Source organism: Salvelinus fontinalis, chromosome 24, assembly GCF_029448725.1.
Source record: "Salvelinus fontinalis isolate EN_2023a chromosome 24, ASM2944872v1, whole genome shotgun sequence".
Lineage (NCBI taxonomy): Eukaryota > Metazoa > Chordata > Actinopteri > Salmoniformes > Salmonidae > Salvelinus > Salvelinus fontinalis.
In genome coordinates this window covers 16,663,281-16,782,931 of record NC_074688.1, presented here as the reverse complement: position 1 = coordinate 16,782,931, position 119,651 = coordinate 16,663,281, and the positions used below count along the sequence as shown (strand labels likewise).

General features: G+C 43.6%; 6 protein-coding genes across 9 annotated transcripts in view; 3 read left to right on the top strand and 3 right to left on the bottom strand.

Moving 5' to 3' along the window:
- The first annotated feature begins 6,284 nt into the window (after positions 1–6,284).
- LOC129822053 (kinesin light chain 1-like) lies at positions 6,285–19,212 on the top strand. Of its 2 annotated transcripts, XM_055879920.1 has the most exons (13): positions 6,291–6,388; positions 6,505–6,617; positions 12,307–12,537; positions 12,665–12,895; positions 13,256–13,331; positions 13,562–13,790; positions 13,916–14,003; positions 14,275–14,376; positions 15,003–15,176; positions 15,398–15,497; positions 15,672–15,852; positions 15,937–16,003; positions 16,194–19,212. In XM_055879920.1, the coding sequence occupies exons 3-13, from the start codon at positions 12,328–12,330 to the stop codon at positions 16,293–16,295; spliced, it is 1,560 nt and encodes a 519-aa protein (XP_055735895.1). In that variant the 5' UTR covers positions 6,291–6,388; positions 6,505–6,617; positions 12,307–12,327; the 3' UTR covers positions 16,296–19,212. The 2 variants fall into 2 exon arrangements, with proteins under 2 accessions (XP_055735896.1, XP_055735895.1); XM_055879921.1 differs by lacking the exons at positions 15,672–15,852; positions 15,937–16,003; positions 16,194–19,212 and having other exon boundaries at positions 6,285–6,617; positions 15,003–15,200; positions 15,398–15,484.
- A 320-nt stretch (positions 19,213–19,532) lies between these two features.
- On the bottom strand, positions 19,533–27,059 carry ercc2 (excision repair cross-complementation group 2). 2 transcript variants are annotated; one of them, XM_055879918.1, is made up of 23 exons: positions 26,766–27,045; positions 26,381–26,480; positions 26,210–26,287; positions 26,044–26,106; positions 25,826–25,939; positions 24,955–25,071; positions 24,743–24,859; positions 24,031–24,154; positions 23,842–23,938; positions 23,530–23,663; positions 23,215–23,383; positions 22,861–22,979; positions 22,686–22,755; positions 22,458–22,527; positions 21,852–21,953; positions 21,678–21,741; positions 21,427–21,548; positions 21,112–21,204; positions 20,956–21,028; positions 20,765–20,835; positions 20,426–20,569; positions 19,938–20,081; positions 19,533–19,751 (listed from the first exon to the last, which is right to left on the bottom strand). In XM_055879918.1, exons 1-23 carry the CDS (start codon positions 26,768–26,770, stop codon positions 19,659–19,661), a joined length of 2,283 nt encoding a protein of 760 aa, XP_055735893.1. In that variant the 5' UTR covers positions 26,771–27,045; the 3' UTR covers positions 19,533–19,658. The 2 variants fall into 2 exon arrangements, with proteins under 2 accessions (XP_055735893.1, XP_055735894.1); XM_055879919.1 differs by lacking the exons at positions 19,533–19,751; positions 19,938–20,081; positions 20,765–20,835 and having other exon boundaries at positions 20,433–20,569; positions 26,766–27,059.
- Positions 27,060–36,171: 9,112 nt separating this feature from the next.
- On the bottom strand, positions 36,172–43,420 carry LOC129822051 (cdc42 effector protein 2-like). The gene is made up of 2 exons (XM_055879916.1): positions 43,259–43,420; positions 36,172–38,273 (listed from the first exon to the last, which is right to left on the bottom strand). Exon 2 carries the CDS (start codon positions 37,936–37,938, stop codon positions 37,081–37,083), a length of 858 nt encoding a protein of 285 aa, XP_055735891.1. The 5' UTR covers positions 37,939–38,273; positions 43,259–43,420; the 3' UTR covers positions 36,172–37,080.
- A 13,554-nt stretch (positions 43,421–56,974) lies between these two features.
- On the bottom strand, positions 56,975–71,683 carry LOC129822050 (zinc finger CCCH domain-containing protein 4-like). Its single transcript, XM_055879915.1, has 14 exons — positions 71,362–71,683; positions 66,302–66,596; positions 66,031–66,138; positions 65,635–65,914; positions 65,318–65,535; positions 65,071–65,155; positions 64,740–64,885; positions 64,481–64,582; positions 64,214–64,325; positions 63,871–63,980; positions 63,280–63,704; positions 62,895–63,181; positions 62,484–62,732; positions 56,975–58,830 (listed from the first exon to the last, which is right to left on the bottom strand). The coding sequence occupies exons 1-14, from the start codon at positions 71,439–71,441 to the stop codon at positions 57,158–57,160; spliced, it is 4,170 nt and encodes a 1,389-aa protein (XP_055735890.1). The 5' UTR covers positions 71,442–71,683; the 3' UTR covers positions 56,975–57,157.
- Positions 71,684–75,765: 4,082 nt separating this feature from the next.
- Positions 75,766–86,321, top strand: LOC129822049 (SUMO-activating enzyme subunit 1). Its single transcript, XM_055879914.1, has 9 exons — positions 75,766–75,994; positions 76,445–76,556; positions 76,964–77,137; positions 80,649–80,794; positions 80,902–81,004; positions 81,127–81,232; positions 82,815–82,959; positions 83,230–83,299; positions 85,886–86,321. Exons 1-9 carry the CDS (start codon positions 75,894–75,896, stop codon positions 85,976–85,978), a joined length of 1,050 nt encoding a protein of 349 aa, XP_055735889.1. The 5' UTR covers positions 75,766–75,893; the 3' UTR covers positions 85,979–86,321.
- Positions 86,322–111,790: 25,469 nt separating this feature from the next.
- Positions 111,791–119,651, top strand: part of LOC129822048 (coiled-coil domain-containing protein 9-like) — a 14,169-nt gene continuing 6,308 nt past the window's right edge. For both annotated transcript variants that reach the window (XM_055879913.1, XM_055879912.1), the window contains exons 1-11: positions 111,791–111,900; positions 112,414–112,507; positions 113,313–113,417; positions 113,811–113,972; positions 116,013–116,408; positions 116,750–116,833; positions 116,955–117,122; positions 117,348–117,532; positions 118,408–118,466; positions 119,284–119,383; positions 119,478–119,592. In XM_055879913.1, the coding sequence (XP_055735888.1) occupies positions 112,505–112,507; positions 113,313–113,417; positions 113,811–113,972; positions 116,013–116,408; positions 116,750–116,833; positions 116,955–117,122; positions 117,348–117,532; positions 118,408–118,466; positions 119,284–119,383; positions 119,478–119,592 (1,377 nt within the window). In that variant the 5' untranslated portion in view covers positions 111,791–111,900; positions 112,414–112,504. The remainder of the gene's footprint in view (positions 111,901–112,413; positions 112,508–113,312; positions 113,418–113,810; positions 113,973–116,012; positions 116,409–116,749; positions 116,834–116,954; positions 117,123–117,347; positions 117,533–118,407; positions 118,467–119,283; positions 119,384–119,477; positions 119,593–119,651) is intronic.

The following is a 119,651-nucleotide window of genomic DNA, read 5'->3' as shown; positions in this document are numbered from 1 at the left end:
CTATTTTCGTTCATAAGGAACTATCAGCACAAAAAAATACACAAAATAGAACAATTGGTCTGGAGCCCGTAAAACGGCCACCATTCCACATTATATGCTGGTGTTTGTCAATCTACTATTGGCTTGTTGCTTATTGAAAGTAAAGCATGAGTAACAGGCGTCGCTGTGCTTGCTTAACATTTAGCTTCCTTCCTTCCTTACACGTGTGCAATGGGAGTGATCCTGGATCCTCTGCTACGCAAACACACGTGATCACCCCCTTGAAAATGTCTTTGCCAACTGCGATACCAAAAAGCTAGCAATTTGATTGCGCAAGTGGAGATATTTCAAGCTGGGGAGTGAGGTTACATATCCAACTCCGTTACACATGCACAGGATAATACATTGGCTTCTTAAATAGGATAATTTTAAACATCTAGGGAAGCCTAGAAGGTTAGAGGGTAGAAGAGGCCTAGAAGAGGCTGAAAGAGCAGAGAACTTCCCTAGAAGTGATGATGGCTGTACTATACGAAACAGAATATGAGACAGGAAGTTAACGCTGGGCTACAGTGACATCTTCTTTGGAATCCACACATGGTGTGACCTCTGAGCGGCCAGTGTCAAACATGTACACCGATGTAGAAAAAAACAACATTTTAGCAGTTTGCACACCCTTCAAATAGATCCAGCCCTTGAAAGGGGACACCATAAACATATGTGACTTTGTTGCATTTGTTGCAACGTGGAATAGAATGAAGTAGAGTTCTAAAAACGAGACAGAGAAGTGGGGTTTGTGTTGTTGGTTTATACTTCTCTCACTGTCTGAGTTTCAGATGCCTTCTAAGATATCGGGTAGCATTGTAGTACCATGTACACTAGATCGTATAGATATTTGTAAAGCACTTCAATGTGTTTAACATTCAATTTCACATAAGAGGTGTGAGAGCCTCATCACAGTACAACCAGCTTCCCATAGCCATCACTATTTCAATACTTTCACACATTACAGAATCAAAATAACCTTGTAAGATTGTGTGTGGATTGGTGTTGCTATTCAAAATGGCAGTGGTATGCATCTCAGGGCCCTATATTACATTTTCTATGTACAAATTTTCTGTGCTGTCGGCACCACAGCTTACCTGCCATGGTCAAAATTATAAACAAGCTAGGAGCCTGCTATCAGGCTGCCAATGGAACATACTGTATGCTGTAGCTGCAACATGGACGTCTGTAACTGGAGGAGAGAAGGATCAACCCACTTAATCCCAAGCCAAACTCTACCCCCTAGACGAATGGTATTCAAACCCAACTTTTTTCACAAGAATTTCTGGGGACCCAATTTTTGGGAAAGAATTTATCATGACCCCACGTCACCCCAAATCTAATGACACAACCTTAAAGTTGGTCAATTCAGATTTTTACATCAACAAATAGCCTTCAATTGATTACATTTTTATCACTTATCACAATGAAAAGAAACCGATAAATACATTTACACAATAAAATGTTATTTTTCAAATAATCTTTCTCAAAAATCTTTGTATATTGTCACATACACGTACTCTTAATTTTTTGTTTCCCCCCCCAGAATTAATTCTTACAAAAGTTACCAACCCCACTGCAGTTCCCCTCCACTAGGGATTTTGAATACTACTGCCCTAGATTTAAAAAAATGTTTTTATTTAACTAGGCAAATCAGTTAAGAACAAATTCTTATTTTACAATGATGGCCTACCGGGGAACAGTGGATTAACTGCCTTGTTCAGGAGTAGAACAATGGATTTTCACCTTGTCAGCTCAGGGATTTGATCCAGCAACCGTTCAGTTACCGACCCAACACTCTAACCCCTAAGCACCTGCCACACCTACCTGCCACGACCTTAGATTCTTCTTGGTAGCCTCGATCTGAAAGGATCAACTAGGTATGGCAACATCATAATGTGTCAAAGGGTAGGCGCTAGCTAGACTATAGGTTTATATGTGATTGGTCCCAGGATGATTGAGAAAGTACACATTGTCACGTATTATTAAGATAATATGTTATTCCTACACAGAGTCAAGCACATATAAACATTAAACAAAATACATCTTTGTAAACAGGTCCATTAAAATAGTGTCTCTCAGTTTGGGTGATGAAATCACATCCATTGAAACCAGAGCCAGTTCAGTCACTTGTGCTGGAGGGGCTATGTTTAGTGCCACAGTGTAAAGTTCTCCGTCCACCGGTGCCAGATTGGCTGATTAAATTGCATCGACTCAGCAGTCTCTCTGTCTGTCGTCTATTTACCGATACCTCCTCTCCTCCTCTCCTCCCCTTGACCTGTAACTTTAGCACAGTGGATTTCTACTGACCAGATTTACATAGCCTAGATGGGGGGAATAGCTGAGTGGGTTGTCTATGTACATCAGCGGTTTCCCAAGTAGGGGTCGTGACCCTTTTTATTTTTTACTAGGCAAGTCAGTTAAGAACAAATTCTTCTTTTCAATGACAGCCTAGGAAAAGTTGGTTAGCTGCCTTGTTCAGGGACAGAAATACAGATTTTTACCTTGTCAGCTCGGGGATTCGGTCCAGCAACCTTTCGGTTACTGGTCCAATGCTCCTACCCGCTAGGCTACCTGCCGTCCCTGGAGCAACACTCTAATTTTAAGAACACTAAGTGGGGTCACCTGATATGAAAATGGGGTCACGGGAGAATTTCCCAAATCTTGAGTGAAAAAACATACAGGGCCTATACAAAACAATATATATTATAACAGTGGTTCCCAAAGTAGGGGATGCAACACCATATGGAGTCGCCAGATATGAAAATGGGATTGCGGTAAAATTTCCAAAATCCTGGATTTTTTAAATATATTAACAGAAACTCACATCAATATCTTTTAAACAAAGAATGTATGATATTTCTAGCAATCAAGAGGAAACTGACTGAACGACTCAAACTCCCCAGCTTATGATCTCCAAATGGACGTTAGCTGTGAGGGCTGAGATGCCCATGCATTGACTTTTGTTCGCTATACATGTCGGGGGATGCTATTCACCAGGACAAATTGTTCTGTCTCACGATTCCCCAGCATGAAACGGCACATGGGATGTTCAGTGTGCTGAATGGCTATATTGACGGAAAACAGATTTCATATGGGATCAAATGGTGTGCTTTTGTACAGATGGCTCCATCTATCACTGGACTCAAAGGGAATTCCCTGCCGTCTACCTCTGAGCATTAAATGCCACGTTCAAAACAACTGGAAAATGGGAACTCGGAAATCTCTGACTTCCAGCTTCAGTGCATTCAAGACAACTGGGAAGTCGTAAATAAACGAGCTCCGACTGGAAAAAATATTTTTGAACTGTCATCCAGGTCGGAATTACAACTTGTGAAGTCGGGCCTCTTTCTGGAACTCAGACTTTCCTACCTAATGATCACTAACGTCATGATTTGACCTCGTATTTTTCTGAGTTCCCAGTTGTCTTGAAAGCACCATAAAACTCATGGTAGGCTACCCTAACCACACCTCCGATCGCGACATGCATCAAGCACTCCTATCTCAGTAGTGGTGATGATAAGATGCATTGTGTTTGACTAATTTGCAATTGACTGCCCCACATCAAAATTATGTGAGGGTGAGTTGAGAAGACAATCAGAAATACTGCTAGAATGTTTTTCAATTGATTGCCATAGCCCAAAATAAAAAGTAAACATTGGCTGTTAATTACAGACTTTTTTCACATGAGTGGGGATGAGAGAATTTTCAGATATCAAAATGGGGTCGTGGGCTAAAAAAAAGATTGGGAACCCCTGATGTACATGTTAGAGTATGTATTTTACATTGCTTACTTACTTTACATGTTGCCATGAAGACATTGCATAAGATCCACTACCACCTCCCACCCCCAAACACACACTAACCTCCACACACTGACTGATACACACTCGTCCAACTGTCCTATGATTCTCCCCTCTCAGGCATGGCCAGTATGCACAGAGACAGCTGTCCAGTGGGCGTCAGTTGATGTAACGTTTGCTTCTACCATTTGCCAAACCACCTGGACACAGACGCATATATCACATTCCCTGTGATTAACACAGGCTTTCCACAAACCCCTATCTTCTGGAGCCTTAAGCCCCACTGCATACAATGAGCTATGGGAAAACACACACACACAATGTCCTCTGCCAATATTAAACGGACCATCCACTCTGCAGGATTACATGGACACTGGCTCGCGTTATTATATAGAGGAATGAGGGGATTTCATGGCATAAACCAGGCCTACGACAGTTCAAACCACTGACATTTGGGAGATAATTTGATAAGCATCATAGGAATCGGTAAGATAAATAATTACGTGCGGGGCCAGTAATGATATATTATTTTTAACATTGACATCACACTCCAAAGAGAGGATTCGCTTTATTACATTGCCAAAGATATAAATCTAGAACAATATTGGTAGGACAGTTTTGTACTGTTATTAACCTCAAATGTTATATTATATTAATTACTTCTCTTAGTATTTATATATATTTTGGGGGGCTCAGAGGGAACAGAATAGCATTTGCAGACCTAAATAAGATTTAATAATAAAGGTGTCAAAACTAAGGCCAACTGGCAAATGTAAATATTCTGGTCCACGCCACTGAATTTAGAATTGGGTGTAGAATGTGTCACTGATGCTGTCAAGCAGCTGACCTGACCCCTGAGCAGTGTTCACCTAGGACAGGGATGGGCATCTCCAGTCCTCAGGGGCCTGATTGATGTCACGCTTTTGTCCCAGCACCTGCTAACACACCTGACTCCAATAATGAACTAATCATGATCTTCAGTTTAGAATGCAAGTAGTTTAATCAGCTGTGTTTGCTAGGAAAAAGTGACACCACTCTGGCCCCCAAAGACTGGAGTTGCCCATCCCTGACCTAGGACATGGGGAGTAGTGAGGCCGAGCTGCCCTTAAAAGGTATGAGTCTGCCTCAGTAGCCACACCAGCCCAGCCAGCAGCTGAACCATCAATCACCCAGATCGTATAACTGCCTGCAGACACCCACTGAGTGATCTGCTCTCTGTCTCCCTCTCTCTTCATCTCTGTAGAAGATGCCACTGTGTTCTATAGTCCATGTTGGTCTCTAAAGCCTTGCAATTAGTCTCTCACATTGCTCCTGCCATCATTTCCTATCACTCTGACTTTTCATGCATCCTTTATCTTTGCAATGCACATTTTTACATTAATGTTGTAGATTCTGGGAGGCCTGCACATCAGATATGTTGTCCAAGATCCACAGACTTCAATACCTTTCAGTTTACATACGTTCTCTTTGTCACATCTATCTAAGCCATTGCTCTCGTACTGTAACTAATGTTGATGCCACATACAACCCTGCCATCACCACTGTCTTTTATTTTTTACATAACTAGGCAAGTCAGTTAAGAACAGATTCTTATTTACAATGACAGCCTACACCAGCCAAACCTTGGACAACACTGGGCCAATTGTGCGCCGCCCTATGGGACTCCCAAGCACAGCCGGTTGTGATACAGCCTGGATTCAAACCAGGGTGTCTGTAGTGACACCTCAAGCACTGAGATGTAGTGCCTTAGACCACTGCGCCACTTTGGGAGCCTCAGTAGCCACACAAGCCCAGCAGCTTAGCTAATACTGCTGCTGCTACTAATGTTTATTATTCTCGCTGGGCCATCCCTCCATCCCATCCTTCTAATCTGCTTTGTTGAAAACTTGCCAAGTTATATTAAGTCCAGACAGGGTTCCACCCCTTATACCACCAGAACACATCCCCCAGCCCCCCGCACACATACCGGGCCCCCACCTTTCTGTTATTACTGATCGTTTCATACTCTGCATGATAAATACAACACCATGCAGTGATGTGTGGTGCTACTGGGCATGTTTGTTTGTTGTGTTGGTTACAATGTAACTGACTCTTACTGATAATAGTCACTGACTCAACAAATGAATTATGCACATACCAATGTGTTACTTACAATAACAGTAACACTGTAGCACACCAGCATGTAGCCTATTCCAAAAGAATACCAAAGCAAAAAAGATTTCATGGAGAAATATCCAGTTCTGGTAAGAGATATGTAGCACTTTAAAACTAAAATCTCATTCCATTACAGCCTAATAAATTGAAAGCCTGTCATAGAGCAATATCATTTATATCATATGTATTTTATACATAATCTAATATTTTTTATATACACTTTTTTATGCATTTATTTAAAATAAAATGTGAAAAGAGCAGTGTATCTCGGTAACTGTCATCCTTGCATTCCTGTCTGTGCTGGTTTGTCCCGTCACTCGCAGTTCAGAGCCATGACAGATAGATGGCCTTGTCCTCAGAAGGAGATGGCGTCAATCTACCGCGGTGCATGGTGGGAATGATCAGATCAGGTAAGCTGAAATGAGACAGTCTGAGCCGCAAGAACAGGTGAATGATTACTGTAGGTCTACTGTTAATGCCATCGTCCAAATATATCCGTTATCTTGGTCCCATAACGAACAAATAGTGGATGTTTTGACGCGAGGAGTCCAATTAACTTTAATGGGAGCCCGAATGAAAAGTGGAGATACGCAACAAAAAGAGGTCGACAACTCGCCAAAAACCTGGAATTAGCAGCAGGTAGGTTCAACATTACTTTTGTTGATCGTACTCTTGTTAAAATGTTTTCACATCAATTTTTTCTTTGACGTGTGGATCATAATTGTGTAGTTTCAATGGCTGCGTTATATCCCAATGGTATTTTATTTTATTCTCTCACAGCTGCCTTAATGCCGAATTGTCAATGTATGCTTATAGTATGTCATCAATACATTTATTTATTTTGATGAATAAATGTTTTTCTTTATTTGTCTGTAGCCTAAGTATTCCTATACCATTTTAAACGCGTTGACAAAACCACAACAATGCACACACAGGCCAAACCATCTGTTGTTATTGCCTAATGTTATACAAATGCAAATTCGTAATCTATATAAAACCGTGTCCATTGTGAAGGCAGACAAGGTCTAATATTGGAAAACATCAAAATACAATACCGGTAGCTTATGGAACAAGTCCTCCTGTACACGCACACGTGTTGTTGATCTGTCTCTGACTGGTGTTGTATTTCTCTCAGACAGGATGCTCCTCTGTAGGCCATCATCCAATTTAATGTAGGCCTATGGTAATTGCTTCTCAATTTCTCATTTAGGTCTACTGACCTGCCAAAGTGTCCTAGTAAGTGCATAAAAAGGCCAAAAGAATGCATTATAAAAATGATATATTCTAATTTTCTTAAATATATTATATTTTCTTAATTCTGTGAATATAGAGCTGTAGGCCTATTCATCCATAAAATGGGAAATTAACTAATTTGTTTTGCACACACAGTATGAGTATTGCATTGAAGTATCACAAATTATGCAACAGATCCTATTGTCTACTTTCTATGACTGACATGATTAAACCTCATGTCATTGTTAACTCAGTAATTCAAGATATAGTACCTTAAGATCACTTTCTCAGAAAGAAATGGGTAAATCCATTTGAATTCAAACCCCTCCTTCGGAAAGTATTCAGACCCCTTGACTTTTTCTGCATTTTGTTACGTTACAGCCTTATTCTGAAATTGATTAAATCGTCCCCCCCCCCCCTCCCTCCCTCAATCTACATACAGTACTCCGTGATGAAAATGCAAAAACAGGTTTTTGGACAATTTTGCTTATTTAGAAAAAATTAACATTTACATAAGTATTCAGACCCTTTACTCAGTACTTTGTTGAAGCTCCTTTGGCAGTGATTACAGCCTTGAGTCTTCTTGGGTATGACACTACAAGCTTTGCACACCTGTATATGGGGAGTTTCTCCCATTCTTCTCTGCAGATCCTCTCAAGCTCTGTCAGGTTGGTTGGGAGCATTGCTGCACAGCTATTTTCAGGTCTCTCCAGAGATGTTCGATTGGGTTCAAGTCCGGTCTCTGGCTGGCCAATCAAGGATGTTCAGAGACTTGTCACCCAGCCACTCCTGCGTTGTCTTAGCTGTGTGCTTAGTGTCATTGTCCATGTTGGAAAGTGAACCTTCGCCCCAGTCTGAGGTTCTGAGCATTCTAGAGCAGATTTTAATCAAAGATCTCTCTGTACTTTGCTCCGTTCATCTTTGGCTCAATCCTGACTAGTCTTCCAGTCCCTGCCCTGAAAAACATCCCCACAGCATGTTGCTGCCACCACCATGCTTCACCGTAGGGATGGTGCCAGGTTTCCTCCAGACGTGACACTTGGCATTCAGGCCAAAGAGTTCAATCTTGGTTTCATCAGACCAAATAATCTTGTTTCTCATGGTCTGAGAGTCTTTAGGTGCCTTTTGGCAAACTCCAAGCAGGCTGTCATGTGCCTTTTACTGAGGAGTGGCTTCCGTCTAGCCACTCTACCATAAAGGCCTGATTGGTGGAGTGATGCAGAGATGGTTGTTCTTCTGGAAGGTTCATCTCCACAGAGGAACTCTAGCGCTCTGTCAGTGACCACTGGCTTCTTGGTCACCTCCCTGACCATGGCCCTTCTCCCCCGATTTCTCAGTTTGGCCTGGCAGCCAGCTGTAGGAAGAGTCTTGGTGGTTCCAAACTTCTTCCATTTAAGAATGATGGAGGTCACTGTGTTCTTGGGGACCTTCAATGCTGCAGATATGTTTTGGTACCCTTCCCCAGAGCTGTTCCTCGACACAATGCTGTCTCGGAGCTCTATGGGCAATTCCTTTGATCTCATGGCTTGGTTTTTGCTCTGACATGTACTGTCAACTATGAGACCTTATATAGACAGGTGTGTGCATTTCCAAATCATGTCCAATCAATTGAATTTACCACAGGTGGACTCCAATAAAGTTGTAGAAACATCTCAAGGATTATCAATGGAAACAGGATGCACCTGAGCTCAATTTTGAATCTCGTAGCAAAGGGTCTGAATACTTATGTAAATAAGGTATTTCTGTTTTTAATTTTTAATACATTTGCTAAAATGTCTAAACCTGTTTTCGCTTAGTCATTATGGAGTGTTGAGTTTTTTTATTTTTTTATTTAATCATTTTTAGAATAAGGCTGTAACATAACAAAATGTGGAAAAGGTCAAGGGGTCTGAATACTTTCCAGTATTTGCCCATTACAGAAGTGGTCAGAAAATGACTTTTTGGACCTGCATGCCAAAACATTCAAGAGATAAAGGTGCTCCAAATTGACCCATTTTGCATACCCCACCGTACCATGAGACATCCATGTCTTCATCACTGGAAAAGACCAACAGTTGAGATTGTTTGTTTAGTTTTTTTTTAACTTTTTTTTTTTTTTACCATTAACGTAAATTATCTAAAAACATTAAAAGGCAGATTTCTTTCCATATTTGCATATGTTGCAGTTTAGACCCTATTTTACATAATTTGAGGTTTTTGTGTTCCCCCCATTGGTTGAGACACAACATGCTCTTGAATACAGGTTGAGTGTCATGTTTTGGCTGATTAATGTACTAAAATGGGAGTAGAATTTACATTTCAACTTTAAAATGGTACCATATGGTTGGAGTTTCACGTATCAGAGAAGGTTGACTTGAATCTGTTTTAAATTATACTCAATCCTCTATAAGAAACCTATTGAAATCATAAAAATATAGATAATAGACATGACCATTTAAGATGACATTCGACTGTGGGTGGACCGGCGGTCATCTTTTGCGGTAGTAATTAGAAGTTAATGTCAATTTCATTTAAATTCCAATGGTGTACCAGCTAAATGGCAGGGGTCTGAAGGATAGGTAAATTCTCTGAATTGTTTTTCTATGGTTGAAATGACACCCACCCTGTATTCAAGAGCAGGTAAACAATGGTAGGCACAACACAAAAACCTCATTTACGTTAAAGGTTTAAAATGACAATTTTTTTTATTTAAAAAAATTATGTTTTACGAAATAATCCAATAGTTTGACAACACTATTCGTAAGCTTTTAAATGATATCAAACTGAACCGTTTCTCTTTTCCAATGAGGGGAAGACATGCAAAATGGGTCAACTTTGAGTACTTTTATCTCCTGATTACATTTCTTTTTAAATATATATATATATATATATATATATATATATATATATATATATATATATATATATATATATATTTTTTATCTCTTTTAGTTCTCATTTGGACTAATCGTCCAAGAGTCCTTAAACATTAAAATACAATTTATAATATGAACACAATTTCACATATAAACACACTGTTACAAACAGACAGACATACACTAACATATTGCCCCGATAAATACTGATAAGGTCCAAGAAGTCACTTTCTGACCACTTCTTCCATGGGCGAACATGTATGGAATGTTACCGTATGTTTAAATCAAAAGGGAGGATGTCAAAAAGGGATTGAATTCAAATGGATTTACCCAAGTATTAAATAAGAGCACCGCCCTTTTCAACATTAGATCTGTTATAGGTCCTTTTATAAAACGACTGCAGCATGAGTCCCAATCAATTCCAATGACCACTGTTGTTTACAACTGCCAAATGCTGCCCTCCTCCCAGGAGCCACTGGTAAACCGATATCCTTGTGTTAATGTATGGTCTGCTGCAGCTGGCCTGCCTTTTGGTGTTATGCTGATGCAGCCTCCTGCTCAGGCCCAGCACAGCTCCCTCTTGTTCCCCATAGACACCTGTTTCTCCTCTTAGGCACTTGGCTTCACAGCACAGCCCTCCTGTCTTGTACCCCCATTAGTATTGGTATGGTGGAAAGATGATCAGAGTCCTTTTATGCTCATGATTCAAGTTCAGGCTGCCCAGCTGGTCTTTGAGAAGCCAACATAATATTATTTTTGTAATTTTTGGAGGCCATCCTCTGTAGCCCTGCTGCAAGATGCATCAACATGTTATTGCCACAGGGAGCAGAACACCTAACCAGAAATATAACACCCACTACAATTTTTTTTATTTGTATCTGATGCAGGTCATGGTTGATCTTGTAACGTGTTTTCATTTAATGTCAGAACTGCACTCCAACCATATGATTAGACCTGTTCTTGCTGGACCCATTCTCATTGTACTACACATCCCACTCCAACCCCCCACTGTGGCATGATGCCTCACCAACCAGGAAGTAGGCTACATCATGAGTTATGACTTGTCATTGAACTGGGCGGCTGTCGACTCTAGGCTTCATGCCTTCGGGCTCACAGGAGCAAAATGGCACCGTTGTACCAGGATGTGTTTTACATACAGTCCCATTGGTATCTGTATTGACTATTCACTGTTTCCTTTGGCTGCCAGAATGCATAGTCATGGTTCTGAAAGTTCGCATAAAAATCCACAGGCCAATCACTTTACAGTTTCAAAGGCTCTGACAGGCTGTCAGGGCAGCATACTGTTGTCGTTGTTGACACCCCCCTGCGGTGGTAAACATAGGCTACACTTGTAGTTTTGCACTCTGTACAGAACTTGGAGGATAATTGTATGTTCTGATAAGATGTTTTGTGAAACAGCTATAGGACAGATAAAAATGGATTGTTGTCATTATGGTAGGCTTGTGTGCTATTAGTCTGGTTTAGCTTATTAGAAGTGACTTATCCTCTCTCCTCTGCGTGTGTCTCACAAACAGCAGCCCCTAGACATCTCAGTTCAGTACCAGCTGTATTTTACTGTAACTCTCTAGTCACAAGACTCTTTAGCATACCGGCAGTGGTAAAAGTATAGTTGTATATCTATAGCTAGTTGGTTAGCCTACACATTGTCGTACTACTTTAGTCAAACACAACACTGTTTACTGTGGAGTGTAGCCATTAGCCATATTACCGCTAGTGCATAATTAAATGCTACCATTGCACACCACTGTTAGACCTTTATTCTATTTGTGTGTCCCATACGTGCATATATACTGAGTATACAAAACATTAATAACTCTTTCCATGACATAGACTGACCAGATGAATCTAGGTGAAAGCTATGATCCCTTAATGATGTCACTTGTTAAATCCACTTCAATCAGTGTAGATGAAGTGGAGGAGACGGGTTAAATAAGGATTTCTAAGACTTGAGACATGGATTGTGCCAGGCGCAACGGATTGTTTTAAGAACTGGAATGCTGCTGGGTTTTTCACGGGCAAAAGTTTCCTGTGTGTATCAAGAATGGCCCACCACCCAAAGGACATTCAGCCAACTTGACACAATTGTGGGAACCATTGGAGTCAACATGGGCCAGAGTCCCTGTGGAACGCTTTCAACACCTTGTACAGTGCATATGGCCATGTACAAAAAAAAAAAAAAAAAGGTTGAACCCTCCCTTCCCGCCGCCTCCTCCATACAGGGTTGAGCTGAGAGAGGCGCCATGCTGTCGGGGGAGGAGATTCTGTGCAGCACACGGCAAGTGATAGCGGGCCTTGAGGCGCTGCGAGGTGAGAACCACACCCTCCTGGACAACCTGCAGGAGGTGCTGGAGGGCCGGACGGTGGCCGAGAGTGGCAGTGTGGAGCAGGAGAAGAGTGGCATCATCCGCCAGTCTCTGGAGAGGATAGAGCTGGGCCTGGGAGAGGCACAGGTGGGGTCATACTGGAGATGGCAGAATGGGTGAAGTTGTATTTTGACTGTATTGGATGTGTACATGTTTATATGCACACCTACTTCACTCTCTTGCTCTCTCGCTCTCTTTCCCTCTCCCTCCCCAGGTGATGATGGCTCTGTCGGCCCACCTGGGCTCCCTGGAGGCGGAGAAGCAGAAGCTGCGCACCCAGGTACGAAGGCTGTGCCAGGAAAACCAGTGGCTGAGGGACGAGCTGGCCGGGGCCCAGCAGAGGCTGCAGGACAGGGAGCAGGTGGTGGTCACGTTGGAGGAGCAGAACAGACACCTGCAGTTCATGAGCAGCATCCGCAAGTACGACCAGGAGTCGCCCCCACCGGTATGTCACAGACCACCACAACCAGGGTCATATTCATTATACACCAAACGGGGAAGAAACAGACTGATACAGTGAGGAACTACCAAAACTGCTCATGTTCGCTTTCCATTGCAAAATGTTTCGCTATGGTGTACCCTAATGAATATGACCCGGTGCATGTCTTTGCCTCAGCTTTTATGTTATTACTAAACCTAAGCTGTTGGTGGCTTATCAGAGCAGGGTTCTATGTGTTTCTCTGTATAGTTCATAGTTAAACCTTTATTTAACTTGCCTAGTTAAATAAAGGTTAAATAAAAAAAATATATAGGTACTCCCCTCAGCTCTGTACTATCAATCTAGTTATGTTTTCTATGTCGACAGGATGACAAAGAGACGGGCTCCACCAAGGAGTCTCTAGATTACCTTTTTCCCACGGACGAGGAGGAACAGTCACAGAGTACGTGCACTCGTCTAATGAGCCGGATATTCTTGTCTGTCTATCTGCTGTGCAGACGAGCTATGCATGTATGTTTGTCGATGTCTTGGTGTGACTCTGTGTTGTATAGTCTGTCACTCGCTGTGTGTTTGTTTGTGTATGTCTATGTGTCTATGTATGTTTGTGTTAATGTATATTTGTGTGTCTGTATGAATGACTCTACCTCCCTCTTGTGTCCTCCTGTCCCCCAGTATCTCAGCCCCACGGTAGTAGTGCAGCAGCAGCGGCCCAGCAGGGAGGCTATGAGATCCCGGCCCGCCTGAGGACCCTTCATAACCTGGTGATCCAGTACGCCTCCCAGGGCCGCTACGAGGTGGCCGTGCCCCTCTGCAAACAGGCCCTGGAGGACCTGGAGAAGTCCTCGGGCCACAGCCACCCTGACGTGGCCACCATGCTCAACATACTGGCTCTGGTCTACAGGTGAATGGAGCCACGTTAGCCTAGAATATCCTCCATGCTAGGTCTTACTGTGGGGGATTTCCATAGTGTGGTTGGTTACGTTAGCTGTATGCTAAAGCTAAAGGCTGTTTTGCTCTTCTCTGCAGAGACCAGAACAAGTACAAAGAGGCGGCTAACCTCCTGAATGACGCATTGGCCATTCGGGAGAAGACCCTGGGCATAGATCACCCTGCGGTATGTTCCTCTATAGTGAAGTTCAAGCGTCACCAAAATGGACAAAACAAGAAGTCTAAACCATGCATAGCTAATGGCTTTCCCCAGCACAGTGGAAAAGCAGCTACAGTATGTAACCAGTGGTGTAGGGTAAATGTTTTTTTGCCCGACAGTTTACCCACCTTTTGCGGAAGAATGTATTGAAGGTATCGGGAGTGTTTCTTTATTTCACCGCGCCCGGCGATCAGAGTATATCACTGTATGTAACTAACAGTACTGTGTTTGTTCATAGGTGGCAGCCACACTCAACAACCTTGCTGTACTGTATGGAAAGAGAGGGAAGTACAAGGAGGCTGAGCCACTGTGTAAGAGAGCCCTGGATATCAGAGAGAAGGTAATGAGGCAGTAACCTAGCAGCACCGTGACTAGAAACCCTGCCCTCTGATGGACTAATGGCAACTCTGCAAGCATTCTGTAGTATAGCACTCCTGCAGTACTATATTGTACTCTAATTTCTCAGTCATGCAAGCAAAAATCACATACCTATTACTTGTTACTTCTTTCAACAATAAATAATGACTTAATATTCCCTGGGGAAAGTAATTTGTTACACTACTCGTTAAATTACGTTGCGCGTCCTCACTCAATGTAAAATATGTCGTGTTGCTAGCAGTGGAGAGGTGTTTCTTGCCTGGGCACAGTTGACATTTTACTGTTATATTCTTGTCCTACCAAATCAAAGAAATGGGAGTACGTTTCTGCCACTTATCTCCCATCACAAATACTTATTTGGATCAGTGACTGTAATGGGAAATGAATGATAACATAAGTAACAACCCATTTTTTTATCAGTAACTGTATTATTTCAAATGGAACAGTAACTCTGTGTTATATTATTTGTTATCGCAAAAAGTAATTGAATTACTGTAACACGTTACTTTGTAATGCGCTACCCCTAACACTGCTTATTACCCAAACCTGTTAATCTCCACCCCCCTCCCCTATTGTGGTCGTGGGCAGGTGTTAGGCATGGACCACCCTGATGTGGCAAAGCAGCTGAACAACCTGGCGCTGCTGTGTCAGAACCAGGGCAAGTACCAGGAAGTGGAGCAGTACTACGAGCGTGCCCTGCACATCTACCAGAGCAGGCTGGGCCCCGACGACGCCAACGTGGCCAAGACCAAGAATAACCTGGTGAAGGATGGAGAATAGGAGAGGGTGAATGGAGGGAGGGGTGTAAAGGGGGAATTGGCATGGTCACTGGGCTAGATGCTACCATATTATGTGTGTGTGCGTATAATATGCTATGATTGAGTAGAATTGGGGGACTTTGACCCAAGCTGCATGCGTGTGTCTATCTATCTGAGGTGTGATAGTGCTATTTGTGACTAGTATTGCTGTATTTCTGGCTACAGGCTTCATGTTACCTGAAACAAGGGAAGTACAGACAAGCTGAGGCTCTGTATAAAGAGATCCTGACCCGGGCCCATGAAAAAGACTTTGGATCTGTGGATGGTGAGAGCAAACTCATAATATGATATTTGAAACCTGCTCTCTAGATTCAATAGCATTTTTGATCCAAAAGGGGTGTATGTATTGGAGTTGAAAATGTACCTCAGATTTATACTGTAAATAACTAATTGTACTGGATGATGCCACTGTGTATCCTCTGTGATGTTGGTGTCTCAGGTGAGGTGCGGGACATCTGGACCCACACGGGAGAGGAGGGCTCCATGCAGGATGGGCTGGGCAGTCTGAAGCGCAGCGGCTCGTTCACCAAGCTCCGCGAGTCGATACGCAGGAGCAGCGAGAAGCTGGTCAGGAAGCTGAAAGGAGTCGGACCTCAGGATACCACCCCTCCGACTCCTGGGTAAAGACCAAGTCCTCATTCTGCACGTGTTAGCTCTCAAAATGATGTCCAATTTTTTACTCTCTCTTTCTTGTTCCCCCTCAGGATGAAAAGGGCTAATTCTCTGAATGTGCTGAACGTGGGTGCGAGGGAGCGTCAAGAAGCAGCAAGGGTGAGCAGCAGTTTCTGGCTTATTATCACATTTCTGTACAATATGATTGTTAGTGTTTATTCATCACCTTTCATTTTATGTGCTTCATATCCTAAGGCATTTCTCTGGCTGTGTGTCATCAAAATGAATGTATATGTCATTGTTATACACATACAGTCAGACTAGTCAAGTGTTTTGTATGTTCTTCCAGAACCCCTGCAGCCTGACAGAGAACCGAACCCTGAGCACCAGCACCCAGAGTCTGGCACGGCGAGGATCCCTCAGCTCTGCACACTACACCTCTGAACACTAGCCCCTCCCCCACCCACACACACATCCAGGAAGTACTCTCACACAGCTCTGGTCCCTACTCCTCTATCCGTCTCAGTGGACCTACATGGGTCACTGCAACCCCCTTCCCTTGCTCTGTGTAAATCGAACAATGATCCATTTAGGTTTGTTTACTGCACTATGTTGTAGCGGGTGGATGTCACTGATACTCCTTGCCTGCTAGTTTTATCCCCTGGTGCGCCAGTTCTGAGGTAAAGATTAGAATACACACAGCAATGAGAATTGGTTTTGAGAGATGCAGATTGAATCTGTTTCAGACTAGATTTAGTAATGCTCTGTTGTGACTTACTGTACAAGGAGGGAAAGCTTGAATTCTTCAACGATTGTTCACAATTATGAATATCTTGATATTTGCATTTCAACTGCAGTTGGGTCACCAAGTAAGTGTTTGCAGCTATTGGATGTTATCCAAATGAATTTATCTGTGCATGCAAAAAAGGTCTTATTTATACAATGTGGTTTTTAAAACGTGTTACATTCCGATTTGATCTCCTTGAGTCCATTACCAGCGGTACTCTTATTTTTGGCCCTAGGTGATTTTAATTCCACAATTAAAACAAATATTTACTAATATCTATTGAATGTGATGCACAAATAGTGTATTGGCTTCCATGTTAAGTTGTGGTAAAGTGCTCTCCTTATTCCACAATACTAGAACAAAATCTGCACTTCCCAGTCCAGCGGTAGAATGCAATTTTTCTAAGGCTTGGCATACTGTAAAAATATGTTTGTACTATGTTTAGCAGATATAAAAAGCTTAAGCTATTTTGATAGCCCAAAAGTAAAAGCACTATGTGCCTGTATGTAATATCATATTTTTTTTATTTGTCTCAGTTTGGGATACATTTAATTTTTATTAGAGCTAGCTAATTTAAATTCCTTCTGAAACATGTTTTTTTAATTATTTGATTTTGTTGTCTATGCGTCTTACTCAGGATGTTATCAAGAGTAAATATGTATTTTGATGGACAAAAAGCGATGAATTCACTGTGGTGGTATTTCCAAGTGATCATTTAAAAGGGTGATAGAGGAGTCACTATTGTAAAAAGATTATTAACCCATTGAGGTGGATGGAGGGACTTCAATGTGGGTTGTGAAAAGGTCGCCAGTTCGAATCACAATGAGTCTTGTTTTCCAACCTTAACCAATCACATTTCTCATTTGATTATCTAATTGACTGAATAGCTGTAAACATGTGGGAAACAATTGTGGAACCCTCCCTCATGCTGCTGCAGTGGACTAGGCACTGGGATAAGAACCAGAAGGTCACAGGTTCTAATCTCGCCCATTCTTTCAACGCTCAACTCTGGCCAAAAAGTGGGCACAATCCAAATTGTGGACAAGATCAGGATACAGGATGCATGTTAGCACCATGTACAGTATAAACAGGGCTATAAGCTGACAAAGCACAAGGGCTCTATTCAAACTGTGTCAAGCATTTCATATGCAGCGTTTTATCATGAATTCAATCTCCACTAACATTGCCTTTAAATTTCAATCACGCTGAACTTCAGCGATACAGATTGAATAGAGCCCTACATCTTATTTATGTAGAATTATGTTAGCTGTTACATATGGAGAGCTTTCTTTGCAGATTGTCAATCTTATTGAAAATTACAAATATATTTTATATCTGGAAACCATAGCAGACAAATGTCAAAGTATATTGAGTCTCTTCAATTCACTGTGTTCATGCTAGCCTTGTCTGGGTATGTTTCATGATGTACATGTCATGACGTGGCCCTTTCTGGGTACAGATCATGGCTTCTCACTCTCTCCTACACCCAGGTTCTGTTATCTCAGGTCGTAAATTCCTGACAGAGACTCTCCCCCTTTTCATGCAGAGACCACAGAGTGAACAAAGGATTTCACGTGGCCAAACTCCTAAATCCCCTAAATGGGAAAATGAAACAAAATCTCCACTTGTGGGGTGAGAATGGTCTGTGGACACTTAAGGGACAGGTATGACGAGTGTGTTTAATTTGGTGACCTCAGAGAGGACAGGAAACAACTATATCTCTGAATGTGTACATTTCTCAATTATGGGGTTTGCATCTAATTCTTGTATAAAATGAGTAAAGATTAAACTTTGTGAAATGTGATAAACCTTTAATGTGAGAATTGTATTCCCTTTAAAGTTTAACTAAATCATTGGCCTGCCCCCGTGAGCACAGACATGATCAGGTGTTATAGAACCACCTTTCCTATTGTTACGAATAAAAAACCCTCCTGAAATCCTCTTTAGACCACACATACCTCGGTGTAAATTGTGGCACAGGTTTGAGTGCCAAGACTGAGCAAACGCACAGCATGAGCTGTGATTGCGAATAGTTATTGAATTCCTAACCATACCACGTGGAGAATTGGCTACACGGCTGGAAATGGTTAAACTCTGAGACTATCGAATAAGAGCAAATCTTAGATACCAATTATTAGTCTCCAACTAGAAATTATGTAAACCTGGGATGCGAATGCCGACAACCGCCGAAACATCTATGAGAACATTTCTGAATGGTACTCTGAAGTATCCATTCTAACCACGAAAGACTGATCTTCAGGAAACACTCGGATGAACTCTCCCAGACGGACCGGATTCCAACAGAAAAGTTCGACACATGGGCGTAAATATATATTGATTGCAATTATTCCCGAATGAGTGAGCGTTCATGTGCAAAGGATTAGCATTTCAATTCATATAATTAACTGTAGTGATTCCTTTTGTCTTTCCCGCTCTCTCAGTCCACACCCACTTCCCTTTGTCCACCAAGCCGTCATATCGGCTTAGCCCACTAGGGAATCTTCCCTATGATTTGTTAGTAACATATGTTTGTTTATGCATTTCTGTGATTATTTAGTTAGTAAATAAATGATTAAGCCAATTGGTGTATGATTCACAGTAAAAGATTGGGTTCGTGCAGATAACCAACCATTTACAACGTTTGGAATGAGACTGACTTGAGGTAAAGAATAATTCATTAATAGAAGACAAATTGATAGTTATATTCGGAAAATTATAACTTTGTAATCTGAAGATTTTCCGTAGTGTCCCAACTTCCTAATTAATTACATTTACATGATTAGTTTAATCATGTAATAATAATAATTGCAGAGAACCGATTTGATAAAATAACAGTCTTCACTTTTAATGATGCCAAAGACATGTCAATGTGTTTTAAAAAAACATGCCAACTGCATGGTAGAAACTGTAAACATTTATTTTTCGGCCTACCGGCTTGTGCAAATATACACTTAAAAAATAAACTATGTACAGTAGGACAGTATTGGAACAGTGACTGTGGGTTTGACTGGGTGATGACACTTCCTCTTAGGCCTGGTGAGCGATCTGGGCGATCTTTTGCAGCATGTCCTCTGACTGCAGCTGCTCCAGTGTCAGCAGAGACAGGCCCAACTGGTCCTCCTGAGGGGAATGGATAGGTTAAGGGGAGACCTGGGACAGGTTCAGTTGGCTTGAACGTTGCCGTTAGAGATGTCATGAATAGATCTGATGTGATTTCTTATTCTACAAGTCAGACAGGCATCTACATAAAAATGTATAAAATCCACAGCCCTGCTAAACATGTCCCTGTACTGTGATGTGCTGTACCTGTCTGAAGGGCTGGGCCATCTGGCGTAGGAAGTGTTTGGACAGCTGTACCGTCTCGTCGATGGTCAGGTTGAGGCTGCCGTCAGTAAGGTGCTCCTGAATCCACCGGGGCAGCTTCCCTCGCTTGTCAGCCCGGGCATAGCGCTGCAACAGGAGTGAGAAACAATTGTTCCAATTCTCTTCAATAGCCTTTTTTATTTTACCCATTTATATTTGTTACCATTGATGTGAAGGCACTAGATAGGTAACAGCAGTATGGAACAACCTGCTATGACCTCAGTGCATTATGGCTTTCAAATTCAAGAAAGCCACAAAATGTAGAATTTTTATTAGGATCCCATTAACTGACGCCACAACGTCAACTAATCTTCCTGAGGTCCAACACAGAACTAAATTAAAAACAAAATGATCATAGTAGAGTCTATCAATGATCAGTGGTAAGAAATGTTCCTTTAAAACTAGACACACCAAGTTCCGAAAGTCCTCACCTTGTCTGCGAAGATCATCAAGCCATAGTCAGTTTTGCCCCTGATGGCGCGGCCCACACATTGCGCTGCGTGCCGCATGGCATCAAACGTCAGGAAGTCATTCTCTCTAATCTGGAACTGGTCCCGCAGGTACTCCAGACGAGCCTGGTAGAGATGGACAGAAGAGGAGAAGGATAACTATTTTAGAAAAACAGACCATTAGGATTAAAGGAAGTGAAAGAATTGCGGACAGAGGGGTGAGGAGGACATACGCTGAACAGAAGGGAGGAACAGACCAAAACAGTGAATAAAGCAGAAGAACAAGGGAAAGATGATGAACAGCAGAGGAGTTAGACTGACCTTCAGGATCCGGCTCTGTGTGTAAACGTAAGGCACTCCGAACATGATCACTGCACGGCCAAAATGGTGGACTGAGGGAGACAGTTTCATATCACTTTTGTCTTCAAATAACCTATGCTGTAACTTTGGCGGCCATTTTGTGAGCCTAACAGAGGCTCTACTACTATGTTACAGGAACAAACAACACTCACCAAAGTCGATTCCCTCGGACACCTTCCCCCTGGCCACAGACAGCAGGATGGCTCCTCTGCCGTTCTCACAGGCCTGGGGCACAACAGATAAGAGGTCAGAGGTCACAAACAATGACAGAAGACAACCTAAAACAGTCAAAGAAAGGGTCTCCTGACCTCCTGGTATTTCTCCAGAGCCATGCTAGTCTCTGCTGCGTCTGGGGTCTCGATGAAGATCAGCTTGTTCCTCTGGACGTTCTCCAAGATGCCCTACAGACAGAGACACAAAGGGGCAGGACAAGAGGACAACGCTTACTCAACTTCCAGATTACTACCTTGCAAAAAATGACATTTCTGGCCACAATTCTATCTGCTGCCAATAAAATGCTAACATAGATATGTCTATTGCTATAACAGTACAGACGGAACAACACGTTCTTCACTTTTAACAACATTTATCCTCCCTTCCATTTGTGGACCGTGTACACACACCTGCTCATACCACGACGCCACAATGTTCTCCATGTAGGTGTAGCTGGTAAAGAAGGCCACGATGCCATCTGGCACAATCGCAGACATCTCCAGCAGCAGGTTGCCATAGTTACGGATGACAGCTGAAAAATTGAACCCAGACCAGGTTTATTTCAGTGATTTGTTTTTCACATCTAAGGAAAGGAGAGTCTAAGCTTACAAAGAGGCAAGGAAAGCTTACAATATTTAGATACAATGTAACAATCACTAACCAAAATCTTCACGCGTCTCAAACTTGGAGGTCATGGCCACCTGGTCGTTCCCCCTCCCCACCACCTGAAAGAGGAAGAGCTCAGTATCACCCCCTTCCATCCTTTCTGAAGCTCAGTATAGCTTGAATTAACCACTCAGGTCATATCATGTAGACTGTTTCTGAGGTTACTCACAAGAGGGCAGAGGCAGGTGCGTGCCAGCGTCATGGTGAAGGATGCCACGGTAACAGGCCGGAAGTCCAGGATTCGGGGGTAAATGTCCAACGGTGAAAGGGTCTGTGGGTAGAAACATGATCAGAAGTAGACAGCCACAGGGTAGGACAGCTGAGCCAACACACAGCCAAGGGATCTAGTGAGAGGATCAATGGAGAGAAGTGATGATCATACGACTGAACTGACTGCTGAGGACACCGAAAAGGCTAAATAATATACTGAAAATAATATAAAACTGTCAAACTTTACATTTCTGTTTGCGTCGCATGCAAATTCATTGATAAACTAAATTCTGAATGGTGGTAAAAAAACACACATTAAAAGGCCAAAGATTTAAGGGGGGGATCCCTGTTGATAAAGGACTGAGAAACACAAAGAAAAGCCATTTATCACTCAACGCTTGTACTAAATTTACAAAATGGCACTCTAGCCCGACTGCATTGGAATGTGAGTGGCCCCATCTTGGACAGATGAGACCATCAGCAGGTGTCTTATAATCACAGATTAGTGGCTAGGTCACAGTTAATCCAGGAACAGAGGAAGGAGAGAGAGAGAGAGAGAGATTACCCCTGACGTAATGATGACAGACTGGAAGCGCTCGAACACAGGCTTGATGGCAATGGAAGGGTCCATACAGCTGAAGGGAGAGGAGAGAAGAGCAGGGTTAAAGTAGATCCCATCTACTTGCATCCTGATGGATTATTTCACCCTTGGCTCTTGCAGTGGCACAACATCCATCAATATTACACCGTTCTGCTGACAAAACAGAACATACTCAACACAAATTAACCCCACCTGAAGTGCAGGACGGGGTTAGCAATGGTGGGGGTTCTGTCTTCAAAGGGTTCAATGATGATGGTGAAGCCTGATTGTGGAAGATAGCAAGGGAAGAACAAAGAAAATAAATAACCACAGAGCTGTAGCCATGTAGAGGTAACATAGACACAGTCAGCCTAGGGAGGTTCAGTACCTTTGCTGTAAGTGCTGACCAGAGTGGCAAAGTTGGAGATGAGGGTGATGGCTGAGAAGTCTGCGATGTCCGCTATCTCTAAAGTCCTCAGCAGCGAACGCAACCTCTCGGCACAGAATCTAGAGAAACAAATAGATATGTCATATAAGGAGTGAGTAGGAGTTACTAGAAACTTTCAATGTACCAAAGAGACATAATCCACGATAGAGTCAGTTAGGTCTAGGAGCATTTGGTTTACATTGCTCGGTGCCCTGGTGGACAGAGTTTGCACATGTTAGGACCTAAAGTGGAAATCTCCACCAACCAAAGGCACCAGGCTATATAAAACTAACACAAAAGTACTGTAGAAGTTACCTGAGGGGCTTGCGGTCAATGCAGACCTTCTCGAAGATGTCTTTGAGGAACTGTGGCGCGCTCTCCTGCACCACATGGTGAATCCTCAGCCTGGCCTTCAGGTACTCAAGGAAACGCTTCATGAAGCCCACAAAGTGCTCTGCCGTGCGGATGCTGCCAGGCACAGCCTCTGGAGGGGGGAAAGAAAGATAGACAGTGCGGGGGAGGGAGGACAGGGTATAGAAACGGAAAGATAGATACATGAAAACCTGTGAGCATAAATCGATACAAATATTCAATAACTGGTTGTTTTCGACTGGACTCCAGGGGGCTAACCTTGGAGGATCTCATCTGGCAACACGGGATTGGACATGTAGATGTCGGTCTCCCTGGCAACGTTGGCCTCTTTCAGGCCCTCCACCAATCGTCTGTATTCCTCTTTCAGTTTGGCTGCATCTGTCTCCTTTATCCTACAGCAGAGGACAAGCGGTTGAGATGACATCACAACCCTCTACACTTTTGGGGCAAGAACAACAAACTGGTTCAGTCGGTCTCATTATAGACACCTTGTACATTCTCCTTTGTACACAGAACATGACAGTGGTTCTAGTGCTGCTCTCCACTAGATCCACTAGTGTATGACCTTACTTGAGAATGGTGTTCTGTAGGGTCTCCACGTTGGCCTGACTGCGGTCCAGAGTCCTCCTGGTGATGTTGACGCTCATTGAGTCGATGCACACATTGTCTGAGGAAGAGGAGGATGGAACGTCAGCTTGTGGAGGCTTGAAACAGTGGGCTGCTTAAACAAATGGGAAATAAACAGCTGGATGTCCTTACCGATGTTATGTGCTTCGTCAAAAACAACCACTGATTTCTTGGAGAGCTCCTTTGAGACAAGGTCTGCAATTTTTGGGTCCAGGAGGTAGTGGTAACTGTAAACTATGATGTTGGCATGGAGGATCTGTATGTGTTAAGGAAAGAAGCAAAAAGGAAAAACACTGCCAGTAATCCATCTCCTTCATAAAGTAATGCCACATAAACCCAGAAGTGCAACATTACGAGACGTCCGGGAAGGTTTGTGAAACAGACCAAGCAGAGCAGGCCAGGGTTTGAGAAGACATTGAGAGAAGAAGTGAAACATCCTTAGTTGTTAATTTTCTCAAAATCTAAAGGCACAACCTAGATTCGAGCCAATGTCTTAAGTAGTTGAACATGTTAATACTGCAACCTTGTGAATGTGACAAACAGGCACGTTTTCATCTGTAAAAAACAACTTTATCATCAAAAGGGCCTATGATTTGACCGCCTGCACATGCTCAGTTCAGCGTGAGACGATCGTTAGACCTGATTACGTGTTTCTATGCTTGAGCTTAGCTAGCCAACGTCAACTTGACATCGCCTACAAGTGTGATCGGCAATTTCTATTGGAGAAGTAGTTTCTGCCCATCTTCATACTGTACCGTCTTTAGTAATGCTGTCAAATATAACATGCTACAAAAACACTGGTAAAAGAAAAACATCAGATGCTATGACAAAGGGCTATTCTTACCGAATAGCGTGCTAGGTAGTAGGGGCACCAGCCTTTCCTCCGCCCAAAGTCCTTCAGATCGTCCAGATTGTAGACTCCAGCGGGGAGAGGCACCTGCTTTCCCATAGCATCAAACTCCTGGAGCAGATAGACAGAGTCAGTCAGGCAGACAGACAGACAGAGGCATGGAACTCTCCAGATCACTCTCTTTGTCACAATCCCAAGCCCATCACCTCATAGAAACGGCAGGAAGGCAGGCTTGGGTTGCTGTGCCGTTGGGCGCGGATGTATGACGCCGTCAGGCTGTGACATTTCCCATCCACCTCTTTCCCAAAGCGTAAGGAGCTCACCTGAACACAAAGAATCATGCAATTTGGACCATGACATGGACACACACAATTTAAGTACATGCAAAGAAATGCTCTATATTGAACACACACAAATGTGTTTGAAGAGCGATACAGAACCACGGTTAGTGGGTGTCATCGTGAAGATATGTGTACTGACCGCTAGGGCCGGGCAATGAAGTTGTCTACCGCGACCCTTTACAGACATAGAACGCAGTACAGTAGTAACATGTCGATAATTGATAACTTTTCAGGCAATTGAAAAAGTGTCACATTAGAAGCGTCTGTACCTTTTCAGACAGAAGAATTCTGCCTGTATATCATGTAATATTGTTTCCCTGACAACAATAAACATTGCTGATTGATGTGCTGCTGTTTTGCTTATGCTGTTTTTTTATGGCTGGGTAGCTAGATGTGCTTTCTTTCTACTAAATGTCTTAGTAATATTTAATGAACTTTAAAGTACTTATTTTAGGAAAGAGTGGTCTGCGCGCAGGCAGGCTAGGATTGACTGTTCTGCTCACCTACTGATGGACGTTAGTCTCGCTTGAGAAGCAACATTACTTTACAGACAAGTAAAATGCTGTTCCAGAGAAGGGTTCGCGTTGACATTTAAAGAAAGACAGTGTAGCCTACCCTAACAGACAAACAAACATGCCATAGCGCTTTCAAGGGGCCACATACCATTATATCTGAAAAGGGTAATCGATACAGGCAGCCTACTGTAATTTCGTAATATGAGGCATGTTGTTCCTACCTCGGGGTGAACACACAGGTTTTTCCGAGAGGAGAGCGCCAGAGCCAGGATGTTGTTCTTCTCTCCCGTCTCCTTAGAATAAAACTCCATTAACTTCCTCAACTCCTCCACCACCTGATGGACAAGGGAGCAACATGGCATCAGAGAAGGGGATGAGAAACATATGTTCTTCAAGGACAGGGGAGCACAAAGAAAGGTGTGAGAGAGAAAGAGATCACCTTCTCTATCTCAGGAACAGTTCGGGAACAGTAGATCAGCTTTGTGACTTCAAGGGGATACTCCTGTCAAAGAGATCACTGTATAAGTGAATTGTCAAAGAAACAGATGGTGACAAAGGTTCTTCCAACAGAGTCCTGATGGAGGAACGGACATATCTTGACTCACCCGCTGATATGCAACAATCAATGACAGAAGAGAGATGGTTTTCCCGGTTCCCGATGGCATCTCCAGAACTCCATGTCCCTTTCGATAAACAATGTGTTACCATCATGCATAGGGCCATAGCAGTAGGATAGGTCTACAACCAGTGGCATATTGCTGGGTCTCTCTATTTACCTTGGCATCCAGGGTCCTCTTGAGTTCCAGCATGTAGGAATATTGCTCTGGGTAAATGTAGTCATATGGGAAATAGACTAACAACCCTTCTATGTTGAGCCTAGAATAAAAAGGTAGTAGTCATAGTAAGGGCATTTTAGCCAGGTAACATTCAGCATATAGCATTAGCTATATAAAAAACTCAACTAGCTAGCAAGCTAACTCCCCTATTCATCTGTGGCTAAGTTCGTTCCAACAGACATCGCACGGTGTAATGTTTATAGTTTAACCAGCTAACGTTAGCTAGCTTACGATAGCTAACTGCTAGCTATGTTAGCAAAGAGTTTACTCGGTACATAGTGCTAACTATGCCCTGTCTGAGAATCTCTCTGCCATGAGCACTTACTTCATTTCAGTGAATTTATTGCAGCGGCGAGCTAGCTGCTTATGTGTCAGTCACTTTTTTTTACAATAAATAGATGCCTAGCTAATTTATTGGCAAAGCAAAACCCTTCAACTAGCTAGCTAGCTGTGTTCCACACACTCGATTTCTTCAGACATCCTCCGTCTTCCACAAAGCCCTATCTTTTGATTCTCCGATTGGCTGCAGAATTGTGAGCTAATTATTTGGTCTTCTCTGATTGGGTTTTGTATGCATCCCTCAATGGAAGTACGTCCCATTCCTGTAATCAGAACTAACTAGTCAAATATCGAGTTAAATGTTGAGCTGAATCGCATTTGTGGAAACAAAGACTATTCTCAGAGCAGACCTGGTTGTAGCTAGGAATTTCTGAGTCGCGTCGGGGAAAAGTTAACCCTTTTCCTAACCTTAACTTAAATTGTCCTAAATGTCCAAGTTAATTCTCCTAAACTGTTGCGTAAATTCTCCTAACCAGCTACGACACTTCTGCTAGTCAAAACCTGCAGACCTGCATGAGAGCAGTTTGAGTGTCCACTAAAGCGATACAGCCAGCCAGGGAGGTTCAGAGAACTATTTTGCAGTCTTTTCTTCAACTTCATTAAACGAAAGAAGAAAACTCAAATACTGCAGACTAAATAAAGATTTACCAGAAAAGAACATTCTATTTATATTCAACATGAGCAGAAGGTATTGTCATAAAAGTAGTAAAGGTACTGCCTATATTGTTCATTTGACAAGTTGTATGTATGGTAGGGGAGAGTGGGGTAAGTTGAGCCATTTTTACATTCAGCATTACTCCATCAAGGGAAATATGGTATTCTTTCTAACAAATATATATGGAAATAATGAGAATTCATGTAAACATTACAGTTTGAAAACCTACTGTAGCTTGTCCAAAAAGATTGGTCTCTTGGCACAACTTACCCTGGGAATGGGGTAAGTTTAGCCTCTGGACAGGGTAAGTTAAAGGTAGATACAGCGATATAACGTAGATGCAGAAAAGAAACAGCATAATGAGTCAATTTCAGCAACAACTAAGAGCATTGAAGCGCCGGACTCAACTACTCCACTGTGTTGGTGCCCTGACTACCACGCTGTGAACAGCATGAAGTGAACCCATGCACATGCGCAGATACTGTGTGTGCCTGTGTGAGAGCTAAGTCTTGCATCTCGCTCCTCTCAATATCTGTGGTGCTGCCTGTGGCAACAAATCTTCTGTACTGAATGAAATACCACTACCTTTTTAAAACCCTGTATTTTAATCATTTTAAGTATATTTTAACACAGCCTTAACACCTGACAAACAAATTTGTAAATGTTTTGTTGTTGTTGCACTTTTAATATAGGCCAGGCCCTGTTGTTACCTCGTATCCCACAATAATGCCTTGCATTATGCCTGGGAAGGAAACATTTACATTTGCTCAACTTGCCATTGGCTCAACCATTGGCCGAACTTACCCCATGGCCATTGGCTCAACTTAACCCAAGGCAAACATTTTGACTATATTAGCCCACACAGCTACAAGGATGCACTTTCATGCTAGGTTTAGTATGTTTAGGATCTCACATTGAAGCGTATAGAGACCCCAACTGATGTATAGAACAATCTTAATATGATCTATTTTGGTTTAGATACAAGCATCATGAAACATCTAATAAATTCATTTGACTTGGTGAATTCTTTTTTATAAACCTAACTTGTGTACCAATTTTTCCATATAGTTTCTTCCTTCACAGACTCCATGAAATTATGACCTTTTCTTAAATATTTGGTCAAATTCAGAATTTTGTGTATGGTTTCCTAGAAACAAGGGTGGCTCAACTTACCCATTTGGCTCAACTTACCCCACTCTCCCCTAATAGGTTGTGTGGTGGGATGACCTCAATATTAGAAAAGATAAGCCAGAAGATGCAGTTTCCCCAGATTTAGGGCTGTCCTGACAAAAAAAATATTGGTAGACCGAAAGTCATGTTTTTTCGACCAATCGATTGCTTGTGTATTTTTCCTTATGTAGACCCACCCTATGTGTTTTAATAAAATCAACAATATATTTTGAGCTTGTCTGATGCTTTAAGCTTATGGTTTGATGCATCCAGAGTGCGCCAAAGATCTATTTAACCAGAATTTAAAAAACTTAACCTGGCCCAACCAGTCTCCTCCCGCTCTTAACTTGGGATATGTTCTACCTGCAGGCTGAAATGTTATTTTTTTTAGCTATATTTAAATAGTTGACAATAGAAGTTACTTTTTAGGTTTATATCTTTTTCATTTAGATTTGGATAGAATTTTGATTAACCACATGACAATGATTTTGAGATATGAAGTTATTATAAATTAGATGGAACTGTTTCACGAAAATGTTTGCATCCCGCAAAGGCGGAGGTGTTGCTAACATTTATGATAGCAAATTTCAATTTACAAAAAAAAAAATGACGTTTTCGTCTTTTGAGCTTCTAGTCATGAAATCTATGCAGCCTACTCAATCACTTTTTATAACTACTGTTTACAGGCCTCCTGGGCCATATACAGCGTTCCGCTCTGAGTTCCCTGAATTCCTATCAGACCTTGTAGTCATAGCAGATCATATTCTAATTTTTGGTGATTTTAATATTCATATGGAGAAGTCCACAGACCCACTCCAAAAGTCTTTCGGAGCCATCATCGACTCAGTGGGTTTTGTCCAACATGTCTCTGGACCTACTCACTGCCACAGTCATACTCTGGACCTAGTTTTGTCCCGTGGAATAAATGTTGTAGATCTTAATGTTTTCCCACATAATCCTGGACTATCGGACCACCATTTTATTACGTTTGCAATCGCAACAAATAACCTGCTCAGACCCCAACCAAGGAGTATCAAAAGTCGTGCTATAAATTCTCAGACAACACAAACATTCCTTGATGCCCTTCCAGACTCCTTCTGCCTACCCAAGGACGTCGGAGGACAAAAATCAGTTAACCACTTAACTGAGGAACTCAACTTAACCTTGTGCAATACCCTAGATGCAGTTGCACCCCTAAAAACGAAAAACATTTGTCATAAGAAACTAGCTCCCTGGTATACAGAAAATACCCGAGCTTTGAAGCAAGCTTCCAGGAAATTGGAACGGAAATGGCGCCACACCAAACTGGAAGTCTTCCGACTAGCTTGGAAAGACAGTACCGTGCAGTACCGAAGAGCCCTCACTGCTGCTCGATCATCCTACTTTTCCAACTTAATCGAGGAAAATAAGAACAATCCAAAATTTATTTTTGATACTGTTGCAAAGCTAACTAAAAAGCAGCATTCCCCAAGAGAGGATGGCTTTCACTTCAGCAGTAATAAATTCATGAACTTCTTTGAGGAAAAGATCATGACCATTAGAAAGCAAATTACGGACTCCTCTTTGAATCTGCGTATTCCTCCAGGGCTTAGCTGTCCTGGATCTGCACAGCTCTGCCAAGGCCTGGGATCGGGAGAGACACTTAAGTGTTTTAGTACTATATCTCTTGACACAATGATGAAAATAATCATGGCCTCTAAACCTTCAAGCTGCATACTGGATCCTATTCCTACTAAACTGCTGAAAGAGCTGCTTCCTGTGCTTGGCCCTCCTATGTTGAACATAATAAACACTAAAAGTGGCAGTGATAAAGCCTCTTTTGAAAAAGCCAGACCTTGACCCGGAAAATATAAAAAACTATCGGCCTATATCGAATCTTCCATTCCTCTCAAAAATTTTAGAAAAAGCTGTTGCGCAGCAACTCACTGCCTTTCTGAAGACAAACAATGTATACGAAATGCTTCAGTCTGGTTTTAGACCCCATCATAGCACTGAGACTGCACTTGTGAAGGTGGTAAATGACCTTTTGGTGGCGTCAGACCGAGGCTCTGCATCTGTCCTCGTGCTACTAGACCTTAGTGCTGCCTTTGACACCATCAATCACCACATTCTTTTGGAGAGACTGGAAACCCAAATTGGTCTACACGGACCAGTTCTGGCCTGGTTTAGATCTTACCTGTCGGAAAGATATCAGTTAATGGTCTCTGTGAATGGTTTGTCTTCTGACAAATCAACTGTGCATTTCGGTGTTCCTCAAGGTTCCGTTTTAGGACCACTATTGTTTTCACTATATATTTTACCTCTTGGGGATGTTATTCGAAAACATAATGTTAACTTTCACTGCTATGCGGATGACACACAGCTGTACATTTCAATGAAACATGGTGAAGCCCCAAAATTGCCCTCGCTAGAAGCCTGTGTTTCAGACATAAGGAAGTGGATGGCTGAAAACTTTCTACTTTTAAACTCGGACAAAACAGAGATGCTTGTTCTAGGTCCCAAGAAACAAAGAGATCTTCTGTTAAATCTGACAATTCATCTTGATGGTTGTAAAGTCGTCTCAAATAAAACTGTGAAGGACCTCGGCGTTACTCTTGACCCTGATCTCTCTTTTGACGAACATATCAAGACTGTTTCAAGGACAGCTTTTTTCCATCTACGTAACATTGCAAAAATCAGACATTTTCTGTCCAAAAATGATGCAGAAAAATTAATCCACGCATTTGTTACTTCTAGGTTAGACTACTGCAATGCTCTACTTTCCGGTTACCCGGATAAAGCACTAAATAAACTTCAGTTAGTGCTAAATACGGCTGCTAGAATCCTGACTAGAACCAAGAAATTTGATCATATTACTCCAGTGCTAGCTTCCCTACACTGGCTTCCTGTTAAGGCAAGGGCTGATTTCAAGGTTTTACTGTTAACCTATAAAGCGTTACATGGGCTTGCTCCTACCTATCTTTCCGAGTTGGTCCTGCCGTACATACCAATACGTACGCTACGGTCACAAGACGCAGGCCTCCTAATTGTCCCTAGAATTTCTAAGCAAACAGCGGGAGGCAGGGCTTTCTCCTATAGATCTCCATTTTTATGGAACAGTCTGCCTACCCATGTGAGAGACGCAGACTCGGTCTCAACCTTTAAGTCTTTACTGAAGACTTATCTCTTCAGTAGGTCATATGATTGAGTGTAGTCTGGCCCAGGAGTGTGAAGGTGAACGGAAAGGCTCTGGAGCAACGAACCGCCCTTGCTGTCTCTGCCTGGCCGGTTCCCCTCTCTCCACTGGGATTCTCTGCCTCTAACCCTGTTACAGGGGCTGAGTCACTGGCTTACTGGTGCTCTTTCATGCCGTCCCTGGGAGGGGTGCGTCACTTGAGTGGGTTGAGTTACTGACGTGATCTTCCTGTCTGGGTTGGCGCCCCCCCTTGGTTTGTGCTGTGGTGGAGATCTTTGTTGGCTCTACTCGGCCTTGTCTCAGGAATATAAGTTGGTGGTTGAAGATATCCCTCCAGTGGTGCGGGGGCTGTGCTTTGGCAAAGTGGGTGGGGTTATATCCTTCCTATTTGGCCCTGTCCGGGGGTACCTTCGGATGGGGCCACAGTGTCTCCTGACCGCTCCTGTCTCAGCCTCCAGTATTTATGCTGCAGTAGTTTGTGTCGGGGGGCTAGGGTCAGTTGGTTATACCTGGAGTACTTCTCCTGTCTTATCCAGTGTCCTGTGTGAATTTAAGTATGCTTTCTCTAATTCTCTCGTTCTCTCTTTCTTTCTCTCTCTGAGAACCTGAGCCCTAGGACCATACGTCAGGACTACCGGGCATGACGACTCCCTGCTGTCCCCAGTCCGCCTGGCCTTGCTGCTATTCCAGTTTCAACGGTTCTGCCTGCAGTTACGGAACCCCTACCTGTTCCAGACCTGCTGTTTTCAACTCTTAATGATCGGCTATGAAAAGCCAACAGATTTATTCCTGATTATTATTTGACCATGCTTGTCATTTATGAACATTTTGAAAATCTTGGCTCTCTCTAATTTTCTCCTTCTCTCTTTCTTTCTCTCGGAGGACCTGAGCCCTGGGACCATACGTCGGGACTGCCGGGCGTGGTGGCTCCTTGCTGTCCCCAGTCCGCCTGGCCTTGCTGCTGTTCTGCCTGCGGTTATGGAACCGCCACCTGTCCCAGACCTGTTGTTTTTCAACTCTTAATGATCGGCTATGAAAAGCCAACTGAATATTATTCATGATTATTATTTGCCCATGCTTGTCACTTATGAACATTTTTGAACATCTTGGCATAGTTCTGTTATAATCTCCACCCGGCACAGCCAGAAGAGGACTGGCCACCCCTCATAGCCTGGTTCCTCTCTAGGTTTCTTCCTAGGTTTTGGCCTTTCTAGGGAGTTTTTCCTAGCCACCGTGCTTCTACACCTGCATTCTAGCTGTTTGGGGTTTTAGGCTGGGTCTCTATACAGCACTTCGAGACATTAGCTGATGTACGAAGGGCTATATAAAATAAACTTGATTGATTGATTGATGTGGATATGAAAACCATAATTGGCACATAGATCGTTAGAAATTGTAAGTTAAATTGGCATTCCACATGAGAAAGGTTTGCTAATCATCGTGGAGCCTATTACCAGCAACTTCAGGAGAGTAGTGGCAGAATCTGCGAAAGCCAACAGGGCAGGAGCTCACCAGAGCTAAGTACCGGCATCACAAATGTTCTACTGCTTGAGCTCCCGTTTTTCTTAGAATATTAGCTCAAAGGTATTGTGGAGCTCCTGCACCTAAATATAAACAGAACCAGCGCCCAAAATGAGTACCGTAACATATTTCAGTCCAAGTCAAGCACTGATAAGAAACCTTTTTTATGACGTTTCCACTGGATCAGAGCATAACAATTTTCCCCTTTAACGCTGAGTGCTTCACCGAGAAGTGCAGAGCTGTTGTCAAGGAAGTGAGTTTGTGTTTATACAGGATGTACCGCCCCCACCTACTGTCAACCAATCATGTCAATGCGGAGCTATACAGAGCCCTCCGCATTGTTACAACATTTGGGAGGCACATGGCGATGCGGCACAGACCTCGATTTGGACTCTGCATGACTCTGGAGGCTCTGCAAGTGCGTCACACTCTCCATATGGAGCCTCCTACCACATTTGCGAATCAATTGGCTTTTAGTCTAGGCCTCCGCAATGGATTAGTTTACTGAGATGGGCACATATATATACAGTACCAGGTAAAATTTTGGACACGCCTACTCATTCCAGGGTTTTCTTTATTTTTACTATTTTCTACGTTGTAGAATAATCGTGAAGACATCAAAACTATGAAATAACTCATATGGAACCATGTAGTATCCCAAAAAATTGTTAAACACATTTTTCTAAATTTAACCAGGCAAGTCAGTTAAGAACAAATTCTTATTTACAATGACGGCCTATCCCAGCCAAACCCGGATGACACTGGGCCAATCGTGCACCGCCCTATGGGACTCCCAATCATGGCCGGATGTGATGCAGCCTGGATTCAAACCAGGGACTGCACTGAGATGCAGTGCGATAGATCAAAATATGTTTTATATTTGAGATTCTTCAATGTAGCCACCCTTTGCCTTGATGACAGCTTAGCACGCTCTTGACATTCTCTCAACCAGCTTCATGAGGTAATCTCTTGGAATGCATTTAAAGGTGTGCCTTGTTAAAAGTTCATTTGTGGAATTTCTTGTGACAAGGTAAGGGTGGTATACAGTGATATACAGAAGATAGCCCTTTTTGGTAAAAGACCAAGTCCATATTATGGCAAGAACAGCTCAAATAAGCAAAGAGAAACGACAATCCATCATTACTTTAAGACATGAAGGTCAGTCAATAAAGAACATTTCTAGAACTTTGAAAGTTTCTTTAAATGCAGTCGCAAAAACCATCAAGCGCTATGATGAAACTGGCTCTTATGAGGACCGCCACAGGAAAGGAAGACCCAGAGTTACCTCTGCAGCAGAGGATAAGTTCATTAGAGTTACCAGCCTCAGAAATTGCAGCCCAAATAAGTGCTTCACAGAGTTCAAGTAACAGACACATCTCAACATCAACTGTTCAGAGAAGACTGTGTGAATCAGACCTTAATGGTCAAATTCCTGCAAAGAAACCACTACTAAAGGACATCAACAAGAATGAGAGACTTGCTTGGGCCAAGAAACACGAGCAATGGACGTTAGAAAGGTGGAAATCTGTCCTTTGGTCTGATGAGCCCAAATTTGAGATTTTTTGTTCCAACTGCCGTGTCTTTGTGAGACGCAGAGTAGGTGAACGGATGATCTCCGCATGTGTGGTTCCCACCGTGAAGCATGGAGGAGGAGGTGTATTGGTGTGACGGTGCTTTGCTGGTGACACTGTCAGTGATTTATTTAGAATTCAAGGCACACTTAACCAGCATGGCTACCACAGCATTCTGCATCTGGTTTGCACTTAGTGGGACTATAATTTGTTTTTCCACAGGACAATGACCCAACACACCTCCAGGCTGTATAAGGGCTATTTGACCAAGGAGAGTGATGGAGTGCTGCATCAGAAGACCTGGCCTCCACAATCACCCGACCTCAACCCAATTGAGATAGTTTGGGATGAGTTGGACCGCAGAGCAACCAACAAGTGCTTAGCATATGTGGGAACTCCTTCAAGACTGTTGGAAAAGCATTCCAGGTTGAGAATGCCAAGAGTGTGCAAATCTTTCATCAAGGCAAAGGGTGGCTACTTTGAAAAATCTCAAATATAAAATATGTTTTGATTTGTTAAACCCTTCTTTGGTGAGTACTTGATTCCACATGTGTTATTTCGTAGTATTGATGTCTTCACTATTATTCTACAATGTGGAAAATAGTAAAAATAAAGAAAAACTCTTGAATGAGTAGGTGTGTCCAAACTTTTTACTGGTACTGTACCGTCCACAAGTTTGGGGTCACTTAGAAAAATGTCCTTCTTTTTGAATTTGACCATTAAATAACATCAAATTGATCAGAAATACAGTGTAGACATTGTTAATGTTGTAAATTACTATTGTAGCTGGAAACGGCAGATTTTTTTATGGAATATCTACATAGGCGTACAGAGGCCCATTATCAGCAACCATCTCTCCTGTTGTGTATCATTTTAAAAGGCTAATTGATGATTAGAAAACCCTTTTGCAATTATGATAGCACCGCTGAAAACTGTTGTCCTGATTTGAAGAAGCAATACAACTGGCCTTCTTTAGACTAGTTGAGTATCTGGAGCATCAGCATTTGTGGGTTCAACTACAGGCTCAAAATGGCCAGAAACAAATAACTTTCTTCTGAAACTCGTCAGTCTATTCTTGTTCTGAGAAATGAAGGCTATTCCATGCGTGAAATAAAAAATCTGCCGTTTCCTGCTACAATAGTCATTTACAACATTAACAATGTCTACAATCCATTTCTGATCAATTTGATGTTATTTTAATGGACAAAAAATGAGCTTTTCTTTAAAAAACAAGGACATTTCTATGTGACCCCAAACTTTTGAACGGTAGTGTGTATAAAAGAAAGGAATGATACAATGGTACAGCATCTAATTGCCATATTTATTTCATACATTACAGTTATATACATAACAATTGGAGATACACTGTAATTTAACAACGCAATAGAAGAAAATGCTGAAGGATTCAATTCAAGTCCACAAATTGCACAGCTGTTACAAAAGAACAGAGAAATCTTCTCTGGTCATCCCACTATATTTAAAGGATTTTGAAGAAGCTCCCCAGAAAGCAACATTTTGACCTCACTTTTCGCCCTGCTAGAACTGCTGCAAATTGGGTGTAATTCTTACACATGCCACTAGATGGCAAACTAATACATAGCACACTCCAGTCTTGATCATATTGTTCTGACATAGAACAGTAAAATTCAATCAGATGTACATACAGAATTTAAAAAATGTGTTCCTGGAAGAATATCAGCAATATGATATTTCATTTAAAAAATATAAAAAAACTTTGCAGGCTTTTTAAGTACATTAATTGTTTTTTCAGACAACTACGTTTCCTCCTATCACAAAACTACAGAGCTTACTTAGAGAGTTAGTGAAGTATGAATTATATGCCCTAACAATAGTGAAATGATGAAAAACATGTAAAATGATAGTCTGCGAAAATTTAGACAACATTTGGGTGGGAGAAATTATTGTCTCTCCCCCATTGTGATTCTGAATATCAAAAGACAAATGGTTGGTTCTGAAACTGCTGTTTGTCCAGTCTAGATATTATATAGTCCCACATTTACAGTGTCTTAAGTCCCAGGCTTTTTAGCCTGTCAGTCCTGGCACTATCCTCTGTCTGTCTGTCTGTCTGTCTGTCTGTTGGACCAGCCCAATCATCATTAGGCTATATGGAGGATTGTAAAAAAAAAAAAAAAAAAGTGTCCCAGACACCTCTGCACAGCAGTGTCTAAACCCCTTTCCCCTCATCTGCTCACAACTCACAGCGGTCATCAACACTCTTGTAGCGGTCCATGATCCTCAGCACGTCCTCCAGGATGGATGGCCCCAGGTCCAGATCCAAGCCCATCAGGGACTCTGAGCGAGAGACACCGGGAGAGAATCTAGGGCACACGGTGGGCGACTCACTCCGCTCGCTCCCCAGGTCCTCATTGCTCAGGCCAGCGTCTGAATCCAGGCTCAGCCCCCTCTGAGGGTCCAGGGGGCCACAGCTCTCTGACATGGAGTCCTCTGAGGAGACCTCTGAGAAGGAGCCGGAGGAGGGCACCAGGTGCCTGAAGGAGGCAGAGTAGCTAAGGTCGTGGCAGGGGTCCATGTAGCAGCCGACACCCTGGTCACACACAGACATGGAGTGATGCCGCTGCTGATTGTGGTCGTTGTGGTTATGGTTGTTCGGCTGAGGTTGGTGCTGTTGCTGCTGGGACGGGGGGGTCGAGTCCTCCAGGTGGAGCCGAGGCGGCTTGGGAGGGGCCTGCTCGGGGGCGATGAACACAGGCATGGAGATGGTGCTCTTCAGCAGGCTGGTGGAATGGTGGTAGGGATTGCGGTGGTTGGGTCCTTTGTCGTTCATGGGGTAGGCTTCATCCAGCTGCCTCTCCATACTGTGGGAGCGTGGTAAGCCGTTCAGGGCGGGCAACATGTCCATCTTGCCCTGTAAAAAGCCTACGTCTCCGAACATGTCACCCTCTCCCTCCAGCCCGACATGGGCTCTGTGGCGCATGTCCCCTAGCGGGGGGCTAATCATGTCACTGGACAGGACGTCTCGCAGCTTGAGCTTCTTCCCCCGCTTGGGTGTGGTAGTCTTTAAGTACATGGGCGTCTTTGCTGGCATTCTGTTTCCCAGAATTCAGTTTGTGAGGGGATCGTCTCTCAGTGATGAGATTTGCACCTCCTTTTAATATGATTTTTTTTTTATTATTTTTTTCCTTTGTCCGCTTCTTGGTGATCACAGTGGCATGTAGGCCTTGACCTGAGATCAACGCACTCTCAAAAAGTCACCATTATTCAATAAGGGTGGTGGGTGTTCCAGCTTCAAAACCTCCCTTCTTCCTTATTCTTTGGCCTCTCTGAAGATGAAGAATCCTTTGGCTATCTTTATGTCTGCTGATTCTCTGACGGGGCTCAGTTGCTTCGGGAATGTGACATCAAAATGCTAGTCTTGGAGGTCTGTGGAGACAGAGAGAAAGACAGAGAGATTTACAACCTAGGAGCCAGAGGACAGAAATACAAGGGGAAACACTTCAGGAATCTGTGTGTTTGCTGAGGGGGACTGGCTGAAACCACCCAAAAATGCCTATGGTTTTACATGGGAGATGGTGTGTGCTGATTTGAGGTTTGTGTGGGGTGTTGCAGTGAATCACACAGTAAATCATACATCCTCGAGAATTGATTGTGCATTCCAAAGACTTGCTAGTTTTGTGGAAACACAATTTTCCAAGGAAGTTATTTGTTCAAAATTATTTTGTGTGCGTCTCCCTGTGTGGTAACCTGTTATCAGGACCTCTTTGTGTTTCCATTGCTGAAACAAACATTGCGTATTATACTGCTGCATACATACTGAGGGAGCAAGAGAGATTAACCTTCCAAACTAACACTTTACATACAACTTTACATACAAAACGAATACTTTTCTTCTCCAGAGCTGTATGCACATTACACTAACAAGCATTTAAATGCATGTTAACTGTAGCCTTTTTCTTCAAAGCCCATTTGGATGACAGACATTAAAAAAATCACAAGTTGCTCATCATCATTTCAGCCACACCCGTTGCTTACAGGTGTATAAAATCGAGCACACCGCCATGCAATCTCCATAGACAACCATTGGCAGTAGAATGGCCTTACTGAAGAGCTCAGTAACTTTCAAAGCGGCTGTTTTTCATGGATTGGGCTAGGCCCCTTAATTCCAGTGAAGAGAAGTCTTAACACTACAGTATATAATGACATTCTAGATGATTCTGTGCTTCCAACTTTGTGGCAACAGATTGGGGAAGGGCCTTTCCTGTTTCAACATGACAATGCCCCTGTGCACAAAGCGAGGTCCATACAGAAATGGTTTGTCGAGATGAGCGTGGAAGAACTTGACAGGCCTGCACAGAGCCCTGACCTTAACCCCAACAAACACCTTTTGGAACTCCGACTGCGAGCCAGGCCTAATCGCCCAACATCAGTGCCCGACCTCACTAATGCTCTTATGGCTGAATGGAACCAAGTTCCCGCAGCAATGTTCCAACATCTAGTGGAGAGCCTTCCTAGAAGAGCGGAGGCTCTTATAGCAGTAAAGGGGGGACCAACTCCATATTAATGCCCATGACTTTAGAATGAGATGTTCAACGGGCGGGTCTCCACATACTTTTGGTCATGTAGTGTAGTTCGTGGCTGTGCTCTAAGCTGACTTACTGCTGACTGCATTCAGCTGACGACATTATCGTTAATCATCTCAGTTAATGGAATCCCCACCAACCCTAGGACTTTACACCTATTTAGCCATCATCTTATCTTCCTGTAAACTGTTCTGTTATGAAAACTTTCTTAACCATGAGTCCTGTATTTAAAAGTTAAAACAATTTCAATGTCTCATAAGGTTTGAGGTGATTTGTGTATGAATCATATCCTTTAGGAGGTATAGTACTGTTGTCACACTTGATATGTGTTGAGATGCTACACATTTTCTACCACAGCCAGTCGACTCCTGGCATCTCTAACCGTCGTGTGAATTTTAACACATGAGCTTCACATGTGAAGCTGCTTGAGGTCTTTATAAGAGAGGTGTTGAGACTTGTAGGTGATGATTTTCAGTGTTAATTGACCGCAGAGTCATTAGCCACATTGTGACAAGGCATTGTGTCACTGAGTAGTGACAGCAGATGGGGGCTGATAGTGAAAGATTGCCCTGGCAATGGGACTATACCATTTCTGTGACATGCCCTCAGATAAGATAAAAACAGCCTACTAATCTCTGAGACAGAGAGAGAGATTGAATCCTCTTTCTTGAGTAGGAAGTAAATAATATTTCACCCTTCTGTCTTTATATTATGTGTCTGGCAGATTGTATGCAGGGAAGTGAATCTATAAACATGCTGGTTGACAAACACAACACAACAGGGATGAAGTGCTTGCCCATGTATGCTGACAGTCCTGGTGCTGCATGACAATGCTGTAATCCTGTCCTGTTCCACTCTTCATTTTTTTTTTTCCCCCACCTTTATTTAACCATGTAGGCTAGTTGAGAACAAGTTCTCATTTGCAACTGCGACCTGGCCAAGATAAAGCATAGCAGTGTGAACAGACAACAACACAGAGTTACACATGGAGTAAACAATAAACAAGTCAATAACATGGTAGAAAAAAAGAGAATCTATATACAATGTGTGCAAAAGGCATGAGGAGGTAAACAATAAATCGAATAATTACAATTTAGCAGATTAACCCTGGAGTGATAAATCATCAGATGATCATGTGCAAGTAGAGATACTGGTGTGCAAAAGAGCAGAAAAGTAAATAAATAAAAGCAGTATGGGGGGTGAGGTAGGTAAATTGGGTGGGCTATATACCGATGGACTATGTACAGCTGCAGCGATCGGTTAGCTGCTCGGATAGCAGATGTTTAAAGTTGTTGAGGGAGATAAAAGTCTCCAGCTTCAGAGATTTTTGCAATGCGTTCCAGTCGCAGGCAGCAGAGAACTGGAAGGAAAGGCGTCCAAATGAGGTTTGAAGGTCCTGAAGGTCCTGGGCCCTGCACCTCACCTATTTATGGTGAGGGATTTACCCTAATTCCATCACAGAGGAAGTTTTATCAAACACACACACACACACACACACACACAGACTACTGATAAGACAGCCGGATGAAAACTGACACATCTTTTGAATTACTCATCACAACAGTGACAGATCTATTGGGCTCCCGAGTGGTGCAGCGGTATAAGGCACTGCATCTCTGTGCAAGAGGCATCACTGCAGTCCCTGGTTTGAATCCAGGCTGCATCGCATCCGGCTGTGATTGGGAGTCCCATAGGGCGGTGCACAATTGGCCCAGCATTGTCTGGGTTTGGCCATCATTGTAAATAAGAATTTACTCTTAACTTGCTGAGTTAAATAAAGGTAAAAAAAAAAAAATATGCCTAGATATTTCTTGTTAATTAAAATATTAATTGGGATATTTAAAGGTCCAATGCAGCCACCTTCAAAAAGAAACAAAGAGCAATTTCTCAAGCAAGAATTTGGGGAGTGGTCTGAGTGGGGAGAGGAAAACTGTAAACTAGCTGTTATTGGCAGAGTGGTTTGGAACTCTCTTTCTTATTGGTCTATTAACTCATGTACTGCCTGGTGATATCACCAACTCCATCCCACCAAAACAGGCTGGAATTTCAAGTGTACTTTTCAAATAGCTATTACACTAAAATGGCATTATCATCCTCTTCAGAACGTCCCAGTATATTTCCAAACTCATAGTGTGGAAACATATATAAAAAAACAGGAAAATCACGATTCTGACTGCATTGTGTTATATTTTGTTATTATTTTCCTGGACACATATGTAACATAATTATTCAAGTCAACACCTGTTTGTAGTTTATTTCTGCCACATATGGTCTCCATTTGCGTTGTGTATCAAAAGGTTATACCATTATACCGCCAGTTCCGCACTCCTTGTTACTTCTCTACCCGAACAAGGAAAGAGGCTATTAAGAAGTTGTGCTTCATTCCTTGTCCTGAAACTCTTAATTCGGCCATCCTAATGGCACGCAGTCCCCTAATCAGAATGCGTCTTGCGTAATGTGGTTGACATTTTGCTTCGTTTTTCTCTCTTCTGATGACCAAAACCAGGCCAACAAAATAACCCAACGCCCAATCTATTAATAATTCTACTAGTGTATTTTTCAGTAGGTGCAATACATTATCCAGACGTTTTTGGAGGGAATACTCAGGCTATTGCGCAAACGTATTGTCTGTCAACTTTAACGTCATTAATGTATGTTGTGCATATTATATAGCCTACCTAGACGGTATAATTTAATCAAACCAGCAGTGAATTCAATCAGTTCAATGTTGAAGAGGTAATACGTAAGCATCGAAATGTATGGCCAATGTAATTAATTTGTCATATGGCTTGTGGAAAACAGATTTCTGGGTTTGAAATGAGATTGTAGAAAGAAAGGCTCTGATTTCTTTTCATGATTAAGGTCCCAGGTTCTTGTGCCCTTGTGTAACAGTCTCACTCAGACCCATACTGGTTGAACCAACGTGGAATAGACGTTGAATTGGCGTCTGTGCCCAGTGGGTGGGTTGTACCAACACAAGCCTTATGTAATAGTTAGTCTCTGAGATCATCCAATTCCCGGACATCCCCCATTTAACTATTTGGTAGGCTACCACTGTATACCTGCTAATCCACACACACAGCTCGGCTATTTTAAACGCGATTATTTTCTAAGAGAGCAATACATAGGCTTACGTTTGTAGGCCTATAGGACACAAGCTTGAAGGAGTAGTCGTTCACGTCTATTGAAGAGGCCATTGATTAGGGTATAGCAGAGGACTACTATATAAGGCTGTAAATAATGGGACGATGTAGGCTACAGTATTATATGGTTATAAGGAATAAACCCAAACAAAAGTACGAACATGTCTGTAGCAAACAACTGGCTTTAAAGTGGCTTATTCTCACTGATTTATTTTATATCTATTTGATAGTGCGTTGTGAGGGTCGCGTGGCTCACACTGGTTGACAGCTCTGGTAGTGGAACACCCTGTTATATCATACGCCCTATTTATTAAACTTGTAATCTTCTTAAGATATTAGATCCATCATAATCAGATGCAGACAGTGGTTCCGACACATCGAATTGAATCGGCTACCAAATTACGCACATTTAAACTGCTCATCTCATGTGAAGACTGTCATTTCAACACAGTTGTATTTCATTGTTGGTAATCAAACAGTGGTATAAATTGTTTTCTAATTTGCAGTCATGCAGGCTGGCGAAATATAACCTATATATTATTTTTATAGTTTAGGTGAGAGATATTCAGACAGAACGGACAAGTGACAATAGCTTGCAGCCATAATTACTTGTGAAACAACAGTTTAATTTCATAATAATAGCCTAAACAGAAGTAAATAATAGATTCAGTGAATACTTGCCTACCTTGTAAAGGAATAGCTATATTTCCACGAGGAATAATCACGGAGATGTGTCTATAGTCCACGATTAAGGCGTGAGCTTCTCTGGTTAGTTTAAGAACAGGTAAACCTCTTACTGCAAACTGTTTCTGTAGTCGAGGAGCCTCGCAAACAGTTTGAGTGGAGAAGGGAGGGGGCGTGATGGTTGTGAATGAAGAAAGTGAAAGGCGATCCTGTGATGCGCGCTCTTTGTGTGCAATTAACTATTGGGAAAGTATAGTAGGCTAAAGAGCATGCAGCAACAGATTATTCAAAAACATTGTGAAAGTAAATTCACCACACAGTCTATTAAATCTTTGGCTAAGCATAACACAGCAGTTTTTAAAGTTCAGTGAAGCACAAACAGTTGATGCGCACATTCTGCATATGGGCCAACCAATTAAGCATAGGCCTAATCATTTTGAGTATGTGATATTGTGAAAGTCAGCCTTTAAAATGGAACTGTCATTGCTTTTCCCGTCTCTGGGGAACTGTCATGATGGCCAATAACTACCTAGGCAGGCGTACTGTCCCGCCAGACAATGAATCTGATTGTTCATCAGAGCCGGTGCTTCTCTCTGAAAGTGAAGTGACAGCACTGTTCGCCAATTTCATTTGTAGACTTTACCTGATGCCCTGCATGCGCAAAGAAATGGACACAACCCAAAGACCCGCGTTGTTGTCTTGATGACGTAGGCTAACCTATGTTTCGACCTAGGCCTACTCTGCCTACATGTTTAAGGTTTAGTACATGCCATCTATATAGGCTACATCTCATACACACCTAGTCTACTGTTGCAAGAATAAGGTTAGGCTATATTTACTCCATAAGAACGTTCCCCATGCACAACAAGTTTTATGTCTCAATTCAGCACTTTGAGAAGTTTACAGGTAGGCTATTATGAAGGTAATTAAAGACAGTTCGCTATTTAGGTAGCCCAAATGTTGGCACCGTAAATCTACCCCATTAAAGTCAGAAATAAGGTCGTCTGCTGGTCTCAGAGCACTAAAATCCGTGCCACTCCATTTAGTATAATGATACTTTACATTGGGTCAAAGCGAATTGTAGGACATATAGTATCCTATATCTTGATTGCACCAATTTGCTTTGACCCTTTTATACTGAACAAAAATAAAAACGAAACATGCAACAATTTCAAAAATTTGACTGAGTTACAGTTCATATATGGAAATCAGTTAATTTAAATACATTCATTGGCCCTAATCTATGAGTTTCACATGACTGAGAATACAGATGCATCTGTACACATTTCCTTCTCATAGAGTTGATCAGGCTGTTGATTGTGGCCTTTGGAATATTGCCCCACTCCTCTTCAATGGTTGTGTGAAGTTGCTGGATATTGGCGGGAACTGAAACTGGTGAGCATCCCAAACGTTATCAATGGGTGCCATGTCTGATGAGTATGCAGGCCATGGAAGAACGGGGACATTTCCAGCTTCCAGGAAGTGTGTACAGATCCTTGCAACATGGGTCTGTGCATGTGCATTATCATGCTGAAACATGAGGTGATGGCGCGGATGAATGGCACGACAATGGGCTTCAGGATCTCGTCAAGGTATTTCTGTGCATTCAAATTGCCATCGATAAAATGCAATTGTGTTTGTTGTCAGTAGTTTATGCCTGCCCATACCATAACCCCACCGCCACCATGGGGCACTCTGTTCACAACGTTGACGTAAGCAAATCGCTTGCCCACACCATGCCATACAAGTGGTCTGGGGTTGTGAGGACAGTTGGAAGTACGGCCAAATTCTGTGTAATGATCATGCTGTTTAATCAGCTTCTTGATATGCACAGGTGTCAGGTGGATGAATTATCTAGGCAAAGGACTTTTTATTTTATTTTTTAAATGTAACCCTTATTCAACTAGGCAAGTCAGTTAAGAATAAATTCTTATTTACAATGACGGCCTACTAGGACAGAGGCAAAAGGACAGAGTTTTACCTTGTCAGCTCGGGGATTCAATCCAGCAACCTTTTGGTTACTGGCCCAACGCTCTAACTGCTAGGCTACCTGCTGCCCAAAATACTCGCTAACAGGGATGTAAACAAATTTGTGCCCAACATTTGAGAGAAATAAGCTTTTTGTGTATATGGAACATTTCTGGGATCTATTTCAGCTCATGAAACATGGGACCAACACTTTACATGTTGCCTTTATATATTTGTTCAGTGTAGTATGATATATTAAGTTCTACTGTATAATATGCTACCTTTGACTGCTTTAGTGTGATATGCTACATTAAGTTAGGGGTTAAAGTTAGGGTTAGGATTTAAGGGTTAAGGGATAGGATAGGATAAAGCAATCCTTCTGACCCCCCCCCCCCCCCCCCCTTAAAAGATTTAGATGCACTATTGTAAAGTGGCTGTTCCACTGGATGTCATAAGGTGAATGCACCAATTTGTAAGTCGCTCTGGATAAGAGCGTCTGCTAAATGACTTAAATGTAATGTAAATGTAGGGGAAGGGTTAGCTAACGTGCTAAGTAGTTGCAAAGAAGCTCAAAAAAGTAGTAGGTAGTTGCAAAGTTGTTAATTAGTTAAAATGCTGAAGTTGTCAGTTCGCATTATAAGCCCATCCAACCCGACCAACTTCCCTCCTTTCATTTTTATAAAATATTATACGTTTTTCTCTGAGACTAGTCTGATACGTTATGTCTTCAAGACTCACACTGACAACAGAGCATTAACTGATTTGTGGTCCATGCGTTATGCTTGCAGGGTAGATTAGAAACATTTGTTTCACAGTCGGTATTACTCTCCGGGCGGGTCTGCAAGACAAACATTTTTTTACGCTGAATTGACTTAACACTGTAAAATTGCATGCAGGCAGAACAACCCCAAAACAATCTACAAAAAAAATCTTAATTTAACTTTTATGGTCTTGTGGTTTAAATGCTCATTAAAGTTCAACCCAAGAACTTGCCAGTGGAATTGTTGACAGGTTCCAGAACACACACACACACACACACACACACACACACACACACACACACACACACACACACCACACACACACACACACACACACACACACACACACACACACACACACACACACACACACACACACACACACACACACACACACACACACAATTCTAGCCTTTGAAGTGTTGGGAGAATCTGTACACAAGATAAGAAATGACACAGGCCAGAGCAATAGACTGATAGTAAATGTGGATAGATCAAAGACAGTACAAGCTCACTACAAAACGGGAGAGAGTTATGAAAACGGTTGAGTATTTGGGGACACAGACAGGGTGGGGTAAAGTCAAGAGGACCCCTTCAAAGGTTGTGGGTGCCCTGTCCCTCCACCCCCACCGATGCCTCTAATCTGTCTGTTCTGCTGTGGATCTTCCCTGCCTGTGGTGCTGGGTTTATCAGGGGGTCATATGCCGCAGTTCTTCCTTGCTGTGTGGGTTCAACAGGTGGCCAGCTCTCAATGCACAGGGCTGAATAGGGCTATGTGGGCCTGGTCACAACTACAATGACCCCTCCCAGTCTGGGTTCTTCCCACAACTCATTAGAAAGTCTCAGATGGCTACCTAAATCCATCAAGGGCTCCATTGTTGATAAGAGAACACTGACAATTATACAGTATTCGATTGAGCAGGATTTGGGCAGTGAAAGTCACGGACAATGAACAGATGAGCAACAGAGTGACCTCACAAGCAGGGATCCTGGGAAGTGTGTGTGTTCATGTCATGTGGTTTCCATTATAGACAACTCTGAGTTCTTCAGCTAAACTCGGGGGAAATTGGTCTGAGAAGCTCCATTTGGAAAGGATGACTCAAACCGGGAAGGTGACAAAATAATCAGGCAGTCAAGTTGTACTAAGTGTCAGAGTCTGAGGCAGCAGTAGCCTTGACTCACTCACAAATGAACAACAACTGTCTACCCAGTTTACAGTAGGATATGCAAGTCAGTTATGGTGATAAACTCACAGTGAAAAACTACTGGACACTTTTGCATCAATAGAAATGGGTAAGGAAGGAGAATGGCCACCAATGCTTATGTGTTGGTATTGGTGTATTTCAGTTCTTTCCAGTCTATTTTAAAACGTGTCGTAAAAAGACAGTCAGTCTTTTAGACAACTAGAACATTTCTGTGAAATTAAACAAGGAGACAATGAACATTGATTATAGAATGCCTTATTGAATGAACTTTGAAAATTCATTCGTGGTCACTTTTTCCACACACTTTTTCATTGGGTGTATAGGCCTAGCCTGTGAAACACATAACAATGAATGATGAAACAGGAGGGTGTGAGGCAGACTAAAATAGCAGAGGGTGAAGGAAGGATGCTGAAAAAGTTGCCGTCTTCCACACTACTGTACACACAAGCAGGTAGACAATATGGAAAGCCAGTCACTCTCTGTCTCTTCTCTCTCCCTCTTTTATTTCTCTATTTCTTTCTCACTCAGACACACATTTTATATTGTAGTCATTTAGCAGATGCTCTTATCCAGAACGACTTACAGTAGAGTGCATACATATTGTTTTTGTACTGTTCCCCCGTGGGAATCGAACCCACAATCCTGGCGTTGTTAGCACCATGCCGCATGCACACACACACACACACACACACTTCCCTCTAAGGAAGGCCAGTCATTCCTGTCTCCTCCCTTTCCCATCATTCCCTCTGTCCCCCCACGACAGGGCCAGGGTGGATTCGTGGGTCATGCATAAGGGCACGCTAGAACAAACAAACCAAAATAGACAAAAACAAAGAAAAGAGGAAGAGAATTAACTCTACACGGCCAAACCTGGGCGGATGGCTACATTGGGCTGGAATATTTTTATGGAGGAAAGATGATTTACTAAACCTGATTTGATAGAAGTCACACACACACACACACACACAACTAAAAGTGAACTTGGGAAATACTACAGCTGACCAGTAAGATAAATAAACAGAGCTCACGGCTCATTGAATGTGACCAAGTCTCAAGGGGATGGAGGGCACAATACTCCAGTAAGTGGGGTGGCAAGTTCACACAGTGAGAACCCAGAAGGACTTTTCACAATTTCTCATGCCAATGTCTACCCTGAAAAACTTGTTTTTGGAGCAGAGGGGCGTGTTGGAGTTTGGGTGCCAACTCCAGTTGGAGTATATCTTTCTCCAGTTCCACATATGGATTCTGGGTTTGTGTGCTTTTGACCACAACAGGATGGGGAGATATCCATGTTGAATGTTGGTGGCGTGTGGAGGGCGAAGGCCTTATAAATTGACAACACTTGTTTTCTTAATCACCATAAATCAGTGCTGCTTGTCTTGTTTTATTGTAGATCATACAGTGCATTCGGAAAGCATTCAAACCTCTTCCCCTTTTCCACATTTTGTTACGTTACAGCCTTATTCTAAAATGTATTAAATCAATAAAAATCCTTATCAATTTACACACAATACCCCATGATGACAAAGTGAAAACAGGTTTTTATTTATTTTTGCTAATTTATATTTTTAAACAGAAATACTATTCAGATACTTTTATATGAGATTTGAAATAAAGCTCAGGTGCATCCTGTTTCCATTGATCATCTTTGAGATGTTTCTACAACTTGATTGGAGTCGACCTGTGGTAAATTCAATTGATTGAACATTAATTGGAAAGGCACACACCTGTCTATATAAGGTCCCACAGTTAACAGTGCATGTCAGAGCAAAAAACAAGTCATGAGGTCAAAGGAATTGTCCATAGAGCTTTGAGACAGGATTGTGCCGAGGCACAGATCTGGGGAAGCATACCAAAACATTTCTGCAGCATTGAAGGTCCCCAAGAACACAGTGGCCTCCTTAAATGGAAGAAGTTTGCAACCACTAACTCTTCCTAGAGCTGGCCGCCCGGCCAAACTGAGCAATCAGAGGAGAAGGGCCTTGGTCAGGGAGGTGACCAAAATCCGATGGTCACTCTGACGGCTCCAGAGTTCCTGTGTGGAGATGGGAGAACAACCATCTCTGCAGCACTCCACCAATCAGGCCTTTATGGTAGAGTGGCCAGACGGAAGTCACTCCTCAGTAAAAGGCACATGACAGCCTGCTTGGAGTTTGTCAAAAGGCACCTAAAAACAAGATTCTCTAGTCTGATGAAACCAAGATTGAACTCTTTGGCCTGAATGCCAAGCATCACATCTGGAGGAAACCTGGCACCATCCCTGCGGTGAAGCATCATGCTGTGGGGATGTTTTTCAGCAGCAGTGACTGGGAGACTAGTCAGAGTCGAGGAAAAGATGAACGGAGCATAGCACAAAGAGATCCTTGATGAAAATCTGCTCAAGAGTGCTCAGGACATCAGACTGGGGCGAAGGTTCACCATCCAACAGGAGAACGACTCCAAGCACACAGCCAAGACAATGCAGGAGTGGCTTTGGGACAAGTCTCTGAATGTCCTTGAGTGAACCAGCCAGAGCCCGGACTTGAACCCAATCAAACATCTCTGGAGAGACCTGAAAATAGCTGTGCGGCGATGCCCCCCATCCAACCTGACAGAGCTTGAGGTGCTGCAGAGTAGAATGGGAGAAACTCCCCAAATATAGGTGTGCCAAGCTTGTAGCGTTATACCCAAGAAGACTCAAGGCTGTAATCGCTGCCAAAGGTTCTTCAACAAAGTACTGAGTAAAGGGTCTGAATACTTATGTAAATGTTATATTGCCATTATTTATTTTTTATATACATTTGCAAAAAATAAAAATAAACAGCTTTTGCTTTGTCATTATGGGGTATTTTGTGTAGATTGATGAGGGGAAAAAACAATTGAATCCATTTTAGAATAAGGCTGTAACGTAACAAAATGTGGTAAAAGTCGAGGGGTCTGAAAACTTTCCGTATGCACTGTAATGCCAGTTGAGTCAGAGTAGAGAGACACCTAAATCCTAATTCCCTGTGATATAGCTGCTATTACAAAGTCATGTGGAGATATTACTTTCTCAAACTATCAGTTCATAAGAGCCTTAAAAGAAATGTAGAAGCTAAAACAAACCATATCTGTAAATATGCTTCATGGCAGTAAAAAAAGTATTTTTATATTTTAGTCAAACTTAAATATTCAACAAGTTGAGACCAATTAGTTCCTGAACACCCATACTATATCATTGCATAATAGCCTATTTTAGTACTTCAAAGTTTCAACATATAAAGTACTGAATCAAGGGGAGGGGGCCTGCTTAAGAGTACTGTGGACTTTTCACTGTGTTATTTCCAAATGAAGCCAGAGCTTATTTTGAAGTTTCTTAAACGGTCACTTTGGCGTGGAGGAGCAAAGTTGTCTCTACCGTATGCAGACCAGAGTATTCTCATGAAGAGCAAGCATTGTGTGGAATTCTTCCAAAGGGACAGGAAACGGGGGGAGGCGTACAAACTGGGATTGAAGTCCCATGGGAATCGCAAACTTGACAGTTCCAGACATTTTGCACAACACTTTGGAGGGGTACATGCTGTTCACACAGAGGAGGAAGAGAAAAACCCTCAACCCCCACCCGACCCCAAAAGAACACAATTGACCCCATGTGCGTAAGCTTCCCATGTATACGTCAAGAGCAGTACATTTTTCCATAGTTAGACTCACTCCAGACTTTGGGTGTTTTATAGTTATGGATATTATGACCATTTTGAGATGTGTGCATTCATTGTCCACAGGGAGTCAGTCACTGGCATGCAACATGGGCCTACGCCACCAAACACAACAGCGTGTACACCAGAAAGCTCCCTGTGTCATATCTCCACCAGACACATACCAAGAGGTTGATGTCAGTGAGCTCATACAAATATACAATAATGTCACTGATGCAGAGAAAAGGCTAAGGTACATTGTTCATGGGAGTAATTTTTTTTTTAAATCATATTTTCCCCAATGATTGGCTCTGAAAATGTTTGCATATCTGATGCATACATACTTTCAAAGGGAAAATAAGATGGCATGACAGTGTTGTGCAAATGTAAGGGCCGATTTCACAGACACAGATTAAGCCTAAATCCTGGATTTATGAGCGCTGTAAATTAGGATTCTCAATTGAGAATGCTTATTAGTGCCGGAATAGGCTTAGTATGTCTGGGAAACAAACCTTTAGAACATAAATGATGGTTAATGTTTTCTGCGCCTAACTCCTCCAGAATAGCAGCTCAGACAGGAGTTTAGAAGGATTCAGCTGACGTTGAGACCACGTGATCAAGCAGGAATGTTAGTAGAATACTGAATACACAGAGGAGCCCCCAGCTGATGGCAGTACTACAAGTCCTAGGTGCCTTCAAATCCTGACCTATTTTAACCCCTCAAAAAGGCCCAATGCAGCCTTAAAGGTCCAATGTAGCCAAACAAAAATAGCTTCTTAGCAAAGAACAATTTCTCAAGCAAGAATTTTGCTAGGACTGTCTGGGAGTGATCTGAGTGGGGAGGGGAAAACTGAAAAGTATCTGTTGTTGACAGAGAGGTTTGGAACTCTCTTTCTTATTGGTTTATTAACTAACTTATAGCCTGGTGATGTCACCAGGCAGGCCAAAACTCCCCACCAAAACAGGTTGACATTTCAGGCTGTCTTTTTAAACAGCTCTTACACTAAATAGGCATTATCATTTTCACAATTTCACAGTATTATTCCAAACTCATGGTGTGGAAATATATATAAAAAAACTGAAAATTCACATTTTTGACTGCACTGGACCTTTAAGAAGATCAGGGATTCTATATATACACACAAGGAACAGGTAGGTACCTTCACTTCATATAAACTCAGCAAAAAAAGAAAAGTCCCTTTTTTCGGACCCTGTCTTTCAAAGATAATTCATAAAAATCCAAATAACTTCATTGTAAAGTGTTTAAACATTGTTTCCCATGCTTGGAAAACTTAGGACACTAAAGAGGCCATTCTACTGACTCTGAAAAACACCAAAAGAAATATGCCCAGGGTCCCTGGGAGACAGGACAGACAGCTGATCATCCTAGCAGTGGCAGACCACGTGTAACAACACCTGTACAGGATCGGTACATCCGAACATCACACCTGCGGGACAGGTACAGGATGACAACAACATTTACATTTTAGTCATTTAGCAGACGCTCTTATCCAGAGCGACTTACAGTAGAGTGCATACATTTTTATTATATTTTTTTACATTTCATTACATTTTACATACTGAGACAAGGATATCCCTACCGGCCAAACTCTCCCTAACCCGGACGACGCTATGCCAATTGTGCGTCGCCCATGGACCTCCCGGTTGCGGCCGGCTGCGACAGAGCCTGGGCGCGAACCCAGCCCTGCCTGGGCGCGAACCCAGAGACTCTGGTGGCGCAGCTAGCACTGCGATGCAGTGCCCTAGACCACTGCACCACCCAACAACAACTACCCGAGTTACACCAGGAACGCACAATCCCTCCATCAGTGCTCAGACTGTCTGCAATAGGCTGGACTGAGGGTTGTAGGCCTGTTGTAAGGCAGGTCCTCACCAGACATCACCGGCAACAACATCGCCTATGGGCACAAACCTACCGTCGCTGGACCAGACAGGACTGGCAAAAAGTGCTCTTCACTGACAAGTCGCGGTTTTGTCTCACCAGGGGTAATGGTCAGATTCGCGTTTATCGTCGAAGGAATGAGCGTTACACCGAGGCCTGTACTCTGGAGTGGGATCGATTTGGAGGTGGAAGGTCCGTCATGGTCTGGGGCGGTGTGTCACAGCATCATCGGACTGAGCTTGTTGTCATTGCAGACAATCTCAACCCTGTGCGTTACAGGGAAGACATCCTCCTCCCTCATGTGCTACCCTTCCTGCAGGCTCATCCTGATATGACCCTCCAGCATGACAATGCCACCAGCCATACTACTCGTTCTGTGCGTGATTTCCTGCAAGACAGGAATGTCAGTGTTCTGCCATGGCCAGCCCGATCTCAATCCCATTGAGCACGTCTCGGACCTGTTGGATCGGAGGGTGAGGGCTAGGGCCATTCCCCCCAGAAATGTCCGGGAACTTGCAGGTGCCTTGGTGGAAGAGTGGGGTAACATCTCACAGCAAGAACTAGCAAATCTGGTGCAGTCCATGAGGAGATGCACTGCAGTACTTAATGCAGCTGGTGGCCACACAAGATACTGACTGTTACTTTTGATTTTGAACCCCCCTTTGTTCAGGGACACATTATTCCATTTAGGTTAGTCACATGTCTGTGGAACTTGTTCAGTTTATGTCTGTTGTTGAATCTTGTTATATTTATACAAATATTTACACATGTTAAGTTTGCTGAAAATAAACGCAGTTGACAGTGAGAGGACGTTTCTTTTTTTTGCTGAGTTTAGATTTAAGAGGATTAAGAGGAGTGGTCAGTAATCTATGTTAGTTAAAGTGTTCTTTATTTGCCTTTGTGGCCTATAAGAGGTTGCTACTTTTCAGATTCCACCCAAAGAAAATAAACACATTTTCAAGGTTCCAAAAGCCAACAGCAACAATTTATGACCATTTGGGAGGGGCAACACTCAAAGTAGGCTCGTCTTTGGCTGAGGACTAAATATAAAACCAAAAACAAACACTACTGTAGTAGGATTTCGTATTATTTTTCTGGTGTGTTCATTCCTGGGCTACTGTTGCTGATTTGTTCGTTGCCAGGGGGATCGTGAGGAAGTTCATGAGCAGTTCTGGATTTAGGCCTAAGTAACACTCCCTCTATCCTGAATGCCAAAAACGAAAGGCATTCCTGTCAAAAAATAGCTGGGTGCAGGCCAAGAATTTCCCAATATGGTATGGAATCAGTTGCCTGAATACTCACTACCTCAGCATTCACATACAGTACCAGTCAAAAGTTTGGACACTCCTACTCATCAAGGGTTTTTCTTTATTTTTACTATTTTCTACATTCTAGAATAACAGTGAAGACATTTAAAACTATGAAATAACACATGGAATCATGTAGTAACCAAAAGAGTGTTAAACAAATTTCTTTTTTTGATTTTTCTAAGTAGCCACCCTTTGCCTTGATGACAGCTTTGCACACGCTTGGCACTTTCTCAACCAGCTTCATGAGATAGTCACCTGGAATGCATTTCAATTAACAGGTGTGCCTTGTTAAAAGTTACATTTTGGAATGTCTTTCCTTCTTAATGCGTTTGAGCCAATCAGTTGTGTTGTGACAAGGTAGGGGTGGTATTCAGAAGATAGCCCTATTTGGTAAAAGACCAAGTCCATATTATGGAAAGAACAGCTGAAATAAACAAAGAGAAAATACAGTCCATCACTACTTTAAGACATGAAGGTCAGTCAATGCGGTACATTTCAAGAACTTTGAAAGTTCCTTCAAGTGTAGTCGCAAAAACCATCAAACTCTATGATGAAACTGGCTCTCATGAGGACCGACACAAGAAAGGAAGACCCAGCGATACCTCTGCTGCAGAGGACAAGTTAATTGCACCTCAGATTGCAGCCCAACTAAATGCTTTACAGAGTTCAGGTAACAGACACATCTCAACATCAACTGTTCAGAGGAGACTGTGTGAATCAGGCCTTCATGGTCAATGGCTGCAAAGAAACCACTACTAAAGGACACCAATAAGAAGGACTTACTTGGGCCAAGAAACACCAGCAATGGACATTAGATCGGTGTAAATCTGTCCTTTGGAACCAAATTAGAGATTTTTGGTTCCAGCCACTGTGTCTTTGTGAGACGCAGAGTAGGTGAACGAATGATCTCCGTTTGTGTGGTTCCCACCATGAAGCATGGAGGAGGAAGTGTGATGTGGGAGTGCTTTGCTGGTGACACTGTCAGTGATTTATTTAGAATTCAAGGCACACTTAAACAGAATGGCCACCACAGCATTCTGCAGCGATCTGCCATCACATCTGGTTTGCGCTTAGTGGGACTATAATTTAGTAAAAATAAAGAAAAACCCTGAGAAGGTGTCCAAACTTTTGACTGATACTGTACATGTTTTAAGAATAAGTTACTCTTAGAAGTTCTTCAGCAGCCAACCAACCATGCCTGAAACTCAGTGACACTAAACCATATTAAACCAACAATAGGTTGTCATAATTAAGTCTGACTGCAATTATTGAAGTTGTTTGTGTTTACGAGGGGAAAGTCACCTGCACAGTCGGCAGCAACGTCGAACTAGCCCAATGTGCTTCCATCAGTAGTTTGACACGAAAGACTTGTGGCGAGCATAATCAACAACCTGCATCATTCAAGACTCTTACTTTGTGAGAAGGTGTTGAAGTTCAGTTAGCCATTATTACTGTGTAAGTAAATATCTTAAAAAGTACCCAGGGCCTTGCCTTGGTTCCAAGTCAGAGCAGGTCCACCGGAACTACAGCCCAGTGAGTCACAGGTGTTGACCCGCATAGATGGAAATAGAATAGTGTGAGCCTTCTGGGTAAAACACTGGGATAAATCCTCAGTGGAAATGCACAATTAGTAAAAGAGATCTGTGATGGATGATGATGTGACTTCCTGGAGCCAAGAGACATCAGGATGGAAGGAAATTAATCACAAGGATCATGGTTAGCAGGAAACACTAGGATGACATGGTGATGACATACTATCAGAGACGCCTGCCCACCAAACTACGAAAAACACTGGTCAGTTACTGGTTGATCATGTATCGCCTTTATTAAATACTTAACCTCCCCTACAGTGAACGGTTACAAAATGGTACCTCTCATCAAACAGGACACTGTTCAATTTACAAAGCAGTCACTTTTTGCAAAGGGAAAACAATGAAAAAAGACACTTGTGTAGCCAGGTCACCCCAGACTTTTCATACCTCTACAGAATTAAGTGAGTTTATTTGTTTGAAACTTCAACAAAACAAGAATGTCAGTGTCTGTTTCTCCTCTCACGGTTACAGGCTGCATCGCACTTAAATGCAGGCGAGAAGTCACTCTCACCAAATGATTTGATTTAACTGTCATGTGACATAAGTATAAAAAAATAAATTAAAATGATCATATCTCACACATGACAGACGGACACTCATGACAGTTGTGGTTTTCAATTGTACAGTTCTGACTCAGTGGCGGAGAGGTGTGAGTGGAACCTCAAGCAGGGGTGTGTGGGGTGGCGGGACCAACATGGCCGACATAGTCATAGGCTTCACCCCGACACACAACAAACAAACAGACAGAAGAGGCCAGAGAAAACACAGTGCTGAAAGAGCAGAGGGCTCAAATATTTAAAAAGAAGAGACAGAGGAGAAAGACAGACAGATAACAGATAGACAAGCAAAGAAATTACTTCAAATCAAGCAAACAAAAGAGTTGTATTCATATATAATATACTGTTATAACGCTACAGGCAGAGGGATTGGCAGTAAATGTTCTCTATGTGTTTTCTTAGCCTGTGATTGGACTAGAAAATATACAATGATTGACAAAACTTCTTCCCACGGCGACAGTGGAAGTCAGTGACGTGAAAGGCCTGGTGGGATGGGACAGAACGGTTGATAAAGGGAGAGTTTGGAGACTGGAGTTACAAACAAATGCAAAGGAAAATGAACAGGACTAGGAGGAGCATAAATGAGGAAGTACAGCCCATTTAAATCTGTGGACTCTTATGTTACTGTTGTCCAACAATTGTTTTCTCTTAAAGCAGGGAGGAACTCTCATAAAGGGAATACATTTATTTATACATCTGTTTGTTTTAAAATAGAGGTCTCTCTTTCCCAGACTCCAACATATCCCTCCCTCCCACACCCCCTCCCTCCCCGCCCCAAAGTCTGTTATAGAATCTAATTAGCAAACACTGCAGGTGTGACGCCTGACCCACACGTTCAAATGTTCACCGTCTGTGGCCAGTCCGGCTCCCGCCTCAGTGCGCTCCTTGCTGATGCGTTCAGTGTTCGTGTCTAAAACAATGTTCAACCAGCCAGGTGGATAGGCTCAGATATCACTGGCAGAAGGGTGATGCCGTGGGGTCAAAGCCTTTGAAAACCTCCTTCAGAGAAGCATTGTCCTGCTCCGTGGTGGTGGTGGTGTCACCAGGCTGGGCAGGGCTGTTCCCACCAAAGGGGCTGCCGGAGCCGCTGGGCTTGCTGGCCTGTTTCACCATGGTGAAGAGCGAGGACACAGGCAGGTTGTGGACACCCGCCGGGGCCTGGTCAGCAGCACCAGGGGGACCCTGTCCGGCCACGGAGGAGCCAGAAGCAGCAGGACCTCCGGGGGGCCCGGTGGAGGGCGAGGGTGCAGGCTTGGGCCTGGGCCGGTTATAGCTGTTGTAGCGGTCAGTGGACTGCTCACTGCTCTTCTCTGGCTCCGGCTGGTCCAGGGCAGACTTACGGACAAACAGGGGCTCCTTGGCCTTGAGCTTGGCTGGCGCCACCTCACTAGGTTTGGGCTCTGTGGGGCCGCTGCTGGGGGTTGTGTTTGTGGCGGCACCAGGGCCCTCAAGTTTACCTGCACTAGGAGTCCGGGGGTCATATAGACTGATCCCACTCAGCACACTGCTGCCACCAACTGCACCCGCTCCCCCTCCACGGCCTACCCCACCTGCAGACAGTAGCCGAGGGTCGTAGGGGGCGATGGCGGGGGAGGAGGAACCGGTGGTGGGTGGATGGGCTACCGGGGAGACCGTCAGAGGGGGGACAGGGGACTCTGAAGGCTGCTTCAGGGCAGATTTCTGCGGCTGGAGCCGTGGGTCAGCGGGGGCTTTGCGGGCCATTCGAGGATCGACGGGCTTGTCGACAGGGGTGGGCAACAAAGCAGGAGGCGCCGGCAAGAGGGTTGTTGGAGGGACGAGGGGGAGAGGAGGAGATGACTGCGAGGGGCTGGATGAGGCGTTAACAGTCTTGAGGATGCGAGAGAGCAGCTCAAAGTCTGGGAGGGAGGAGGAGGCTGGGGCGGGGGGTTCTAAGGAGGGAGGGGGGATGGGTGGGGTAGGGGGGAGGGCCGTGTGGATCCGCTGCTGGCTGCGTGAGAGGCGGGGGTCCAGGGCTGAGACAGGGGGGATGCCTGGGGGGAGGGGGAGGAGGTCCTGTTTAGGGATTGGGATCGGGATGAGGTCCTCGGGGTTCCATGTCACTGTCTTAGCGTACGGGGGCATGTGCAGGAGAATGTCCTTCTTGATGTGGCTGAACTGCTTCAGCTGGGAGCGTGGGTCCCTCAGGGCCATGCCCATCAGGGGGTCCAGGGGGATGGGCACAGGCTTGTCCCTCAGAACCCTCTCTGTCTCCTCCTCCTCTGCAGGGGGAGCCGTGAGGGGCGGGGGCTTGTACACCAGGGGGGCGTCTGGTTTAGGGGTGAGGGTGGCGGTAGCGAGCCGGGCCAGGCGGGGGTCTGCAGGGGTGACAGTGGATGCCGAGGAGGGGTTGGGAGAGTCCAAGGCCTGGGCAGAGTCTGTGGCCCGGGAGAGGCGGGGATCACGAGCCAGCCGGGGGTCCCCCTGGCGGGGGTCTGCCGGTCGGATGGGGGGGTGCGCTGGGGAGCCTTTCTGGAGGCGGGGGTCGCTGGGGGGACCCTCAGGTTTGGGGGGTCCCTGGCTCTGCTGGCGGAGCGTCTTCAGAATGGATGTGACACTGCCGCCTCCATCCTCATCCTCACTGGAGTACCAGTTAGCTGAGTCACCTAGGAGATAAAGCAACAGGAATCAGTGATGACACCCAGTTTAGAAACCACAACCAGTTCAGAAACCACAACCACCGACAACTAGGGGTGTGAACGAATTTGGGACCCTTAACATTAAGAATAATGTTTCCCCCCCCCACAATTTTTATCACAGTGCAGCTGGCTCGCCTGCTCTTTCTCTTTGCTAATGTCTTCGGTCTGTAGCATGTAGAATATCCTAGCCTATTCATTGTTGACAGGCCCTGCTTTACTGATGTTGCGAGACATTGCAAGCCAAGAAATTTCAAGACACAACATTCCATTGGGAGATACAGCTTTTAATTGCCGGTAGATAGGCCTAGTGTACAGTTCTGACTCTGTCTGCCTGTTGGCTGGCCTGCCTATACTGTGCCCCTCCTCTCTCTATCCGTCCCTGGCTAGCTCGCTATGAAAGATGTGAGTGTTTGTGTTCTCGGAAGTACGGCAACTAATCAAAAATACTGAATCTTAGTAGACGATTCCTAGTGGAAGATGTTTTCTTTCTACTAAATGTCTTGTTAAGTCACGGTATTTCAGCTTTAAAGTACATTTGTAGGAGAGTGGTCTTGCGTGCAGGCAGCTCAAGATAATTTGATTAACAGTTCCTTTACAGAGAAGTATAATGCCTGTTCACTGGTGCTTCAAAACTATCTCCAGAGAAGGTTTCGTGTTGGCATTTAAAAAGCCGTAGCGTACCCTTACAGCCATAGCATACCCTTACAGCCGTAGCCCTTATAAGGGTATATGACTGCGGTAGATATGACTTCATTGCCCTTCCCAAGTGGTCATACATACGTAATAGGACCATTATTCTGCATTGAAATTGAATTTTATTATATTTTTCTTATCGTTTTAATGGAAAACTGAAAAAATTGCTGTTTTAAACATTAAGCAAAATTGTCCATTTGTCACATCCCTACTGAAAACCAGCTACAATCAGGGCCGCGGGCCAATTTCTTCTGGAGTGGATGGTTGGGGGCCGGAACATAATTACAAATAATTTGTAGATTGCAATTTGACCGCAAGAAGCCCAAACAGATATAATATTTGACTAAAACATAATAATTTCGGACCTTAATTACATTTGTATACAATCACATGTACACCCACGGGCCAGAATCGTCCTGCGGGTCGTCGGTTGGGGAACCCTGACTTAAATCAATGTCAGTGCCCAAGATAATTAGTAAAGTATCTCACACAACAACAGCTCCACCTAGCGAGGGTGTAGGGGCCAATTGGAGTCCCTAATCTGATCCATACGCAACCACAGCCCAGAGGACGTTGACTCTGCTGAGGGGTTCCAGTGAGGGTCAACGGTGTTATACAGACATTTCCTGCCTCCATGGGATACATATACACTACCAGTCAAATGTTTGGGGTCACTTAGACATTTCCTTGTTTTTGAAAGAAAAGCAATTTTTTTTTGTCCATTAATATAAAATTGATCAGAAATACAGTGTAGACATTGTTAATGTTGTAAATGAATATTATAGCTGGAAACGGCTGATTTTTAATGGAATATCTACATAGGCGTACAGAGGCCCATTATCAGCAACCATCACTCCTGTGTTCCAATGGCACCTTGTGTTAGCAAATCCAAGTTTATAATTTTAAAAGGTTAATTGATCATTAGAAAACCCTTTTGCAATTATGATAGCACAGCTGAAAACTGTTGTGCTGATTAAAGAAGCAATAAAACTGGCCTTCTTTAGACTAGTTGAGTTTCTGGAACAGCAGCATTTGTGGGTTCAATTACAGACTCAAAATGGCCAGAAACAAATAACTTTCTTCTGAAACTCGTCAGTCTATTCTTGTTCTGAGAAATGAAGGCTATTCCATGCGAGAAATAGCCAAGAAACTGAAGATCTCGTACAACGCTGTGTACTACTCCCTTCACAGAACAGGGCAAACTGGCTCTAACCAGAATAGAAGAGGAGTGTGAGGTCCCGGTGCACAACTGAGCAAAAGGACAAGTAGATTAGTGTCTAGTTTGAGAAACAGACGCCTCACAAGTCCTCAACTGTCAGCTTCATTAAATATTAACCGCAATACACCAGTCTCAACATCAACAATTAAGAGGCGACTCCGGGATGCTGGCTTTCTAGGCAGAGTTCCTCTGTCCAGTGTCTGTGTTCTTTTGCCCATCCTAATAATGTATTTTTATTGGCCAGTCTGAGATATGGCTTTTTCTTTGCAACTCTGTCTAGAAGGCCAGCATCCCGGAGTCACCTCTTCACTGTTGACGTTGAGACTGGTGTTTTGAAAGTACTTTTTAAGCCTGTAATCGAACCCACAAATGCTGACGCTCCAGATACTCAACTAGTCCAAAGGCTAGTTTTATTGCTTCTTTAACCAGAACAACAGTTTTCAGCTGTGCTAACATAATTGCAAAATGTTTTTCTAATGATCAATTAGCCTTTTAAAATGATACACTTGGATTAGCTAACACAACGTTGCCATTGGAACATAGGGGTGATGGTTGCTGATAATGGGCTTCTATACACCTATGTAGATATTCCATAACAAATCAGCCGTTTCCAGCTACAATTGTCATTTACAACATTAACAACGCCTACACTGTATTTCTGATCAATTTGATGTTATTTTAAATCAACAAAAAAATTGCTTCTCTTTCAAAAACAAGGACATTTCTAAGTGACCCGAAACTTTTAAACAGTAGTGTACATTTGTGACCAAACAAAAGGAGACAGGAACACTGTAAACTTTCCACGGACTTAAGCAAGCACTTTTTGGGGCTAAAACCGTACAACTTATGAATCATACCATTAGCTTTAGTTGTTGCCTAAATGGCACCCTATTCCCTTTATAGTGAACTACTTTTGACCAGGGCCCAGCCAGGGACGAAGCCAGGGTTTACAAAGCCTATGCACTCGACTCAACCTTTTTTATGCGCTCTATGTAGCCTATACGGGTGAGTGCGACCTCTAGCCAGTATTTATATTGTGTCTGTATCAATATTGCATAGTTCTGAAGTGTTTGCACTGCCAATACACTGTTTATACTGTGTCAGTGGGAATTGTTTGTTTTGTCTATGGAGAATTGAGATGGTGCCTGCAGTAATTTCCCATGGTGGTGCATGCCAGGTTTACCAGGCCCAGGAGAAGTGCTTATGTTATTGCCTGTGCTGGCTTGCCATTATATTAGTGTCTAAGCAAAATAGACAGCAATACAGTGTCTACGGCTCGAGGGCCACATCGGGATTTCAAAATTGATCGAGGGGAAGGGCAGTTATTTGAAAACGTATAGGTCCATTATAATTTTAACAGACTGTACATTCTATCTAGTTTTAGACATTCAAGAGTGGCCTGGGTGGCCTAGACTGGTGGAGCACTTCAGCAACTCTCCTATATCTTTCCTATCTCTATATCCTATCCAATAACATTTTTTTTGTTGAGTGGCCTGGAGTGTTTTTTAACCCCCTAGAGTCTAACCCTGGGGGGGTTCTACTAAGCTAACATATGGAATTGTTTTAAGATGATCATACCAAGGATCATTTAGATATTTGATTTAGAATTTTAGGACCCCTTTAGGTATAAAAAAATATATTAAAAAATGATTTGATGAAACACTGAACGTATGTTGCCTCTGGTCTACAGTGTGTGTGAAGAGCGTACCGTCCGCATCCCTCTCTCCTCCCCCCTTGGCCAATCTGGCCCTCTCCTCATCCTCCTGCTGTTTCTGCTGGATTCTCAGGAACAGCATGCGCTGGGCCGGCGGCAGGAAGTCGGGCATGCCCATCCCCGCCTGCTGACTGGCCGAGCCTCCGTTCGCGGGGATGTCTGGGCCTCCCATGGAGCTCTGGTTTCCTCCCGATCCTCTTCCTTCTTTCTTGTCCATCCCTCCAAAGCCCTGGAAGTCATCACCTGGAAGGTACAGGAGGAGGGTTGACAACTACAACACTCAAGACACATTACAGCACAGGTTTAGATTCAATCTGAAATTATATTGGATGGGCCAACAGTCTCTGATGCGAACAGTGACTGTATGCTTTGTTCATTATGTGATACGCTGTCAACTCAGCTTACCTTCCTCCACCACCCCGTCCATATTTGTGTCTTGCTGCTGGTTGAAGAAGCTGTCAAAGAAGTTAACCCCTGGAGGAGGTCCGGGGGGCATCATGGGCCCCCCTTCTGAGCCAAAGCCTGGCATCATGGGGGGTCCTCCGGGGCCCATGGGGGGAGGACCCATTGACATGTCTGGGGGTATCATGCCAGGGGGAGGGAACCGAGGCGGAGGCCCACCTGGCCCACCGGGGAGCCCTTGGGGGCCAGTTGCGCCAGCTTGGCCTGTGGCAGTTCCTGGGGTCTGACCTCTGTAGAGAGAAGGATTGTTGAGGTTAACCATGTTCCTAGTACATACTCAAACTATAAAAGCCACATAAATAGGTTTGGATGGATGTGAAAAGCTCACCTGTGATTAGCTAGTTTCTGAGCTAGCTGTCCCGTGGGCTGCACCTTGATCTCAAACAGTGAGGGGATCTTCTTCCCACCATTGCCGGAACAGGGGGGTGGGGGGCCCATGGATGGTGGTGGGGGACCTTTGGGGTTGGGAGGGCCCTGGTAGGAGCCACTTTCTGGGTAGGGGGGAGGGGGGCCAGGACAGGGACCGGGCCCTTGGGTAGGCCCTGGGCCGGGGAGGCCGTTGGGGGACATGGGGCCCTGTGGTGGTCCAGGAGGTCCAAAGTCCCCAGAGCTGTCAGGCGGCCCTGGTCTGGGCGGTGTCGGGAGCAGGCCCACCCCTGGAGGAGGCTTGGGAAGGGGGTTGATCCCCTGCTTCTTTAGCTCCTCCACCTCCTTCTCATCCTCAGCTCCAGCCTCGGCATCCTCCGCAAGCATCTAGGAACACAAGAGATGAAAAGGTGGTTAAAAGGGGTTAACATACTAACACAAACAGAGCAAGAAACACCAGAAATTAGAAGAGAGTGAGTGAAAGTGTGAGAACGCTCTCACACTTTCACTCAAAGAAACAGGTGGTGTCTAAATCCACTTGAGGATGGCTCACCTTGTTTAGCAGGTCTTGGGTGTCGTCAGTCAGAGGCTCGTGGGAGAACATGCATTCGTCTCCATTCACACAGCTCCCGGTGGTGTGGAACAGCTTGCAGGGGAAATCACGTGCTGGCGAGTTAAAGAACTATGGATGGCCTGGATGGACTGAACTCACTCAAAGACTGTCTCATGGCCATATAGGCCCGATATTAAAAAAGTGTCCCAGGGGTAGCACTGATATAGGCTACTAAACTTGACAACTCGTATGGCCGTTCTAGTTATGCTAGCTGTAAACACACACTGAAGGGAATATATGAAATGTCCTATTTGATACAAAGTGGACTGCAGGTAAAGGATATCATGCATGTAGGGGCAGTTTTCAGCCCGCGCGCAGAAGCCGGTGATGTAGAACTTGCACAGTTCTTTCTTCTTGGGCAGCTCAATGTCGTGGCTGAAGTTGCAGTGTTCCCCCTGGAAAGTTGGCAAAGCGATAAAACGATCCAAATCACGTTTTGACAAGATTTTTTAAAGTATTTGACGGTAACATGTTAGAATGATTTGACATTCTATTGAGAATGCCTGGCAAGAACATTATCTCCGCTCAAATTCCATGATTTCCTTCTTACCCAAGTACAGCGGCCCTCCATGTAGTACTTGCAGATAGCTTTCCCTTTCTTGTCTTGGTGCTTGTCCCCCTGGTGCTTGTTGTGCTGGCCTCCTCCTCCATCCTGCACCACAACACAAACAAACAGGTTCTATTTGGCCTTGCGGTGAGGTCTTCCAAGGATTACTAGTTTTAGAGGGTTATCAGAAATCCAACTTGTACAGGTTGAGTATTCATTCAGAGAAGCGAGCAGGTCTGTAAGGTGTTGGTTTTATTCTCACCCCCATGTCCCCCATGTCTCCATTGTTGTCCTCTTCGTGACCCTGGTCTCCGCCCCCTCTGCCTCTCCCTCGGTTCCGCCCTCGACCTCCCCGGTTCATACCACGTCCTTGTTTCCCACGGCCCCGTCCCCGCCCACCTTTGCCACCTGGTTGGAGCAGGGAGAGAGACACTTCATCAGTGGGCTACAATGGAACAAGACAGGCAACCATTTTGGATTGGGTGCAAAGCATGTTTACCTAGGAAGGACATCAGAACAGCTAACCTAGTATGTATATTACAGTAGCATGACTAAGTATTGTTTAGTATGAATAATTCTGACAGCCAACTCACCCCTTCCACGGTCTTTGGACTTCCTGTACTGAGAGTATTCATCATAGTCATCCTCACCCATGTGGTCATAGTCATCATCTCCATACTAGAACACAACATCAACTGGATGAGGAACAATTCAGAAACCAGAATATACTTTCCTGAGATTTTCAGCACTTTACTGCTTTGGCAGCACACCAGTATGATTGATAGATCATTTCACATTGTCTGTGCATCTGGGGCCAGAGGATGACTGTCTTTGACTCACCTCCATCTCGTCTCCTCCTCCTCCTCCTCCTCCTCCTCCTCCTCCTCCTCCTCCTCCTCCCCCCCCTCCTCCGTACATCATCCCTTCTCCGTCCTCGTTGTCTCCACCCATCTTGCCCCCTCGCCCCCGACCCCTGCTCCCTCCTCTTCCTCTACCTCCACGCCCTCCTCCTCTCATGCCTCCTCGACCTCGCTGGTTCTTCATACGACCTTTACCTCCTGTGGAGAAAGAAAACGAAACACTGTCAGCACCTTGTGTCAGCATATGAAAGGCACGCAGGGACCTGCAAGCAAACTAGTAAAGGTTGTTCAATTCACCTCTGACCCCATTTTTGCTACCTCTGCCCCCACGACTGTTGCCCCTTCCACCTCCATCGCCGCTGCCTCCCTCTTTGGCCTTGCGGTACTGGTTGAGCTCCTTGGTGAAGTCATCGTAGTCTTCATCGCCCATCTCCTCATCCTCCTCTCCCTCGTAGTTCTCCTCTTCATAATCGCCGTAGCCCCCGTAGCCTTGCTTGTCCATCTTTACGTAGTTGCCCTTCTTAGGCATGGGGCCACCGTGGCCGGAGGACGGCGCTGGTGGGTAACCTCCAAGGGACTGGGAAACAATCAATCAGTTAGACCACTGTGATTACATGGTAGTAAACAGATTAGCAACTCTGCAGCAAGTATCTTCAATCATGTGATTTAGAGCACTGCCATGGGGTAACTTACAGAAGGGGGGTACGTAGGGCTATAGTCCCGATACTTCCTCTTCTCACTTGGGCTGTAGTCAGAGTCATCGCTAAAGTCTGAGTGGTCATCACTGGAGGAGGCATGACGCTGTAACACCACACACACAACACAAAGAGGGATAGGTTAAGTGAAAAAGTACTTAGAAACATCTTTAGACTACAGTAAGAAAGCAATAACCTCCCTGATCTGAAGGGTCTGTATAGGACGATGACAGCCAGAACAGAGCTGGATGTGAACCACACACTCTTACTTTGTGCTTGGATTTGCGTCTCTTCTTGGCTCTCCTCTTCTCCTTCTCCCGCTCCCTCTCTTTTCTCCTCTTCCTCTTGTGGCGGCGGGCCTTCTCGTCATCCTTCTCATCGCCGCTGGCGTGGCGCTCTTTGCTGCGGTGAGTTTTCTCTGGGGGGGCCGCCTCTGCTGCTGCTGCTGTTCCTTCACCTTCACCTCCATCTTCTCCTCCTCCCCCGGTGCTGGGCTCCTCTGCCACCTCCACCTCTCCACCATCATCCTCCAGCTCTCCCTCTTCCAACTCACCATCCTCACGCCTGTGACAAACAGAGGACAGATAGACAGGACATCAAAATGCTGTTAAAGCCACACGCAGGTCTTATCCGCGTAGTTCATGTTTGGACTCCCAGTATGTGACAGGTAGAGGGTTCCTGGGTGGTGAACATTCCATTTCTAGACACCACCACTAGACTATAATAATAAGGGATCAAAGCTTTTTGTCTGGGGAAATTACAGTGGAATAAAATGGCATTAACAACCGCGACTGCTAGTTTGGGAATTTGGATAATTACTTTTTCATGGGTAGAGGTGACATTGCGAGTCTCAGGTGTACCCGTTTTACACATTTTATATTGATAACTTGTATAGTCCGAGCGAGTCACTTCCCTCATGTTCTAATTCGAGTAATTCAATTTGTAGGTTTCAGTCGCTAATTATGCCGTTTCCTTGTGTGTTTCTGTACGTTTGTCTTGACAGTGGAGATAACACGGTTATCCGCAGGGCCAATCAGCTGTTGTTATCCTATGACAATGTCTGAGAGCGTGTCTGAACTCGTCAAACAGTCACACCACTGTTCACCCACAAACCATGACACAACGTAGGCTGCTCTGCTGTAACAAGCTGATGAGTTATGAGTGTTGTGTTTGGGTGACTGGGTTGGCTGTTATTGCGGGTGACATGAAGGACCTTGTGTCTGCTGAGAGAGTCAAGAGGGCCAGATCATGTTTTTCTTAGATTGACCACATTGGCATAGGCCTACTGACTGCATGCTGGAGATAGGACTGCTAGGGTATAAAGTCTGTGTGTTATTTCTGTGTCACAACAAGCCGAGTTATTGTGAGGGGGTCAGGGATAAGGTGGGTGTGCTCTGTGGTAAACAAATGATATGGCAGTTAATTTAAGGGACAGCAATCAGTAACAGCAAGTTTCTCTGTGAACAGCATTTAAATGTGCGTGTAGTGTGTACACTGAGCTTCACTGTTTTGTCTCTGGACTGGGAAAAGTTGAGAGTGATGCAACTATTATGATGTAACAGGTTGGGGGAGGGCGATTCAGTAGGTCCCAACTTGCTGGACTGGACATGGGCAATCCGTTGGCTTTCATTACGCAAGGTGGATTCAACATCAACATACAACACTATGTCAAGGACATTTTGAAAGCAATAGGCCCATCACTAAATCGAGTTATTCATTCCTGTGCAGGGAGACAGAAGTGTTTACGTCAAAATAATCTTAAACAGTCTGCTATTTATCAGTGAAGACCAGCCAATTTAATCTCTCAACAGTCCTCAACAGCATGCAATATGCTTGCTTAGGAGATTAAAAATATTTAACCAACAACCAATACAAATCTCAAACGTTACACAGAAAACCACAACGGTCAAAACTATATTACAACTGGAATAGCTAGGCCTAAATGTAACTAGAGAACACAGACAACAAGAAACAGATACTTTTCCCCCTTGCCAGCTTTCAAGGTGTAGTTTCACAGAGACACCATTGCATTAATTACTGAAATACACTGCCGTGACAATATGGCAGGCGTGGTGGTGATAAGTAGGATATGACCACCATGTCCATTTGAAGCCCCACTTTAGCCATCGAGTCCAGCCTACAGAGTTAACAGATATTTGCTGACACTGATCAGAGCAGGCTTGAGTAACAGCCTTACTTTCAGTGTCTGGTATAGCCTAATTTCAAAATGGTACAGGTTAGGCCTTTATTTTATTATTGAAATACAGACTGGAATAGAATTGACTTTTGGCCAAAGTACACAGAAATGGTTTGGGTAGTAAAACAATGAGTTAGATGTAGGCTATAGAATAGACTATACTCTGAGCATACAGACCCAATCTGTGGACATAGGCCTATAGGCCAATTGAAACAAATAAAATGTCAACGGATCTCTCTTTATACTCACACCACACGGTCCACACCACATCTTCAACATACTAACTTCCTATCTAGGACATGACTTTCCTCCTGGGCCAGAGGGTTTCTGGGTCTTACTAAAGTCTCCTGCTCCTCCTTACGTTTAGTTATCCTAAGTTTACTCTCAGCCAGAGATGGACCACATATAGTTCTAGTCACTCTTAAATAAACCAAATTAATCTAAAAGTTAATTTTTCCTTCATTGTCAATGGCATGGTTTTACAACCTGGCCTAAAACAATGGAGTCCACATAATTTAACTCAGCACAGCCTACCCTTAAATCAAGACCTGCCATGGCAGTCACACAAACACTCACGTCCTTCAAGGGGCACAGGGAGGCCATTCTTGATGAGCGCAGAGCTTTGCATTGCTGGGGGTTCTATAGACTGACATGGGCACACACAGAACAAAGGCTCTACTGACACAGCTCTGACTCCTGGCCCCTTTCCCTAGTGGGGTGCCAGGTACAAGTATTGAGGATTCTGTGGACAAGCAAAACGCTTTATTATGATTTTGCTCAGTTCAGATGCCAGCCAAGCCAACGTATACTTCTACAGAGGTGTGCCACTCCCATTGGCTGGGAGTATGCCTAACCATTTGCCTGTGCAAAGAGATGTTAGGGTCTGGCCAAACCCTATCTTGTCTTGTACTGAATGAAAACTTATTCTTACAACATTATGTAGTAGCCTATTTCAAACTGAGATTACAAGGGTTTTGGTTTATTAACATTACGGTAATAAAGGGTGTATATGAAAATGATAGTCAGGCTGGTTAGATTTCCTGACAAATGCGTGAAATAGCAAATGCAAAGCACCGGTCAACAGCCTCCTCTGAGTTTTATAGCCTACATCACAACGATTTTACAAACAGACGAGTCAGGAAATGATAGCACTCACTACTGCCAATTAGATAAGGCTCTAATCTACTCTACGCCAAGGAACAATGCCAAGGAACTATTAACAGGAAAAAAAAGTTACACTTGGATCCAAATATAAACCTAATAAAAAATAAATAATCCGCAATCTAAGGATAGGCTTGGATAATCACACATCAAACAAGACCTTTACTGTTGCTATAAAGTTGTGTGTGTGCACTGGACACACCCTATGTGGTTCCAAGAGCATAAACTGAGTTAATACTGAAAGTACCAGGTACAATCACTAATGTATACTCACGTTTTTGCTTACAAATACATTTTACAACACTATCCATGCATCATCACAACAGGATTACATCTTAATTAAAAAAATAAAAAAAAATCCCTAATAATCAATTCAACTACAAACAATGGGCCTTTATCAAAATTATGGGAAGTACTTACTGTGAGAGGTTTTCTTCACATTCTGCACTCAAAAGCACTGGTATGACCCCCCCAAAGGTTTTTGGAACATAATAGTGGTTTCCCCACTTTATTATTAGGGTTTGTGGAATGTTATAACTTGGGTTGTTGGGGGGGAATGAATGTTGCAGACAGGGCAATCAGGTAACTAAATAGGGAACATTTGTGATTTACTTCACTTTTTAGACATCTGAAATGCTTTGCAAACGTTCAACACAGTTCTGGGATTTGGTGGGTGTTTGGGATAACAATCTAAAGTAAAACAGCAGTCTGTCCTGAGAAGAGAAGGGGGAAACTTTATAGGGGCACGAAATTAGGCAATTTTCCTGAACATGGATGGAAGAAAATCCATTCATGTACAGATTTAGTAATTACTTTTTGTATGGGTGGCACAAACACATTCCAAGTGGAGATGAGAACGATAAAATAATTGTGCAATCACTTTGGTTACATTGTTGCTGACTAGTTAGTATGATCAACTTCACGCCTTGGAATTGTATCAATTTCTTAATTGTTAGTGATTAAATGTTCTAATGTTCTATCAATAGCTAGCTGGCTTAGTTATTAACGTTAACCTGTGCACCAATAGTTAACTTCATAGTTAGCTAATAGAAGCAATTAATTTTATTCACCGATTCAAGAGGGCTCGGTCTACTGGGTGACAAGTGACCATTTGCATCAATTCCAATGACAAATGTTTTCAACACAACTAGCCAGTTGCTACAAAGGCAGGCACAATGGCGGCCTTTGGTTTACTAGCTAGTCTGGCTAGATTGGTCTGGCAAGCTAGCTATCAAAAAAGAAACTGCGTAGTTAGCTAGCGTAACTAGTTAGCTACGTCGTTACTTAGCTGGAGTGCCAATAAAGGAAATACATACTATTTCCAACAACTGTCTAATGAAATCAATTACAATCAAGTCGTTAATCTGACCTGAAATACCTAGAATGAATGATTAATTAGGAAACGGATTTAATTCGCCCTATTGGCTTGGCGGATAGTTTGCAAACTGCCTTTTCTTTCACGAAGGGAAGCCAGCTAGCCAACTAGCTAGCGAGTTGGAACCTTAGCTAGGCCTTTCTTTGCAATGTAATTTTGCAAAGCTTTTGTGTTCAAAAACGTTTGGACATCTAGATAATTGGACATATATTTAGAAATTTATTAATTTAGCTAGTTAATGGTGGACAATTAGCAAGCAAAAAGATATCCTCTATTTTTCTTCATTCGGTCTTTACTTTGATGGGGATGCAACTTTGCTGGATCAGTTATTTGAACTGATGGTCATTTCTTCATAAAATAACTTCTTGAAATACTTATTCAAACTGAACAGATCCCATGTTCATTTTTTGACCTTCCAGTTTGCGCTGAGCAACGTTACAAGATGGCGTTCGTTACCTCTGTACTTGTTCCCCAGAAAAAGGCGATTTTAATCCCTTTGAAAGAAAAAAATGAAAAAGAAACCCGTGCTTTTTATGCCTAAAAAGCACAGGACAAATAAATAGTTTGATAGAAATATGATTGTAGAATTACTCGACCTTTCGTCAGTGAGAAGACTGTGTTCGTGGTTGGTTGTTGTTGGGGAGTTTGGATGGACAGTCATGCTTTCCACAGCCATTTCCTCTAGCTACATTTAGGTGCAAAAAAAATTACAACTCTACTGGCTTATGCGTCACTTAACTTGGATCTACAGTACTTGTTAATGGTTTTAGGAAGAGTTTCAGTTCATAGTAGTCAATTCCCCACTAACAGTTGTTAGAGAAATAGGTAGAAATTGTGTCCTGAGGTTCTCCGTCCTACAGTTGCGCTGTAAAATGAAACTCATCCACTTAAAATGGCTGTCTCCTCCAAAGAGAAGGGGCGGGATATTCCGAACGTGACGACATCAACATTACGTTCTCATACGTTTGTCACTGAAATACCCGAGCGTTCTTCGTTCAGCTGTTGTCAAAGAGCACTCTTTGGCATAGGTCTATGCATATCTGGGGCACATTGAGGTATTCTTCTGCTTGCCCAATAGTGTGAACAAGTTCACCTTTCTCTTACATAGTTGGCCCTCAGTTCCCTCTCCATGACATGACTATTGGTGGTAGCTGTGGACGGCAACGTGTGTCCCCTAGTCTGTGTATTTAGTGCATGTCCTGTACTAATTATAATTCACGATTAAAGCCACAGTCAAATTTCAACTTATCAGTAACCTTTAATTAATTTGATTGATTGGTTCAACTGTTTTGCCATTGTAACGGATGTGAAATGGCTAGCTAGTTAGCGGGTACGCGCTAGTAGCATTTCAATCAGTTACGTCACTTGCTCTGAAACCTACAAGTAGGGTTGCATCTTGCTCTGCATGGGCCGCGGCCTTTGTGGAGCGATGGGTAACGATGCTTCGTGGGCTACAGTTGTTGATGTGTGCAGAGGTTCCCTGGTTCGCGCCCGGGGCGAGGGGACGACGTAAAGTTACATCTGTTACACCATATCACAATAAAATAAAATAAAAACCAAAGACCAGGTATAGGCTCCATTGTTCATGTTTTTGTTGCCATAGGAAACTTTGTAAACAAATGTAATAGCTTCATGTTTGAATAGTAAATTCCTCTCACAGAATGTCTGAGCACTGCATGTGAAAATGTAATAAATACATTTCTTCCACTGTTACATTTTTGTTGGTAGGCCCATGCTATGATGGTATCAGTGGAGGCTCCTCAGAGGATGAAGGGGATGACCATCCTCAGTGAATTTGATCAAAATATATATTTTTAAACATTTAAAAAGTTATACTTTTTAGATAAAACTATACTAAATATAATCACGTCACTAAATAATTTATTAAAACACTATTTTGCAAAGAAAATCTACAGTAACCTCAACAGCACTCTGTAGGGTACATCCAGGGTGTAGCCCGAGGACAGCTAGTTTCCGTCCTCCTCTGGGTACATTGACTTCCATTCAAAACCTAGGAGGCTCATGGTTCTAGCATTGCACTGCATAAAATGTGGTGAGTAGTTGACTCAATGAGAGAGAATGACAGTAGTTGAACAAATTTCTTCCAAAATGAAGGAGAAGCAAGAGAGAGAGTAATTTTTTTAACTTACTTAGCTAGCAAATGCTAGCTAGTTTAGTTTAGCCTAGTGAAACACCCTGCTCAAACAGAGGGATGCTATGTTACCTAGCTGGTTATGACTTTCCAAAACAACACTGGAACTCTTCCAAGTCAAGGTAAGCTTTTGGTTTTTCAAATGTATTGCCACCGGGGCCTGCCGGTGTAACTGCTTGCTGACTACACTGTAACGTTACTGCATGAGTGTAGCGGGTTTACTAACGCCTTAGTTCTATTAGCTATGCTGACTATGACGTTACTTTAGCTAATATGGTGGCAACAATGTAGGGTTCGGCTTAGAAAGTTTTTTTTGCCTGGTCACAGGTGTGTTGTGCATTGAAGTACATAAGCGAAGGGAAGAGGTGAGAGGAGGAGAGCGCATGGATGTGAGGAGGAGTACGATGTGGCTGCTATGAAAGTGAACTGTGTTTACGCATGATCAGCAGTGTATTCATTCCGCCGATTCTGCTGAAACTTTTCTTAAACGGAAGTAAACGGAACAAAATGGGTATAAGCATACCTGAATTTGTCCAATAGAAACTATTGTTTGCTACTGTTGGACTAATGATTACACCCTATATCAGCTAGATGCAGGCAAGAGTGAGCAAGGCGGTATTGAATGTCACGTCTGTCCATGTGTCACTGTCTTTTACCTCAAATTTGTCTCTCGACCTGTGTGCATCTACGTTGTAAACTGTCATTCATAGGCTAGATTGTAGCAACCGCATGATGGGTATAGGGAAAACCATGTATTAGACTAAACATATCGCTGTTACATTGAACTGGGGGAATGGAATATGAATGAGTCATCCAATATGCTTTAAATAGAAATAAGGCCATGCTCATGAAAAAGAAATCGTCCTCCCTCATCTTAAATGGCACTGACCGGCCACCGGCTGGTATGCATATGTCTTACAGTGAGAGAAAAACATAATCAGGAGATGGCCAATTCTTTTGATAAAGTCACTAAATGGTAGTACATCCATGTGATGCATGCATACTAACCGAAGTCTTGCAGGTATTTATATGGTTTTGTGCATTTGCCAGGTGATAGAAATCTCAAAGGCAGTACCATCACTCTAAAAGGTCGGGTGAATAATACTGTCCTGTGTATATTTTTTTATCTCAAATTTCTACCCGAATAAGGACCAACCGCACATACAAGTTCAAATGCAATTTTATTAAACATTCTGGCTTGTAAAGAAACTTTCCAAGTTTTTGCAGTGCTTTAATTCAGACTGTGTTTTCAGAAAGCTTGCCTGACGACTCAAACTGCATTTTTACGCTGCTCTATGTTCGCTACAGAAGAAATAATGTCCGTGGGCGTGGCATAGCGTTTGGGTAGCCAGGTAAGCAGAAAGCTGGTATCACAATCTGATCTATTAGGCAACTAAATGATATACTTCTCAACAGATGTCTTGAAAGCTCTGGTCTGATAAGGCCCCTAATAACTGACACAGGGTCATATATTTTGTTCACCCCCCAGTAATGTGTACTGGTTGGGGAGGCAAGATGGCGTGTATGCTCGAATGGTTGCCAGACTTGGAGATGGAGTCAGGGGAACCCATTGAGGTCGGTAAGAAGACGGTCAGAGAAAAAATATGAAAACATTTTCATTTCTGCTGTCCAGAGGGAGCGTGCGCTCCGCACCACGTGACTGGGGAGAAGAACTGTGACTTGCGTTCCTCTCCGGAAAACAGGGTGCCATTGAAGGAGTGATAACTGGAGTGCCGTTAAGTGTTGAGGAGGGTCAACTGAAGTTGAAGATTCCTGGTGTCAGTAATGCTCACCGTTTGGTGCGACGCAGATCCTGTGGAGTGCGTAGTGAAACAGAGTAGACACTGTCTGTACTACTGAGTTTTGATGCAGAGTTTTTACCAGATAAATTCAAGTTAGGATGTGTCAGTTATGCCGGGAGAGCTTTTGTCCCGAACAGTGTGTAGGAGAGAGATTCCTAGATATGAGAAGTGTGCAGGAGGACATAAAACAAAGGAATGTGTAGTATCGGTGGAAAAGGTTGTGTGTGTGTGTCAACTTTTAGGGGTACCCATGGTGCTGGAGATCAGAGGTGTCTGTTGAGAGAAAGGCAGGTTGAGGTTGCCAGGATCAGAGTAGTGCATGTGTCATTTGCTGAGGCACTGAAGAGAGTAGTAGAGGAAGATGGGTCCACTCTTACGGAAAACGATTACAGTCAGAGTGTAGTATAACTGCAGTATGCTGCCAGTACTGTGTCCAAAAGAACACTGTTTTTTTTACTGCAGTAATTTTGCAGTGTAACTGCAGTTAGAGTGCACTATGCAGTACACATCGCAATTACTTTGTCCAAAATACCACAGTTGATTGCAGTTATTGCACTTATACTGCAGTTTCAAAACTGCAATTTTTTTTTTGGTAAGGGCAGGGTGAGGAATCCCAAGAGGATCCCTGTGAGTAGGACGAGGTCAATAGAGAGTGATAGGAATAACATGTGCTTCAGTAAGGTTGTTTTTTTGGGCATTCATAGCCATGGTTGTCAACTGTATGGCAGGAATGGAATGTAAATCACAGAGGATAGATGTTGTGGTGGCAGCTGTAGAGAAGCACTTGGGCGTACAAGATTTTACTGCAGAAGAGTTACAGGGTGTTTGAACGACAGTGTCCCGTACTCCCAGTCTGTTGGCCTGGTGCAGGATCAGATAGGACCAAAGTAATGGAATAGTGATTAGGTTTTAATGGGTGTAGGGTTAGTAGGTAAGGGAATTTTCACGAAGTTGAATGAATTCACACTACAGAATAGTAGGCTGATACACAGCCAATACAGTAGGTGGCGGCATGCGCCTTTAACATTTGTTTGCGGACCGCCATAATACCAAAGAAGAAGACAACGTCATCATCCAGCGTCCGTTCAAATCAGCGATAGCGGTACTCTCCCCGAATCTAAAAGGGAAATATTAATCCCATTACTGTTAAACTACACAAATAAACCAGTTTGAGATGATAGACATGATTGAGAAGGAGGAATCTATCATTAGCGAGGAAGAAGCGGCTCAGTATGACCGGCAGATCCGACTATGGGGTCTGGATGCACAAAAGAGGTAGCTATTAGCTAACGTTAGCGTCCATTGTCTCTGTAGGTAGATAACCTATTATTTGTCAGTACTAAATAAAAAAAACTTTAAATGTCAAATTTGAACTATGCACACACTTGGCCATGATATACAGTCTTTACAATGTTTCTCAATCCATTCCTGGGGTGCACAATTTGCATTGGCCCAGCGCTAACACAGCTGGTTCAACTCTCCAACTAACGTTAGCCAACTAATCACCAAGACCTTGAATCAGATATGCTCGTACTGGGCTAAAACAAATATGCACTCCCTGATCCCACAGCAAGAATGGATTGGAAAACACTGCAAATGTTTATGTTTACATAACTTATCAATCTGCACAAAGCATGCATGTTTTGTCTTGAAGGCTTTCCACCCCATATTGTATGATGGAGCCACATAGCTAATAAAGGTGTTGGTAATCTGCTTCTGTTCCAGGCTGCGGGGGTCTCGTGTGCTCCTGGTGGGCCTCAGGGGCCTGGGGGCTGAGGTGGCCAAAAATCTAATCCTGGCTGGAGTGAAGGGGCTGACCCTGCTGGACCACGAACAGGTACAGACCACAATACACAAAGTGTATGTGTGTGTGTGTGGGGGGGGGGGGGTAACAGGTGTAAAATAAACAACTGAAACTAGATCCAATACATACTGGTCTTGATGAGAAGGGAAAAAACTGTTGGGGGAGGTTCTCTTTTGCACTGTCCAACCAATCCAGTAAATGTGTAGGAGGAGTTAAGATGGAGTATTACCTTGTTACCATCCAAAAGTGGAAGTTGCGTCAAAGGCTCTTTCCATTCCCCCTGAAAACCGGAACATCCGGTTGTTGGGGACTCGGCAGAGGCTAGGTGAGAGGGAACCTTCCGAAGTAGGCTAATGGTGGGATGAAACACTGAGAAAATTACAGGAGAATATAAATACATTTTACAAACCACTAACTATTTCTGCTCTCTTTCTTCCCAGGTGACAGAGGAGTCATGCCGAGCCCAGTTTCTGATTCCAGTGACTGCTCAGGGCCAGAACCGAGCCCAGGCCTCCCTGGAGCGGGCCCAGTACCTCAACCCCATGGTGGAGGTGAAGGCAGACACAGACAGTGTGGAGACCAAACCAGACAAATTCTTCCTTCAATTTGAGGCAGTGAGTACAGTAGTGCAGGGCTGGCCTATTGTCAAGATTACTTTTGTTCATTATTTTTTGTTACCCTAAATGGCCACTAGGTGGTGCATTTACACCATACGTTTTACTACATGTTGCTCTGGGCAGCAGACCAATGCCAGTATAGCACCTGTTTTGCACAGATTTTTTTTCTCTTCTGCAGATTTAAGCAGTTTCTTTGTTGTATTTTTTCACCCCTTTTTTCTCCCCAATTTCGTGGTATCCAATTGGTAGTAGTTACAGTCTCATCGCTGCAACTCCCGTATGGACTCGGGAGAGGCGAAGGTAGAGAGCCATGTGTCCAACCTGGAAGCCATCCGCACCAATGTGTCAGAGGAAACACCATACAACTGGCGACCACCATACACCTGGCGACCGTGTCAGCGTGCCCTGCGCCCAGTCGCTAGTGCGCAATGAGACTGTCAAACTAACCTGGACGACGCTGGGCCAATTGTGCACTGCCCCATGGGCCACCCGGTCGCGGCCGGCTGCGACAGAGCCTGGACTCGAACCCAGAATCTCTAGTAGCACAGCTAGCACTGCGATGCAGTGTCTTAGACCACTGTGCATCTCGGGAGGCCGATTTGAAGCTGTTTTTGACTGATGATGAGTTCCATTGCATGTAGTTACACTTTGTTCACAAAAGGAATCTTTCTTTGTAGAACTTAGTGATAAGTGCTCCCGAGCGGCGCAGCGGTCTAAGGTACTGCATCTCATAGTCAGATGAACTCATGGGTTCCATTTTTATTTCATCCAATAGGAAGGAAGTTCTAGGTAGTTTTGTGAGCCAATGCTAACTAGTGTTAGCGCAATGACTGGACGTCTATGGTATCTACTCTACTAGCATGCTAGCAGTTACCATAGACTTCCAGTCATTGCGCTTACTCTAGTTAGTAACTTCCTTCAAACTGCACTCAGACATACAAATAGTATCCACAAGTTCATCTGACTCTGGGGAAGTAGATAAAGGGGTTTATGATGCATGTACATATTATTTATAAATTGACGGAGTGAGGGAATTGACAGGTGCCAGTAGGGGGGAAAAAAATAACATAAAAAAATAAAGACACTCGAGCTAGGAGATAAATACGTTTATCTAACTTATGTCTGTACAGCTAACAAGTAGAAACGTAGCTTTTCTGTGGCGTTTGGTTCCAGACACACTGAAAAGCAAGCTGTCTGATGTGCTCTGCTCTCAATCATATAGTGTTGGGGTTTTGAAGAGACTCCTCATCAGATACTCATGGATTTTCAAAGCGCAAACAAGCAGCTTCCCCAGTCTGTCTGTGGTGGAGAAACGGCGGAAGCGTCCCGGGGGGAGTGCTAATGGAAGTTCAGCAGGAGGGGGAGACGAAATGGGCTGTGCTGTAGACTGCTAGCCTTTTTTATCTGCTAGCTATGGATATGTCTTGTCTGTGTGGCGCTGCACTGGGAAACTGGAACTGGTTTAAATTTGCTGGAATGCATGACAAGGGACTGCTCTTTTTAGTCACCCTGTTTTGGGATTGATATGTCTGGATTATAGCTTTGATCCCGAGAGAGTTTGTAGGTGTTTTTGTCTTTTTAGAGATCATTTGAGGCAACAATTCACACCCACAACAAACAAACTTACTCGTTTACTTCACTCAGAACACTGGTATACTCTCCCTATTCTCACTCATGTACTCTCATTGAGTCTGTCATAACCACTCACTCTCTGCATGTCTGTCACTTCACTGCTCCCTTCACCTCCTACTAGACCCATTCTCCGTTAGGTTCCATTGTACAGATAAGCTAAACCCCCCCCCCCTCCCCCCTTTCCTCGCTTCCTTTTCACTCCCTCGCCTCTCAAACAATCTAGCTCAGTGTCCCTCTTCACAAAGCCCTTGCCGGAGGCCATCGAGAGGAGGCGTTCAAGCTGCACGCCTCCTTCAAAAGGAGGGAGGCTCTGTGGACAGACAGACAGGCTGGCCAGGCTGTTAAAAGTCCTTGTCCCTGCCAGTACCAGCACTCCCAGTTCCCTCTGCCAATCCCATCTAATGAACTGCAGCAGTAACCCAACATGTCCAGCCAGGGTCTCCCTCAGTGTCTGTCACCACAACAGAGGGCTTGCCTTTTTTGTAGCCGGCAACTAAAGCCAATAGGACTTCTATAATAGTCTGTAAGGGCCTCCCTTCCACCATAAGACCGTCTTCATATGAAGTTGAGGTGTGTGGTTCAAGGAAGATCTCCGGTCCATTTTTCAGGCATCAAGCACCCAGCTTTGATGATTAGTTTATCAGTCTCCATTAGCTACGGGCAAAGCAATTAAAAACAACTTCAACCATGCAGTAACATGTCAATCAGCTGCCCTTGGTAAAACACTGGTAAAACACTGTAGTGAATTCAATGCTGGCACCTCCCAACATTGTGGTACTTTGTGTTCCGGGAGGGACCAGCGTGTACATTGCAGGGATGCCACAGACAGATGCCCGTCAGCTGCCAGACAGTCCCTTATCTCTAGCCAAGTGTGGAGTGTGCTGGGTTTGGTCTGGAGGATAAGATGGACCCAGCCCGCGGGTCAGTTTTTTTATTAAGGCCAATCTTCTGTTCCCCACCCTGTTCAGATAGAACACACTGGCCAAAACAAACTACCGGTAGTCGATTCTTCGACAGAATAACAGATTTTGTTTACTTGAACATGTTTTGTGTCAAAAGGACGGGGTGTCTGTTGTGTCACACAAGTCTAAGATCACCATGCGCAATGCCAAGTGTCGGCTGTAGTGGCGTAAAGCTCGCCGCCATTGAACTCTGTAGCAGTGGAAACGCGTTCTCTGGAGTGATAAATCACGCTTCACCATCTTGCAGTCCAACGAACGAATCTGGGTTTGGTGGATGCTGAGAGAACTCTACCTGCCCCAATGCATAGTGCTAACTGTAAAGTTTGGTGGAGGAGGAATAATCGTCTGGGGCTGTTTTTCATGGTACGGGCTAGGCCCCTTAGTTCCAGTGAAGGGAAATCTTAATGCTACAGCATACAATGACATTCCAGATGATTCTGTGCTTCCAACTTTGTGGCACTTTCCTGTTTCAGCATGACATTGCCCCCGTGCACAAAGCAAGGTCCACACAGAAATGGTTTATCGAGATCGGTGTCAATGAACTGGCCTGCACATAGCCCTGACCTCAACCCCATCACACAGCTTTGGGATGAATTGAAACGCAGACTTTGAGCCAGGCCTAATCGCCCGACATCAGTGCACGACCTCACTAATGCTCTTGTGGAAGCAAGAGCATTAGTGAGGTCCCCTTCAGCAATGTTCCAAAATCTCGTAGAAAGCCTTCACAGAAGAGTGGAGGCTGTTCTAGCAGCAAAGGGGGGACCAACTCCATATTAATGCTCATGATTTTGGAATGAGATGTTCAATGAGCAGGTATCCACATACTTTTGGTCATGCGGTGTAATGAGCACCATGGGAGTTGTAGTTTTAGCTGCTCTCTCTGACTTTGTCCTCCCCTCCCTTGTTCCTCTCAGGTGTGTCTGACAGGTTGCTCGAGGGATCTGATGGTGCGCGTGGACCAACTCTGTGCCCAGCACAACATCAAGGTCTTCTGTGGCGATGTCTTTGGTTACCACGGATACATGTTCTCCGACCTTGGCCAGGAGCACAACTATGTTGAGTGAGTGTTGTGTGTGATTGTCGAGTGTCTGTTTAATTTACTTGTCTTGATTTAATCCTCAGTTATACTTATGCTCATCTGTCCCATGTTTTGATGCCCCCGTCCAGGGAGAAGCCCAAAGTAGTCAAGCCCAAAACAGACGAGTCCAATGATGGACCTGAGGCCAAGAAACCAAAGGTTGACCCCAATGAGACCACCATGATCAAAAAGGTGTGCGTTGTATAAAAATAGCTCAATTAGTGTTTTATCAATGTAATGAATGTTATCCTCCTCCATATCTAATGACGGCATGTTCCTTGCCCTTTGGCACTCTCTTTATCCCAACTGAACAGACGGCCAGCTTCTGCTCCTTGAAAGTGGCTCTGGAAATGGATTGGACCAATGAGAAGGCCAAGAGCAGCCTGAAGCGCACCCCCGTGGACTACTTCCTGCTACACGGTACCTGCGCCTCAATAATTCCACAAAGCCATTGGATATAAATATCTATTTGATAAAAGAGAGTTAGATCACTAACTGGCTGCCATCACATCTTTTTTTTTTGTCATAAGAAACAGTGAAGCTATAGATTGATGCCCTCTACACGTGAGCGCCTGCAGCTCCAATGATATCGCCCACCACCTTACCCCCCCTTCCTGTTTTGGTTGTTGTAGTGTTGCACCCTGTTCCTTCTAGTCTGATATGGTCCCTTTATTAGCCTTCAGCTGGCTTCATAGACCGTCTTAACATGGCTCTGTTTCCATCACATCCATGGCCAGTCGTGTGTGACTTTAGAACAGAGAGACAAACCGCTAGGCACCACCCACGACACCACACTACCCCCGCAAGGCTGGCAACTCTATCCTGCCCCTGTTGTTTGGCTAATATTAATATAACAGCCGGAAAGGAAAGAAGCTGTTCTTTTGTTTGTTTTTGTCGTTTTCAGAGCTGTCCTACAGCATTTGTGTTTCTATAATTAGGTCTAGACGTTGTGGTATCTCTCGACTGAGCTGTTCTTGAGGAAGTGGTGCTTCCTCTGTTACAGGCTGCGTTACAGCTCCTCTGTGTCCCAGGGGTGGGTTAGCCTACTGTATTAAACCGTAACACCTCCAGAGGAATGGAAGGCAGCGCAGGCGTGGGGGGCACAGGACGGTTTTCCTTCAACTTTGATTTAGTTAATGTCATTTGAATGTGTCGTTTTTGCTTCATCCCTGTTTGAATTTGATCAAGAATGTCATTTCTACTCATTTAAGACAATGTTTACTGGTATACTTTGCACAGATGTCTTTGTACGCTTACATATTGTGTTAGTCCGTGCCAGGTTTTGAGAATTCTGTGATGTTTAGTTGATGGTGATTGATGTTGGGTTTTACGCGTGTGAGCGCGTGTGTGTGCGAGCGAGGTGTCAGTCTGGTGGAAATATCCGTGGGCGGACTGGGCTCCATGATGTGATTGATTGGACAGCTAAAAAGAGGATGTTATGACACCTGTTTTAACACTGAGTGGGTGAGGAGAGCTGCCAGCCTTAAATGTGGGTTTAGAGCCAAAAACATCTCAGTGGCAATGGTACGTCCATCTCTTGTTTATTATTTGCCTTTTAGTAATAGTCAGACTCCAAACCACATCCTCCTCATTTTGACACATCTGCCCACGGTCTCGCACAGGATGGGTGTAGTACTAGTGGTGCGTGCTGACAGGACAAGGACAAGAGTCATAGATGTCTGATCACGGCCTTGTCAAACTGATCAAAAACTGCTATTTTTTCACAGGATCATTATTTAATTGGAAGTTTGTGTGCACACTTTATTTCTGTGAGTGGAAGTGAAGCTAGCCGGCCAGTGTCATTCCAGCAAGTGATAGAATGACAACCCCACTGACATTTCTTTAGTAACATATTCTGTGTTTGGTGGAAAACATAGCTCAGTATATGTAGCAACTTAACCCATAAAATCAGAGCTTCTTCTGTGTCTATAGTTTCCTGCACTTATCCAACACTCATCCTGTTGTTCACACTTGCTCTATGTTCCTCGCTTCTCTCCCACAGTACTGCTGAAGTTCCGTACAGACAAAGGTCGCGACCCCCACCCAGAAAGCTTTGAGGCAGACGCCACGCTCCTGAGACAGATCCGGGATGATGTCCTGGAGGCCATGGGGCTGAGTAGCGAGCTTCTGCCTCACGACTTTGTCAGGTGACTGGCTCAATTCAACCCAGATTTCACCACATGGTGCATCACTTGACAGCCATTCACATATTTAGTTGGACTCTTAGTAATATGTTTGTAGGGGACTGTTGTATCTGCCAGTAATGGTAGTTCTTAGATATATCAAAGAATCTGTGACTGACTGCTCCATTCTGAGCTATTTCAGATTTTCAGAGTTAAGACAATTGTTAATTCATCCTTATGAACTCCAGAGTTTGTGTATTTCTGTTTGACAGTCATGTTTTGTGTTGTCATCAGCTACTGCTTCTCTGAGATGGCCCCTGTGTGTGCTGTGGTGGGAGGAGTGCTGGGACAGGAGGTTGTCAAGGTTGGTTGTCAAGTTTATGTATTATAATTTTTTTGGTTCATTAACTTTCCATTAGTTGCTGTAACTTTAAATCATTCATACTAGAGGTCGACCGATTTTATGATTTTTCAACACCGATACCGATTATTGGAGGACCCAAAAAAGCCGATACCGATTAATTGGCCTATTTATTTATTTATTTGTAATAATGACAATTACAACAATACTGGAATAACACTTATTTCAACTTAATATAATACATCAATCAAATCAATTTAGCCTTAAATAAATAATGAAACATGTTCAATTTGGTTTAAATAATGCAAAAAAGTGTTGAAGAAAGTAAAAGTGCAATATGTGCCATGTAAAAAAGCTAACGTTTAAGTTCCTTGCTCAAAATGAGAACATATGAAAGCTTGTGGTTTCTTTTAACATGAGTCTTCAATATTCCCAGTTAAGAAGTTTTAGGTTGAGGTTATTATAGGAATTGTAGGACTATTTCTCTCTATACCATTTGTATTTCATATACCTTTGACTATTGGATGTTCTTATAGGCACTTTAGTATTGCCAGTGTAACAGTATAGCTTCCGTCCCTCTCCTCGCCTCTACCTGGGCTCGAACCAGGAACACATCGACAACAGCCACCCTCGAAGCATCGTTACCCATCGCTCCACAAAAGCCGCGGCCCTTGCAGAGCAAGGGGAACAACTACTCCAAGTCTCAGAGCGAGTGACGTTTGAAACGCTATTAGCGCGCACCCCGCTAACTAGCTAGCCATTTCACATCAGTTACACCAGCCTAATCTCGGGAGTTAATAGGCTTGAAGTCATAAACAGCTCAATGCTTGAAGCACAGCGAAGAGCTGCTGGCAAATGCACGAAAGTGCTGTTTGAATGAATGCTTACGAGCCTGCTGCGGCATACCAATGCTCAGTCAGACTGCTCTATCAAATCATAGACTTAATTATAATAAACACAGAAATACGAGCCTTTGGTCATTAATATGGTCGAATCCGGAAACTATCATTTCGAAAACAAAACGTTTATTCTTTCAGTGAAATACGGAACTGTTCTGTATTTTATCTAACGGATGGCATCCCTAAGTCTAAATATTGCTGTTACATTGTACAACCTTCAATGTTATGTCATAATTATTAAAATTCTGGCAAATTAATTACGGTCTTTGTAAGGAATAAATGGACTTCACACAGTTCGCAACGAGACAGGCGGCCCAAACTGCTGCATATACCCTGACTGCTTGCACGGAAAACAAGAGAAGGGACACAATTTCCCTAGTTATAAGAAATTAATGTTAGCAGGCAATATTAACTAAATATGCAGGTTTAAAAATCTATACTTGTGTATTGATTTTAAGAAAGGCATTATTATTTATGGTTAGGTACACATTGGTGCAACGACAGTGCTTTTTTCGCGAAAGCGCTTGTTAAATCATCACCGTTTGGTGAAGTAGGCTGTGATTCGATGAGAAATTAACAGGCACCGCATCAATTATATGCAACGTAGGACACGCTAGATAAACTAGTAATATCATCAACCATGTGTAGTTAACTCGTGATTGTTAAGATTGATTGTTTTTTATAAGATAAGTTTAATGCTAGCTAGCACCTGACCTTGGCTCCTTGCTGCCCTCGCGTAACAGGTAGTCAGCCTGCCACGCAGGCTCCTCGTGGAGTGCAATGTAAGGCAGGTGGTTAGAGTGTTGGACTAGTAACCGGAAGGTTGCAAAAACGAATCCCTGAGCTGACAAGGTAAAAATCTGTTGTTCTGCCCCTGAACAAGGCAGTTAACCCACCGTTCCTAGGCTGTCATTGAAAATAAGAATGTGTTCTTATCTGACTTGCCTAGTTAAATAAAGGTGTTAAAAAAAAAAACGGCCACAATCGGTGTCCAAAAATACTGATTACCGATTGTTATGAAAACTTGAAATCGGCCCTAATTAATCGTCCATTCCGATTAATCGGTCGACCTCTAATTCATACTCTACTGGCTCTAAACTAGTGTGAAAAACCACACATCAGACTGTCTGCACCACATTTACTGTTGTGCAGCTTTCACTGGGGAGAAAGATAGCATGTTATATTTTGGGGAGGCAGAAAGCTAACCACTTGACAGCAGGCCGCTCCACTTGATTCTGGGTCCAATCCAGAAATACCCACTGATATGTTTCAGTCCTGTGGGGCTTTTGGGGAGATGTAGGGGACCAGTGTGTCTCTTTGGTGTGGCTGTTTTAGATATGGGAAGTGTCACAGTCCTACCTGTGTTTGAGAGTTGAGGAAGCCAGGTAACGTCAGTCAGTACAGAACAACCGCTCAGCGGGATTATAGCACTGCGCCAGGCTGTCTGATGTAATGATGAAACCGGATGAAACTGCCTGCAACCGGCAGACATCGCACTGGGTGAAGTCAAGCGATCACCGATCACACAGCAGACCCCACGCTCACGCAGTGGAGCGGACACTAGAGTACACCCCATGTATCCAATGCAGGGAAAGCTGCTGAAGCTCCCACAGCAAAGCTATTGTGGGTTTAGTTTGAGAGATGGTGAGGTAGTGTGTTGGTTGGTATTAACGTCACTGTGTTTCTACAGGCTCTTTCCCAGAGAGACGCACCACACAAGAACTTCTTCTTCTTTGACGGTATGAAGGGTAGCGGGGTAGTGGACTACTTTGGACCCAAGTGATCGACCATATTCCCACCAAAGGAGGGAGAGGTGTGTGCATAGGACAATGAGGCCTACACTCACATACGCAGTAACAGTTTTGAGTTTAGTTATTCTTTTTTTTCCAGTCAAAAGACTATTTATCAATGTGTAGCCATTCACCTCAGCTGAAAGTTCAAGTGTTTCAATAGGCAGAAAGGATTTGTCATTGTACATATTCTCTTTTTCATACCTACACACACCCCTACTAGACGGTTTTTGCAGCATACCTGTTGGGATTTCATTTTTTGGAGGGCTGATAAACCATCCATTCGTTTCAAGCACACAGTTTTTACATTTTGTAATAAAAATATTGTGAACCAAATTAGTCTGAGGGGTTATTTGGAAATTCTAAGTAGTGACAGTGTTGTAAAAAGTACCCAATTGTCATGCTTGAGTAAAAGTAAAGATTTCTTAATAGAAAATGATTCCAGTGAAAATCACCCAGTAAAATACTTCTTGAGTAAAAGTATTTGGTTTTAAATATAAGTATAAAAAGTAATTGTAATTGCTAAAATATACTTAAGTATCAAAAGTAGAAGGAAACGTATAAATCATTCTTGGTTTTAAATTTACGGATAGCCAGAGGCACACTTCAACACTCAGACATAATTTACAAACGAAGCATGTGTTTAGTGAGTCCGCCAGATCAGAGGAAACGGGGATGACCGTGGATGTTCTCTTGATAAGTGTAAATTGGAAAAAGTTCCTAACCTACTAAGCATTCAAAATGTAATGAGTACTTTTGGGTGTCAGGGAAAATGTATGGAGTAAAAAGTGCATTATTGTCTTTAGGAATGTAGTGAAGTAAAAGTTGTAAAAAATATAACTAGAAAAGTGAACTACAGGTATCCCAAAAAACTACCTAAGTAAAAATACTTTAAAGTACTATTTAAGTAGTTTATACCACTGAGTAGTGACATTGAATGACTCGATGGTTGTGTAGCAGTGGGTCATATAGGTTCAAATGAGTGGATATGTGGCCTGGTGTTAAGTGCATGATGTCATGCCACGTGGCTGAAAGAGCAGGTATCAGTGCCCTGCAGCGGCAAAACAAAGGGACTGTTTCAGGAGCTTCCAAGAAATGCCAAACAGGCCAATAATGAGCAGGGTAGTTTCCTCTTCGGTCACCCAAACACGGGATCTCTCCATCATCGGCAGGTGGATGGACCGGTAGAACTGGTCTAGCAGGTACTATAGGTAGGTACATGGAGGGAGTGGCAACCCCCTACACAGAGGGCCCCATGTACATTATTATTATTATTATTATTATATATTGACATTTGACTGACTTCTCATTTACATTTGGTATTTAGCAGACGCTATTATCCAAAGCGACGTACAGTAGTGAGTGCATACATTTAGTTTTTTTAATACTGGTCCCCCATGGGAATCGAACCCACAACCTCAAGCGCCATGCTCTACCAAATGAGACACACAGAAAATCTCTAGGCATTTTGAAAGTGTATTTTACTTGGCTGTGTGGACTACTATTTTCTGCATTTAATGCCCTTGCGAGAAATGACCATGTGTATGGTGAAACTGTCAATATAAAGGATGTTTTTTTTCTCAAATGTTTTTGTCCTTAACCATGAAACTGCAGAGAAGTATCTTCTCAACCCAGAGGGACAAAGCAGCATGATATTCCACATAGTTTGTTTTTGTTTGTGTATCTGTTTGTGAGTTATTGAAGGGAGAAAAAGCACCTTGGTGGAAAATAAATGTCTTGTTTTTCGCCTGCAGAGGGAATTTGTGGAAAGGAAAACAGCCAAAGCCTTGAAATGAAACCCATGACTGATTAAGCCCCATAAGGAGTCACTGCTCTTTTCCTGGGATTAGGAAAAAGCAGGATTTATTACGGACATCGCTTTAAGCCTATCCTTTTAATTAAAGCACGTCTCTTATCTCCTCTCCCTGACCAACCCACTAATCCCCCCCCCTCCCCCACTCACCAAAAAAAGATACCCCCTCCAGCACTGGTCATTCATTTTGTAAAGACTGAGCAGTAAAGATCCAAGCGGTCGCTCCCGACACCAATCACAATGGGGACCTCATTCTGCCGCTGACGCGTGGAGATTCAATTGGTTCATATATGGCACAGAGTGCAGGTGAGGACCTCTGGCCCAGATGTTATCTATTGATTCATTGCAACGAGGGTCAGGGTCTTATTCATTATAAGTAGGTGTCGTTCTTGTTTTTGAGACAATATGCAATCCAGACCATGTTTAGAACCACGAGAACAACAAAGCCTTCCTGAATAGAGGACATAGCCTACAGTTCAACAATCTCGAAACATTCCTACGTAATATCATTAGCAGCCAGCATCAGAGCATTACACAAGTACATGTTTTAAAGCTTGCGTTACTGTGTAGTTACTCAAGATGTCTCTGTGTTCATGTGATCTGTTTTCTGGGGATCATTGACATGTTCTCCAAATATGTGGTGTTACTGTTTGTCACGCACCTCCAGACCACCACACTGACCATTACACGCTAGTCACAGTCCCCCATTCACCCACCTACAGGAATCAGGTGACAGACTACAAAGAGTCATTGGTGTGATAAGATCTTACCAGTATAATAGAGTAGCAGAAACAGTAGACGAGTAAAAGAACATAACCTGAGATTGTTCTTTAATCCAGGGCCATGAGGATAAAGTACTTTTGAACCAACTGAAGTCATTGTATTAACCTTGCGCTGCAAAGGTCCACTATCCTTTTTTTCACAGACAATCATATTCTGTTATAATCTTTATTTTAAAGGTCCAATGCAGCCATTTTTATCTCAATATCAAATCACTTTTGGGTAACAGTTAAGTACCTTAATGTAGTTGTATTCACTTAAATTGGTCAAAAAGAAACATTGCATCTTAGCAAAGAGTAATTTCTCAAGCAAAGGTTTTGCTAGGACTGTCTAGGAGCGGGCTGACTCGGGAGAACTAGCTGTTATTCACAGGTTTGGAACTATTTTTCTTATTGGTCTATTAACTCATTTACTGCCTGGTGATGTCACCTGGCAGGCCAAATCCCCATCGAACCAAAACTGGCAGACATTTCAGGCAGTCTTTTCAAACAGCTCTTACACTTAAAGGCCAGTATTATAATTGTCACAATTTCAGAGTATTATTCCAACATCATAGTGAGAAAAATCACATTTTTGACTGCACTGGGACTTTAATAAATCTGATAATCTTACAAAAAAATACAAGCCAAAACAAGTAAATATTTCATGTCTTTATTGTTAAAAAGGAAAAAAATCTGTACAAAAAATTAATGTAGAAAGTTCATTAAAAAAAAAAGTCAAAAACAGCTAATTTACACCGCATGAAACTGAGATTGAGATTCCCACAAAAAATGCAGCACTACTTTACACCAGTGCCGTCCCTCTGTGAGAGAGTACATTGGAGAACGGAACCACAAGAAGTCACATAGTCGCCACAGGAAGTGGACCACGCCACGGCACACACCACAGGATGTCATGAGGCTGTCACAGGAAACATACTGCACGTGCTCCGAACGCTATGGGGACGCCCAGTTTCCCACAGAAAAAAAGGTGCTTGTGTATTCTCACAGGTTCTTTGTTTAAAGGTGTAATGACATTGCAAAAAGGGTCTAAACATTTTTTACCTGAACTGAAAACAAAGCATAGACAGCAGTAATGTTAAGGCCTTATAAGTGATACACTATGGCAACACAGAAGATAGGATGATCACAGTTGTATCCATCAGAACGTCTATTTCAGGTTTACATGGCAAGTTGGGACTGTCTTAACCTCTTGGGTTCAAGGTTAAAACTGTTGGCTTCAGTGAAGGCTCAGTTTCTCCCACTTGGCATGCAAACGTTCTCAACTGATTTCAATCACTACATTGCTTGTTGTTGTGACCTCTTTCTAGACATTTGGACACACGTTGTTCCTCTTTGTAATGCTTTGGATTGATAGGGACAGTTGTTGGTTCACAAAAATGGTTTGTGTTTCTTAAAAGCTCTGCTTTCCTGGACGCTTTGAAATAAAACTTTGTGTACAAACTGACTATGGAAACTTTTCAATGGAATGCCTTTGCAAAGACAGATATCAATGCTCTAACACAGTTGACGGTTCACACTTCGTGTAACTGGGGATGAACTGACTGGTCAAGTTATCCCAGTCTACTGTCAGATATTTATCTTTAAGCTTATTCAATCCTCATTTTATGGGTTCTTGGCTTTCAAATACATTTAGAAATCGTTTTTTTATTAGGAATGAAAAGAAAAAATAACTTATTTCACACAAAAAAAGTAAATACAAATTGTATTTTTGAAAACTAAACAAAAGGCTACAAAACGTGGTTACCGTCAAAATAAACAAAGGTCTTCAGTTTCTTCTCCCAAACTACAATACATGTATTATACAATTGAGGGGCAATTTGATTATCATTTAGTAATCTTTAGTAATCATGAAAAGATAAACATCCAAGTCATGTTTTAACCAGAAATACCATCTCAAATCCACTGGATTTAAATACACTAACTGCTTCCAACTGTTGATCCAAAAACAAAAACAACTGCACACGTGGCAGATTTCAAACACAAACAGTACAATTTAAGTACGTTTAAAGCTAATTGAATCTCATCCAATGATAACAGGTCTTCACGATGGCTTGTTACTGGCTCCTCCTATCCACCTCCAAACCAAACCACTATCTCCCAAAACAAATATATACAAACAATTTAACACGGGTAATAATAGTGGGATTGTCCGACAGTGCTACTGCTCAACTCAGAGCCTCCAATAGAGGTGATGGTCTGGTAACTGGCTCAGGTAGTGTTCAGTGTTCTGTGTGTGTGTGTGTGTGTGTGTGTGTGTCTCAACCACTGCTCCATCCAGGGTCCCACACACCAACCACTGATTGTCCTGGTGATGGGAGCGATTGAAAGGCACAGAAAGGTCAATGAAATGTATTCAGATTTGTAGGGAAGAGTAGCATACATATCAATTTATATACACCACTACACTCTTAGGGAAAAAAGGTGCTATCTAGAACCTAAAAGGGTTCTTCGGCTGTGCCCATAGGAGAAACCTTTCGAAGAACCCTTTTTGGTTCCAGGTAGAACCCTTTTTGGTTCCAGGTAGAACCCTTTTTGGTTCCAGGTAGAACCCTTTTTGGTTCCAAAAATAACCAAAAAGGGTTCTCCTATGGGGACAGCCGAATAACCCTTTTGGAACCGTTTTTACTAAGAGTGTACTGGCATTGTTTACCAAGTCAAGTTGGTTCTGTCTGAAACTATATGCCGACCTCTACAGCAGATCCCATATAGTATATCGCTATAACTTATCCCAGCAGTAAGCTTGGCTCATCCAGCGATATAAACTGATTAGTATTAGCCATAGTGTGACTTACAGGGGATTCTACACAGGCCCCTCAGTACCCGCATCAAGCCATGCTGTCGAGCAGTTGAATTGCTCATTCTACTGTACCATGACCTTAATTGGAAGAAGTTGTACACACACATACAGGAGCCACAGGCTCTCCGCCAGGTAAAGCCCTCACGTCATCACCACGCCACACATCAGCGTGCTTCACAATTTACAAGGAAGGATAGGAACACACACAAGCCTACACGGTCTGGGAGACCAACCTGGGTCAGAATGCTTCATCAAGAGCTGTCCCAAAGAGAGATTGAAAAATATATATATATATACACAAGATGTACAAAAGAGACTAAACAAAAGGGGTTCGTCCGTTCCAGCGGACTGAGTCCATTCTGAAGCAGTCTGTGATTGGTCCAGTAGGGAGCTCCGGCGTGTCCAATCCCTAGGGTCAGTCTATCTCAGTCGGTACAGAATGCTGAGGGTATCCGAGAGGAAGTTGAGGACTCCTAAACATAGGCCTCTCCAGTCCTGCCGTTGGGGGATGCCACCCTGAGAGAGAGAGAGAGAGAGAGAGAGAGAGAGAGAGAGAGAGAGAGAGAGAGAGAGAGAGAGAAAATTAGTCCACAGCCCCAAAATAATTGTGTCTTTTACTGTTGGCCTTTCAGTCTTGACGCTTGTTCAAATGAACATTTGTGGACAAAGTGACCTTGGCAATCCATGGATATAATGACGAGTCTGAGTCCGAGACAGTAAATAAGGGATAGAGGTTACATTGTTGATGATTGCAGTGTAACACCACATGGACATAATGACCTAACACTGAACTGACTTAGCTCTCAAGATATATATTTAGAATAGCTTGGGTCTTTACAAACATCCGCAATTTTACCAAGCGATGAATTTAGAAATGCCATAGGATAGCATCCACTGTCCTCTGCTTTAAGAGAACGTCTATATCATAATGATAGGATGTTGTGTCTTTGTGCAACCACTATTACACAGTTTATTACTTTCCAGATTCTATACTTTTTAATGGCTTTAATATCCACTTGCTGGAACAGCTGAGATGTTAACGCGTGCGAGTCTGTGAGTACGTCTGTGAGTACATCTGTGTGGGTGTGTCTGTCTGTGTGTATACGGTGCACCTGGGTGGAGTTAGGCAGTCTCAGAAAGACACTGTCTGCTAAACAGAGCAAGGAGAGGTGACACATCGCCCGTTAACAGCAGCTTTGAGTCACTCACTAAAAATAAACCCACTCTTTAGTAGGAGAGAGAGAGGTGAAAAAGAGAAGACGAGAGAGTGTGTGTGAATGTGGTAAGAGACAGAGAGAAGTAGTGAAAACCAGACACTGACAGACAGAGAAGTAATGAAAACCAGACACTGACAGACAGAGAGATGCTAGCAGAGAGCTTAAAATACACAAAGAAATAGAGGAGAGAGTTACAGCTCAAACTCAGAGAGAGGGAGAAGAGAGGAGAGATACAGCTCAGACTCAGAGAGAGGGAGAAAGAGAGGAGAGCTCAGACTCAGAGAGAAGAGGAGAAAGAGAGGAGAGAGTTACAGCTCAGACTCAGAGAGAAAGGGAGAAAGAGAGGAGAGAGTTACAACTCAGACTCAGAGAGGGAGGGAGAAAGAGAGAGAGGTACAGCTCACTCAGAGAGGGGGAGGGAGAAAGAGAGGAGAGATACAGCTCAGACTCTGAGAGAGGGAGGGAGAAAGAGGAGAGAGGTACAGCTCACTCAGAGAGAGAGGGAGGGAGAAAGAGAGGAGAGAGAGTTACAGCTCAGACTCAGAGAGAGAGGGAGGGAGAAAGAGGAGAGAGGTACAGCTCACTCAGAGAGAGAGGGATGGAGAAAGAGAGGAGAGAGTTACAACTCAGACTCAGAGAGAGAGGGAGAAAGAGAGGAGAGATACAGCTCAGACTCAGAGAGGGAGGGAGAAAGAGAGGAGAGAGGTACAGCTCACTCAGAGAGGGGGAGGGAAAAAGAGAGGAGAGAGTTACAGCTCACTCAGAGAGGGGGAGGGAGAAAGAGAGGAGAGAGTTACAGCTCACTCAGAGAGAGAGGGAGGGAGAAAGAGAGGAGAGAGTTACAGCTCAGACTCAGAGAGAGGAGGGAGAAAGAGAGGAGAGATACAGCTCAGACTCAGAGAGAGAGGGAGGGAGAAAGAGAGGAGAGATACAGCTCAGACTCAGAGAGAGAGGGAGGGAGAAAGAGAGGAGAGATACAGCTCAGACTCAGAGAGGGGGAGGGAGAAAGAGAGGAGAGAGTTACAGCTCAGACTCAGAGAGAGAAGGAGGGAGAAAGAGAGGAGAGAGTTACAGCTCAGACTAAGAGAGAGAAGGAGGGAGAAAGAGAGGAGAGAGTTACAGCTCAGACTAAGAGAGAGAAGGAGGGAGAAAGAGAGGAGAGATACAGCTCAGACAGAGAGGGGGAGAAAGAGAGGAGAGGTTGAGAGGTGGGGAGAGAGAAAAACAGAGTAGAGGAGGACACAGGGTAAGAGAAGATAGAGAACCACTGACCACACAGAGAAAGAGGGGCACAGTAGGAGAGGTCATGACACAAGATACAGGGGGAAAAAGCCCTGAACAAGAGAAACAGTAGAGTGGTGGTGAGTGAGTGTGTGAGTGTTTGTAGTGGACTATGACCCTCACGTGCCTATGGTTTAGTCACCATCCCCAACCCCCACCCCCTCCTAAGCAGGCCTTTTGTTGTTACTCGCGCTAAGGAAGTCCTTTTAGCTCGCCTGCCTGTAAACAACGTTTCCCAAAACCCCCTGTCCTTCCACTGTTACCAGACAGCAGGGCAAGAGCCAGTTTAACCAGGGTAAACAAAACATTGTCAACCTGATCCACAGACCAAGGGCTTTATTATACTGGAATAAACTTGACAGTTTATTATGTGTGTGTGTGTGTGCGAGAGCGTTTGTGTCTGCGTCTACGTGTGTGTGCACGCGGAAAGGGAATGTTCGGCTCGGCAGAGGCGTGTGAGTGAGTGAGCGCTGGAGTAGGGTGACGTCAGCCGTGTTTGTCTGCAGAGGGGGAGGCAGGTTGCCGGGTGCCGGGGGGGGAGAGATTACCCTGTGTTTACTCCTGTGGCTGCCTCACTGACTGGCTCCTCACGCGATACAGCCCAGCAGGGGGAGGGAGGGAGGACGGGGGAGGGGGAAGGGCAACTGGAAACTGAACTTCAGTCACAACACTCCCAGCTCATGGATATCAGATTGATCCATTTACACACCACTGGCACACACACACACCGACTTACACATGCACATTTAAATTGAAAACACCTCTACACATTTATCAGAACTCACCAAACAATACACCATCTCATAAACAGATCATTCGTGTGCGCATTCATCCTTACCATTCTCTGGAGGATCGTAGCGTTCAAGTCGTCGCCGATTCTCTTGAGCTGGTTGGCCACTCTTTCCACCACCTCGTTGTCCAAACGCGGGTCCGCTACTCCAGATTCTCTGTGCTGGGGAGAAGCCTGGGGAGAGCGCTCTCTCTGGGGCAGCAGGTCAGGCAGGGGATCCCTGGCTGTGGTGTCCTGGAGCTCTCTGTCTGGGTCTGGGGAGAAAGAACAACACTTGTGCCATTACTGCCTCTGGCAGACAGCTGGACCTCCGTAGCCCACCACAACCATCTCTGAAACACAACATCAACTAGACTATATCAAAGGCAGCGCAGACCAGGCTGAATCAGGTCACATTTCGGTAGCAGGCAGATTGTGGATAGCCTGCCGGCACATAAAACATGTCTCCTGTATATTGTTGTTTGTCTAGTAACAAGAATATGATCCAAAACATCCCCTCCGTCACCCCAAAATGCGATGCCCCCCCGTCCTCACTTCTCTGGCTCCATAAGAGTCTTAGGTGTCTAGAGACAAGCATGTCGTCTGGTCTAAACCATATAGGCTACACACTTAATGGTGGCTAGGCTGCTTAGCAACACAGAGCCATTGTTTATTGGGTAAACATGTACCCCCCCTCCCCTGCCCCCCCAAAGCACCGCTCTTTTGAAAGTCAAACTAACAATACAAACCCCCCCCCCCCCCCACCACCCCTGTCAGACTGTTCAGACTGTTTTTAAATCTTGGGGGTTGCCGCCGTCAACCCTGTATTTTCCCCTTCAAAGTTAGAATATAATCTCCTAATCTGCTTAATAAGTCTAGAATACGTGTGTTTGTGTACTACAGTGTTTGTTAGAAGGAGGAACTCCTGTCTACTCTGTATAGATTCAGAATAGGATAAACGCCTATTTGCATAGAGGTGATCAAAAATGCAATTTTATTACCCTCTGATTACTGCAGCGCAAACCGCCGACACTGAAAGCACTGTGCGCATCACTGCCACTGCCGACTGCCATCGAGAAAATACATTTAAATCAAGTCAAGTCAAGTTTATTTGTCATATGCACAGTATAAACGGGTGTACACAGTACAATGAAATGCTTTAGTGACCTTATACAAACTGTTTCGCTGTGTCAAGATTCGAAGACACTTCAAATTAAGTGGAGGGGGAAAAACTCTGTGCATCCTATGAATGGGTTCCGTCCAATTTCCTCCCAAACCCCACTGTGTTTGTTCACAACCCTGACAGAGAGCTCCACAGGAAGCAAGGCTCCTGGCTACAGCGGGATTTGTGTCGCTGTCATGAGTATTTTCTGATCCTTAAAATGCAGGTGACTAGACAGCGAGAGGAGAGAGAGAGACAGACAGAGAGAGAGCAAACGGAGCCTGACAGAGTGCTCCACAGGAAGCAAGGCTCCTGGCAGGGATTTGAGTCGCTGTCATGAGTATTTTCTGAGACAGACAGACAGAGAGAGAGAGAGAGAGAGAGAGAGAGAGAGAGAACAGAGGAACTCTGGCTTGTTGCCAGGGTAACTATAAGATGGTGCTCCCAGAGATGGAATCAAGCCATTGGTGGACGGATTCAGGGGCTAGGCTGGGATAGGGTGGACAGGCTGGGGGGCGGGACCAGTCTGCCCGGGGACTGGGGAAGAGGCAGTGAGAGCCAGAGAGCGCAAAGGTGGGAAACACAAGGAAGGGGAGCGGCTGAAAGAGGGATTACAGAGGAAACAGAAATGGTCGAGTAGAAACAGCGGCGGGTCTAACAGAACGAAACGGGGAGAGAGAGGGTAGGTTATGCCTCTAACCAAGGAAGGGAACAGACTGCTCTCTCTATGGGAAGCCGTGAGCAGGGGACAAGTCTCAACATGCCCCAGCCACAGCATTTGACTTACAGGCAGAAAGAGAGAGCACCAGAGAGAGAGATACTATTCCAAACTATTCCTTTCAGTTGCAAAGCCACGTGCTCAAAATGCTTCCCTCGCCTCCTAAGTAGCTCCGTAGCCCAAAGCCTGCAGCCCTAAAATCCTCACATGCACACCAATACCACACCACACCAGTACAACCCTGAATTCTTCTCTGACAAGTTTCAGAGAAATAGCCTAATCCACACTTACCATTGCAATAAATTACCGTGACAATACCCCACATACTGTAGCTTGTGTCCGTTAAAACATAGGCTAAACTTTCCACTCCTGTCAATGGACGTGAAGCTCCTATTCGAGATGCAATACTCTGACTGCCTTCTTCCAGGCCCCTCCCTCATTGGTTTCCATCTCAATTGTTTAGGTTTGTTTACTCTTTCACAAGCATGGACACAGCAGATCAAACTGAGTGCATAAAACAGCAGCAAATGTGTAACATTCGGTTGAGAGCTTTCTATCTGGGTTCCAAGGGCAAGCTTCTTAGGTTATACTAAAGGCAATCTAGGTAAAGCATCAATCGGTTAAGGCTATATAAGGGAGGATGCTTTAAAGGGCGCATTTTCTGCACTGCTTGTATTTACATCCTAAGGTGATGACAACAGTTTTTTGACTACTAGCCTACCCATTTCTACTTGGTGGAAAATGAACAGGTGAGGAACTTCACTTAGATGTACAAGCATCAATGAGTCTTCCAAGTACAATAACAATCACATTGAAGTCTATTGCTTCACATGCCAAATGCATCTCTATTTCATCAACTTTCCTTTTCGATCGACTCACACATTCCATCACACAGTTGAGTGGGGAACTTTCCCATCCAATGCCACTGCACTGGCATGTGAGCATGATGTCCTTTGATGCTAGTATTTCCTCATAGCAGTAAGCTATTCACAGCTACCACTTGTAATCCTATTCTAACATGACCATGGTTTCTGCCTCAGTGGCTTACCATTTAGGCCTATGCCTAAGAACTCTGTATTAGCAGCAACACACACTACATGAAACATCACAGTATCCAGCAACTAGTAGTAATAACCTACCTGTGCTTGCTCTTGTGGTGGTGTCCAGTGGATGGGCACTGGGGGGTGGGGAGGCTTCTCTCTGAGGCTGGGGGGGCGGAGAGCCCTGCCTGGGCTGGGTGTCCATGTTGGGGAGCAGTTGGCAGGACTGGGGGTATGCAGCCTGGAGAGGGTTGTTGCTGCCACCAGGCCAGGTGTCTGGCCGCTGGACCTCCATGCGGCAGCTGTGTTGTCTGCCCCGACCATGGTGGTCCACTCCACTCTCCGTCTGGGGGCGGGCCATACCAGGTGCAGTCTGTTGATGTTTACAAATGCATAACAAAATTGTAATAGACATTGACTGATTGCCCCTTTTACAAACCGTTGTCACCTGGTTACTATGAGCGGTGAATGTTTGTGTGTAAAGGCATTAAGCTGTAAGATAAGGCATCAACATTCTAAATGATCATTCTAGCTCCAAGGTTTGCCAAAGTATACATCGTCTGGTCTTTCGCCTCCCAACGTAAATAGCGTAGCCAGCAATACACTCCTATGGCAAATGTGTTGTGTACAGCGTTCAGCCAATCAGGTTGCACCTGTCTATTTTTTACCCCTGCTGTACACAATGTCCAGAAGTGGCTGGCCACCCTAGCTTGGTAGTGGAAAATTGTGTTTTATTAAGACAGTATACATATTTTTCTGTGGGGGGGTTCGGCGGCCCTCCCATTAAATGGAGTTGAGGAAACCGACGCCTTTGCAGCCTGATAAGAGGATGTTTATGTATGAACCGGTCACTGGGGACATGAGTGTATTACCACCTGGGCTGATTGCTTTGACTGGAGGTAATACCAATGATTTATATATACACTAGATGACTGATAGGGTGCGCTGTGTTAAAGCCACCATGTCTCCATCTTGGCACTCCCACACCATTGTAATAATATATTTTGGAAGATATAGAAATGCATTTATTAATGTCTACATTCGTTTTTGCCACATGTATTCTATTACATACACCTTAATGCATACTTTAAATTATATTAAGTGAGCTAAATATAAACACAAAAAATAAATATAATAATTTTCCTTAAAATATAATTTTTTCGAGATATCTAATGTTGCTGGCTCTACTACAACAAAAAAGACTTAAATAGATGTAATTTTGTTTTGATGCATTTAATTGAAATCATGTAGAATTCCATTCATTCCTACAGACTGTGGCGTGTATTCACAGATGCCAAGGGAAGGCATGCTTCACCCAAAAATGTCCAAAGAAAAAAGATAAAAACATCTCTCTGTCTTCATAATTTTCCTTCAATCCGCAAGAGGTTGACTGTATCTCACCAGAGAAAGCATCTGAGCAAGTGAAACAGCGCCCCTCTGTCTCTGTACGTGTTGGCCATCTATCTGATTCTGTCTGGTCATAAAGAGTATGACATTGTTATAGAGCAAACAACGCAATTATCACAACACATAGGTTTTAATAAATTATGGCTTTTTTTCTGACTTGGTTTCACCAGTGATTTTTACCCATGCACTGCTACTGATGTAGAGCTGCTCCTACTGGGGAGTGCCAATATGGCCGACCGGTGTCTTCAAAGCCTCTCAATGACCAATACATAGGATCAGCAACCCAGGGTTTATATACATCATTGGGTATGACACCACGTCAGAAATGCAGAGCTGTAAATTTCTCAGAACCATATATCAAGCAACATTTTACATTAAATTGGGTTTAAAGGTATAAGCTTAAAATACCTTGTTCCACGGGAAATATAGGTTGTCTTAGCATATATATATGTATGCTTTCAAACAGTGACCCAAGGGTGGGCTACCTCTCAAAACATTGTTTTTCCCCCCCTCCTTCCTCGACAGACAGTTTGACCTACCAACCCATGTGTTATGTGGCCGCTAGATGGCAGCCGCTACGCCCTCGTGAGCGCGACGGTTGTTTATAAACAAATCCAGCAGCCGATTGACACGCGCTCCTTCACGCTACAGCGCGCGCCAAACTCTGTCAGTGGTAACACAAAAAAAAAAATTGTCCGCTTGTCATCCTCACTATTGCAACGCTTGATAAACTTTTTTGCTCAACTAATACATGTATTTACGTTGCAACACGCAAATCGTATCATTCCTATCTGACTCAAAATACATAAAACGTTTCACACGGAAATGATGAAGTATGGAAAAGAAACATTGAAGGTGGATTGTGATTGCGCAGGAGAAACAGTTGCACGCAACATGGGTCTGCCTCGGTCTAAACTTGTTGAAATACTGCCTGTGACTGTCATGTAATTGAAGATTAAAAAAACGCTCAACATGGAATAAAGAATATGTGAATTCCATATCTCTAAGTTGAACGTAGAAATGCATCACTGGGCTTCTGTCATATGTTATCTTATCTGTTCCTCTCCTCCACACAACCACTAAAGTTCACACATCAAACTCATGACAGCCAATTGTGTAAAACAAGACACCACACACGATTTTGCGAAAGCAGCAACCAACAAGAAGATGCCACTTGAATATCACACCAACACACTTTTTACATTACAGGAAAACCCTTCCGTGCCGCTGACTCCTACCACTTCAATCATTTATTTTCAAAATATTATGAAATAGCTACAGTGATTGCGTCGAAATCTATCTTCTGAAACTACTACGATTACAATGTAGCATGCTAGCTATAATAGCCTAATTTGACGTGTCAAGTTATTTTGACAGCTTAGCTAAATTCACAGCCGAAGAACCCTTTTAGGTTTTAGATATGATATTTGTTTTCTAAGAGTGTGCTATAGCTAGCTAGCTATACATAACAGCTCTATCTTGATACGGTAGCTAACGTTAGCAGCCTGTCAAAACATCCGCTGTGCTGTAGCCAAGTCCTGCAGCATCACCATTACATTTGCTAATTTTTAAGACTTACTTGATGTATCTGATGATTCGTGATTACTGTAAATCTGTCTGTAGTTGAGGCACTGTCGATTGCTTGTTGACATCAGAATATGTGTCCAACAGGCTGTTTGACTTGCGACTTGTCCTTGCGTTAGATGTTGAAGAAAGTCCACTTGCAGTTTGTGACATTCCACGTTTCCCACTACGATTGTCAAAACAGTCAGCACTAGTCTTCTTTTATTCCATGGAAACCGATGCTTATCCAACCCGTTTTCACGGAGCTATGGTCCAAATGTTGATTACAGGGGAGACTGTTTCATAGTGGTATCACTTTGCTTTCACTCCCGCGGTTGCCTGTTTCGCCACGCCCTCTCCACCATGCATGACAACATGTCCTGACATGCACCTCGACTAGAGAAATGCTGCTACTCTGTTTCAATACCCCGGACAAGACTATAAAGGAAGAAACAAAACACCTTCTTGCCCAACCCTGCCCCCTTCCCGCCCCTTTTGCTTTCCTGTGAGTTTACCACATCTGTTGCAGCTGTTGTGTTAACGGTAAACAAAGTCTGGTTGTATAGTAGCTGGTGCCTCGAGCCTATGGGTGCAAAAATCTGTAATACATTTTAGCCTGTTTTATGCATACATTGGATTGTCAACAGCATATCATTAAATCATCAGCAACAGCATCATTATCAATACATGTCTCTTTTGGTGTGTTGTGAAGTTGAGATGAGGTATGATGACAATTGACTGTATATGACAAGGGTTCAAAGTGCCTCTGCATTGCATGTTATAACCCGTTATACATGACATAATAAGTTATAACCTCGTTATAACCATGGGCTGTAAATTACAATAACACAGACGCATACATGAACAATTGTAGAGTGGGCCTATTGAACAGTTGGTTGAATGACACTCATAACCTGTCACATTGTTAGGGGTGGTCACCCATTGACGCATTGAACCCCTTTTCTTTATCAATTGCATGTTGGTTATTCGAGATTAGATATTTTTATGACCACACATAGGGGAACAATATACTTGTTTGTTTTACTTACATCATGTTTTTTTCTCTCAATTAATCTGATTTAAATTTGTATCTTTGTGTGGGGAAAAACTACGTTTTAGGGGAAGATTTACCCCCAAAATGTATATTTTTCCATTTTCCATTTGGATAATTGCAATGATGCAATTGAAAATGGTATTTGTAACCGCTTACATTAAAGACACAAAATGATGACTAGGCCTACCCAGCTAATGCTTTGATGTTTTAAATCAAATCCTTAAATTCCCCCCCAAGTAAAACGAAAACATGCCCAAATTATAGTATGGGATTAAGATATGTTTTCTCAAAAACTGAAATCCAGTTATGACAAATCGCCTAATCCGGGGATATTCAACCTGCGTGTTGATACTGGATTAGAGATATTCAATTGTAATCTTTCTGTCATTTTCAAATGACACCACAATATACAATTTATATAATTGAAGGCCAATTTTTTGTGTGGTTGTTTTGGTTTGTTTGGAAACATTTTGCAGATTTAGGATCTAAGGGTTTGTAGCCTAGGCTTCATTGCATGTTCAATATCATAGCCTATGTCTCTATAGCCTATATATGCATTAATTTAACACATTTAATTATGATAATTGGCAAGACATCGTAGCCTATACCCGCAGTCAAAAGAACCATAAACTGAGTATTGGAAATCCCCTTGTCGTGTCCTTTAACCCCAGATGTGAAACATGTGACTGTGCGACCATTGTCCCCAAAACTCAGCTGCGGGGCGCCCACTGTGAGGGTTTTGTTGCGGTGCCTAATCAGATGGAAATGGCAGATTGTCTCGAGACCCCCCATAGCAGATTGGAAATGCCCCTTCCATCAAAAGGGAAATCCCCTCACAGGTACATGTCCGGGCGAACATCCCATCATGGGCAAATTTGCTTGACATCTTGGCAGTTTGCACGACTCATCAGACATACCACCAGAACAGAAGACAATAGACGTGATTGTCGGCCAACTCTCCCCACATCGCCATACACTTCGTTAAATTAATTTAAACATTGTCTGTATGCATATCTAGGAATTAAATACAGACAGATCTTAGGTCATCTCATGTAATTAAACGTCGTAATTAATTGAATGCTGAATGATTTATTAATTTTGCCCCTTCATGGTCAGTCATAATCATTTAGTGTATTCACTCATGAGTGAATCCTGCTCTAGGGCTCTATTCCACTGATACAGAACACAATGTGAACCTTTTGACTGTGATGCACACGGAATGCTTTTCGGGAACTGAGACCTCATAATCAAATGTGACAACAAGCTGTCAACAATGTAATTCTAGGCCTATATAATTCTGCTGTATGCTGTGTGGTGCCACACTGACGAAGCCCATACTGGTAGATGTGATTGGTGTTCTGTTACAGGCTGCATCATGCGTTAAGCGAGGGCACGTAACTTGAGTGAGGCCATGCAACTCAAATGAGGGCATGATAGCACCACAACCACATGCGCTCATTTATCTGCCCTGTCTGTTTACCTGCACATACACACTCCCTAATAGGTAATTTACACCTCTGTGATAGTGACAAGCATGCAAATGAGATCATTTGTTTTGTACTGAGTTATCTTCCTGTTGTTTTCCCCAGGCCCATTCTGTTCTGTGCTTCTTCATTGGGTCATCTTGACCCCAAGTAGACCCCCATGTCTAGACGAGATACAGTTTATGTCAAATTGACATCCAAAGTTGTCCTTTTTTGCATTTGAGCTAACCCTAATCTTAACCCTTTCCCTAATCTTAACCGAATTCTCCAAACCTGCAACATTAATTATCCTAACCTGCTGCGCAAATTCTCCTAAACTGCTACGAAAGTCAATTCTGACATAAACTGTATACCATCTAGTCAAAACTCTGTAGGAGGGCCAGCAGTAACAGGTATCTTAATGCGTCTTTGGGTCGCGCTATATAAATCCCATGTATTATTATTATTATAGGTGTTACAGGTGCTGAGAAGAGGTCATAAACTTTCTCCGTTAGGTGGGAGGGTGTCAGGGGGCAGCCTGCTTGAATGTCACAGCAACCCGATCAAGTCTGCCAGTCCTGTGAGGAGTGTGTGTGTGTGATTTGTGTGTATTTGTATCAGTCTGGTAGTAGTAACCAAAACAGAAGGCCCCAGCACGTCTCCCCACACATTGTAAGCTGAGCCAATGTTTGCGTTGCCACAATGACATCATCCATTATCCAACCCCCCCTTCACACACACCCTCCCCTTTTTTTCCCAACTCAGATGGGAGACTGCAGAACCCTCCACCCCCCTCCCTCCCACCTCCATTTCACAAATTACTTTTCATTGCTGCTGCCTTAATTGGCTGCTAAACAGGCACAGTTGGGGCCAATGAGATTCCGCGGGGTAAACAGCTGCCTCCACACGCAATGTAATGGCAGGGTGCTGAGAGACAGACCTGAGACCTGAGCAAACCATCAGCAGGTAGCACCCCTACCATGGGGTCACTGTAGCAACCATGGACTACACTATTGTGTAGGAGACCGTGCATGATAAACAGGCTTGCATAACTATTTAAGCTAGTGTTCCATCAATTGAACAACATTATAACAAGGTAATAAGAAATAAGCTACTTATGTACCACATTCACACATTCAGGAAATCTTTAGCACAGAGTGTCATTTGAACATAAATTATAGAAACTGTAAATTGAAGATATGTATATTGGAAAATAATGCAACTCCGTGGAAGGTCAGTTCCACTCCAGAACACACCTTCCACGTCGTTCATTATTTTCCATAGAACGCATAGCTCCTCATTGATTATCCCTTACATATTGTGTGTACCAAATGTACATCCTATGTTTTAGTTTTACAGATGCATAAACCACCTTAACAAATGAAACATGTAGTCTAACAGAAAGATCGACAGGACCAATGACATCCTCTCTCATCCCAACTTAAAATCGAAATGGTGCATATGGCTGTCTCTGCATTAACTCAATCAAAATCTTATCTTATTGGACAAGGTTGAAGAATCCATGGCCCCCCTGACAGCAAATATCATATTCAGTTAGGCCCTACCAGAAACAAAACAGAAACATTTATTCTGAATTTCTGTGTGAATTCAGTATAGTTCATGATTATCAAATATGCAAATACATATATATTCATATATATATATATATACATATTTTCTCTCTTTAAAATTGTATATACACTGGCAAAATTAGCAGGTGCTCTAATGTTGCACCCCTCCTCTATATTGTATCTCTGAATACATCTCATGCATGTCACAAAAAGCAGTGACTGACTTTTTTATGACTGTTTGTGTAGGCTAACCCAGACATGACTTTATGTTGAGGGCCTGTTGCATTGTATGACAATTCATGAAATATGTAAAGTGATGCTCCTGTTTGAATAGGGCTTTAGTGATAAAGAGGTGTGATGCTTCAGGAACAACCATTACCTCATCATCATCACCCAGGGCTTGCTGGACAGATGGCTTGTGGCCGAGGGGGGTCAGCTGTTCCCATCGTACCCTCATGTGACTCCTTTAGTCCTACAATGCCTTGTTATCTTAAGGCTGTGGAACACAATGTGAAGGAATGCGCATCTTCAGCAATCCACATGAGATTCACAGACTGCTCTCCCATGCGCTAGCGAAGCTGAAACCCAGGATTAGCAAAAGAAACTAAATTCAAATGTCATCTTGTTCATCGTAAATGTTGGATTTTATGCCACAAATTGATCAATCAATGTGTTCTCTCATAGTAAATATGAGTATGCTATTTTAATTTATCCTAAAATGGGTCAGACAATACAGATGTAGGATCTTAATTTGAGCCAGTTTGCTACCACAGAAAAATTATCCTGCAGCAACAGGAAATGTGAATTATTATGTGGATTTTTGTAGGGGTTGACACATTGTTCGTTAGGGCAAATCAAGTCTGACACTTTAAAGTGGAAATTTCAAACTTCAGAAGCATTTTAAACTTTGAATACACTACAAGTTTGCATTTCCCGATGTGCAGGAAAATTCTCAGAAAAAAAGAGTGATCAAATTAAGATCCTACATCTGTATAGGCCTTTTGCTTAGTGTAGAACAAGATAACCCTATTTCTTGGATACTCAGCATCAGCAGCCCAGCAATGCAAACCACTGCACTTTTTCCTCCCTCCGTAGACTCATGGGTTCCCATATGGACTCTCAAGGGCCTGTTGTTTGCCTATCACAACAATTAGGTCATCACCAGGTCTCTGTTGGGTTGCTCTGTTTACAGATCTCAGAGAGGTGGTAGCCATTGCACAGCAGTAATAGGACACCCTTTCGCTCAGTGACATTTCCAGGGTCTTGGATCGTGGGTGGACAGACAATATTACGGTCTGTAACAGAATTCGACCAAACGTCATTGTCTGTGTCAACAGATCGGTCAATACAAACCTGTAACTGATTCCTCTCCTCCTCACTCTCTTGAAGTATTGACGCAGTGATACCAGGATCAAGTTGCACGGTGCCCTTATAAAATGATTGATACACAAATCTTGCGTGCAGTGTTTGTTTTTTTTCTTAACAATGCGATTGTTTGTGTGTGTCACACAGGGCTCACAAAACTCCAATTCACAGTAGATTAAATGATCAACTCACTTTTTTTAGCACTGACTTTGCTAATAGCTCCTTTATTGAGGAAAAATGTACTTACTATGACTGAGAAACGTGGTTGTCCCACCTAGCTATCTTAAGATGAATGCACAAACTAAACTCAGCAAAAAAAGAAACTTCCCTTTTTCAGGACCCTGTCTTTCAAAGATAATTTGTACAAAATCCAAATAACTTCACAGATTTTCATTGTATAGGGTTTAAACACAGTTTCCCATGCTTGTTCAATGAACTATAAACAATTAATGAACATGTACCTGTGGAACTGTCGTTAAGACACTAACAACTTACAGACGGTAGGCAATTAAGGTCAGAGTTTTGAAAACATAGGACACTAAAGAGGCCTTTCTACTCAATCTGAAAAACACCAAAAGAAAGATGCCAAGGGTCCCTGCTCATCTGCGTGAACGTGCCTTAGGCATGCTGCAAGGAGGCATGAGGACTGCAGATGTGGCCAGGGCAATAAATTGCAATGTCCGTACTGTGAGACGCCTAAGACAGCACTACAGGGAGAAAGAACGGACAGCTGATTGTCCTCGCTGTGGCAGACCATGTCTGTAACAACACCTGTACAGGATCAGTACATCTGAACATCACACCTGCGGGACAGGTACAGGATGGCAACAACAACTGCCCGAGTTACACCAGGAACGCACAATCCCTCCATCAGTGCTCAGACTGTCTGCAATAGGCTGAGAGAGGCTGGACTGAGGGCTTGTAGGCCTGTTGTAAGGCAGGTCCTTACCAGACATCACCTGCAACAATGTCGCCTATGGGCACAAACCCACCGTCGGTGGACCAGACAGGACTGGCAAAAAGTGCTCTTCACTGATGAGTCACGGTTTTGTCTCACCAGGGGTGATAGTCGGATTCGCGTTTATCGACGAAGGAATGAGTATTACACTGAGGCCTGTACTCTGGAGCGAGATCGATTTGGAGGTGGAGGGTCCGTCATGGTCTGGGGCGGTGTGTCAGAGCATCATCGGACTGAGCTTGTTGACATTGCAGGCAATCTCCACGCTGTGCATTACAGGGAAGACATCCTCCTCCCTCATGTGGTACCCTTCCTGCAGGCTCATCCTGACATGACCCTCCAGCATGACAATGCCACCAGCCATACTGCTCGTTCTGTGAGTAATTTCCTGCAAGACAGGAATGTCAGTGTTCTGCCATGGCCAGCGAAGAGCCCGGATCTCAATCCCATTGAGCACGTCTGGGACCTGTTGGATCGGAGGGTGAGGGCTAGGGTTATTCTCCCCAGAAATGTCCGGGAACTTGCAGATGCCTTGGTGGAAGAGTGGGGTAACATCTCACAGCAAGAACTGGCAAATCTGGTACAGTCCATGAGGAGGAGATGCACTGCAGTACTTAATGCAGCTGGTGGCCACACCAGATACTGACTGTTACTTTTGATTTTGACCCCCCGTCTTGTTCAGGGACACATTATTCAATTTCTGTTAGTCACATGTCTGTGGAACTTGTTCAGTTTTTGTCTCAGTTGTTGAATCTTGTTATGTTCATACAAATATTTATGCATGTTAAATTTGTTGAAAATAAACGCAGTTGACAGTGAGAGGACGTTTCTTTTTTGGCTGAGTTTATAATGATTGTAGCTATGGATAAGAGCGTCTGCTAAATCAGTGGTTACCAAATGTCCTTTTTTTTTAAGGAACTCAGTCCGTCTTTCAATTTACTCTTGAAAGTTATAATAGTAGAATGTACAAGGTGCAATTTCTAAATTAGGTAGTGCATCATCAGTTTTCCTCAGGTCATGTCAGTTATTGCAGACCTTAGAGAGCTATTTATAACTTGTAAGAAATATCCAGATCAACTAACCCATGTCCACTAACGCTTTTTAGCCAAGTTTTTAAGCCCATAGATTTTGTTGTAAGGTTTGAGTCACTCAAAATATCACATGAATACACATTAGACATGGCAAAATGTATAAAATTGCAAGAAAATTAACTTTAAAACTGCAAAAATATTCACTGCACCTCATGACAAATGTGTATAAATGCAGGAAATAAGCTTTAAACCTGCAATATTTTCTCTCCAACAAGAGGGGTGTGAACAGTTTGTGTCATGAACAATTCTTGTGCCCATAGAAATAGACGTGGATCGTGCGCCTCGGGATGTTCCCCAATGCTGGAAGGGGGGCTTGAGTGAAAAAGTTTGGGAACCCCTGTGCTAAATGACTAAAATGTAAATATAATATTGGCCTACTGGTGTTCAGTGCATCAGTGCATGGAGGGTAAAATGGTTGAAATATTGTTATTAGGGGATTAACTCATTGGTTTCTTTGTAGGCTACACGTTCTTGACAAACAACTCTCTAACATATTGCACCTGAGTCATAGTTTCTGCCAAAAAAATGACCAGAGGCGTCATTCCTGTAGGGGCACAATTTTGTCAAGATTGGGTTTAGCTAGCCTAGACAGGTTCCCAATCTCCCAACCTCATAACTAGATACCAAGAAGCCATTTCAGCCTACCAAGTTAAAGTAGCTAGCTTGGCTAACTATCTTAGCTGGCATGTCTGCTGGCAAGGTAGACTTCAGAAAAGCAAGCAATAACTAAATGTACTGAATAAGACTCACATTCCTTTCAATATCTTACCCAGATTTGACCAGATATGCAGAGTAGCATATTTTGTTTCTTTAAAAAAGAACAACCAGTCAGGAGGATATATACAGCTCAAGAGGTATGCTTAGATATGCAAAAAAAATATACATGTTTTTTAACATAGAATTAAGCATAATGATTACGGCTCTAGATTGCATGAAAAATCTGTTTCAGGTGTTTGAATGCAATAGGCTCCAATTTATGGACTGGGCGTAGCACCCCTCCAGACCAGCCACCAGACATTCTCATGTACTTTGTGCCCCCTCAGATTTTTGGGGTGCATGACACCCCTGGAAAAGACCTCTGCTGAATGAATCTGCTGAATGCATCGCATTATGATTGGCAATCTCGAATTATGCGCCGCCCACAACAGCAAGCGAGTGTGAGAAAGAGGTACCATATCTCACCACGGATTGTTTTCCTTTGATAAACTCTTCTGCCCAGAAACAGGGTATGGGCATCAGTGGCAGGGAATGAGCGATTGGTTGGAACTGCGCGCGGCGGCAGTCCCCGCATCCCTTGCCATGGAAACTGTCAGCAATTTAACATCAACCGACATCAAGGTTTTCCATTTGTCTGCCCGCATATTCAGGGGATAGTGACACATGCACCTATTTTTTAATTGTTAAAGACCAAGCGTTTCAATTGTCCAAATTGTTTCCGTTCTTATAGACCCACACATTATTGTTATTTAAAAATCGTATATTCCCGTTTCACCACAATTACACATTTTGTTTCCATAATTAATATTTGGCAACATGTGGCCAGAAGATGATCTCATATGTTCATAGGATCTATTTGAAGACATTGACATGTGAAGGGGGTGTTATGTTGCCCTGTCCCTGACACAGTTAAGTAGCTTAATTATAAGGCCACTGACTCTAATAACCGAACCTGTATAATAACCATAATAAACTGATGTAGACTACCAGACAACGCAGGAATTATTTATGTATTTTTTATTTGGTAGACATTGTCGCCTCCTTGTGGATTTGGCAGATGTAGGCAAACTATCTACATTTTCACTGCATTAACACTCATTATCAAACATAAACTGCTATCCGGTCATTTATTTACAAGATATATAGGCAATTTTTATCCGATAATATAGGCTACATTTCAGGTCTATAGATAAGTTATTTTCAAGATTATGGAGGCAGATTTGAAACGTAGGATATGCTTACTGTCTCTTTAAAAACGGTGAAGTTTCCACATTTTGTAGGAAGTTGATTTATTAATTTATTGTTTTACATTTAACCTTTATTTAATAAGGCACGTTAGTTAAGAACAAATTCTTATTTACAATAACGGCCTACACCAGCCAAACCCGGACAATTGTGCGCCGCCCTATGAGACTCCCAATCACAGCCGGTTGTGATACAGCCTGGATTCAAACCAGGGTGTCTGTTCTGATGCCTCTAGCTCTGAGATGCAGTGCCTTAGACCGCTGCGCCACTCCAGAGCCCTATTATTACAGGAAATGAATATTCAACAGAGTGTGGGAGGAGGCAGTAGTTGTACAAATCCGGAAGCCAGGGAAGGACCCAAACAGGCCAACAAGCTATCGGCCAATAGCTTTAACATCACATGTATGTGAGATTATGAAACGCATGATTACGGAGAGGCTAATTTACTTCCTGGAGAGCAGGGGGCTAGTATCACCACACCAGAGTGGGTTCAGAACGGGTAGGGGAACTATGGACCCAGTGCTCTGCTTAGAAGCAGTGTTCAGGAAGGCTGAGGTGAACAAAGAGTCTGTTGTAGCTGTCTTTTTTGATGTGGAGAATGCATATGATATGATGTGGAAGGAGGGGTTGATATTGATATATATCAAGCTTGATGTTATGGGGGTAGGAGGAAGAACGTACAACTGGATAAAGGATTTCCTGTTTGGAAGGTCTATTCAGGTGAGGGTGGGTCTCTATCAGGCAGATACCTGGTGGATAACGGTACACCGCAGGGGAGCGTGATTAGTCATCTGTTCTCAATTATGTTTACCCTCAGGTACGGCGGGATATTGGGAGGTTGTTATTTGCAGATGATGGGGCCTCATGGAAGAGTGGAAGAAATGTGCCTTACATAGTCAGGAAGGTAAAGGAAGCAATTGATGAGGTAGAGTGGTGGGCATAAATGTGGGAATTCAGGTTCTCTGTAGAGAAAACTCAGACAGTGTTCTTTACCAGGAGGAAGGTGGGAGATTAGGTATGTTTGAGGGTATATGGGAGAAACTTGGAGAGGATGGGGGACTTCAGGTTCCTTGGGGTATACTTTGACTCTAGACTGACCTGGGCAGAACACATTGCGAGAGTGGTGGGACCGTGTATGTGGCATTGGTCCGATTTGTAATAGACTATGGCAGTATAGCGTATGGTTCGGCAGCCCACATCTCACTGGAAAGGCTAGATGTCACTTAGTAGTGGGATGTTGATGTTGTAGTTTTAATTAGCAAGGCAGAGGTAAAACACCCGATATGGACAGTTATGGTGCAGAAATGGCAGGAGCAGTGGAGTAGAGATACCAAGGGCAGGCATTTATTTCAAGTACAGAGGAAAGTCAGGAGGGGAGGACGGAAGGAAGGGACTGAAGAGAGGAAGACATTTTTACAAGATTAAGGGTGGGACACCGCTGGTTGAACAAGACCTTACATGTGATAGGAAAGCATCCAACAAGAAAGTGTGATTATTGCCAGGAAACAGAGACAGTGGAGCATACTGCCCACATGCTACAGTGTGGGCAGTATCCGAGGGAAAGAGAGAGGCTGAGATCTAGTATGAGGGAGAAGGGGATACAGGGAATTAGTTTGAAGAGTATATTGAGTAGAACGTCATTAGATATAGTCTCAAATATTTTGTTATCTTTTTTAAGGGCAACGGGGCTGGCAGGTAGGATTTAGATTCCCCCGTTACTGGCCTACACTCCAGTACAGTAGGTGGCGGTAATGCACCATAATGTTGGATGCCAGCCGCTGATAAACCCCACCAAAGAAGAAGAAGACGAAGGAAATGAATATCGGGACACATTGTCGTGGAGCTGAAATTGAGACATTGTATTGAGCACACTGTCTGTAACAACAACGCACTTTGATAAAGGTAATCTAGTTCGAATATATTGTGATACTTTGTAACTTTACCCCAACCTGGTAAACAATGTTGCAAAGTTGAATGCAGTTACTTCCAACAGGGGGCTACGACTCCTTACCGATAGCGTAGACATGGTCCGGTGTGGTGCGCTGCAAGTGTCTAAAGAGAACTTTTAAAACCAATGTTATTTACTTGTTTAATTTGTAAAGGTAGGCTAATGTGTAAGTAATTTGCTATAACGTGATTTGCGTGTCATACTAAACTACTTTCCAGGTTATGTGCTTTCACTAATACCCTTAATAAGAAGGCTTTCTCACAGAACGCAGCTGGACTCGTGAAAGATGTTTGAATTAATTTAGGCTACAACACCTTCGCTTTATGTAGGCTAATTCATTATCCATAGCCTGGCCAATTCCATGCTGGTACTCCGTTCATGCTGCAAATACGGCTGTTTCACATTTGTGGATCACTTTCTCCAGTGTATTGCAGTGGCTGTTCTGTAATGTGTGTACAACCTTCCAGGCTGAATTTCTCAGACTTTAAAAAAACCCACATCATCTGGAAGAAGCAGGATTTCAGTCCACCACCTGCGTACAAGGACAGCCTAGAGGCCATGGTGAGCTTTGGAAATGCAATTAAATATTGTGTGTTGTAATTTTGCAGATTGACTGTAGTGTAGGCTGATATATTACTTTAGTCTTACTTAAGACATTGCCAAAATCATACATATTAGCTTCTCTGAGTGTGTGATTATGCAAAGCAAACCATAATGGGAATCTAATGTGCTGATACTAGTATCACAGTTGGTTAACCATGACATGTAATACTAAAGCAATTGTACACAAGTGTGCTAAATAATAATCATTTTTTTGCACGCTGTGCTGCATTCATAGGTATGAGGCGGAGCCGAGTACCGTAAATCAAATTTTATTTGTCACATACACATGGTTAGCAGATGTTAATGCGAGTGTAGCGAAATGCTTGTGCTTCTAGTTCCGACAATGCAGTAATAACCAACAAGTAATCTAACAATTCCACAACTACTACCTTATACACACAATTGTAAAGGGATAAAGAATATGTACATAAATATATATGAATGAGTGATGGTACAGAACGGCATAGGCAAGATGCAGTAGATGGTATAGAGTACAGTATATACATATGAGATGAGTAATGTAGGGTATGTAAACATAAAGTGGCTAGTGATACATGTATTACATAAAGATGGCAAGATGCAGTAGATGATATAGAGTACAGTATATGCATATACATATGAGATGAGTAATGTAGGGCATGTAAACATTATATTAAGTGGCATTGTTTAAAGTGGCTAGTGGTACATTTTTACATAATGCTTGTTTTGAACAACCCCGTTGTAGAATCTTATTCTAAATTCATGTACACCATACATTTCTCAGTCTACAGTGGTGGATCTCAAGACAAAGGAGGAGAAGGATGCAGCGCTTGACAGACGGATCGAGGCTCTGCGCAAGAAGAATGAAGCTCTGGTCCGGAGGTACCAGGTGAGCTCCCACAGGATCCGATTTATAGTTCTGTTGTAGCAGCATCTGGGTGGCTCAGTTGGTAGAGCATGGCACTTGCAATGTCAGGACCGTGGACCCGATTTCCCCGTTGGGGCCACCCATACGAAAATGTATGCATGCCCAATAAGTTGCTTTGGATGAAAGTGTCTGCTAAATAGTATACCCTATTGTATTATATTTTTAGCTTATATCACACAGCTAAATTGCGTAGCCACGTTGTAAAATAGCTTTCTGACTGTCCGGATATTCAAATGATGGTCATCGGTCACTTTTCTGTTGACTCTCCCAGAATTAATGCATGATTTATCAGGTTAGGGTGAGACACTGATGAGCCTATCATCAGCCAACCTTTATTTTGTTATCTTTCTACAGGAAATAGAAGAGGACAAAAAGAAGGCGGAGCAGGAGGGTATTGCCGTGAAGACGCACCCACCCAGGAAGGGCCGCCCTCACGATGGCCCGCCAGAGGGAGACCGATGGAGGACAGAGAAAGAGAACTTCACTGTCACCGTAGACCTCTCCAAACCTGCAGGGGTGAGATCAGGATGAGGGCTCTGTCTCAGCACATACTGTAGTACCAGGCTATATCAGACCAAGCTGACTAATCAAATCAAATGTATTTATATAGCCCTTCTTACATCAGCTGATATCTCAAAGTGCTGTACAGAAACCCAGCCTAAAACCCCAAACAGCAAGCAATGCAGGTGTAGAAGCAAGATGGCTAGGAAAAACTCCCTAGAAAGGCCAAAACCTAGGAAGAAACCTAGAGAGGAACCAGGCTATGAGGGGTGGCCAGTCCTCTTCTGGCTGTGCCGGGTGGAGATTATAACAGAACATGGCCAAGATGTTCAAATGTTCATAAATGACCAGCATGGTCAAATAATAATAATCACAGTAGTTGTCGAGGGTGCAGCAAGTCAGCACCTCAGGAGTAAATGTCAGTTGGCTTTTCATAGCCAATCATTAAGTGTATCTCTACCGCTCCTGCTGTCTCTAGAGAGTTGAAAACAGCAGGTCTGGGACAGGTCAGGGTTCCATAGCCACAGGCAGAACAGTTGAAACTGGAGCAGCAGCACGGCCAGGTGGACTGGGGACAGCAAGGAGTCATCATGCCAGGTAGTCCTGAGGCATGGTCCTAGGGCTCAGGTCCTCCGAGAGAATTAGAGAGAGCATACTTAAATTCACACAGGACATCGGATAAGACAGGATAAGTACTCCAGATATAACAAACTGACCCTAGCCCCCTGACACATAAACTACTGCAGCATAAATACTGGAGGCTGAGACAGGAGGGGTCAGGAGACACTGTGGCCCCATCCGATGATACCCCCGGACAGGGCGAAACAGGAAGGATATAACCCCACCCACTTTGCCAAAGCACAGCCCCCACACCACTAGAGATATATCTTCAACCACCAACTTACCATCCTGAGACAAGGCCGAGTATAGCCCAAAAAGATCTCCGCCACGGCACAATGACTAATGACTAATGACCAAATCAGTCATGTTCATTAGGCACCAAAATTAGATATGGACTAGTTACTACCTGAACTTGTCCAATAAGAACACACAATTTCCATTTGAAAGCAATTTATTAAGTTTGTGCCAACTGGACAAACATGATTTAAGAAGACCAAAAACATGACAATGTCCACTCTCAAACACTTGGCCTTGAGATAACCTCCTGAACTCTGAAAGGTGGCCTCTACCAGAACAAGTCTCACAGATGGGCGCCTGCAAAAGTCTATTTGCCCACTCACATCCAATTTCCTGTCAGTCAAATCATAAATTTTCCCCTGCTCTGGCAGCTGGATGAGATTAGGGATGCCTAATGGAGGACGTTGACATGAGGTGGACCTGAGAGGGCCAAAAATCTTACAGCAGCTGGGTGAAATGATGCTAGCTGAGTCTGGTACATCTGACACAGAACATGGAAGTGATGACGTGCACCATGAACATAGAGATGTTTTGTACGTGCGTCATGTCTGCCCATATTAGGAAACCGCTCATGGAAATCGTGCATCTGGTTCCAACTTTATACCCCTGCTTCAGCTTGATGATTATAAATCTATGTTCAGATGGGTAAAAGTTATATAATTACATTCTACATAGGTGGAGGTGAATGCAAATCCCTGGCTGTGGTTGTGTCCCAAATTGCACCCTATTCCCTTCATAGTGCACTACTTTTGACCAGAGCCTATGGGGGAATAGGGTGCCATTTGGGTAGCACTCTGTATTACTACCTGAAGGGGATGCTCTCAAGCCATTCCTGCTCTTGAAGGTAATTCCAGTACGCGCCACCTCCTGTCAGACAGCGTGTTTTTTAATAAGCCTCCCGTGGAGAGACAGGCTGGAGTGCATTTTAATCAAAGCCTGTTGAGATCATGTCCGGTCCCAGATGGCCCCTACATCTGTGATCCACCCCACTCTTCACACAGTAAGGTCACTCATTCAGACAAGAAGGGACTTGTTTAGGGTGCTGTGGTATTGCCCTGAATGTATGTATGCCATGGTTTTTCCCGGTCTCTCAGTGGGATAAAGCGGACCTAATCCAAACGTATGTTCTCCCTGCAGGAGAAACGGGTGATCAATGACTGGAAACAAGGGCCACCGCGAGACAGGCGGGACTCTGAGGAGGGATACGACCCCAGACCCCAAGGTGAAAGCCCCCCGCGGAGGGCTTCGTCCGGGCGGCTCAGCAGGGGTGGACAGAGAGGGGGAGGATCACGGCAGGAGAGGAGAGAGCAACGCACTGACAGACCCCTAGCAGACTCACGCCAGTCCCATGACAGACCACCAAGAGAGGGGAGACCACCAAGAGAGGAGAGACCACCAAGAGAGGACAGGGGTCCAAGCATGGAGGGGCCAGGAGAGGGCCCCGGCCGCAGTGAACGTGCCCCACGCAGAGGAAGGGGAGGAAGAGAAAGAGAAGGAGGACCAACACCACAAGGTGGTGACAGGAAGTCTAAGGTCTGAGAGCAAAACCATGTCAGCTAATAACTACCGAGGCAATGTTGCTGTAGATGTGCCAGGTTGTATAGTTTCAATAGCCTCACGGAGGTTTACCAGTGGTATAGTTTCCATAATGAAGGTTCGACCTTTTGGTTGTACAGTATATCTTAGTGATGACGATGTAGGTTACTTTGCAATGACATGAGTAATGGGGAAGATGAGTACATACTATAGTAATTGGAGAAAAAGACTAGATTTAGCTAAAACATATGGGTGTGAAATGAAGCGAATTGGGATGGCGTATCACTTCTCTCTTTATTCTTTCTAAAATAGTGTGCATCTGTTGTGCCTCTCTGTAGGAGTGGGAGGAGAAAAGGAGGCAGAACATTGAGAAGATGAACGAGGAGATGGAGAAGATTGCAGAGTATGAAAGAGGACAAAGGGTATGTACAGGATGCCATTTTGTGAAAATACAATTACAATCGGATTATTTGATGACAGTTTAGCATTGAAGACGTGAAATAGATGGAGTGTAAGGATGCTGTTTTTGGAATCCCTCTGCAGCCTGCCGAGGGAGACAAGCCCATCCGTAACTTCCTGGATGACCCGCGGCGCTCCGGCCCAGTCCCGGACATGGACCGCAAGGAGGGCAGCCGCCGACACGTCCGAAACTGGGGCGGTGTAGACTTTGACAACGTGAAGACAGGATCTGAGCTGGAGAAGGAGTGGACAGTGAGTGCTCTGTTTTGTGGAAGGCTTGATCGGTCAAATGTTCTGTGTGGTTTGTCTTCTTTTGGTTGGAACGATTCCTTTATTGAAAATTATAAAAAAGTTTGATTTATCGGTTTCTAATGTCTTTCCTTTCTCTCCTCTGCATCGTTAGTAATTCCCTTCTCTCTTAAATCCTGTTATCAATCCTGCTACTTTCCTTTCCCCTTCTTTTTCTCTCTCCCACAGAGTCGGAGACCAGGAGGCCCTAAGGGCTCCATGGATATGACCATGTCTATGACTGGCCGGGAGCGTGCCGAGTACCTCCGCTGGAAGAAGGAGCGTGAGGAGATTGACGAGGAGCGTCTGGCCAGGCACAGGAACGCCACGGGCCAGTGGAGACGGGAATGGGACGCCCAGAAGATTGACGGCTTGTGAGTGACTGATTGGAGGAGGACCACTGACACACTGGTCACACCTCGCTCACAAATATCCTCGGAGACAGCCATGGCTTTATTCACAAAAATAGTAGAACAGCAGGCATTCAGTGAACCAAACCAGGCAGTGCATACTGAATCCCCAAGATGACAAAACCGCTCCAAAATATGAAATTATAGGATGCCACACTTTGTTTTAGATGTTGTGTTCAATTTACTGAACATCCTGAGATGCAGCCCAGAAAGAGAGAACCACAAGAGAACATATCTAAATAGTAGTGGATAAACATGAACCACATTCAACAACCTCTCTTTAATTCGTTCTTTCGCTGTAAGCGTGGAGGCAGTGTGAGATTAGGAGGTCCATACAGGTGCATGTTGGGGCGGCTTGGCTGTGGTCAGGGTTTTGAGTTTATTTGTATTTTGACAGGGACAGTGCACATTTTAATCAACGTTTCAGTAAAAGTGCCGGGTTTTAGCCAGATGGCAAATTTTCAAACACAGTCCCTGGGCAGGTTATTAAAAACTATGTCAATAATAACAGATCAACAATGAGCAGTGAGCACATGCAAAGCAACACGTGACAGACAGACAGACAGACAGACAGATCACAAAAAGCAACAAAACAAAATACATAAAAGCAACAAACAGTGTTTCCATATCTCACAAGCTACAAACAGATCACATGGAAGCGGCGATACACAGCTAGGGATTATGTTCACAAGTCGGATTGTCCTTTAGCCATGTCTTTGTTTCTTGTGACTGTGCAATAGGTGTGGGGGTGGTGGCAGGGAGGGGTTGACAGGTCCTGTGGTAATGCAGTGTGACAGGGAGTGAAGGTGAGGAGGTCTGACCCTGTGGTGCTTTCACAGGTTCAAGGAGGACCCAGCTGTGGCTGTGGAGGGCATGCTGCCAGACCAGGGAGGCAGAGGCAAGTCACCCCCCCCCCCCCGACTCTGATGACAAGGCGTTGTTGGTTGCCACTGTTACGGACAAGGACGGCAGACTTTACTCAACTCTTTCTCCCCCTCTATCCCAAACAAACGCATTCACCCATTTACAGCAGTGCTTACTCTCAAACAGATCTTCTGCTAAGTATCATAGTCACTACAAACCTTTCCATTAGACACAGCACACTCTCATTGATGCTTTGGGAAGGGGATACCTAGTCAGCTGCATTTAACCCCTCAGGTGGCTGCCTTAATCGACACTAGATCATCGGTGCCCTTTCGGTTTTTGGTCCAACGCTCCTACCCGCCAGGCTACCTGCCGTCCCTGGAGCAACACTCTAATTTTAAGAACACTTTTATCTGAGCTCCGTTAACAGAGTGTATTATCTGTGTATGGTTATGTTGTGGTTGCCCTGTGTGTAGTGATGTGAGTGACATCACTCTGTGTGTCCTCCCCATAGCCAGGAGGCGTGGCTCCCGCCCACAGCCTCACAGCGGGGCCTCAGGTTAGCCAATGGCATGGGACTGAGTTTGTGTGTTCAGTGTGTCTTCCCCCCCCTGTATTCTGCTGTGTGTTAGGATGTGTACCGAATGGCATCTGATTCACAACAACACACTACTTTTGACTAGAGCCCTATGGGTCCTGGTCAAAATGGTTCACTATAAAGGGATTATGATGCCTTAAGAGCAGCTCTGCTGGGGCTGACATTCATTCGTTTTCAAGGTCTTTAATCCTGTTCTTCCACCCCAACCCCTTTAATTTGAACTCTCCTCCTCCCTCATCCTTCACTCCCACAGACGAAATGAAGGGGCCTCCCAAGGCGCCAACGTTCGGAGACTTCCTGGGGCAGGGTAGAGGACCCAGGGAGGGGACGAGGGGACGAGGACAGAGCTACAGGTACAGCTCCTCCTCTTCTAAGGCTTTAGAACAACATCTGTTTTGTTTTCTGCTTTCGTTCCTCACCATTCCAATGACCGGGTCTCTTTGACAGCATGCACGATAACCGCTGGGAGGCGGAGGAGGAGAAAGAGAAGGAAGACAAACCCAAGAAGGAGGAGAAGACTTGGAAGGAGGAACGGAAGCCCAAATCTCCCTCATCACAAAATGTATGTCGTCTCCCACCACCATGCACTTGGATCTGTGTTTTGGCACATTATATATATAT

Coding starts and splice junctions, on each gene's coding strand:
- LOC129822053 (XM_055879920.1), top strand. CDS start 12,328: ATGCTGTCGGGGGAGGAGATTCTGTGCAGCACACGGCAAGTGATAGCG. Junction 14,004..14,274: donor TGGGCATAGATCACCCTGCG/GTATGTTCCTCT, acceptor GTTTGTTCATAG/GTGGCAGCCACACTCAACAA. Junction 16,004..16,193: donor AGCGTCAAGAAGCAGCAAGG/GTGAGCAGCAGT, acceptor ATGTTCTTCCAG/AACCCCTGCAGCCTGACAGA.
- ercc2 (XM_055879918.1), bottom strand. Junction 23,939..24,030: donor TGACGAAGCACATAACATCG/GTAAGGACATCC, acceptor CCTCTTCCTCAG/ACAATGTGTGCATCGACTCA. Junction 20,570..20,764: donor CACAGAGCCGGATCCTGAAG/GTCAGTCTAACT, acceptor CATCTCTACCAG/GCTCGTCTGGAGTACCTGCG.
- LOC129822051 (XM_055879916.1), bottom strand. CDS start 37,938: ATGCCAGCAAAGACGCCCATGTACTTAAAGACTACCACACCCAAGCGG.
- LOC129822050 (XM_055879915.1), bottom strand. CDS start 71,441: ATGGCTGTGGAAAGCATGACTGTCCATCCAAACTCCCCAACAACAACC. Junction 62,733..62,894: donor GGACGGGGTGGTGGAGGAAG/GTAAGCTGAGTT, acceptor TGTACCTTCCAG/GTGATGACTTCCAGGGCTTT. Junction 58,831..62,483: donor AGGAGAGAGGGATGCGGACG/GTACGCTCTTCA, acceptor TTTATCTCCTAG/GTGACTCAGCTAACTGGTAC.
- LOC129822049 (XM_055879914.1), top strand. CDS start 75,894: ATGATAGACATGATTGAGAAGGAGGAATCTATCATTAGCGAGGAAGAA. Junction 81,233..82,814: donor GGACTACTTCCTGCTACACG/GTACCTGCGCCT, acceptor TCTCTCCCACAG/TACTGCTGAAGTTCCGTACA. Junction 82,960..83,229: donor CTGCCTCACGACTTTGTCAG/GTGACTGGCTCA, acceptor TGTTGTCATCAG/CTACTGCTTCTCTGAGATGG.